The sequence below is a fragment of the Erinaceus europaeus genome, chromosome 6 (assembly GCF_950295315.1).
Source record: "Erinaceus europaeus chromosome 6, mEriEur2.1, whole genome shotgun sequence".
NCBI lineage: Eukaryota > Metazoa > Chordata > Mammalia > Eulipotyphla > Erinaceidae > Erinaceus > Erinaceus europaeus.
The window spans coordinates 62,486,548-62,591,730 of NC_080167.1; the positions used below are offsets into that span (position 1 = coordinate 62,486,548).

At 44.9% G+C, this 105,183-nt stretch overlaps 1 protein-coding gene, 6 long non-coding RNA genes and 1 pseudogene across 10 annotated transcripts in view; 6 read left to right on the plus strand and 2 right to left on the minus strand.

Moving 5' to 3' along the window:
- Nucleotides 1–1,621: 1,621 nt before the first annotated feature.
- Nucleotides 1,622–23,373, minus strand: LOC132539024 (uncharacterized). The gene is made up of 4 exons (XR_009550333.1): nt 23,175–23,373; nt 10,501–10,726; nt 7,883–8,021; nt 1,622–2,974 (listed from the first exon to the last, which is right to left on the minus strand). It is a non-coding gene; the product is annotated as an uncharacterized LOC132539024 (long non-coding RNA).
- LOC132539023 (large ribosomal subunit protein eL42-like) lies at nt 16,225–18,414 on the plus strand (annotated as a pseudogene).
- A 5,886-nt stretch (nt 23,374–29,259) lies between the features above and the next one.
- On the plus strand, nt 29,260–34,191 carry LOC132539025 (uncharacterized). Its single transcript, XR_009550334.1, has 2 exons — nt 29,260–31,545; nt 33,416–34,191. It is a non-coding gene; the product is annotated as an uncharacterized LOC132539025 (long non-coding RNA).
- A 4,460-nt stretch (nt 34,192–38,651) lies between these two features.
- Nucleotides 38,652–41,866, plus strand: LOC132538946 (uncharacterized). The gene is made up of 3 exons (XR_009550271.1): nt 38,652–38,737; nt 39,151–39,174; nt 41,502–41,866. It is a non-coding gene; the product is annotated as an uncharacterized LOC132538946 (long non-coding RNA).
- On the plus strand, nt 39,217–41,084 carry LOC132538947 (uncharacterized). The gene is made up of 2 exons (XR_009550272.1): nt 39,217–40,319; nt 40,981–41,084. It is a non-coding gene; the product is annotated as an uncharacterized LOC132538947 (long non-coding RNA).
- A 425-nt stretch (nt 41,867–42,291) lies between the features above and the next one.
- On the plus strand, nt 42,292–48,392 carry LOC132538945 (uncharacterized). The gene is made up of 3 exons (XR_009550270.1): nt 42,292–42,313; nt 42,646–43,144; nt 47,688–48,392. It is a non-coding gene; the product is annotated as an uncharacterized LOC132538945 (long non-coding RNA).
- A 29,679-nt stretch (nt 48,393–78,071) lies between these two features.
- PDSS1 (decaprenyl diphosphate synthase subunit 1) overlaps nt 78,072–105,183 on the plus strand; it is a 38,769-nt gene continuing 11,657 nt past the window's right edge. Inside the window, exons 1-7 of one of the 4 annotated variants that reach the window (XR_009550273.1) lie at nt 78,072–78,238; nt 85,211–85,275; nt 86,355–86,475; nt 87,585–87,715; nt 97,194–97,335; nt 98,822–98,933; nt 99,039–99,152. Coding sequence is in view for 3 of the 4 variants with exons in the window: in XM_060192335.1 (XP_060048318.1) it covers nt 78,110–78,238; nt 85,211–85,275; nt 86,355–86,475; nt 87,585–87,715; nt 97,194–97,335; nt 98,822–98,933; nt 99,039–99,148 (810 nt within the window). In the remaining variant the exon portion in view is untranslated. Of the gene's footprint in view, nt 78,239–85,210; nt 85,276–86,354; nt 86,476–87,584; nt 87,716–96,319; nt 96,502–97,109; nt 97,336–98,821; nt 98,934–99,038; nt 99,153–105,183 lie in introns of those variants that run through there. The other 3 variants (XM_060192335.1, XM_060192336.1, XM_060192337.1) reach the window with 3 other exon arrangements.
- Nucleotides 87,424–105,183, minus strand: part of LOC132538948 (uncharacterized) — a 25,624-nt gene continuing 7,864 nt past the window's right edge. Inside the window, exon 2 of the long non-coding RNA XR_009550274.1 lies at nt 87,424–87,885. This is a non-coding gene — a long non-coding RNA (uncharacterized LOC132538948). The remainder of the gene's footprint in view (nt 87,886–105,183) is intronic.

The window sequence follows — 105,183 nt, forward strand, 5'->3', positions numbered from 1 at the left end:
GTGGTGGCAGCCCCCAGAGAGGATGGTGGGAGAATGAGGGTGAGGAAGAGATCATCAAAATGATAAGCTGTTCTGAGCCCCTGGGGGAAATGTCTTGTTGTTTCTTGTCACTGGAGAAAAACCCTCTTGTCCTCCTGCTTTGACCTGAGCTAGAGGAGAGCCCTGGCCCAAAGAGAATGCCTCCCTGCTCTCTATTTCAACCCCTGACACAAAATGCAATGTGTTCCCCCCAAATGTATGGCTCAGCCTCCTCCTCTTGCCCCGACCACCAACCCATATCCCTCTCCTCCAGCACTTGCAACTGCTTTGCTGTCTAGCTTGCATTGGGTCAGGTGACCACCCTGAATGACCAGTAGTCTCTCTGACATCCCAACTGGCTCAGAACCCGGGACATTCCAAACCAACTGCCCACAGGACAGTTCTACAACGAATTAACTTCACTCGGTCCAATTTTGGCTGTGGGGCAGTTACTAGCCGGGGAAGGGGTCCTCTAGACTGATACTTAGGGGGGTGGAGCTCAGCAAATGAAGTCTATAAGCCCCCTGTGTCTTTCTAACTAAAGGTCCCACCTGCTCAGAGGGACCGAGGCCTCGGCCAGAGCAGATAGTGGCTGTATTGACTCCAGTCCTCCCTCACCCAAATCCTGTCTCTGCTGTCTGAACTAATACTTACTTGTGACTCTGCTCACCAGTTTGTTTTCCATGGTGTCTTAAAGACGCATGGACAGTAGGAATGACTTGATAATGAGTCTCTCATGAAGCCTGTATTTAAATCCCTTATGATGCCTTTTTTTTTAAATCTGGGACACTATGTTAAAATATATGTTTAAGAGACTGGGAGATAGCTCACCTGGTAAAGCACACACTTTACCACGAGTGAGTGCCTAGGCTCAATGGGTTCAAATCCCCAACCGCCACATGGAGTATCTGTACAGGAAAAGCTTCATGAGTGGTGGGGCAGTGCTGTAGTGCCTCTCCTCTTCTCTTCCTCTCTCTCTTTCCCTCTTTGTCTCTCATTCTCTATCTAAAAATGGGAAAAGAAATTCACTGGGGAAAGTAAAATCATGTGGGTGCAGATCTCCAGCAATAATCCTGGTGGCAAAAAGAAAAAAAAATTAAAAAGAGATTAACATTTAAAAAAAAAAAATCAAAGGATGGTTGGTGATTCCTGAAAAAAGACCACAGGAGGGCATTGGTTTGATTCCTCCTTCAAAAATTCTGAGCTCCTTGTTCACCTGCTGGTGAGGGAGCCAACTGGATCCAATTTAGACTTGGAGAGAGTATCTGGTATCATGTGGCAGAGATGTTAACAAAAGAAAAGTCTGGGTAGTTGCTTACCAGAGCTCGCATAAACGCTGAGCACATCAGCTTCATGGGGGGGGGGGGGTAAAGATAGCATGGTCAAAAAAATAGACACATTGTTGTTGTTTTTGTGAAGAATCATTCTCCAAGGTCAAGACCAGCTCCCCTTTCTGCTTCTGTCTAATCTTATTTCAAGCTGCCAAGAAGAGGACCAGAAATGAGCTCCTTTGTCTGGCCCTTTCTCTGCAGAAACACTTGGCAGGGAAGGAAAAAAAATTCTGATAGGTCTCAGTTCTTGTCCTTTTCCCATGAACTGATAACCTTGTAGAGAAAGAGATTGTTTTTGACAAGATAGATGACATTTTTGCTTTTTATACTGTGATCTGTTATCTTCCTTTTATCTCCACTAGAAGAATGAGGTCACTCTTTCTGTGCATGTGGTCCATTGGCACAAACTGTATATAACCGAGTCCAAAAACACGTCAGTAGAGCAAGGCCAGCACTCAGAGAAATCTAATGTTTAAATTTTAAATTCTCAGGCTGCTTTGAATAATCTGATAACCATGGTGGTTCGCTGTTTTCAGCAAACAGCTTAAGCCTCCAAAACACTCTTTGTTTGGGGAGCATGATTTTATTCAGATGAGACAAAACAGGAAGTCTGCATAACGCAGTGAGTGAGAGCTGGGGGGGGGGGTGCTACCACAAAATCCCAGGTTCTTCAACAGCTCATGTTGGTCTCCGGATTTTGACTGCTACATTCAGAGTGACCTGTAACTTTGCTTTCCTGAAATGTCTGTTGCTGGGGTGGCATCAAGATTGGTGGGATTTGAGGAGAATTTGAGGAGAGGGTGGCTGGGTTCCCTGTCTGTCCTCTGGAAGAGTGTATATCGAGAGTGGCATCACTCCTAGCTTAACTCCTCAGAAATCACAGGAAGCCATCAGTGCTTTGTAGAAAAAGAAGAGGGTTTTGCCTGACTTGTTTGACTGATGTTACCCTGAAAGCACCCGAGTCAGAAGTGATGGCCCTGACCGCGCGTAAATATGAAGACACCTGTTTGTCAATAACCATGTGGACATACAGAACATCTCCCGGTCCCTGTGGCCTTGGACAGAAAGAGGTGATGATAGCAACCACTGGGTGCCAAGAACAAGATCTGTTACTCTTGTGTCTCTTCTGAGCTCAAATGTTCGCTATTCATGATTGACTCATACTTGCTGGGGCAGGAGCTTCAAAAGGTAGTGAAGTGTCCGGGTGTGGGAACTTGGGGTTTTTGCTGCTGAAGTCAGAGCAGGCAAAGAAAGCACAGAGAAACTTCTCACAGGGTGGAAAAGTACTATCCTCCATAGGGACCCATTCAGGGCTGTCTTTGTTTAGTGTGCCTTCTATACCTGGAGTTTTATTCTGGGTTATAGATGCTCTAGGACACAAAGATAGCTGTTAATTTTTCTTGCAAAATGTTATTGTGAAAACACCTCTAAAACTCAAGTACCCGATGCCCTTCATAAGCTAAGTAGCTGGCACTAAATTCGTCGCAGGCCTTGAAAAGTTGCTGCAAGGCTGCACCTGTTCTTGTCCTGATGGAAGCTTCTGGATGCTTCGAGTAAGGTCCGTCCCCTCTGGGGTCCAGGCTGACACCTGCCAGCCGTGACTTTCACAGGTGTCACACCGAAGCCTGCAACACAAAACACAGGCGTTAAAGTTCCCGGGGGAGGCAGAGAGATGAATGAACAAGGGACTCAAGGTGGGCAAGAGGACCCTGAGGTCTTTGGCGGGGGTAAGTGGGGGTTCAGATCCCCAGATCACTGTCTGATGTTCTTAGTTGTTCGCTGTTGGTCCTGTTGTCTCTTAACAGAGACTTATATACGAAATGTCCTGAGTAGAGGCGGTGGGGGGTGACTCAACCTGGGCATCTGGCTGGGCAAGTCGCTGGTCCCCAGGATGAGTCCTGCCATGTGATGAACAGAAGGCCTGGAGGCACACCATGGCGTGAGCACCCTGGCCCCCAGCCCCCAGCACTCAGCAAGACCTGGAGTGAGACTTGGTGGAGACAGTGTTGGGAGTCCTGGTACATGATGGAAGGAAAGGACAGTGTGTGGGGGGGGTGAGAATGCTTTACAGACTCCTGTCGTGGAGAGATGAGAAATTGTACCTGTGTGTCAACAACCATACAGTAAACCACTAACCCCCCCCCACACCCCCATCCATCATCTGTTCCCCCAGCACTCCGGCTGTGTCCAGCCTGTGCCCTTCAAGTTAAAAAAGAAGTAAACTGTGGTAACAACATAAAGAGGTTGTTAATAAGAATATGATAAGGACACAAACATCGGGAATTTTTAACCATGAGATTCACGTTGGTTGATGGATGGACGACAGTAGGGAGAGCTGTTGCTGTTTCAAATGCAGTGAAGAGGCTGAGAGACAGCTAAGCAGTGAAGCCCATCACTAGCTTGTCTGAGGGCCCAAAGGCCCCAATTCTGAAGCCCAGCAGCAGTTTATTTCTCTCTTTCAGTCTCTCTCTCTCTCTCCTCACTCTCTAGAAAGAAAGAAGAAAGAAGGAAGGAAGGAAGAAAAGAGAGAGAAAAGAAAAAGAAATCTTTGCAGATTAGCAGATCCCTTCCCAGTGGTCCACTTCCACAGCTGTCACCAGGAAACAATGCTGGTGTCCTTCTGTCCCTCCAAGAAGACTGTCAAGGTTTCCACGTGTGTCTGTGCCCCTCAATGCTTCCCTCCTTCCCTGCTTATTCTCACCATATCCCTCCTTCTTCTCATTCCTGACTGGACCTCAGCTTCTGTCCCCTGTCAACCTTTGGCAACCACGTGATTCTCTAGTACAGGAAGCCTGGTGGAATGATCATGGGTCTCCCTCTCCCTCTCTAGCACACTTCCTATACAGTCAGTCCATCAAAATCCAGGGAGCTGGGTGTTAGGTAGCACACGCAGTAGTATGCACACGGTTCAAGCCTCAGGTCCCCATCTGCAGAGGGGGCTTCAGAGAGGTAAAGCAGTGCTGCAGGTGTGTGTCTCGCTCTTTCTTCTCTATCCCCCCTTTCTCAATTTCTATCTCTATAAGAAAAGAAAAAAAAGGAAGGAAGAGGAAAAAAATGGCCACCAGGAGCAGTGGAATCATATGCAGGCATCAAGCCCCTGTGATAAATCTGGTTACAAAAAACAAACAAACAAAAAAGTCCAGGAGCTCTCCCATGAGTCTGGAGAAACACAGCACAAAGTGTTCACAGAAGACAGCTCTGTTTAACATGCAGCTGTAGCCAAGGCCTCACACAGGCACCTGTCCTGAGCCCAGGGGTGACACTTAGTCCTCACAGCAGCCTCCTAGGTCTTTGACTCCCCCCTACCCACCCACCACCACCACACACAGCAGCAGCAGCACAAGTGGCTAATTGGAGCTTGTCTAGTTCTCCGACACTACAAGTGGGTTTCAGGGAAAGCGGGTATGCATGGAAACACAGCCAGCTATGTGAAGGTGCCCCCCCCAACCACGGAACAACTTGGGGTGGGTAGGTGGGGGAGTAGGGAAGTAGAAGAGCGAGTGGATCCCTGGTCCTGCAAAACAGGAGCTGCTCCCAGCCCTGGGAATGCAAAGGATGGTGCTCCCATCACCGACCAGAAAAACTCTCAACTCAGGTTCAAGTGCAAGGGAGAAAGCGGAGTTACCAGGCTACTCCAATCTCGGGTCAACAACCAAAAACCCACGGGGCTCCATTCTCAGGAGTCAGAGCTCAAAAACACCCAAAGGACTTGCTGCTTGCGGGAGGCAGAGGTGACACAACTGTCCTGTGGGGAAGGCCATCTTGACTTAGGAAGCAGCTAAAGGTGGTTACAGACACCGCACACTCAAAGCCCAGGGACACGATGCCACTAGCAGGCGGGAACATGCAAGTGTCCCTCCACATGTAATCCTAACCCCTTCATCTTTCAGATCTCAGACACCCCACCCTCTGTCTCCTAGGTACTGAAACCCAGTATCCCTCACGCAGGGACTCTCACCTTGAGATTTATTCCGTACACAGGATTTCCTCATCCCCACTTCTTCATCACTCAGTCTTTAGAAATGGAAGAGTGCATAAAAACATTGCTGGTGGGAGGGCAGTGGCACCCCCCCCCACATACCCACAGAGCACGCACACTGCAATGCACAAGGAGCAGGGTTCAAGCCCCCGGGTCCCCAACTGCAGAGGAGAAACCTCACAAGACCTGAAGCAGGGCTGCCTGAAGCTTTCTTTTCCCCCCATCCCTTCCCCCTTTCCCCTCAATTTCTCTCTGTTTCTATGAAATAGTAAATGATAGGCAAATGTGTGTTGTAAAAAGAGTATTACTGGAGAAAGGGGCACTCCCGTTCCCCTTCCAGCCCCACAGGCTGCCAGGATAGCTCATTCTTTATCACCCAGATCTGCGTTCTGGGTCCTCTGACCTTCCCTGGATGGTTCTGTCCCTCGACAGTCTTTAACATTCACAGAAGGGGGCTACCCTTCATGTCCTCACTCCCCTGCCCTCACATCATCATTCTAATGCTCACTGAAAACTCCCCCACCTGAGATTCCGGCTGTGGTGGAAACGCTTTGCATGAGATGTGTCTGACCAATGGACACACCTGTGCCAGGCTCAGGGCTGCTGGGCCTTCCCTCTGAGCTGTTGAAGGCCGTGGCCGTGGGACGGGGGATCGAGAGGGAGGTTGGCACATCACCCTCCAGGGCACTTCAGCTGTGGCTGGTGCAGTTGACAGAGCCAATGCTCTCACCTGGTGTGACCAATTGCAGGAGTTCATCCGTCAGGAACAGATAATATCTGGCTGGTGGGTGCACACAAGACAGCTTAGCTCTAATGCCTAGGGAGGCGACAACCCTCTTTTCTGTTTGTCCTGCAGAGTAGTTTGCTGACCTGGGCTGATTACCCAGTGTAGCTACTTCCTGGGCATGTGTGCCCATGACCTCTATGGTACCGTGAGGCCCTAGGGATGCTCTGGAACACTGAAGCCAGTGACAGGTCCCTGATGAGTCTCTTAACTGGGGCCCACTTTAAGCAAAGGAGTAGGGCATGCCTGGCACCTCTCTTCTGGACGGCGTCAGAGCCGTGGGCTCAGGGCTTGGTGGGGGGGCACACTCTTGTCTTCAGGACACTTTCTAGGGCTGGCTTCTCAGTCCCAATCTGGATTATACCTGGGCCAGGCACCTGGCTTCTGTGGGACACATTGGCCTGGGCAGGTAGAGGTGGGTAGCTTTTCTATACATAAATGCTGCTCTAGTTCAGTGTTGTACTCATCACATGTCCTGTGGAGTCTGTGAGGAATCACCCAGGACTCAGCACTGGGGAGGGGGGGTGAAGAGAAATGAACCCCAGAGATGACCTTGAGTGATTGCCCAAGGATCACTATTTTTTGTCCCCGTGAGAGGATGTGATGGACCCCAAGTTTTGGAATGAGAATTCCATGATTCCTTCAGAGATATTCTCAAACTTCTGTCGCCTTGTTCACGAAAGAAAGTCGCTAAGAACCACCACCACCACCCCCATCCCCAATTGGGGTCAGGCCCCAGCCCCTAGCTTAACTCACCCCACACGGGGACCCAGACCTCTCTCACCTCCACAGCACCTAGAATGTTCTGCAGCTTCACTGGCTACTAATGTCAAACTCCCCTCAAAGAACTGCTTTCCCGGATGGAACGGTCCTTGTTTAATACTGTCTGGAATAGGAATGGCTGTCAGGAAACTTCTAGAAGCAAATGAGAAGTGAAAACTGGCCACTGTCCTGTCCTGAGAGAGAACAGGTCTCAGAGCTCTCTATAGTTGGCCAAAGTAGCTAGTTCCTGCTGACTGGGTCATGCTTGACTCCAGTTTTCAACGACCTGGTGTGTCACAGTAGACAGAGACCAGAAAAGGGAAGGAAGACGAAACCCTTCTCTCTATAGACTTTTGAGCAAGTTGCCTATGCAGTTCTCAATCCAGCCACTAGGGGGAACCCTGCCTCTGTCACTCTTAGAGCTAGCACACGGATGGCAGCTGGACGGGGTGAGGATGCTATCCTAAATCTCCTGTCTCAGCCTCTTTACATTTATCCTAAATCTCCTGTCTCAGTCTCTTTACATTCTTCGTGAAGCCCACTGGGTGGCTGTCTCAGACCCTTGAACTTTTGCTGTGGCCATCGGTCACTTTAACATTGAGTCACACAGAACCAAGTATCTGTGCCCTTGGGGAAGTGAGGTATACAGGTTAGGAGAAGCTTGAAGCTTATTTCTGGAGGGTAGAAAGGGGGTATTGTGAATTGAGCAGTCTCTTCTTAGTCTCTTGAAAACAAGAGAGGTGAAGGCTATTATTTTTTTTTTAGGTACTATTTCTATCTCCTTTCTCAGCATAAGCTGCTGAGTTTAACTTTGCCTGTGCAAGCCAGCTCAACCACTCAGGATTTGAGCCCACAAAAGAAAATGTTAATCATATCAGGAAGTTGACACCTAAGGATTAAAAAGTACTATAACTAGCCTTTCTCAAGGAACTCACATGCTGTTAACGGAAGGCCAGGCTAGGGATGGCTACGCTTTCTCTGATATTAAGGTTTCCACTGACCACGAACCTGTTAGGAAGATTTCCAGCCTGAGTGGTCTGGGGCTGGCTCTGGGGCCAGAGAGCTGAGTACAGGTCCTCTATGCTGTCTCTCCACCAGGAGTTTGGGGTTGATGACCTCTGCAAGTCTCTCATTCATCCTGTGGAGACTGAAAGAGGCAAAGAAATCCTTAATGTTCTCTTCCTGTAAAGGATTCCCTACAGGCCTGAAGAATTTGTCTTAAAGCATTCAGGTTTTTGTTTGTTTTTCAGCATTATCCTAGCAGCCCATGGAATTTCCCATTCAACCGTGTCCTCATGCTGAAAATGTGTCAGATTGGTACCGGTACACTGGACCTATCATTTGCCATAGAGGGAACCAAAACTGGCTCGAGAGAAGGGGTTTTTCCAGAGGAAATGGTATGGGGAGGGGGGTTGCCTCTTGGGAGAATGGGTTCCAACTACAAGGCTGGGAGAAGGTTTTAAAGGAGACAGATGGGGAGGGGTGCCTGTGAGTCCATGAGTTAAGGGTTCAGGGATGTGACTCTGATCTCTTTGAGGTAGGTGGTCGCTGTTGCCTGACTTGCTGGCAATAGGGGACCAAAACTACGCCCCAACCCCAAGTCCACTGTGTGATGAGCCTGAGTGCTTCTTAGTGAAGACATGGATTTCCCCCATGCTGTGCCCACTCAAGTCCCATTGCAAGATGTCAAAAGGAACCATGATGGGTGTATCTGGTATTGGGGTGCTGTCAGAAGGTTCCCCCAGCCCTGTGGGCCTTCAGGGAGTTGAGGAGACAGGAAGGAATTCAGAGTAGCAACTGAGTCCCTTTACATGAAGACGTCGACACTATCTTTCCTTTGATAAAAGGGGAAATAAAATGGCTTTACATCTCCGTCTCCAGACCTACCCCCCCCCCCCACACACACACTCCTCAGCTTAAACAACCTACAAAAAAAGAGAGACATTTTGTGGAGACAAGACGTTGAGAAAACTTCTGAGGTGGGTGGGTAAGGTGAGGTACCATCTTCACTGGGATGGACTTTGTGTTAGAAGGATGCTCCAATTCACCCGGGCTCAGTGACACAAAGCTTTCCTACCCGGCTTAATTCTCCTTCGCCATTCTTAAAAGTACACAATTTAGTTTAAACTATCCCAAAGGAGAACTATGTTTCTAGAAGGGTTCCTAACTAGCAGGTGATTCAAATAAGGGAGGGCTATCAAGGATGAAAGTGGTGTAACCACCATCAACACAAATGGCTCTTTACGGAATGCTCAAAGACGCCATTAGACACAGTGAGCAAATCGTCTTAAAGAGATCAACACTGTTAATAAACAATAAACCGTCCCTCAACATTTTCAAGCTTTCACCCACCTTTGTGCATTTCACTCAGAAGCTCAAGAAATCAAGTTTTGGAGGTGGAGGAGTGATTTAGAGCAGCAGCAGCCTCCCAAGGTAGAAGGAGATCAAGAAAACAGAGGGTGGTCCAAAAAAACAGTTCCAGGGGCAGCTAGCTTCTAAAAGTAGCTGGGAGCCAAGGCACTGGAGGTGGGGGTCTCCCGCAGGCAGACTACTGTGGTTTGTTTATGTAGACACTTCATGGGTATACTGAGATGTCAGGCCAGGTTTCCCCTTAGGCTGTCTTTAATGCAAGGCAGAAAAACTGCAGGTACTTTGTCTCCAAGTGCCCTCCAGTGACAAAGTTTATAATCAAAAAAGTTAATTCCTCAAGTCCCCAGTGAATTTAGAATAGCAGGACTTGGGGCCAGCGAAATAGCTTATCTGTGAGCTGGCCTGTTGTCATGAGCATGATCCAGGTTCCAATCAACACCTTCACAGCCCTGGGGGAAGCTTCAGTGCTGCAGTGACTCCCCGCCATGCACCCCCATGCCCCTTTATCTCTCTGTCTATCTCTATCTGAAAAAGGTGACCCGGAGCAGTGAGACTGCACACACATACACACACACACACACACACACACATACACACACACACGACCATTTGGGCTTAAGTTGCAATCTTCCCCAAAATAAACTCATTAGTATTTCTATTTATGAGAATTTCCAAGAAGCAAACCGAATCATATCACTCCCTAAATTATACCATGTAAAAAGTAATTCTAAAGACTAACATTGGGGAACAGACGGCAGCTCACTGGGTTAAATGCACATAGTACAAAGCGCAAGGACCCATGCAAGGATCCCAGTTTGAGCCCCCGGCTCCCCAACTCCAGGCAGGTCACTTCACAGGTGGTAAAGCAGGTCTGCAGGTGTCTATCTCTCTTTTCCTTTCTCTTGCCTGCCCCTCTTTTCTCAATTTCTCTCTGTCCTATCCAACAACAGCAATAACAACAACAATGGATGGCCTCCAGGAGCAGTGGATCCCTGAAGGAAAAAAAAAAAAAAAAAGACTAACTTTAAGGTTAACTACATGAAAATACTACAAGAGGGAAAAAAAATTAAATCCTTGAACTCCCTCAAGAAGGGAAGAATGGGGAGGGGTAGGGAAACGTTCTAGAAGAAAATTCATTCACCAACATGGTTTTTCAAAATCACCTCATCTGTGTTAGTCTTCAGTTTCTAGTCATCTGAAACGAGCCATAAAAACAAGTAAATTACTCCTCCTTTCTGCTCTGTGTTTTGACTTACTTTCTGAGCTTATTCGCCAATGATTTTTTCATTTTCAGCTCTTCTAGGTGAGGTTCCTTAGGTCTTTCTGATTCTGCTTTGTTTGGCGTTTCTTGAGAAGAAGGAAGAGTCTTCATTTTGTCAGGTCCACATTCCAGATCTTGGGCTCTGAACTCCATCTGCCTGCTTAGGGAAACTCTCTGTTGTCTCTTAACAGCTCTCCTTTCTCTTGAGGTACTCCTGGCACCTAAAATTAAAACGATACAGTGTGTAAATAGTGTGCATTAGATTATACTTTCTTTTGTCAAGTCAACTGTCAGCAATTTCAAATGTGAAAAATGCTAAAGTTAGAGAGTAAGAATTTTTTTTTTTATTTCTTTATCGGGGAATTAATGTTTTACATTGGACAGTAAATACAGTAGTTTGTACATGCATAACATTTCCCAGCTTTTCATATAACAATACAACCCCCACTAGGTCCTCTTGTCATCCTTCTTGGATCTGTATTCTCCCCTCCACCCACCCCAGGGTCTTTTACTTTGGTGCAATACGCCAATTCCAGTTCAGGTTCTACTTGTGTTTTCTTTTCTGATCTTGTTTTTCAACTTCTAGCTGAGAGTAAGAACATCCCATAGAAGCAATTACAGAAGCCAGACCTCCTACCTTCTGCAACCCACAATGACCCTGGGTCCATGCTCCCAGAGGGATAGAGAATGGGAAAGCTATCGGGGGATGGGGTGGGATATGGAGATTGGGCGGTGGGAATTGTGTGGAATTGTACCCCTCCTACCCTATGGTTTTGTTAATTAATCCTTTCTTAAATAAAAAAAAAAGGGTAATAAAAGGGAATAAAAAAAAAAGTTGTGCCAAAACAATCTTGAGAAAAAAGAACAGAACCGGAGGCATCACACTGCCAGATCTCAAACTATATTATAGGGCCATTGTCATCAAAACTGCTTGGTACTGGAACATGAACAGACACACTGACCAGTGGAATAGAATTGAGAGCCCAGAAATAAGGCCCCACATGTATGGACATCTAATCTTTGACAAAGGGGCCCAGACTATTATATGGGGGAAGCAGAGTCTCTTCAACAAATGGTGTTGGAAACAATGGGTTGAAACATGCAGAAGAATGAAACTGAATCACTGTATTTCACCAAATACAAAAGTAAATTCCAAGTGGATCAAGGACTTGGATGTTAGACCAGAAACTATCAGATACTTAGAGGAAAATATTGGCAGAACTTTTTTCCGCATAAATTTTAAAGACATTTTCAATGAAACGAATCCAATTACAAGGAAGACTAAGGCAAGTATAAACCTATGGGACTACATCAAATTAAAAAGCTTCTGCACAGCAAAAGAAACCACTAGCCAAATCAAGAGACCCCTCACAGAATGGGAGAAGATCTTTACATGCCATACATCAGATAAGAGTTTAATAACCAACATATATAAAGAGCTTGCCAGACTCAACAAGACAACAAATAACCCCATTCAAAAATGGGGGGAGGACTTGAACAGAATATTCACCACAGAAGAGATCCAAAAGGCCGAGAAACACATGAAAAAATGCTCCAAGTCTCTGATTGTCAGAGAAATGCAAATCAAGACAACAATGAGATATCACTTCACTCCTGTGAGAATGTCACACATCAGAAAAGGTAACAGCAGCAAATGCTGGAGAGGGTGTGGGGTCAAAGGAACCCTCCTGCACTGCTGGTGGGAATGTCAATTGGTCCAACCTCTGTGGAGAACAGTCTGGAGAACTCTCAGAAGGCTAGAAATGGACCTACCCTATGACCCTGCAATTCCCCTCCTGGGGATATATCCTAAGGAACCTAGCACATCGATCCAAAAAGATCTGTGTACACATATGTTCTTGGCAGCACAATTTGTAATAGCCAAAACCTGGAAGCAACCCAGGTGTCCAACAACAGATGAGTGGCTGAGCAAGTTGTGGTATATATACACAATGGAATACTACTCAGCTGTAAAAAATGGTGACTTCACCGTTTTCAGCCGATCTTGGATGGACCTTTAAAAATCATGTTGAGTGAAATAAGTCAGAAACAGAAGGATGAATATGGGATGATCTCACTCTCAGGCCGAAGTTGAAAAACAAGACCAGAAAAGAAAACACAAGTCGAACCTGAAATGGAATTGGAGTATTACACCAAAGTAAAAGACTCTGGGGTGGGTGGGTGGGTGGGGAGAATACAGGTCCATGAAAAATGATGAATGAAATAGTGGGGGTTGTATTGTTAAATGGGAATCTGGGGAATGTTATGCATGTAAAAAAAAAAAAAGAAGTAGAAACGCAAAGCAGAAATTGACTGAGTTTGGAGTATGGCACCAAAGTAAGAAAGCAGAAGTACACTAGAGTTTGCAGTGAGTACCTCCCTAATACTTCCTCTCCACTTTTCCAAGCTTTGGGTCCATGATTGCTCAACAATTTGTTTGGCTTTGTATGTTAACTCTCTTTTCAGTCACCAGGTTCCAGGTGTCATCAGGATGCCGGCCAGACTTCCCTGGATTGAAGACCCCACCAATATGTCCTGGAGCTCAGCTTCCCCAGAGACCCACCCTACTAGGGAAAGAGAGAGGCAGACTGGGAGTATGGACCGACCAGTCAACGCCCATGTTCAGCGGGGAAGCAATTACAGAAGCCAGACCTTCTACCTTCTGCAACCCACAATGACCCTGGGTCCATGCTCCCAGAGGGATAGAGAATGGGAAAGCTATCAGGGGAGGGGGTGGGATATGGAGATTGGTTGGTGGGAATTGTGTGGAGTTGTACCCCTCCTACCCTATGGTTTTGTTAATTAATCCTTTCTTAAATAAAAAAAAAGAGAAAAAAAGAATAGATAAAAAAATAAAATAATAAAAAATAAATAAATAAAAAATAAATAAAAAGTTGTAAAAAAATAAAAAAGAGAAAGTCTCAAACTGAGAAAATAAATCATTCCAAATCCTAAAAAAAAAAAAAAAAAAAAAAGAACATCCCATAGTCATCCTTCTGTTTCTGACTTATTAACATGAATTTTTCAAGGTCCATCCAAGATTGGCAGTAAGAATTTTTTATCGTTGATTACAAAAATAAATTAAATATGCTATCCAAAAACCTCAGGGATGGATGAGAAGAAGGACTTTATTGACTAGAAGACTATTTCAAGTCAGGAAGCACGTTTTGCCAGCAAAGACTCTAACTCTAGCTTCAGAGACAAGGTGTGGGGTAGTTTGGCTTTCTGCAGAGAAGAGTTAGGATGAGGCAACCATCTGTACACACACTTAAAAGTATTTCAAGGCGGGGGAAATATGCACATTTGAGAGAGGAAGGTGTGCCTGCACAGCTGAGGAGTATACAGTGAGCGAGCAGAGCAGAGAAAGGGAGGAGAAATACCATCAGGCAACACAGGAGTGAGAGAGTCAGCACAGGCCAATGGACTTCCTGATGTCCAGTCTCCACCCACCAGTGGTTCTGTTCAGCCGTGACTCTGGGGTCCTCTATCTTGATCTGAATCAGAAATGTGAAGCACCTGACAAGAGTAGTTGCTTATAAGAATGGGTTGTTGAGGCCTGGGTGGTAGCACAGTGGGTTCAGCACACATGGTGCGGGGCTCAAGGACTAGCGTTAGAATCCCGGATAGAGCCGGGATAGGCGGTGATGCAGGTCTGCAGGTGTCTTATCTCTCTCCTCCTCTCTGTCTTCCCTCCACTCTTGATTTCTCTCCTATCCAACAACAGCTATAACAACAATAACAATACAACCACAATAAGGGCAACAAAAAGGGAAAAATAGCCTCCGGGAGCTGTGGATTCATAGTGCTGGCACTGAGCCCCAGCAATAACCCTGGAGGCAAAAAACAAAAAGTTGTCACACTGTGCTACTCATGAATCTCAAGGTTTATCCGGCTTCCTTTGCCCTAGACTCTCCCAGATAAGACCAGGAAGAGAGGATTCAAAGTGAAACACAGACAGGACATAAGTGTATTGCACCCAAAAAGGATTCTGGGGAGAGAGGGAGGGAGGAAGAGAGAGGGACGGAGGATAAGAAGAAAACTTTGGGGAGTCTGTTACATAATGAAATTAAATGCATATGTCAATGATTACATAGTAAAGCATTAACCCCCTCAATAAAAAAAACAATTACCACTAAGGGAAAAAAATAAGAAGGTGCCACTGTGTTGCACAATCTCTTGTTCCTGTGCCCACATTGTTACAGAAGCGTTTTACAATGCCAGCCCCTCCCCCCACACAGTAATGCAATGTATGAAGGCAGCTAGATGCAGAACGGCGGCCCTTTCTGTCTTCTTTGAGAGCTGTGACTTCTGTTGTTTCTCTTTCAGTTCTCTGTACTATTTCCAAATTGCTTTTCATGTGTTCCCGGCACCGTTGGGAGCTCAGCTCGGAGACCTTCAACTCTGGGACTTTGTTTTTACCATCATCCCAAGCACCTGTTCCTAGGCATCTCTAGCTCTGCATGCCTCTACGCCTCCTTCCATTTGTAGAAGAGGCTTCTGTAAGCCACCTTTAATTCTTGCTCTTACGTTTGCAGCTTTTACTTCACAGCACTCAAGTTTGCTGCTTCGGTCTTTCTCCAGCTTCATTTAACATTGTTCGAACCCGGGATTTCGGTTTGTTTTCAAGGCCGGCCAGCCAGTTACACAACATCCGAACGTCTCCCACCCCCAACCAACCTGGGTTTTCCCTTTCACTCCACCATGTGTGGCAACTCTCCCAACTTCTCCCTTGTTTGAGATGGCCCTTGGCTGCTGTGTGAAGTTAAGACTCCAGCTACATTAGTTCACCGCTAAGCCTTGTACCAGGATCGCACGAGCCTAGTTTCACCACCAGGATTCTGGGGCCTCTAACACCGTGGCACCTGCTGAGATGACTGCAGACCTAAATGCCAACACAGAGCAGAGACCAAGGCAGTTAGGAGGGTAGAGGTTTCTCTCAGAGGGTACTGAAAGTTCAGTCCCGCTCCCCCTGGGGCTGCCAAGAAATGGAAGCTACGGCCCACGGTTCTCGGTTCTTGAGGGCAGTTCCCCATCCAGGTTTTGTCAATTATTTCAGGTTATCACTTATTCCCCAGCACAGACCCAGCCCTGATCTGTAGGTCCTGCTGCCAGATCTTTCAGGGACAGGAAAAGGGCACAGACCCAGTAAGAGTCCCAGGCAGATGCAGGGAGGCTAGTTTTCCAAGTCTACAGGTTGTATTAGTTACAAAAAAAAAAAAAAAAAAAAGGTAATGCCTCCCATCCAAGTCACTACCACGGCAGGTGCTCGCCATCCCCAAGGAGATATAGTATGTGACTTAGATGAATTCTTTCCCAGAGGTGGTCCCATGGTGGCAGAGAGCAGTGGTCTCTGTGTGGCCACAGCTGGACTCCACTGGGCTCCTAACAAGCGCTATAAGCACCCCCATCCCACCCAAGTTCACCCCCATGTCTAAATTCTGACTTCCTGTCTCAGAGAGTCACAGGCTCACGGTGTCATTCTGGGAGGCTACAAGAAGCTTCTGAATGGTTCAGCCCCATCCAGCAACAGGGATGCCGCTAGGGGGGTAGAAGGAGGGGTGAGGAGGTAGGTAGGGGGAGAAGTGAGGGGGTGGGTCCCCCTATAGCCCTAGGCTTTCATCAGCCCAGTGCTCAGCCTCGGAACTCTGCTCTCCACAGGAAACCCCCTCTGTTTTACACCTGGCCTAGAACATACTCCTCAGTGATACAATGCCCAAGAATCAGGGTCCCAATATGGTCCTGAGCACTTCAGGCTCTTCTGACAGTTACTGCACTTCTCTGAGGCACATCGGGACTCCTATGTTGTTCTTTTTTTGACAAGAGTACTGCTCAGTTCTAGTACCTCAGAGCCTTGGGCATGAAAATCTGTTGTGTAAACAAACCACTATGCTATCTCTCCTACCCCACTACAGCTATTCTTAACCCTCCTCTTATCTCTGTCTTCCTCACCTCTCCCTGTAAAGACGCTGCGTCCCCTGCCACCCGGTGCTTTTTGAGGCTCTGTCTTTCCCTGGCTTCTTCATTCCCCAGGTAATGTGGGGAGGAGCAGAGCCCAGGTCTTGCTGGAACCCCGCTTCATGGCTGTCAAGAGTGTACAATCTCAGGGCTGTGCGTTTCCACACGTTCCACAGCATTTCTCAGCCCTGGCTACACAGCAAGAGGCAGACGGTCCCTCAACTCTTCTAAGAAGCTTATTTTTCATCTTGCTGAAATGCACATACTTTGTGTCCTGGGACTCCCTTCCTTGCACCTCCTTCATCACAGATTTTTGAAACTGTTGGCACCCCTCTGGCATGAAAGTGTCTGTTTTGGCACTAGGTGGGATCATCATACACTCTTCCACACTGCTTTTTTCATAAACCCAGTAGCAGAAAGTTCCATCCAAGGCCCCAAGGGGCAGTTAAGCGTAATGCTTAGTCCCATTACCAGCCATCTTGTGTTTACTTGAGAGGAGGAAACCCTCAGATTGACTAGCAGTGTGGCCAAGGATCACTGTCAGCAGTTATCCACTATACATTCTGCCTGCTTCTGACATGCAGTCCCCATAATCACTCTAGGCACTGGGCAATCAGATAATGAGATGAGGCCATTGTTAGCCTGAACACCAGAGTGTAAGCATGTAAGACAGCATAAAAAGAGAGAGAGAGATCAACAAAATTAGAAGGTAACTTGTAGTCCTGATTTAAAAATTACCCCAGTCCCTGAGGACAACCAGCTGAATCTGTGAGAAACAGTATAACTGAATCCAGGCAACAAAGTCAGAATGACCTCTTCCAGAGCTAGCAAGTCTGAAGGGTTTAGTGACTTCTAATCTCACCTGCGACGGAGTACTAATTCAAGGAGGACATGCAATAGTGGCAGGATGTAGCGCCACCTTTGTCTGCAAGAAGATGTGATTTCAGTAACAGCTGTGGAATGTAGTAGTGATCTTCGTTAAGATCTCGGGGCTCTCACCATGAATCTAGCCATTTTTCTGAGGGTGTGAGTCAGATTTCTGTTACCTGGAGTTGTGAAGAATGTATAGAGAAGCCCTTCCTGGCTAGGGGCTGGAACGCAGGTGCTAAGTTTTCAGCCACAGTAAACTGTGTCAAAGGAAGGGCTTTGTACAGGCATCAGAGTGCTGGGTGTCCTTGCACAGCTGTTCAGTTTCCTATTTCCATTGTGTAGACAAGGCTACCGCAAAGATGGTCAGTGAGCCTAAAACCCAAAGAACTTCTTGCAAGACATTTGGAAAGCATCAGCCTCACAAAGTGACCCAGTATAAGAAGGGCAAAAATTCCCTATAGGCCCAGGGAAAGAGGAGATATGACCACAAGCAGAATGGCTACAGTGGTCAAACAAAGCCGATATCCCAGAAGAAGACTAAAACCACGAAGAAGATTGTGTTTCAGCTTGAATGTGTTGAGCCTGACTGCAGGTCCAAGAGGATGCCGACCATTAAGAGATGCAAGCCTTGTGAACTGGGAGGAGATAAGAATAGAAAAGAAAGGCCAGATGATCCAGTTCTGAACTTTGGGATTCCAGCTTTGAGATGAAAACTATTCAATAGGAAAATTACCTGTGTCAAAATAAAGTTTTATATCCATAAAAAAAGAAGAAGAATATATGGATGAAGCAATCTTCCTTCACCACCGGGAACTCCTGCAGAGAAGTCAGACGCTAACTATGAATGCAATTGTCACCTTTTTTCAGTCTTAGAAGAGTCGTCATTGGGATAGTCTTCAGTGATGGGCAGGGTTCTCTACTGTCTGTGGTTTGTGTGTTGAGGGTCTAGGGGTCATCCTATGATGGTGAAAGGGGTAGTTAACTGTCATAGAAATCAAGTGGCCTCCAAAAGAGTTTTGGTCCATACTCCCAGTGTGGGGAGGAAATGATAAGGGAAGATGACCAGAGGGCTCTGAACTCCAACTATCAGGACCCAGAGAGAGAACAGGGGGAAAGGAAGGACATTCAGAAGTAGTAATAGGTGTAGGTGTGACTTGGAAATGAAGAGAAGATGGGACTGTGAAAAAAATAAGTGGGCAAATATATATATATAGAGAGAGAGAAAAATATATATAAATATATATACATATACATACATAAATATAGAGAAAGAGAGAGAGTTATAATAGTCAGCCCATCCATATCTGTGACCTTGAGAGAACTACTGTAGCTTCCAATGGGATATAGAACTCTGGTGGTGGGAACAGTGAGGAATTATACCCCTCTTATCTTATAATTTTGTAAATCAATTATCAAGTCACTAATAAAATTTTTTTAAAGGTAAGAAATCATGGGAGTTGGGCAGTAGTGCAGCGGGTTAAGCACACCTGGCACAAAGCGCAAGGACCAGCGTAAGGATCTCGGTTCCAGCCCCTGGCTCCCCCACCTACAGGGAAGTCGTTTCACAAGTGGTGAAGCAGGTCTGCAGGTGTCTATCTTTCTCTCCCCCTCTCTGTCTTCCCCTCCTCTCTCCATCTCTCTCTGTCCTATCCAACAACGACGTTATCAATAATAACTACAACAATAAAAAAGTGCAACAAAAGGAATAAAAATATTTTTTAAAAAAGGAAAGAAATCAGGTGTCCTCCTCTCCCCATTTTTCAGCTGTCAAGACAGCAGAGAGCCCAAAATTGTTGTGACTGAAGACAAAAACATAGATGTATTGGAGGCTGAATAAACTCTGAAAGTTAAGGGTAGGTGTTTGTGTGAGTAAATCTGTGTGCCACCGATCCAGAAAAAAATAGGATGGAAATAACAAATTTGGAGGGATGTAACCTGGGTGTGCTTGTTCCTAGATGTCCCTGTGCGTTCGTTACAAAACACCCGGCATTTCTACAAAGGGAGAGAAAAGCATTTCAACTCTGTCCAAACGATGTGATTTAGTATGTTGCTGTGGCCAGCTTTTAAAAAGTAAAAAAGACTTCTTAAATCTGGAAAAATCAAAACATAAAAACTACCTAATGTTGCCAATGGGCAGCAAAAATATCATTAAAAGTGCACACGTTTTCAACAGGCTATTCGGCCCCACTTTGATTTTGATGTCATGTTTGCAGATATGGGAACCATTTTTTATAAGCTCTGCAACTTATCTTCAGTTCTAAGATGAAACTGTAGCCTAAAGAGTATTTGTCAAAGTCCCCATGAGTCTCTCTATACACAAAGTATCCGTGTAAATAACTTCTGAACAAAGCAGATTTGCAAATAACTACAACAAAGATGTCATTGTAATGTACAAGGACATTTGAGTGATTTCTGGGGCATACAGTGCTTTAGAATATAACCAGACTGACAAGTGTAACCAAGCAACAATAGATTAAAAAACGGTTTGTTTCTTAAATAGATGAAAACTGAAGTTCTTATCAATAATAGATGCAGGAGGCCGGGTGGTGGTGCACCTGGGTGAGTGCAAATGTTACAATGCACAAGGATCTGGGTTCAAGCCCCCCAGTCCCCTCCTGCAGGGGTGAAGCTTCACAAGAAGTGTCTCTCTGTCTTTCTCCCTATCTCCCACTTCTCAGTTTCTGGCTGTCTCTATCAAATAAATAAAGATGATTTTTAAAAAAGCAATAGTAGATGTAAACTTATGTCCCTTTTTTGGCAATAGCAGATGCAAACTAGAATTCCTTAACAGTAAATGTTAATCTCTTCTTGCTCCGTTACACAAGTAATATCATAACAGGAAATACTCAATGTTTAGAATTTTTCATATATTTCCAAGAGATTCACATGACTATTTCAACCCCCACACCTATACTAAGAAGGCTAATCCTTTCTGCTTATCTGACAATGTTTCCCATGAAGCTTCAAGTTACAGAGCAAATAAGTTGCTGTTTTTTTTTCTACAGGCAAGAAAGCATGACATGGGTGATCTAGGTGGTCTTCCAGGACTCCCCATGTTTCATGGGGCTTTTAAAAATTAATCCAATATATTTTTCAGAACTTTGATTTGGGGGAAATTTGTCGTGGCTATTAATGATAAGAGGCTTAAAACATAACAGTGTTGTCATAGAGTAAATACATCATCAAGTTCAACTAAAGTGACAAAAGTTCTCCAAAAGTACATATAAAAAACGTCCATGGTTTTTCAACAACAGTTGAGTCTTGTAAAGTCAAGAAAATTAGGTTCACTTCAAGCAATCAAGAACCTGATAGTAAAAAATGGCCTGGAGCACATGCAATTATTTTGATAATTTGCGTCTTTTTTGGTTTCTAGGTAGATTCCTTAAATGATTTATTATCTATTACTAAAAGTGAACCAGAGTTTTAAAGATATTTGTTTTGTTTTTTGAGTTTTTTTTATATTTTTTTCATTCTAATAACACACACCTTTCTTTAAATTCAAAGCTATCTGCTGTACTAGCTTAATTTTCTATACTAATTTAAAATTCTTAACTCTTTTTATTTATTTGTTTATTTATTCCTTTTGTTGCCCTTGTTGTTTTATTGTTGTTATTGATGTCGTAGTTGTTGGACAGGACAGAGAGAAATGGAGAGATGAGGAGAAGACATAGAGGGGGAGAGAAAGAGAGACACCTGCACACCTGCTTCACCGCTTGTCAAGCGACTCCCCTGCAGGTGGGAAGCCCGGGGCTCAAACCAGTGTCCTTCTACTGGTCCTTGTGCTTTGTGCCACCTGCGCTTAACCCACTGCTATCGCCCGACTCCCAAAAATTCTTAACTCTTAAGCCTTTCAGTTTTAGCTGAAAAAAATCAAGGCATACAGGGAACTACCTCTTACACTAACATTCTTTTAGATTGGAAGAGTCACAAATAACTTTTCGTGATGTCGAGCACATTCATCACAGTTTTACTCCCTAGGTTGTCCGAGAACCATTTTCCTTGTGTATTAAGAAGTGGAAAGCAAATCTAGTTTAGCAAGCTATCAACACTTGCATGGAACAATGTAGACATTTAATGAATGCCCGTCTTCCTTCTTTTTCATTTAGAAAATACATATCCATCTACTTTCATGTAGACTCTTCCATATACCTTCATTCTTGGAATCCTTAATTTTTAATGAAAACAAAAGTCAAGGGAGATTCTCTTAACTGTCTATGTTTTGGAAGTGTGCACTTTATCTTCCTCCAGTTTCTGTGAGCAGCATTCAAGCATCTCTGGAAATGGTTAAACACCAAAGACAGATTAGATATATAACATCTATCAAGAGACAGAGGACAAGTACAAGTTTTCTTGAGAGTTTTAAATTTTCTTTTGCCTAGAAATTTGATCTCTTAATGTCCTTAACTAGGTTTTGCCTCAAAATATTGGGATCTTAATCCACAACTGGTTTTCCCACTGTGTAAAGTAATATATCTGGGTTCCCGGAGGGGGCTGTATTGTTATGTGGGAAACAGGAAATGTTACACATGTACAAACTACTGTATTTTACTGTCAACTGTAAACCATTAATCCCCCAATAAAGAAAAAAAGAAAAAATACATATATATATATATGTATATATATCCCTAAGCTTTTAGTTCTTATTTTCTTTTTCTAACTTTATTTTGATAGGAAAGAGAGAAATTGAGAGGGGAGGAAGATGAGGAGGGAGGGAGACAGAGACACCTGCAGCTCTGCTTCAGTGTTCGTGAAGCTTCCCTTCTGCAGATGGGAACCAGAACCTTGAACCCCAGACTTTGCTCATGGTGAAAGTACTTAACCAGGTGCACCGCTGCCCTGCCTCTTCTGCTCGTTTTCTAATTTGGGTTTTGAAATTTCTAATTGGTTCGCTGTAGAAGACCACCCCTTGAGGCACTCACTTATGAATCAGTGCTAGTGAAAGTTAAATCACTGAGGCACTCACTTATGAATCAGTGTTAGTGAAAGTTAAATCACTGAGGCACTCACTTATGAATCAGTGCTAGTGAAAGTTAAATCACTGGACCAGAGCAAATACAAACGGATACTGAGGCCTCCTAGCTCATAAAGAAATAACAGAAAAGTTTTGGCTTAATATTTTCTAAGTAAGAAGTGTATATTGAGAGCTTCTCAGTTTTTTTCATAAGTCCAAGAAGTAACTTGGAGGTTTTTTCAGCTAAGCAGTGATTCAAACAGCTGAGCAGGCATCTTACAACTCACAGTTCATGTCCAGCAGAAGATGCAAACAAGGGAAAGGCATTAGCAGTATTTAATAACAGGACACATTAACAGCTTTTGGGCCTTGGAGTTCTTGAATCTAAATGCCCACTCAGAAGGGCTCTGCTGTGGGGTCTGGGCTGTGTTTAGTTGTATAGAAAGCAGCCCAGCAACGTTTGCAGCTCTTGCTGGATTCCAGAATTTCCCAAGCAATAGTTTTTACCTTAGCACAACACTACAAGAGACAGACCCTGGATACATGACCTGAATCTCAAGAGTCGGGGGGAGAGAAGAAATGGGAAAAATAGAAAAGAAGCTGTGACCCAAATTTCCTACTCGGAGAACAGAACCGTGCTGATATGGTACTCAAACCCTGAGCTGGAAATCTCTGATAATAGACTGAAGGCCTGGACTGGGCCACCTCCCTCATTCCAGTCTGTCTCCTCGTTTCTCTGTCCTGAGAACATTATGGAAGGTTCGCTTTGACTGTGACCTCTCCCAAGAACACAGGAGCAGGTCATTCCTTGTGAAAAGAATGGTTTCCCTGAAGCCGAGAAAGTGCCCAGCTTATCTCCATAAGAGAGGGGGATCGTGGGTAGGAGGACTCACCCCAGGCTTCACCAGCAACGCAGGAACAACAGCTTGGCCAAAGTGCTCTGCGGGTACCAGTGCGCCCAAGTCAAGTGACTTGGGGAGGCCACCGGAAGTTGTTGTCTAGCCTGCTGCTGCCACCACAAATGCTGTCCCCGAGTCCTGAGGCGGGGGGGGGGGGGGGGGGGGGAATGACTTCAAGGGCTAGGAAACTATTTACAGTTCAGAAAGCAAGGCTGGTTAGCACAGGGTGTGGAGCAACACCCAAGGTGAGGAGGAGTGAAAAAACTGGGCTTCACACCAAGCAGGTGGGGAAGTCGCAACAGTCTATATATATTTAGGAGTTTTCCAGTGAAAAGTTTGCAGGTTCTCCAGCCAGTGGGGTGACCTTGCGTAGCCAAAGGACAACAGATAGGCACAAAATAGAGAAACCCTGGGGAGGGTATTGTAAAATTAATACAGTAGCAAGAGAAACATAACTGTTGCTCCAGGGAGCTTCCAATGAGCAGCCCTCACGGGCCACTTCTGCTTGGCCATGACTGCATCGGGTCCTTATCAGCACAAAGGGCCTTTGAAAAGCTCAGGTCTTGCTCCAGATCGGACTCTAGAGAATATAACAGAGTAGTTGTTCATAGATGCAGGCGGGGCGGGGAGGGGGGAGTGCGTTACCTGGACAGTCCGGCTCTGGCCAGTTTTGTTTAATTCACTGAACCCTAGAGAGTCTGTCTCAGCTCCGACTAGAAGGAAAAGATGCACATGGCTGCACAAAGCCTTTTGACTAACTGTGGATAAGTTCTATTTTATTTTAGATAGAGAGGGAAAGAGGTCAGAGAAAAGGCAGAGTGGAGGAGAAGCACCACGACTCTGCTCCCCCATCCCTGGAGCTTGCCCCGGTTCTGTGGTGCTCCCCACAGGGTGCAGGAGATCAAACCCAGGGCCTCATTCATGGTAAGGCATGCACTCTAGTGGGTGAGATAGCTCCTGGTCCTGCCTATTACTACTATATTAGTGCTCGTGTATTTGATAATTCAAAGCAAGAACAGTGGGATCTATTTAAAATGTCTAAATTAAACATTATAATTTAAGAATAACCTAGAACTATGATACAATTAAAAAACAGAAGCAACGCACTGCTCAGCTGTGGTTTGTGGTTGGTGCTGAGGACTGAACCTGGGACTTTGGAGACTTAAGCATGCAAGTCTTTTGCAAAACCACTGTGCTAGTTCCTCAGCTGATAAAATTCTTAAATCACTTTTTTTGTTCTTTTCCTCCCATGAGTCTTATTTTACAAAAGGACTCTGGAGTAGCGGGGGTGGGGGTGGGGGGGAGTGTTCAAGTCCTGGAACATGATGGCGGAGGAAGGCCTAGAGGGGGTTGAATTGTTATGTGGAAAACTGAAAGATGTTACACACATACAAACTACTGAGTTTTACTGTCAACTATAAGCCATTAATTCCCCCAAATAAAGAAAAATTAAATGATTCTTGCTGGTGAGGTAACTCATCTGGAAGGAATCCCAGGTTGCAGACCCCTTCTATCTTTCTTATTCTGTCTTAAAAAGTCAACTCAGAGTGGTGGGACCCTAATAATAACTAAATCAATACTATGATATAAGAAAAGATATAGGGAGTCGGGCGGTGGCGCAGTGGGTTAAGCGCACGTGGCGCAAAGTGCAGGGACTGGCGTAAGGATCCCGGTTCAAGCCCCCGGCTCCCCACCTGCAAGGGAGTAGCTTCACGGGCGGTGAAGCAGGTCTGCAGGTGTCTATCTTTCTCTCCCCTCTCTCTCTGTCTTCCCCTCCTCTCTCCATTTCTCTCTGTCCTATCCAACAACAAAGCAACGTCAACAATGGCAATAATAACCGCAAAGAGGCTGCAACAACTAGGGCAACAAAAAGGGGGCAAAATGGCCTCCAGGAGCGGTGGGTTCATGGTGCAGGCACCGAGCCCAGCAATAACCCTGGAGGAAAAAAAAAAAGAAAAAAAAAGAAAAGATATAAAACCCTGTTTGAAAATCCCCCTAGTTTTCTTATTCCCCTGAAAACAAAACACAACTAATTGTGGTTCCTTGTGTATGCCAAATAGAAAGATAACAGAGGAGAAAGAATCTAGGGTAAAATTTAATAAAACTCTTTAATTGTCTATGTGGTCTAGAAGGGACTGAAAAAAAAAATCAAATCACCAGGACTTTAAATATGACCCAAAAAATTACATGTTAGGTTTAATAACTATGACTCTTTCAAAGTGGACAAAGAATTCTTGAGAATAGTGTGAAATGTACCTATTGACAGAGACCATGTGGGCCAGCAAGATAGTGAGCTGCTTTGCCATGTGTTTGACCCAGGCTCAAGTCCAGCCCCCACTGCATTGAAGGAAACGTTGGTGCTGTGGTCTCTCTCTGACTCTTGTCTTAAAAAAGGGGGGAGGAGGTGGAAGAGGTGGAGGAGGTAGAGGACATGGAGGATGAGAAGGTGGAGGAGAAGAGGAGAAGGAGGTGGAGGAGCACATGGAGGAGGAGAAGGAAGAGGAGGTGGAGGACATGGAGGAGCAGGAGGAGCTGAAGGAGGAGGAGGTGGAGGAGTATGTGGAGGAGGAGGACATGGAGGAGGAGAAGGAGGTGGAGGAGCACATGGAGGAGGAGGGGGTGAAGGAGGTGGAGGAGGATGTGGAAGAGGTGGAGGTGGTGGGGGAGATGGAGGAAACATAACGAGTGAACACCATCTTCTAGGAGTAATTTTTTTTTTTTTTTTTGCATTTCAACGTTTAACTCCAAGATCTCATTCATTTTGCTCCACTGGAGAAATGATGCTGTACAAAATTATTGTAAATGAGCAAACTCAGCTTATGTTTCCCATGGTACGTGACTGCATGGCAGGGCCTCCACCATGTGCACTGGGTCCCCAACACCCAATCCGCCCCCTCCCCACTGGCTCGCCCAGCCCTTGGCCTTACTGGAATAGACCACACCACCGCCATGTTTCACCCTGCGCTTGGCCTTCCCCTCCTTTGCTGCTTAAGCTCTCCCTGTCATTGAGGCAGATCTGAGGATTCTAAAGAGCAGAGGACAGGATGGCACTGCATGCAGCTGGGGTGAGGACAGACACAGTGACCCATGGTGAAGGAAGGAGACACACTGCTAGAAGCTACTGTATGCTGACACCTATTTGGGAGAGAAATGAAAGTACACTTATAACAGTAGCCTTGTATACCAATATTTCCCAGCAAAGTACCCCACAAAATGTTAGCCTTTCAAAGGGGTCTTCTTGTCATATTTTGAACTGGTGGTGTACAAGGAAATGTTTGTGAGACTGGCCAATTCTCTGTGAGCTTAAATACCACTATTCCCCCAAGAAAGGGTCCTGGGCCAGTATATATTTCCTATGCCAGTCCAGCTAGTTCAGGGCCTGTGGCTGAAGCTGTGGTGGGAACACCCACTCAGCACAACTCGTGGAGCTGGGGACTGGGGCTAGGGGACTGGAGATGCTGTGGGGCTGCGCAAACTCAAGCCAGATACAAGTGGTAGGGGCCCACTGTTGGCACCGCTGCCTCCGCCCACTCTGTGCCAGTCCCAGAATTGGGGTCAGCACTGAGCAGTGCTGCTGGAGCTCACAGTCTCCGGGCACATCAGAGAGCTGCCGGAGTCAACTGGGGGAGTCCACCAGGCAAACTAGCGCCTGCCCAGCCCCAACACTTCTTGCGACCACTTGTTCAACAGACTATGAGAAACAGAGCAAGGGGAAGAAAACGAGGGGAGATACCTGCAGTACTGCTCCACCACTCGAAGGAGATGCTTTCCCCATGCGGGTGGAGGTGGGGACCAGGGAATAGCATATGCAACGGACCCAGGTTGTTGCATATGCTATTCTGTGTCCACTATTGGGCATCCCCCCCCCACCTTAAAATTCTTGATTTGTGTCTCTGGGTTTAGGAAAGGTGTGCAGTTCTCTAGAAGGGCCCCCAACAGATGAAGCACTTGAATTTTCCTGGAGGGCAGCAGAGGAATGTGTCAAAAGGAAGTGATGAGGTCTCCAGCAATCAGGAGATGGCTGTCAGAGTCTGTTGCTATGGAGGCTGAGCCCCAATATGGCATCTGTTTGGCTGACCTCCAGGAGACGACAGGCTAGTGCAGTGACTAACGGAGCTTGTGCGCTGTCACTACTCCCCCCACACACTGTGTGAGGACACAGGACCCAGTGTCCGTGGCATTAGCATCAGCCTCACTGCCATCCAGGGATGCTTTTTACAGTCTTAGAGATCTTTCCTCCATTATATTTTTTTCTTAAAAAAAAAAAAGCAGCTTATACTGTGAAGAAATTCATACATTGTGATTTTATCCACTCGCTGTGTCCGTATGTGTCCCTTACATGCAAATATGTACACATCCATGACGCTAGTCATTGTTGTCAACTCACTTCAGAGCTGAACCTCTAATGTTGGAGCTCTCCAGCTTTAAAAAAAAAAAAAAAAAGATTATCTAATTGCTGAAAATGAGAAGATATAAAGCCTAGGGGGAAAAAAAAAAAAAGGAAAGAGAAAGAGAAATAAAACAGCTTTCTAAGCTGAGGAACGAGTTCCCTGACATTGTTTATCCAGCCTGGGTGGGTGACAATTGAGAATGGAGTTATCTCCCCGTCTCTCTCGGTGCTTCCCTGCTCTCTGCGCTCTAGATGAAGGTCCTGTGCTCACAGACCCAATACAGGCAGACAGCTAGTTCTGTAAATAAGGTTTAGTTTGAGCACAGTCACAGCTACTTGTTTGCATAGTGTCTGACTGATTTCACCCTAAAGTGTTAGGAGTTAAGATACGATGGGGACCACAAGGTCTTAAAGTCCTTACTCTGTGACACTTTCCAGGGAAAATTTTACTTGAATCTGGGCAGAGTGACTAAACTCTCACATTTATGGTGCCAAGGAAGAAAAAAAGTTAAGCCAGACAGGAAGACTGTCTATTACTCTGTAATAATCCTTAACTTTTGCCCTTCTACCCAGGCTCAGGGCTCTGCACTCCTGTCCTGTACCCTGCCCGATCCCCGTGGAGATAATTAAGGAAGCAGCACACGTGTTGACAATTTTACACACCTTTTGGCACAAAGTACATCCCAGCACCCTAAGAAGGGCACCACTGGATGTGCCCGGGACACACCCACGGGGCGAGCTAGGCAGGAGATAATTGATTTCATTTCTTTCCAGAGTATTTATTAAGCTAATATAATACACTATAATTTGAATACTATACCACAGGAGTAGAAATTCTGTGGGAAGGGAGTTGGGCTGTAGTGCAGCGGGTTAAGCGCAGGTGACGCAAAGCACAAGGACCGGCGTAAGGATCCGGGTTCGAACCCTGGCTCCCCACCTGCAGGGGAGTCGCTTCACAGGCGGTGAAGCAGGTCTGCAGGTGTCTATCTTTCTCTCCTTCTCTCTGTCTTCCCCTCCTCTCTCCATTTCTCTCTGTCCTATCCAACAACGACAACAACAATAATAACTACAACAATAAAACAACAAGGGCAACAAAAGGGAATAAATAAATAAAATAAATATTTTTTAAAATTCTATCTTTAAAAAAAAAAAAAGAAATTCTGTGGGAAGTTTTCCTGGTAATGAACTAAGGGATCACAGAACTATAAACTCAGTGAGGATGAGCCAAGATCTTGGAAGGTGCTCTTTTTTTTCCCCGTGATTTGCCTGGCATCTTACTTAGTTGGAGGCATGCACCTCAAGCCTCCTCTTTTTCACCAGAGAGCTGCTCAGCTCTCATTTATGGTGATAGGAGGAACTGAACTCAAAGCCTCTGGGTCCTCAGGCATGAAAGTCTGGCATCACCATTATGCTGCCTCCCCTTGAGTCTGTTCTTCTGCCAGGAAATTTGTGTATTTCCTGATGAGGGCCGAATGTAAATCCAGTGTAATCCTGCACATTGGGTGAAAAAAAAAAAAAAAACAAGCAAACAAAAAAAAAGGGGTCATTTCTAGAGTGAGTGACTGCAGAGTGGGAAGAGAATGAGCCGACCGACATGAGACATTTGTGGACAGTCAGCAGTGTGGACCTCAGTCAGGAAAGGACTCAGCCATCCTCCTAAAGCTGTGCCTTTTCACGGCTATCTATCTCCCTGGTGCCTGGAGCCTGGAGGTTGCTGAGAGCTGTTGGCTTTGGAACAAGTAAGGGTCCAGGATGGTGGGGCCTCACTCCCAGAATTCTTCCTCAGGTGCCTGAAGGACAGTGCCAAGGCCTTAATGCAGGGGGACAAGGTGGTGACCTTTTCCTTCTTTCGGGAGAGGCGCATGTATTTCACCAGGTTTATCACTCCCACGTTGATGTGGACAGCAGAGCTGTGTGGTTGACATTTACAGAAGGACACGCTGTGGGGGACCGGCCTTCTGAGCCCATCACACACTGAGTAGTGCGCTCAGAGGCCCAGAGGTTTAGCATAACCGGCCCTCAGCGCACCTTGGGGACCATACACGGGCTGATATACATGGAGCCCTGGTAGGGTGATCAGTTCACCTCCTTGGTGACAGGCTTACTTTACCTTGCAAAGGCAAGTCTGTTCCTAGAGTTTCCAACCCCACCCCCACCCCACCCTTCCTGCCCCTTCTTCCTACAAGAGTTGCTTTCATGGCAACTTTCAAGGTCGCTGGCCCAAAGCCTTCTGGTTAGGATCTTCACCCCCGGGTTTTAAGTTCTTGGATCTTCTCGTCAGCTTGAGTCACAGGCTGGACTGTCTGTGGACGAACTCGAGTGCTGCTGAGGGCAAAGGCGAGGCCTGAGGGGGACAGAGGGCCCTGGATGCCTCCGTTTAGGTGTCAGAGTGCAGATTCTTTAGAAATAAGGAATTCCAGTGCTGGCCAGATAGCTTGCTTAGATAGGGAGCTGCTTTGTCATTTGTGTTGCCCAAGTTTGAGCCTGGCCACCACCACATTGAAGGAAGCTTTAGTGCTGTGATCTGTTTCACTCTTTCTCTGCAAAAAAAAAAAAAAAGAAGAAGAAGAAAGAAAAAGAAAAGAAAAGAAAAGGAAGAAAGAAAGAAAAAGAAAGGAAGAAAAAGAGAGAGAAAGAAGGAAGAAAAAGAGAAAGGAAGGAAGGAAGAAAAGATTGAATCTGGTACTTAGGAGCTTCAGACATGAGGCACGAGGTTCTTAGAGTAATCACGTAACACTATTTCCTGGCCTCTGTGTTTATAAGTACTCAAATCTCACTTTTCTTTCTCTTTGCAAAACTTAACTACTCCCTGGAATGACACATGTACAACCATTAATCTCGCTTGACACCAAACGTGCATTTCTTGGCAAGTGAGAAGTCTGCTCTCATATACTGAGAACATATCTTAAATACAAGTCCCAGACGACACTGATGCATGGTGTGTTTACATGTGTTTAGAAAAAAAATGCAATGTCTTTCCTAAAGAAAAAAAGACTTGTTTGCTCACTGAAGAAAAAAAAAAAAAAAAGGAACAGAAGCCCCCACCTCCTCCTGTTCCCGAGGCCACATTCACTTCAGAGTTATCTCCTTGAGGCTGAGTGAGGGTTGTGGGTTGCTCACCTCCGTGACAGACTCATTCCTAGGCTTTATGATGGGCAGGACACTTGAGAGAAGATGTGGAATCCTTCCTTGCTTCTAGCTCTTCTCCTTCTGGGACTTTGGGCACCTGTCTGAATCTGTTTCACTGTCAGAATGGGGGTGTGACCCTGAGGACTAGAGTTAGGAGGGTTAATAGAGGGAAGTTAGTTTAATCTCCTGAGGGGAGACTTGCGTGACTGAGGTGGTTTCCTGCCATCTTGCTGGAGTCCCAGACAACAGTCACCTTGGGATATGAGGAATGACAGTTTCCTTTAGTAATACTTGGTCCAACTTCTCCTCATAAAAACAGAGCTGGATTCACCCCTGGTTAGGGGGCAAAGTGCTGCGTCCTCCACTCTCCCCACCCCCGCTCAGGCAGGCAGGACCTAGGCCTCTCAGTCCTTTCACACCTAGCCCTGACACGCACAGTCCTATACTTCTCTTTGCTGGTTCTCCAACCTTCAGCGAAACGGACTCAGGAACGACCTACTCACTTTTAGAAAGCACTGTGTCTGTCCATCTCACCTAAGGTTTGAGGCTGCAGGGATGGAGTCCTCAGACTTAACCAGCAGAGTACAAGCGTGAGATTATACCTGTGCTACAATCCTCCATGCTGTTTACCTGAAAGAAATGGTATCTGAAATCACACACCTAGTTCCTGGACTGTGTTTCCTTGGTGGTCTGGAGCACCCTCAACAGTCCTTCATGTTTCAAGATTCAGTTCCAGAATTTCTTTCAGAGGCAGTCCAGGTTCCCTTTATATTATGACAGCAGCCTGATGGATTTGCCCTTCAGCTTGAAATGAGCTTCACAACCAACAGATTTCGTTCACACCAGGTAAGACAGCATCAAAGCATCTTCCATGGCATAGTCTGTGTCTTCTCTCTGCAGGATTACTGAACTTGGCACCCTTGTGTAATGACTTTAAATGCTTCCGTTGACAAAACACACTTATCAGTGTCTTCACTCCCTCTTTAGTGCTACACATGATAATTCTACTTGTCCCCATACTGAAAGGGAATCTGGTAACTTCCATGGAGAAGAATCAAATTCTTTAAGAGATATAATTAACTTGAAAGACAATATAGGAGTGGGAGCAGTTAGCGGAGAGGTTGTATAAAAGACTTTCATACCTGAGGCACTGTGTGTCCTACCAGAGGTCCCAGGTTCAATCCCCTGCACCACCACAAGCCAGAGCTGAGCATAGCCTTGGCAAAAAGAAACAAACACAACTAGGCAAGTACAATAGTGATAACCCATAGTCAGAATTGATTTTCCTACTCACGAGTAATGTGTTTCCTTCTGACAATAGTCTTGACACTTAAGGAGAACTTTTTCCATTCTTGCTGTGATGCCAGGGCTACATGGAGGTCCAGTGAGGTGGGGGGGGGGGTTGGCCACCCACAAGCCAGTCAGCAACACTGAATGGATGGCAGCACAACAGACACAGTCCCAGGATGTGGCATGAGGCACCCTCTGGTCTCACCACCTCTCCTGAGGAAACTTCTGGAATTACTACGACTCTAGCTGAGTGAGGGGCCAGCTGACACAAGTGATGTTTCCCTGGGCCATCTTCCACACCCCAAGATGGGAATCGAGCAGACCGCAGATTCCAACCCCCTTCCACTGTACCCCAGAAGCTTCTTAGTGTCTCCTGTGAGCTTCTGTCCTGTCTACTTCCAGGGCACCATCGCTCTCAGCCTTCCAGGGTCCTGATTATCACTGCGAAGCTATGCATAAAACAAGCCACACAGGAAAGGGTCCAAGTAGAAGGAAGCAAATGGGCACACCCACAGACACAAGCCTTAACATGCAGGGGAGCCCCGGCGTCATATGGAAGCACCAGAGACAGATGTTGGATGGGAGCTCTGGTAGCTCCTCTTCTCTTTCTGTGTCTGTCTCTGTCTCTATCTGAAATGATTTCTTTAAAAAGTGTAGCGCAGCGGGTTAAGAGCAGGTGGCGCAAAGCACAAGGACCAGCATAAGGATCCGGGTTCGAACCCAGGCTCCCACCTGCAGGGGAGTCGATTCACAGGCGGTGAAGCAGGTCTGCAGGTGTCTATCTTTCTCTCCTCCTCTCTCCATTTCTCTCTGTCCTATCCAACAATGACAACAACAATAATAACTACAACAATAAAACAACAAGGGCAACAAAAGGGAATAAATAAATAAAATACCCAGTTCGAACCCCGGCTCCCCACCTGCAGGGGAGTCGCTTCACAGGCGGTGAAGCAGGTCTGCAGGTGTCTTTCTCTCCTCCTGTCTTCCCCTCCTCTCTCCATTTCTCTCTGTCCTGTTCAACAACGACAACAACAATAATAACTACAACAATAAAACAACAAGGGCAACAAAAGGGAATAAATAAAATATTTTTTTAAAAAAATTTTTTAAAAAAGTGAAGACGTTGACCTGGGGACAGTGAAATTGTACATGTGTAAAGCCACAACCCCAGAAAAAAAAAAAAAGTGAACTAGTATAAGATCATGAAATAGTGAACACAGACTTTTCTAGAAGAGTCACTGAGTCCCCATCTGAAGACTATATTCAGGTGATTGAGTTGGAAGCGGGATTACAGTGGTTGGAAGGGTCACCCCTGTGGAGGTAGCACATCTATAGAGAGGGGATCAGGAGGAGGCTGGAGGAGAGCTTGGGGAGGTGGCAATGGGAGACAACTAACCTGGATTAAGGGTCCCATTGTATCTACCAGGAAAGCCACAAGATATGCAGGTTAAGAGAGAACACACAGTGCAGAGTCAGTCCAGAACCACAGTGATGTAGCCCCGACATGAGAGAAGCATCAAGGGTGAGAGCTGAGTCCTCCCTCACCATGGACCACTCATGCACACTCAGACATGTGCATAGTTGAAAATACTTCCAAAAAAGAGAGACCAGCAATCAACCTGACTGTTGCTGTCACTGGGCAGCTACACCTGCATCTCCAAGACGTGACGTAGATCTCGAGTGAATGGAAGCTTTCTGCACTATCTCAACATGCCTGGCTATGTTCATACTCCTTTGCCCTGGTACCACTGTGTGCCGGAGAGGTGCCCTGATTCCAACTCTCTTCGTCAAATATGGAAACCAAACATTCACCAAAGGAAACATGACACTAACTCCACAGACGTCATTTTTAAAAATCTGTGTTTATTTGCTTCATGTAAAGATAGGCAGAGAAGAATTTTAACCTTGACAGAAAAGCCAGAGCACCACTCAACATACTGTGCCAAATCTCAAAGCAGGAGCCTCCGGCGTGAGAGTTCATTGCCTCACAGGTCCAACAGTCTTACTGACGGTCACACCATTTCAATATCTCCTCAGAGTCCTGAGCGCTCTGCTGCTCCTGGAAATTTGAGGTGAACTAGCAGTTAGGGGTGGAGGTTCTGAAGCATTTCTCAACACGCAAATATTTTAAAATATGGTAACTTTTTTTTTCTTGGTCTGTGTATTTGATACATTATTAAACATACCCCTGCCCTTTTTTTTTTTAATCACCAGTTTTCAAGAACAGATTAAAATCACACGTATGTTGTCTGTCACTTTATGAGTCAAAACACAGATTTATGGTTCGGTTTGATGGCTCGTTGAAGAAATAACTATTCACCCTCTGCTTTTCACCCAAGCCAGTCACTCTCACAGAATGTACTACTGATGAAAAAATTTGGGCTTTTAATAATTGCTCAGTGATTAGTTAGCTTGTCCCACACTTGGTGAGAGACCATGCTCAGTGAATTCATAAAAAGGTAGGAAATAGGGGTTTGGGCGGTAGCGCAAGCGGGTTAAGCGCATGTGGCGCCAAGCGCAAGGACTGGCATAAGGATCCCGGTTGGAGCCCCGGCTCCCCACCCGCAGGGGAGTCGCTTCACAGGCGGTGAAGCAGGTCTGCAGGTGTCTTTCTCTCCCCCTCTCTGTCTTCCCCTCCTCTCTCCATTTCTCTCTGTCCTATCCAACAACAAATAACAACAGTAACGACAACAAGGGTACGACAAGAGCAACAAGAGGGGGAAAAATGGCCTCCAGGAGCGGTGGATTCATGGTGCAGGCACTGAGCCCCAGCAATAACCCTAGAGGCAAAAAAAAAAACAAAAACAGGAAATAAGCATATAGCAGGGATAAGGATATACAGATGAGATTTCATTTAACTCAGTATATATAGTTGGTATATATACTGACTGAAATGTTTACCTATTTTCACCAGAGCACTGATCAGGGCTGGTTTATGTGGCTGCTAGTAATTGAACCTGTATAGGTATGCTAAATTCTGCTTATAAGACCTTCTGTTTTGATCATCACATTGGGTTCGCTTATATTACTTACGATGTGGTCTATTTACATAATCCCCACTGGTTAGATGGAAGCTTTCTATGTTCTGTTTGAGCTCTTTTTTTGCTCTGCCCCCTCTCCTAGTCATTTCCTTTCCCTTGTCACTTCTGGTGAAGAGATGCATAAAAGGCGATGTATCTGATTAATAAACGAGATACTGCTTCCCAGCTCAGCCATGAGTTCCTGGTCGTCTGTCTCCTGCCTGCAAAGCTAGACCAGCAACTGGCGCCCCAAACTGGGACCGGCAAACCTGGGCCCTTTGGTACCTCAGACAGGACAGGAAAGGTTTTTTGTTTTTCTTTAGATAAGTTTTGATAATTCTTTATTATCTTTTATTAGAGATAGCCAGAAATTGAGGAGGGGGAGATAGAGAAGGACAGAGAGATAACTGCAGCACTGCTTCACCACTTGCAAAAAAAAGCTTTCTCCCTACAGATGGGGACGTGGGCTTGAACTGGGGTCTTCGGACACTGCACCATGTGTGCTCAACCAGGTGCGCCACCACCTGGCCCATGCAGGGAAGGTTTTTTGTTTGTTTGTTTTTGCATAGCCACTATGTCATCTCTCCAGCCCCTTAAAATATGAATTTTAAAAGAATTTCTATGAATGCTGCATACCATGGCATCTAGAATGAATTTTTAATTGTTCTATACAGACTGATGGAAAGGCTAGCGAGATTTTGAATCTGAAAAGGGACCTGTATTGAATTATAAAAATGTTTTATCCCCCCTATGTATTGACATTTTTAAACATGTATTTATTTGATAGGACATAGAGAAAAATGAGAGGTGAAGGGAAGAAAGACACCAGCAGCCTGGCTTCACCACTCATGAAGGTCATCTAACTCAACTGCAGGACTGGGGACTTGAACTCAGGTCCTTGTCCATTGTTATGTGTGCGCTCAACCAGGTGCACCGCTACTCAGACCCTGTAAATTGAAATTGATTTGAACTATTTGGGGCGGTAGGTCATTCTCCTGTTATGTTTTTTTTTAATATTTATTATTTATTCCCTTTTGTTGCCCTTGTTTTTTTTTAATATTTATTTTATTTATTCCCTTTTGTTGCCCTTGTTGTTTTATTGTAGTTATTATTGTTGTTGTCGTTGTTGGATAGGACAGAGAGAAATGGAGAGAGGAGGGGAAGACAGAGAGGAGGAGAGAAAGATAGACACCTGCAGACCTGCTTCTCAGCCTGTGAAGCGACTCCCCTGCAGGTGGGGAGCCGGGGTTCGAACTGGGATCCTTATGCCGGTCCTTGTGCTTTGCGCCACCTGCGCTTAACCCGCTGCGTTACAGCCCAACTCCCGTTGCCCTTGTTGTTTTATCCTGTTATGTTTTTATAGACTGAGAATAGAGTTCAGGATAGCTCAGCTGGCAGAAAACATGCTTTACCATATGTGAAACCCTGGGCTCGTACCACAGATGATGAAAACAGTGCCTGGTGGAGGGGGGTAGGTAGCATAATGGTTATGTAAAGATACTCATGCCTGAGGCTCCAAAGTCCCAGGTTCAATCCCCTGCACCACCATAAGCCAGAGCTGAAAAGTACTCTGGTAAATAAAAATTATTTGAAAAATAAACAATGCCTTGCTGTCTCTCCCTCTTTCTTCCCCACCATTACTATCCTGAAGTACAGAACAGAGACAGGACTGGGGAGATAGTTCAACAGTGCCTTGTACATCCAAGCCCTGGGTTCATTCCCCAACATCTCTACATAAACAGAAAACAATGTGTGGGCATGGATTTCAAATTTTGAAACATAACACTCTTGAATTTCACACTTGCCCACGGGCATACTTGTGGAGACGGTAGCAGTCGGATACTGGACTTTCTGAGGACTCCTCCTCCCCGTGGCTAGGGCATGAGGCACATACTGTCTTCCCATCCTGGATACCTGTCACTCTGAGCTGCACAGCTCCAACTGGCTGACAGGTGAGACATCTTCAGCTAACCACAGGCTGGGGAATTACAACTGCTGTGGAAAAGGAGTGTTCGGTGAGCGCTTGAGAGCAGTGGCTATCTAAGGGGCCTAGCTGCCTTTTCTGCTTTTTCTCACCATTCAAAATGTCTTCCCTATATTCTAGTTCCTATTGAGATCACAGGTATGCGACTCAGTTTCATTTGTGACTGTAACTGAATCCAGTTCCCAATGAAAGTCACAGAAAATCAAGATCAAGCTGTTCTACTAATATAGTGTGTTACTTCAATATTTACTCATTTGTAGGTTGACTATTTCATGTTGATTTAGATGCGTCTTTTTCTACAAAGTCAATTACTTCCAAAGTGATCTGTGTCTACCTATGTTCCTAACAGCACAATCCATAGTAACCAAACCTGGAAACAACCCAGGTGTCCAGCAACAAATGAGTGGCTGAGTAAGTTGTGGTTTCTAAGCACAGTGGAATACTACTCAGCTATTAAAAATGGTGAACTCACCTTTTTCACCACCTTTTGCATGGGCCTTGAAGGGATCACATTAAGTGAGATAAGCCAGAAATAAATGGATGAATCTGGGATGGTCTCACTCATAGACAAAAGTTGAAAAGGGGAGTTGGGTGGTAGCGCAGTGGGTTAAGCGCACGTGGCGCAAAGCGCAAGGACTGGCATAAGGATCCCAGTTCGAGCCCCCAGCTCCCCACCTGCAAGGGAGTTGCTTCACAGGCGGTGAAGCAGGTCTGCAGGTGTCTATCTTTGTCTCTCCCCTCTCTGTTTTCCCCTCCTCTCTCCATTTCTCTCTGTCCTAGCCAACAACAACATCAACAACAGTGACATCAATACAATAATAACTACAACAAGGGCAACAAAAGGGAATAATTTTTTTTAAGCTGAAAAAAGGGGCCAGGTGGTGGTGCACCTGGTTGAGCGTACATGTTACAGTGTGCAAGGTCCCAGGTTCAAGCCCCTGGTTCCCACCTGCAGGGGGAAAGCTTCATGTGTGGTGAAGCAGGGCTGCAGGTGTCTCTCTGTCTCTCTCCCTGTCTCCCCTTTCCCTCTTGATTTCTGGCTGTCTCTATCCAATAAATAAAGATAATAAAAAAATATTTTTAAGTTGAAAAAGTAACAGTAAGGGAAACACAAAGCAGACTTTGGACTGAGTTTGTTGTATTGCCCCAAAGTAAAAGACTCTGGGGAGGGGTGGGATTTTCAGATCCTGGTGCAAGATGGTGGAGGAGGACTTTGGTTGGGGATGAGAGTGTTTTGCAGAAAACTGAGAAATTTTACACATGCACCAACAACTGTATTTACTGCAAATCATTAATACCCCCAATAAAAAAGGTTTAAAAAGTTACATTTTAAAAAGTTTAAAATGTATAGTCAAAACATTCTACTAGTATAGTGTGTTACTTCAGTATTTACTCATTTGTAGACTGGCTGTTCCATATTGCTTTCGATGGTCTTTTTCTACAGAGTCAATTCTAAGCTTCTCATCACTCACGCTCTCTTCTCCATTGCCAGCCTTCTTTCAACAAAGGGGGCGGTTGGATGCTTCTCCGTTAATTAAGTCAACCACATCTGTCCTAGTTCTTTGTCCAAATCAAGTGAGGCCCCTTGAGTGATAACCCCCATAGCGACAGTTAGGCCAGTTAAGGTTTGTCAGTTAACTGACAGTTATATGGTGTCCTCCCAGCTGCCACTGGAGGCCTGCGTGAGAAATCTCCCACTTTCAGTCGGGGCAGAGGAAGGGGACTCCTCGACTCGACAGGTAAGGTGAGCGTTCATGCAGGGAGAAATGATGCTTCCGAGTTCTTATTCAAGTGAGAGCAGATATGGAAATGTAGTCATATATATGAGAGACATTAGGCACTGACTGCACAGGGATGATGAGGAATTTTAGCAGCTGACTATTAAGTGGAACTCAAAGCTGGTGGTATCCATCTCTGAACTGTAGCTGGGGGGCTCTTTTCCCCAGTGGCAACATTTTCTGTGAGGATTTCTGTGTGGTAAGATAAGTAGACTCAAGAGAGGCCTTCTCCAGGGTGGCTTGTCCTCTGTCCACGCATGTCCTTTAGAGGCATCACACTTTCTCATGACTTCCTGGTGTTTCCAAGAGTCCACACCTCCAGTGCATTTGGACACGTGGGCTGAGCCTCACAGCACTTTTTTCCTTTTTGTAATTACAGATTTCCCGGGAACAGTGCAAACGGGTGAGTTCTGGAACCCCTCAGTGGCTGAACATGGGGTGGAGGTTATGGGGAGTGGCTGTGGTCTGTGTAGGGTGGTTTTGAGAGTGTGTTTGTTGAAATGCCTTTGAAATGCCTCACTCACCAAGACCCATTTTAAATGGCAACACCCTCAATGTAAACATCACCGGGACCAGTATCTCAGAACTGGATGCGAGGGATAGCTTGCACTTGGTTCTGAACGTAGGACTGTCATTCCAGGAGAAATGCACACAGTCACAACAGTTAGTCTGTTACCAGACCAAGAGTCACACTTGCAAGTAAAGTCACTGATGCCGTGAAAGCAGGTGTCTATGTGGGGTCCACCCTGACCACGGCCAACTCTCTGTCCTCATATGCTACCATTGTGAAGTGAACATGGTTACCGTTAGCGATGCCTATTGGCTAGACTATTCTGACTCAAGCCAGAACTGATGGGGCACAATTGAAAACTTCCTTACTAATGCTGATGTCAATTATTTTGAATCTATGGAGAGAAATGAGGCTTTTATTTTTTTTTAATATTTTCAACTGGTAAATAAAGGGTTTACAGTAAATGCAGTTGTTCATACAAGTGTAAAATTTCTCAATTTTCTGCAAAACACTCTCACCCCCAGCCTAGGTCCTCCTCCACCATCTTGCACCAAGATCTGAACATCCTCCCTCCTCCCCAGAGTCCTTTACTTTGATGCAACACACCAAACGCAGTCTAAGTTCTACCTTCTGTTTCCCCTTTCTGTTGTTATTTCTCAACTTCTGTCCGCGAGTGAGATCGTCCCATATTCACTCTTCTCTTTCTGGCTTATTTGACATGATACCTTCAAGCTCCATCCAAGAGGATATTTTTAATACTGCTCTTTCTGGAAATGTTTTACTTATTTAAATGTTTTACGTATGGAGATAGATAGAAGAAGGGAGAGATAGGGAGAGAGAGAGAGAGACACCTACAACCCTGCTTCACCACTAATGAAGCTCCCCCCAACCCCACCCTGCAGGTGCAGACCAGAGGCTTGAACCTGAGTCCTTGAACATGCTCTACTGGGCGTGCTACCGCTTGGCTGTTTTAATGATCCCCTTAAAGAAAAGTATTTGTGCACAAACTCATGGGCTTTTTTTTTTCTCCCTCTCTAGTTCTTCTTCTAGCGTTTGCCCTTCTTCCGTAGCCAGTCAACAGCGTCAGGTTGAGCCTGATGTAAAGTTTCGAGACCTCCTTTGAATCTGGAGAGGTGGCAGTCGTTGACTATGTGGGTCATAGTCTGTCTGTAGCCGCAGGGGCAGTTCGGGTCGTCTCTGGCTCCCCAGCGATGGAACATAGCGGCACACCGGCCATGGCCTGTTCGATAGCGATTGAGGAGGGCCCAATCATAACGTGCTAGGTCAAAGCCGGGTTGACGCTTGCAGGGGTCTGTGATGAGGTGTTTGTTCTTTACCTCAGCTGACTGCCAACTCTGTTTCCAAGAGTCTGGAACAGAGAAGTTCAGTGTAGGCGTAGGGGACCAGATTGGGTGACGAGACGTCAAGTGTTGGACAGGGTGGGCGAAGATATCCGCGTATATTGGCAGGTCCGGTCAAGAGTAGACGTGGGAAATGAACTTAGATGATGCTGCATCCCGACGAATATCTGGCAGGGCGATGTTGCTGAGAACTGGCAGCATGGAACCGGGGTGGAACGGATGGTTCCAGAAATTATCCTCATGGAGGAATATAATTTGGAATCGACCAAGTGGACATGGGGGCTACGGAACCATACTGGGGCACAGTATTCTGCAGTGGAATAGCATAATGCCAGAGTGAAAAGGATAGTCAACCTGTTAACCCTCAAATATATAATGGAGTGTTGTCACCCATAAAGCTGGTGTTTTTTAATATGCCCCAAATGTACTTATTTTGAATAACTGAAAAATTATTATCTTTTTATTTATTTATTTTTCTTTTTTCTTTTTTTGCCTCCATGGTTATGGCTGGGGCTGGATGCCTGCACTACAAATCCACTGTTCTTGGAGACCATCTTTTCCCTTTTGTGGCCCTTGTTGTTTATCATTGTTATTATTGTTATTGTGGTCATTGGATAGGACAGAGAGAAATGGAGAGAGGAGGGGAAGACAGAGGGGGAGAGAAAGATAGACACCTGCAGACCTGCTTCACCATCGTATAGCAACCCCCCCGCAGGTGGGGAACTGGGGGGGGTTGAACCGGGATCCTTACGCTGGTCCTTGCACTTTGCACCATGTGCGCTTAACCTGCCGCACTACCGCCCAGCCCCCCAAATTGTTATCTTTATTCAATATTTTCTTCTTGCTTCCTCTACCCAGCACCTGGAAAGTGCCATCCTATCCTGTTTACATGTGTTAGACCCAGCTGGAAATTCCCAGATGACTTAGACTACGGGATTTGTCTTTCAGTGTTTTGATCCATCCATTACCTGGGGAACTGAGTGTTCCAGGTTTACCTATGTTGTCATCCAGGGCTTGGGTTTCTTCTTTGAAACTCCTAACATCTGTAGAGAACACACTCCTTTTCTTTGGCATTGTTCTCTCAATGGACAATCAATGAGAGTTGTACATCTTGGCTTTGTGTGCTCATGGCTGGGATGAAACAGGAAATGCCCATATCCCAGAGACCCCAGATCTCAATTCTTCAGAGGTATAATAAATCCGAGAGTGGGGAACTGGATCCAGTGGTGATTCTATTCTAGATTATGAGGCACCTCCACAAATTGTTTTCCATGGTATCCCATCAGTTTGCATTCTCTGCCGGATTTCAAGCATTTTGTAAGTTCACTCCCAAACCCAAATCTTCCTGAAGCCCACTCTACCCAGGGACTCTGCTGGGAAGCAGATGGTAAGTCACAGAGAGATTATGTGAACACGTTGGAACAGCGACTGTGTCATTCATTACTCACGGTTTTCCTGTAGTCTTCAAACAGCAAATAGCTCTCTATCATTATGCATATCCAGAAACATCTGTGAGTGGTTGAAGAAAAAAAAAAACATAGAAATGGGTCAAGTGATAATAGCATTGACCCCAATGAAACCATTTGACCCTAATCATGCCTTTAAATATTGGGATTTTAGGTTCCAAAGTTTAGAGATGAGAACTACAATGGCCCAGGGTGGATAGAAAAGTGAGGGGGGGCGGGGGGGAGTCGGGCTGTAGCGCAGCGGGTTAAGCGCAGGTGGCGCAAAGCACAAGGACCAGCATAAGGATCCCGGTTCGAGCCCCCGGCTCCCCACCTGCAGGGGAGTCGCTTCACAGGCGGTGAAGCAGGTCTGCAGGTGTGTAGCTTTCTCTCCTCCTCTCTGTCTTCCCCTCCTCTCTCCATTTCTCTCTGTCCTATCCAACAACGACAACAACAATAATAACTACAACAATAAAACAACAAGGGCAACAAAAGGGAATAAATAAAGAAAAGAAAAGAAAAGAAAAGAAAAGAAAAGAAAAGAAAAGAAAGAAAAGTGAGAGGGGGAGAGGGGGCCTGCTTTCTCTCCTCTCCCATGTTTTCAGGTGTGTCAAGGGCATCACTGACTCAGGGGGCCCCAGCTCCAAGGAAGCCAGGGAAGGACTCCAAAGCCAGGTCTTAGAAGGCGGCAGCTGCTGTGTGGGTCAGCCTGCTCTCAGCTGGAGTGGGAGGAAGGGTGGGCAGGACCCCGACTCCAACCACCTTCTTATTTATGCTTGTGTTTCTGAAGCTTGGGTTCTGGATAGTCTGGAGGACATGAGAAGCAAGGATTAAGCCTTCAGGTAGGAAATAAGGCTTTTGAGGTTGAACCCCTGGGACCAGGGATGCTGAGTGAGTTGTCTGTTGGGGGTGGGGGAGGAAGAAGGGAAGCTCAATTCCTGAGCAGTGTCCCCATCCTAGCAGCTGTGTTCTCCCAGCTTCCACTGAGCACCTGGATGAAGAGCCTGTTATTGACAACTTTGAAGAGGAGAAACTATAGGAACATCCGTCTATGTGGTAAGATCAGCTCACTTTGAGACAGAAATGGTGTTCTCTGGGCTGCTTTTGCAGCTGAGTTCAGATATGAAAATCAGGCTGTACATGTAAGAGGTAGCACATACTGTTTAAGGGGCGGGGGAGCTCAACTGACGTTTGGTTTTTTTCCTTGATTAGTATTGAATCTAGATGATTTTTCTTTGTTATGGGTTGAAGAACAGAGTAGGACTTTTTAAGTTGTTGAGTTTTTTGTTTGTTTGTTTGTTTGCTTTGTTTTTTCCCCCAGTGTTATTGCTGGAGCTCAGTGCCTGCACTACGAATCCATTGCTCCTGGAGGCCATTTTTTTCTATTTTCGTCGCCCTTGTTATTGTTGTTATTGTTACTGCTGCTGCTGCTGTTGTTGGATAGGACAGAGAGAAATCCAGAGAGGAGGGGAAGACAGAGAGGGGGAAAGACAGACACCTGCAGACCTGCTTCACCGCCCATGAAGCAACCCCCCTGCAGGTGGGGAGCCAGGGGCTCAAACCGGGATCCTTGAGCTGGTCCTTGTGCTTCATGCCATGTGCACTTAACCTGCTGCACTACCATACGACCCCCTACAGTTTTTATCTTGATATCAGAGAAAAATGTGTGTGGAAAAGTGTGCTTGCTTTGTCAATATCATTTAATAATTAGGTCTCAGCTCTGAGTTGTCTCTCACCACCCTCACCAGTCTGATTAACAAGACACTAGAACAGCAGCAACGTGACTTTTTTTATATTTATCAGAAATAGAGGTGGGGGGTGCAGAGCTTCCCTCCACTACATGCAGTGCCAGGGGTCGAACTCAGGACCTCATCCTTGAGAGTCCAACACTTTGAAAACTGTGCCACCTGATGGACCACCTACAGGACATTTAATGGCATGTCAGAGAGACTTAAGGAGGTGGTAAACACAGCCACGGCTCAGATACTTTGATTCTAAACCCCCACCCCATCCATTTTCTTCACACCTCCACTACCTGGAGAGGTACTGAATCTATGCATTGGGCAGAATTATGACAATGATCCTCATTCATGATCACCTCCCTGGTTTGGGATACTTGCCAAGCCTGAGACTGGTCACCCCATCCTTTGCCCCTTCAGGTACTTCATTTAGTCTGTTTGTCAAAAATCATGGAGCCCAGAGCACAGCCACGAGAACTGGGAGTTCAGGTGGATACATCTGGAGAGGAAAGGCATCGTGGTCCAGAGGAAATGGGGAAGTGAGAACAGGAAGATGGTCTCCTCCCCTCCCCACCCCGCAACTTTAAGGAGTGTGAATATGCTCGAGTCATTCCCAAAGAGCTGTCAAGCCTATGGCGTCTAGAACCTAAAGCTGAGAGCAGGGTAATGCTCAGAAGGTCAGCACGGACTCGGCTGTGTTTCTAAAGATTCAGTTCTGGGAGGACAGGCTGTGGTGCACCCAGTTAAGCACACATAGTACTATGTGCAAGGACTGGTGCAAGGGTCTGGGTTTGAGACCCCGCTCCCCACTTGTAGGGAGGGACACTTCACAGGAGGTAAAGCAGGCCTGTAGGTGTCTCTCTAACTCCCTATCCTCTTTCAATTTCTCTCTATCCTATGGAATAAGATGGAAAAGAGAAAAAAAATTAACAAGGAAAGGAAAAAATGGCCACCAGGAGCAGAGACTTTGTAGTCCTGGCACTGAGCTCTAGCAACAATCCTGGAAGGGAAAAAAAAATCAGTTTTGGAGACCCTGAGTGAAAGAAGCAGTGTGGATTAAGAGATAACAAGGGAATAACTCTGGAGGAGGGTCCAAGAGGTGTAGATGAAGAATGGGGTGTATAACATCAGAAAGACGTGGGAGGGCTGGGAAAACAGCACAATGGTTATGCTAAAGGACTTTCAGGCCTGAGGTACCAAAGGTCTCAGGTTCAGTTCCCAGCACCACCATAAGCCAGAGCTGAGCAGTGCTCTGGCAAGAAAATAAAACAAAAATTATCAAAAGTCTAAGACATGGGAGAGGTATGTGGCTGGGAGATAGTTCACCCAGTAGAGTGCACATCTCCCTTGTATAAGGACCTGGGTTCAAGTCCTGGCACCATAAGGGCACACCATGGGCAGCACAAAGGTGGAGCAGTATGCTGGAATGTCTATCTTCTCTTCATGTCTCTCCCTCTCTAAAGAATAACAATTTAAAAATGTATATATTTTCTATATGTATTTATTGGATAGAAACAGCCAGAAATTGAGAGGTAGCAGAAGACATAGAAGGAGAGAGAAAGAGACCTGCAGCCCTGTTTCATCACTTGTGAAGCTTTCCCCCTGCAGGTGGGGACCAAGGGCTTGAACCCATGCCTTTGAGCATTACAACGTGTTCATTCATCCAGATGTGCCACAACCTGGCCTTAAGAATAATAATTTTGGGGGGTCGGGCGGTGGCGCAGTGGGTTAAGCTCAGGGACTGGCGTAAGGATCCCGGTTCGAGCCCTCGGCTCCCCACCTGCAGGGGAGTCGCTTCACAGGCGGTGAAGTAGGTCTGCAGGTGTCTTTCTCTCCCCTTCTCTGTCTTCCCCTCCTCTCTCCATTTCTCTCTGTCCTATCCAACAATGAACGACATCAACAATGGCAATAATAATAACCACAACAAGGCTACAACAACAAGGGCAACAAAAGGGGGAAAAAATGGCCTCCAGGAGCGGTGGATTCATGGTGCAGGCACTGAGCCCAGCAATAACTCTGGAGGAGGGAAAAAAAAAAGAATTTTGAAAAAAAGACACTGCGTACAGGAGGGGTCCGGTGCTTCTGGATGTTTCTTTGGTCACTATGTGACCAGATGAGTCTCTCTCTCCATATGATGAAGATCAGGGGTCTAAATTTGAACAAAAAGCTAAAGAGGCACCATTTGTCCCCACTGGAATGGCAGGTTTCGCAGCAATTGTCGCATATGGATTATACAAATTGAAGAGGAAATAACTAAAATGTCCCTTCACCTGACCCACATGCGTGTAGCAGCCCCAGGCTTTGTTGTGGGAGCAAAGACTATTGGTATGGGATATTCATGTACAAGGAGTTCTGGGCAAACTCTAAGGCTTAGAAGAGATGCAGTCTTGATCTTGGTACTTGTGTAAGTTAGATATCTCATATTGACGCTATATGTCTATACTGACAAATTATTTGAGTGAGTCTAATGGTATTTTGCATACTGGGTTCCTTTCTGCTGGGTTGATTGGCCTGATAACTAAAATACTAATGACTACTCAACTAAGTAGGTCATTAGGGAATAATCAAGTTGTGTCATTAAGTGCTTTTCACGGTGGTAAAATGTCTACCTTATGAGATTCTTCTGATGAGATTTTTAAAGCTGGTAATAGTCCAGTTTTGAAGTGCAGTTGCTGCAAAATATTGCATACTTCTGATGTTGTATAGGAGTCCCTTTTACTCTAACTTCTTCTGCCTGCCGTGTAAAGTCATTGCTGCTTCAGTTTTAAGGTGGGTTGTCTCTTGAGGAGCACTGCATGGAATATAGCATAAGCCTCTCAGTCACTGACAATCTGTGTTAAGTGCTTAGCCAAACCTAAAAGACTGATAACAGAATGACTGAAACACAGTCTTTACTTGTAAACCTGAAAATAACTAGGATTCCTGTTAGCTCTTTTGTAATTGCAGAATTTTATTTTTGCTGCTGTTCTATCAGAATAATTTTTAAATGTTATCTTGAAATAGAGATAAATATTTTAAGCTCTAATTCAAAGTTAGGTGAACATTTTTTAAATGTATGCAGTATGTTTATTTTGTCTGTCAGAATTGTAAGATATTAAAGTAAGCAAATTAGCTGTTGTCGTGCTAGCTTTGCGGGCGGGAGAGATGACCAGGGACTCATGGCTGAGCTGGGAAGCAGTATCTCTTTATTGACGAGCGGGGATGCGATGCAACAATCTAATCTCTTCTAATCACAGCACAATGCTGTCCTGCATCTCTCCTGAGGGGGAAGAGTCAGGGAAAAGGAAGTACGTAGGATAGGGGGCAGGGAGAAGGAAAAACTGCGAACCAGTGATGAAAACCAATGTCCCGGAGGCAGGGAGGTGCTTAGTTAACAGTGGTTACGTAAATAGAATACATAATAAGTAATACAAGCGAACCTAATGTGATGATCAAAACAGAAGGTCTTATAAGCAGGATTTAGAAGCATACCAACAAGCTGTAATGAAAAGAGTGATTTAAGTGAGTTGGTTTGGTCAGACATTATACACATCTAAATCTGCTAAATGTTTTATTATAATTATGAAGTTATCTAACCTGAGTTTACATACCATGGTGGTACATGGTAAATGTTGTTATATTAAAGCAAATGAACACAAAAAAAAGAATAATAATTTTTTTAATGACTTGGGGAGACTACTCAGTGGGGCTATTGTTCATGCATGAGACCTTAGGTACATTCTCCAAGGTCGTATAAAACAGAAACAGCTTATCAAAACTCAGAAACCTTTGAGCCCCCGTGACAGGAAGCACTTTTATAGGAACAAGTAATTGTTGTTTACCTTTTTCAGTGGTCATAATGCCGGTCCGTTATATTCTAGACAGAGTACAAATGCCAGTGCTCTCCTGACTGCCACATACCGTGACGATGACAACAAGAAAATCAAGGCAGCCTCTCTCTAGTTAACTAGAAGATGAACCAACACCAGCTGGTTATGAAGATGAGGACTCTAGCTTTCTCTGAGCTGGACAACCACTCACACAAGAGAGAGAATGGCCACCACTGAGGACTTTGAAGACACCAGTGGACAGAAGGTCTATACAAATGGACCCTGACTTTTAATCTGCAGCCAGCAGCCCAGGAAACCCACCCACCATCTGTAGACCCCACCTCCCAGGCCCCACTATCTACAAATGAGACAAACATGTATGACGTCCAAATAGTCTCCCAACACATCTCCAGGAAGTAAAGCAACAGCCTCTGTAAGAGTCATCTCCAAAGAGCTAGGGTTTGCCATGCCACTGAGAGCATCTTTAATATTTGTCCCCACCTCCTCCCTCTTAGGGCCAGGATCAACCAAATCAGCACCCCCTACGTCACATGGAATTTCCTCCTTTATGAGGAGGACTTCCTGTCTAGCTTCTTTCTCACAACAGCCTCTGAGCAGGAGAAGCCCACGCCTTTTGTTTTGACCTCTACAAGGTATCCCTACAGTTCTGCCCACCTGTAGAGTCTGGGCCCAAATGGCAGCGATGGTAGCTGATATCTGCACTCAACAAGCTCTCAATAAATCATCTTCACTTAGTGTTTATTGACCATTGTTTGTCCCTATGGCACTGTTGCAGGGGAATGAGACCGTGGTGTGTCCCCCATCATGTCTGGTTCACCACAGAGCATTCCATAAAGAAAAGAGAGACCATGATCTCAGGCATTAAAAACTTGATTCAGGAGAAATGAAAACATGTGTATGGGGATTCCTGGGTGATTGAGGTGAAACGGAGAATTGTTGGGGAAGCTGGGGTCCTTTTTAGCCTGACCTGTCTACCTGGAATGAACTTCTCACTAGTCTCTTTAAACTGTCCTGACTCCTCCGTCAGTCCTGCCCTCCAGGTGAGACTTCCATCTTCCTAAGGCACACCTACACCTATGACAACTTCAGTTGCTGCTCCTCCACTCCTCCTCCTCCTCTTGCCTTCCCTGTAGATAAGGGAAACAAATGGGCCTAACTTCCTCCTCAGGAATTCTCTAAATTCTCTTCCTTCTTAGTGACAAAGTCAAAAATAAAAAGGGTCCCGGCCACAAAATTTGGCTCTCAGTCTCCTGGAGTACAGGATCCTTTGGTCCTAATCTTCCCCTAACAGCACCATTGAATCAATGAGCAACCTCCAAAGCCTGGAAGCTGGAAATGCTGGGCCTACCCTGCTGGGGTGGGTGGTGGAGGGGGACACAGGAAGGTTGGGTTCTGGTCCAGGTGCTGCCCAGAAATTTCCCCGACCAGAGTCTGGACATATACATCACCCCACTATTAATCAGGATTGAGAACAGGTCACAATGGGTGTCTTTACTCCCTTTTAGTCAGTCCTTCTGTTTGAAGGACTTCTTGGGCATTCCATGCATCTAAGAATGAGTTTCCATCCCCCTCACTGCAACCCTACACCCAGCTCTCTTCCCCTCTAAGGCCCCACCATTGCCTTGACTCCTTATTTCCTAGGAACTCTGCCAATCCTATGGACTAACTGGCCCCTCCTCTGACTCCCCCTCCCACAGTCCACCTTCACATGTGCCTCATGGAGTGTCGCCTGGACCCACGCTGCACTTACACTTTGCCTAGAGAGCATGTACATATTCTGGGACCTAAGACAGAAAAGACCTTCCCCTATAGGTCCACACCCCACTAACCCCACTAAGAAAATAAAGAGCACAAGTCCCACAACTGATTCGACACCCCCAGACTGGCCTGAGGGAGACTCTGTAATTTAAACACATTCAGACTCTTGTGGCCACACAGAACAGAAATGTCATGTCACAAGAGGCTATAGGATGAGTGTAAGCAGAGACCTTCTGGCCAGAATGTTTCATTCTCTCAGGGCCTTGCGATACACATGTGGAGGGTTTCTCTGCTACAGGGTCTTTTTCACAAGTTGATATACATTGTATAAGAAAATTATATGTAAAGCATGGTTGTTGTTAAAATTCGGATGGCTCCTGCCGGCCGGGCTGGCTTCACAGCAGGTAACAGAGACGTGGAGACAACGGCTGGGCAGGGAAGCTGTATTTCTTTATTCAGGAACAACGATTCATAAACTAAGACAAACTAATCACCAAACAGAACTTTGCTGTCTCTTTGCAGCGGCACAAGCACTCTTTTTTTTCTCTGGAACTCAGGAACCCTCTCCCTTACTCTCGAACTCAGGAACTCTCGAACTCTCGTACTCGGGAACCCTCTCAAACTCTCGCACTCTCGAACTCAGGAACCCTCTCCCAGGGTCCCTTGGGGCGGGGCCAAGCGGCCTGCGAAATTAACTGGACTGATCCAATTCTCTTGGCGGGGGGAGAGCTAGAACAAACCAATGTAAAACATACGACAATTCCCCCTTTTCTTTTTAACTAATTGACTATAGTATCAAGGGTGTGGGGTGAACAGAAACATATATCATACAGGCATTTTTTAAAAAAGAAACTGGCACAAACTAAACTTTATCAGCTTAAAAAAAACATTTCTTGCCTCTGGGGGACGTACTTTCTTCAACGGGCATTTGCATGGGGGCGGGGAACGGCCTAGAGTCCCACAAGCAGCTGGCTGCAACTTACTTACTATGAAACAAAACTTGTTATTAGCATATCTACTGCAAGATCCAACGTTTCTAATAGAGAAGGAATTTGAGACTTTTACATATCAACAACGTCTTTTAACCTTTTGTTACACCCATTCAAGATGGAGACACACCCTAGGTGTGGGCCGGAGAGGAAACCTCACGCATGAGAATAATTAGCATAGCCATTGTGTGATCTACCATTTCTAATAGAGAAGGTAATAGAGAGTTTTACATATCAACAAGTCTATTTAACCTTTTGTTTAGACTAACTTAGTTAAAATATATTGATTGTTAACTAATTTTTACCTTAGACTTTAAATGTAATTTAATTTTATCTTTATGAGAATTACATTGAAAACCTTTTTCATTTAACTTTGACTAGTAAGAATTTAGCCTTAAAGCTACTGTTTACCAAACTTTAAACATACACATAAACATGGTCATTAATACACAAGGAGAGAAACCTTTGTTACGAAGACATGTCATTTTAAACATGAATTTAAATCTGTACTGTCTTAGTGGTTGGGGGGGGGGGTTTCACCATCCGGAGGTGGCTTCCCGCGCAGCTTCACTTTTAGGAATTGCAGGTTGCGATCTCTGCACAAATCTCTGCGTACTCCAGCTTGTCTGCCTTCAGACCGAACCGGCGGCTGGAGATCTCGTGTGCCCAGTTTCGGCAGGGAGCCCGGGGGTCCGGGAGGCCCGGGATGGTTCCAGAATTCATAGAAAGAGGGCAGGCAAGCCATCTTTGTAGAAGGCGTGGGCCTAGGTGCCCAGGGGTGGCGGCCATGATAGGCCGCCACGGCCCTGCCCCATGGCCCTGCCATGTCTGCTGCCCTGCTCGCAGTGGCCGAGCAGCGTGGAGGGATCACGCTTCCAGTGCCCTGCGCCACGCGGTGGAGACCTGGCTCCTGTGGGCTGGCCTCAGGCTCTTGCGTGTTGGCCTCGTGCTCTTGTGTGTTGGCCTCGGGCTCCAGGGGCCCTTGTGTGCTGGCCTCGGGCTCTTGCGTGTTGGCATAGGGCTCCAGCATGTTGGCATTGGGCTCCTGGGGCTTTTGTGTGCTGGCGTAGGCCTCCTGCGGGCTGCGGGGCTGCGGGGCTGCGGGCGCGGTGCGCGGGGTTGTCTGGGCGCAGCCGGCTGGCTGGCTGTTTAACCAGGTGGAAACAGCAGCTCCGCGCCTCGCCTCCCGCCCGCTGGCTCTTCCCGCTGGCTGTTCTGAGTTCGCCCGAGTGAGTGGAAACCACAGAGTGGTCCAGAGATAAATGTTTCAGAAACAGCAAAACAGTCTCGTGAAGAAAGAGCAGAGGCCTTTGGAGATCTCTTCACAAGCAGAAGAGAAGGCCATAGTGCATAGGTAGCCAAATTGTCTTTACTTATCTGAGAGATGCGCAGGTCAGGTCCACGTGGGCGCCAGATGTTGTTGCGGCGGTCTGGTGTCGGGCTACACCACGGAGAAGTGTGAAAATTGATGACAACCCACTTTCCCCTCTCTTGATTCAAATCGCCTCTATGCTCTGTTCTCGAACCCAACCACTGTATATTCAACACCTTCGTTCCCACAGCCCTCTTCCTGGTTCCCTGTCCGAAGGGAATGCCGCAGTTGACCGCCTTGCCTCCACAGGAACTTTCCCAGTCTCTGTCTCTGATCCTGCTAATTTTCACTCTCTAATCCATGTTAATCTTAAAGGCCTTCAAGCTCGATTCCCTGATGTTCCTGTATCACAGTTAAAACATATCCTCGCTACATGCTCTTCTTGTGCAAGTCTCATAAAGACACCTGCTATCCAGACCCTTGGGGTTAACCCCCGAGGTTTAAAAGCTAATGCTATTTGGCAAATTGATGTCACCCACATACCAAACTTTGGCAAACAAAAATATGTGTTTGTCTCAATTGATACCTTTTCTAAATTTATGTGGGCTACAGCTCAGACAGGAGAAATTGCTAAAAAGCTTGTAAGCCATATGCTCTCTTGTTTTGCCGTTATGGGGGTCCCATTATTTTTGAAAACAGACAATTCACCTATGTTTACAAGCAAACAATTTAAAGATTTTTGTTCCCTCTGGAATATTACTCACACCACGGGCATTCCCTACAATCCAAAGGAAAAGGCATTGTCGAGAGGGCCCATCAAACTCTGAAAGCTCAACTAAATAAAGATAAAGGAGGAACATATCCCCCCAATATCCAGCTAGCAAAAGCCTTAACTACGTTAAATCTCTTTAATATTTACAATAACTCGGCCTTACCCCCTATTATTCTTCACTGGCAAACACCATCTACCCTCCCATCTATTAAGGTCAAATGGAGAGACCCACTCGATAAAGTTTGGAAAGGGCCTGACCCATTATTGACCATGGGAAGGGGTTTCGCATGCATTTTCCCTCAAAATTTCTCTAAACCTCTCTGGGTTCCTGCCCGCCATGTCCGACAATACCCGCAGGATGGCGCTGTTATTCCTGAAGAACAAGAAATACTACAAGAGGACCAGAGGCAGGATACATCCCAGGACCCGTAATACGACATGGCAGAACCTGCAAAATCTGGCTCACAGAGACCTCTCTCCTACCCTTTCCCTGTATGTCTTATGTTATAACTGGCCAGTTGTTTTTGTGAGTGAGTGTGTTAAATGACAAAAAAAAATTTTTTTTTGCATGACCCATCTGCTTGGAGTACTCTAAAAGGTAATTGGCCTTATATAAAAATGCTGGACGCAGCCAAAGTTTCTGGAGACGTCCAGAAACATTCCAAAATTTTTTTTCTTTCTCCCTCTTTTGAATTTTATATATAGTTTTGGTATATATGTAAGTGTTTAGTCTTAAACTGTGTGACTAATGACAGATTTAAAATTGTTTTTAAATAATGTGTTTTTATAACAAAAGTTCTTTTTTCCTCCAGTTTGTTATAACTAAATGTTTATGGGTATGTCTCAAGTTTGGTAACACTAACTTAACGGTCAGAAGTGTAACCCTACAGCTACACTTTTACCAGACAAGGTAAAAATTAATTGTTAAGGTAACTTACTATTTAGGTAAAAGTCTAAATGTTCAACGTGACTATTCATTCCCAAAACTAAACTATATAAATTTTATATACAGGACACCTTTGAAGGGCCCCCAAAGGTGCCCTGTAAACTATCTTGTGGAAATTAATCCACAACAGATCTGGCATCAATCTGGCACTGTAAACGTTAAAATCATTGTCACGAATATGCTTTAACTCTCTAAGCAATTTGAGTCTGTTTAAAATACATATTTTAGCTAAAATTGGTCTTAAGATCCTGCAGTAGAGGCTGCTACAGGAGGTCACATTAGATGACCTTTAAATAAAATCAAAGAGATTCTAAACCAATTATAATCATCGAGGTATCAACTATAACTTGTTACAAGTTCAAATTAACCACGAGAAGCAGATTGTTTGTGTTTCTTTCACAGGAATCCCGGAAAAACCATCTGAACCCCTGCACACCCTGACGTCACCCACTAGATGGCACGACTACCGTGGCACATCCCCCGAAACCCTAGATGTCACTCAACGCGATCTGAAGAACCTGATACACAAACTCCAAGGACAGAACTTTCTTCATGCCTGGTTACCGTTCCTGCTTCTGACCTGCTTGTTACGTGTTGGCAGTACCAGCTAGCTATCTACAAAAGAGCAACATTCCAGCGGCTGACCTCCCTCATGCAGCGTTGCATCCCCTGCCAATTCTTCCCCTAGCCATCTACTTCATACTGAGACTTGTATTGGACTTTCTGACATACCCTATATACATTTTACACAATTTTGAAGCAGCTTATTTCCCTTCACGCTGCTGGTTTTTCATAGACTGATCCTGAGTAATTCATAGACTTTACAGACTGTTGCCTTGAGGACTATACAATGCCAAATAGCCCCTCTGTTTGGTGGGTCATGCCTCCCGCCTCCCCCTCATTATGTACCCTCGCCCCTTTCCCCACCCAAACAGGGAATGTTCCTTTACACACCAATCCTTCCCTTCACACCACACTGGCTTTTACTTCTCCCCTACTTGTCCCTTCCTATTTTGTTATATCATTTAGGCTTATGCCCAAAAGGTTTCTGCCCCATGATAGTCTTTTATAGACTTTGTACATCTTATGAAATTACTAGATAGAAAGATAGAAAAGATGTAGAGATATTGTGAAGAGATGGTTGAGCAGGCTACGCTTAAACCTATGAGATGAGTCTCTCCAGGTAAGTCTCTCTCTCTAAAGAGGGGTTGAACACAGGAGGACGCATAAATCTCACAAGGTTGGCAGCCATTTAAGCCTTCCCTCCTCCACAGAAAGTCCTACATCTTCCCACCTGAGCATGGCATTCCTCTAAAACATTTAAGCCTGCTCCATTTTTCTTTACTGTGTCCATTTAGATATAAAGGGATAGGAGGAGATGTTGCTGAGGAGTTATTCTGATGCAGTCTCCGCCCCCAGGTTTTTCTATGCCCCGCTAAATCCTAGAGTGCCCCCTTTCAACCAATCCTGGCCCTACACGTCACCCCTGGTTGTCGCCCAATAAAAAGCCCCCTCACGCCTCCCCTCTCTCTCTCGGCTCTCGGTTCTCCCTCTCTGAGGTCTCGCTCCCTGCTCTCCCCCCATGGTCGGCCATTGCTGGCTGGCTCCACGTGGTCTGAACCAAACCTCCCCCCCATCCTATAATAAAGATTTGTGTACCCCTATGCTCTGGACGTCCGCTCTCTTCTCCGTGGTGCAGCCTGACACCAGACCGCCACAACAACACATGGTATATCCTGGAATCTTTGGTCTCAATTTCATTATTTCTTGGTGTGCTGCTGAGGTTGCTTTTCTGGCTTGCAGATATCTGGGGCTGCCACTATAAGATTAATTCTCAGAACTGTGTTTCTTAGCACAAAACTGCTGTTGACAGGTTGGTGCTGGTTTAAAACCACTTGTGGATTTTGTATTATTTATACCTGAAGAAGAGCATTTGCTTTACCATGTGTGTATATTGCATTCTAGGTAGGTATTACACACCACTTCAGTGTTCTGTGGTTAACTAACACTACTTTTGTTGTTATAAAAAAAAATTACTGGAGGGCAGGAGAGACAGCATGATGATTTTGCAGAGACTCTCATTCCTGAGGCTCTGAAGTCCCAGGTTCAATGCCCTGCACCATCATAAACCAGAGCTGAATAGTTCTCTGGTGAAACAAATAACTAAAAGAAGATACGAGTTTGGAAATAGCCTAAGAAGAACAATTGAAGTGTGTGTAGGGTGTTAGGGTAAGGGAACACGGAGGTGCCATAAGCAGAATATGAACAGCAAACACTAATCACTTTACACATATAAGAATTTTTTAAATATTTCTGCCCACCAGAAGGTGAAAAAGAAGTTTCATAAAACAAGTTAAAAGGTAAATATGAGGTTTGTGTTCAATGCCTGACACTACAAGGAAGGAAGGAAGGAAGGAAGGAAAGAAGGAAGGAAAGAAAGGAGGGAGGAAGGGAAGGAGGAAGGGAAGAAGGGGAAGGGATAAGAAAAAAGAAAAGAAAACAAAAGAAAAGAAAAGAAAAGAAGGGAAGGGAGGGGGAAATAGGGAGGGGGAGAAAAAGGAAATGGAGATAGGGAGGAAGGAAAGGACAGGAACATTAAAGAAAAAAATTTCAAAATAAAGGTCACACTACACCACCTGTGTTAAGAGGCTACTCTCATTTCTACTGTGAAACCTAAATATATCCTTGGACATTATTGGCGTAGTATAACCTGGAAAATTCCAAACTGGTGAGTACATACAAACTTACAAAAATGAAGCATATTCTCACGCAGGGCTCTTGTCCTCTCTACTAAGATGTAATACAGCGCTTATTACTGCGTGAACCCAGCCTTAACTAATGCTGGTTTAAAAAAAAAAAAAACACTTTATAGTTAGGCAACAAGTGTTTTTAAACAATTGCTTGTGAAACATTTTTCCTAATTAAGAAATCTACATCCTTGGAGCCAGGTGGTGGCGCACCTGGTTGAGCACACATGTTACAGTGCTCAAGGACCCAGGTTCGAGCTCCTGGCCCCCACCTGCAGGGGAAAGGCTTCACAAGTGGTGAAGCAGTGCTGCAGGTGTCTGTCTGTCTCTCTCCCTATCACCCCCTTCCCTCTCAATTTCTAACTGTCTCTATCCAACAAAGATAAAAAAAATTTTTTTTAATCTACATCCTTATTTCAGTTGTGTTCTTACTTACTATCTTATCATTCTCAGAACACTATCCCACCAACAGGAATTATAGTGGTAGGAATCTCAGCTAATTAATTCTCTTCTGTTTTATGTGAAACAAATTGAGCAAATTCTTTTTTTAATTCATTAATTTATTTTCCCTTTTGTTGCCTTTGTTGTTTTTTATTGTTGTAGTTATCATTGTTATTATTGCTGTTGTCATTGTTGGACAGGACAGAGAGAAATGGAGAGAGGAGGGGAAGACAGAGAGGGGGAGAGAAAGATAGACACCTGCAGACCTGCTTCATTGTGTTGTTAAAATTTTTGGAAGGCTCTTGCCGGGCGGGTCTAGCTTCGCGGTGGTGAACAGAGATGCAGAGACAACGGCTGGGCAGGGAAGCTGTATTTCTTTATTCAGGAACAACGATTCATAAACTAAGACAAACTAATCACCAAACAGAACTCTGCTGTCTCTTTGCGGCGGCGCAAGCACTCTTTCTTTTACTCTGGAACTCAGGAACCCTCTCTTACTCTGTCACTCTGGAACTCTGGTACTGGGGAACCCTCTGAAACTCTTCCACTGTGGAACTCTCTCTTACTCTGTAACCCTGAAACTCTCGAACTCAAGAACCCAGGAACTCTCAGACTCAGGAACCCTCTCTCGGGGTTCCTTGGGGCGGGGCCAAGCAGGCCCGCGAAATTAACAGGACTGATCCAATTCTCTTGGCGGGGGAGGGCTAGAACAAACCAATGTAAAACATACGACATCATTGCCTGTGAAGCGACTCCCCTGCAGGTGGGGAGCTGGGGCTCAAACTGGGATCCTTACTTCCAGTAAGGGGAAGGAGAAGGAGAGGAAGAAAAAGAAGGGGAAGGGGAAGGAGAAGTAGTAGTCAGCTTATCTCATAAAAGTTATCACTTCTCTGGAGATCTGATGACATCTTGTGAAATTATCAACCTCTGATGTCAAGAGAAAAATCTTGTTTTTCTATGTGAGTAAGTCTGTTTGGATCTCTTTTTTTAGAATCAATTTTTATTGCTTTTCTAGAAAAAAAATCAATTCATCCAGCATCATGGCTTCAACCCAGCCTCTGTGCACAGATGCCAGTTCACATTGCCTGGTGTGTCTTCACTCATTCATTTATATTCACTCTCTCTAGATGATTTTGTCTCCTATATTCCTCTAATACATTGCATGTCATTTTTCCAATCAATTGACCCAACCTAAATCTCTAAGAAAAACACGTTTAACTCATTTCTCAATTGAAAGGAAAACTTTTCAAAATCTTAGTTACATCACTCTTTTATTTTATTTTATTTATTCCCTTTTTGTTCCCCTTGTTGTTTTATTTTTTTAGTTATTATTGTTGTTGTCGTTGTTGGATAGGACAGAGAGAAATGGAGAGAGGAGGGGAAGACAGAGAGGAGGAGAGAAAGACACCTGCAGACCTGCTTCACCACCTGTGAAGCGACTCCCCTCCAGGTGGGGAGCCGGGGTTCGAACCGGGATCCTTATGCCAGTCCTTGTGCTGTTACATCACTCTTTTACATGTGCCTTTCTCTTTATAAATCTTCCTCCTTTACAGGGCCAGCCAGTGGCTCACCTGGTTGAACACACACTATGCTGATGCTCAAGGACCCAGGCCCAAGCCGCTCAGTTCCCACCTGCAGGGGGAAGTCTCACAAGCCATGAAGCAGGTCTGCAGGTGTCTCTCGGTCTCTCTCCTCTATCTCCTCCCTCTCTCAATTTCTCTCTGTTTTACAAAATAAAATAATAAAAAATAATTTAAAGAAAACTTTTAAAGAAGAAATAAATCTTCCTTCTTTAAAATATTGTGCACTGGGGAGTCGGGCGGCAGCGCAGCGGGTTAAGCGCAGGTGGCGCTAAGCACAAGGACGAGCATAAGGATGCCGGTTCGAGCCCTGGCTCCCCACCTGCAGGGGAGTCACTTCACAGGCAGTGAAGCAGGTCTGCAGGTGTCTGTCTTTCTCTCCCCCTCTCTGTCTTCCCCTCCTCTCTCCATTTCTCTCTGTCCTATCCAACAACAATGACATCAATAATAACTGCAACAACAAAACAACAAGGGCAACAAAAGGAATAAATAAATAAATAAATAAATAAATAAAAATATTGTGTACTAATAGACCTATGTTACAACAATTAATTTTTCTCATGTACAAATTTCCTTTTTTAAGTGGGAGTAGGTAGCATAATAGTTATGCAAAAAGACTCTCATGCCTGTGGCTCTGAAATCCCAGGTTCAATCCCCCACACCACCATAAGCCAAGGATGAACAGTGTTCTGGTTAATTTTTTTTTTAAGTTTTCAAAACTTTAAAGATTAAAAAATAATAATTTGGGGGGTCGGGCGGTGGCGCAGTGGGTTAAGCGCATGTGGCACAAAGCGCAAGGACCGGCGTAGGGATCCCTGTTCGAGCCCCCCGCTCCCCACCTGCAGGGGGGTCGCTTCACAGGCAGTGAAGCAGGTCTGCAGGTGTCTATCTTTCTCTCCCTCATTCTGTCTTCCCCTCCTCTCTCCATTTCTCTCTGTCCTATCCAACAACGAATAGCGTCAACAAGGGCAATAATAATAACCACAACGAGGCTACAACAAAAGGGGGGGAAAGTGGCCTCCAGGAGTGGTGGATTCATGGTGCAGGCACCGAGCCCAGCAATAACCCTGGAGGGAAAAAAAAACCAACTTGTAAAAATAAATAAATAATAATAATTTAAACCAAATTTTCTTTTATAATTTTTCAAGGATTATAAATGTGTTAACAGTCCTTTGGAGGTATCTTGACAGCTCCATACATCACCAGTTTTATCTGTAGAAGGTTTTGTTCGATAAATATATCTGATTTTATTAATTGATCTGTTCAGTTTAGTATCTAGTATGTCTTCACCTGTGGACAAGTAATTCTTGCCTACTGGTAAATTACTATCTGTTCTATCATCTAAAGTGAGAGGGTGGTGCTCGAGTCACTAGCCAGGCTTAATCCATATTGTGATTTTCGGTTCTATCTGAGGAGAGGGCAGATTCCTACAGAGAATTTTATGGGATGCTGGAAAAGCTACTACTCTCAATTACCAGGGAGCCGCATTCACACACTGAGGTCTATGTGACGGGTACAGATCACATAGCCATTCCCAGGTCCCCTTCTCAGGGAATACACGGAGTGTGGATGGTTGTGGGACTATGTGAAAGCTTGGTAGAGCTTAGGGGAACTCTCCCATCCTTGTGATAGAGGTCTGGAAAGACACCCCACTTGTCATTCCCTCCCTTCTAGGGATGGAGCTAAGATGGAAAGCTTCCATGACTCAGTTTCCCCTTGTAAGTCTCTCAAAGCTTCACAAAGGCCTGCAACCTCTCACAGTTAGCTCATTCCCCTGCTAGCAGACCAAATGGCTGCCTGCTTGTAAGTTCACTTAGAGTTCACCACGTTCACTGTAAGTTCACCACCCTTTGATCACACACATAAGCATACTCCATCACAAGCCTTGCCAGTACCCTGGCAACGAGACCCCCACACCTTACTTCCTTGTGTCTTTGATATCTATGATTTACATCAAGTTCTGCCCTTCTGTGCTTTATCTCACTCTGCTGGTTTAACCACTATATTTTCCTTAATACCTTTAGATAATTAACATGTCTTGCATCATGGAAAACTAATCGTTCTGACCTTTTGGTATCTCATCAATTCTTGTCATTCCTACCCCTCCCCACTATAGGGGTATATGACCTTTAGAACCCTGTGATTTCTGACATATGTGAAAAATGTCCTTTGTTCTACTTGTTATAAAAGCTTGTGCTTACCTCAAATAAAGTGGAAGTTCATACCTGAATTTTTCCTGGTGCTTCTTTCTGCTTCATGTGGTCACTAGAACCAGTGAGAGGAAGGCCAGTGGCTTACCTCTATTGAGAAGCCACCCATGTGAGCACCAACAGAGGGTGTCCCATGAGACTACCTGCCGTAGACATACAGAAGTAGAAAAAGAACGAAGTGGGAATTAAGTGACTTGGGTCCTGGTCTTGGCTCTGTTACCATGTAGGAAGGAGTGGATAGTAATAGAAGTATCACATTTGACCAGATTTCCTACCACCCACCACTATGCTCCTACTTCCTTATGCAGGAATAGTACACGAGAACCTAGGTCACATAGTGAGCATACACAGAAGATGGATTCCAGTTAGAGAGCTTAACTTTATGGAGAGGCTGGCCAGGTCAGCACCACCTTGGTGCCTTCTCAGAAAGGAACAAAACAAAACTCCTTGATCAAACAATGGCACAGATTTTATGAAAAATGGGCTGCTCAATTTGTTTAAGGCCCCTAGAAACATAGCAAGCTTGAACTATCTATGAACCATGGCTTCTGATGCATAGGGGCAAGAGAATGGCATAAATATTACAGGTAGAGTGGTCTGGGAGGTGACACAGTGATAAGGCTTTGGACTCTCAAGCATGAGGTCCTGAGTTCGATCCCTGGCAGCACATGTGCCAGAGTGATGTCTGGTTATTTCTCTCTCCTCCTATCTTTCTCATTAATAAATAAATAAAATATTTTTTTAAAAAATTACAGGTAGAATATTAATCTTAATCAACAGGATATCCGCTTAGCACACAAGTACAGGAATAACAAAAGACATAGAAACTTTGATGTGATCTCTAGGGAAAAAAGTGCCCCTGGATTGTGAATGTTCCACAAAGCAGGAGGTGTTCCCTACCTGTGCTGTTCTTACTTGGTGATTTTTGTTTTAATAATCAAAGCCTTGGTGTTCTGGATCCAGCCAGGGGGTAAGTCACCGACCCTCCTTCACCGGCTCTCAGGGACCATGTGATTCAGAAAGGAGGCATCAGGGAGTACTCTGGTACAAACACCCATTTATTTGGAGGTGGGTACAGGTTTATATAGAGAGTTAAACAAAGAACATTTTTCACATATGTCAGAAATTACACGTTTCTTAAAGGTCAGCTTGCCCCTGTGGTAGGGGGCTGGTATGACAAGAATTGATGTGATACATAAAGGTCAAAATGATTAGTCTCCAGGATTCGGGCAAGTTAATTATCCAAAGGCATTTGAGAGAAGCATAGGGGTTAAACCAGTAAGGTGAGGTAGAGAAAAGAAAAACAAAGCTTGATGTAAATCACAGATATCAAAGGACACAAGGAAATAGGATTTGGGGTTTTTCACTGCCTGGTGTTGGGAGGTGTATGATAGAGTGTGTTCTCCTTTATGATCAAAAGGTGAAGTGGATGTGTGAACTTTGAGTGAACCCTAAAGCAGGCAACCATTTGGTCTGCTGCTAGCAGGGGAAACTAAGTATGAGAGGCCTGTGGGCTTTCTGTGAGCTTGAGTGACTAATAAGGAGAAACTGAGTCTGGGAGACTTTTCCCTCTTAGCTCATCTCTATAAGGAGAGAGGCTAACAAGTGGGGTGTCTTTCCAGACTTCCATCCAAGGATAGAAGAGCTCCCCTAAGCTTTACCAAGCTTTCACATAGTCCCACATTGGTGATTTATGTATTAGTGACCAAAGCCTTGGTGATTTTTGTATTAATAATCAAAGCCTTGGTGATTTTTGTATTAATAATCAAAGCCTTGGTAATTTTTGTTTTAATGATCTAAGCCTTATGAGACTACAAAAATAAAGTTCTGCTTGAGTGTGATAGAGATGTCTGCTTGAGTTTGATTCAGCATCAAATCACTCGTCTCTCATTCTTCCTCATTCTGCACTGATGCCCCTTATCTTTCAAGTTACCCTAATAACCTGCTGGGGCTGGCCCCCGGCACTTGTGAAGCTTCTCCACTGCAGGTGGGGACCAGGGGCTTGAACCTGGGTTAATGTGCACTTAACCAGACATTCCACCACCCTGTCCCCCTTCTTAGTCTTGTTTTCATTCTAATCCTATTTTTTCCGGTTTTCAAATCTCCATGGATCTGTCTACTCTTCATCTGAGAGAGGGAGAGTGGGGGGAGAGTCTATTTGTGGTTCTAATCCCCTCACACAAGGAAGAATACCACATCCTACAGCTGTCAGCCAATATTTTGGCCCACAACACACAGAGGAGGGGAGAGAACAAGGCAGCATGCAGCAACAAAGCTATGAGCTGTGGCATAGAATTATAAATAAGACTTTTGTCAGGCTGGCAGAATAGAAATAGTTCGGAACTCGGCCAGTGAAAACCCCCAGGCTGAAGACATTTGCAAGTGCAGAAAACTAACAATCAGCTTCTAGTCACTCTGAGTATCAAAAGATAAAGCACCTGGTGGTTGAACAGGACAGAATTTGGGGTGGCACCTTCCCTCAGCCTTTGTCCCACAAAACCCAATGTCAACTATAGGCATATAAAGCAGAGTGTTCCTGCCTTAGAGAGAGGAAGTTGGCTCTTACTCTTTGCTGACATGTCTCCCTCTGTGTCACCTGTGAGGCAGATGACTCCTTTTTACTCTCCGCCCTTTTCTTCTCTTGGTGACTGTGTCCTATCTTGTTCATTCCAATAAGCATTTCATACCCTTTGCTGCATGTTGCCTTGTTCTTCCCATACTCTGTGCATCGCTGGCCAAAAGAAAGCCAAGTATCATTTACTAAGATGTTGGGTATGAGGGCTACGCTCTCTGTGTCCCATACAGACCACTCCCCACATCACACTGTGGATTTAGTCACCTTATGGATAGCCTTCAGCCCTATAATAATCCAGTCCCTATTTCATATGTATACCTTTGTAAAGAACAGAGAAACTACTGGGGCCACGTGGTGGTGCACTTGGTTAAGTGTGCACAGTAGAGTGTGCAAGGATCCAGGCTCAAGGCCCTGGTCCCCACCTACAGGGGGAAAGCTTCACGAGTGGTAAAGCAGAGTTTCAGGTGTCTCTCTGTTTCTCTCCCTCTCTACCATTCCCCTCTCAATTTCTCTCTGTCTCTATACAATAATAAATAAAACATTTTAAAAAAATGTAAAATAGGAGAAACTATCAAGAAAGCTTTTGTCCCAAAGCTCCCTCTAGTGATAATGCCTAAAATTACGATCAAAAAGGCTATCAAGTACCAGAGCAAGTGGTACTTGACCCTTTAAAGTTGTAATTAAAAAAAAAAAAACTCATTAATATTTCTACTTCAGGAAATTATGATAATTTTATAACAATGCTAAGTTATAATAAAGTGTCAAAAACAGTTTAAGGACCAGTAGAGCATTTTGTTAAGTGCACATGGGACATTATCAAAGGTGGACTACCCACTGAGATAGATAGAAAACTAGTATCAGTAAATTTACAAAGACTAAAATCAAGGGTTGGAGAGCTAGCATAATGGTTATGCAGAAATGACTTTTGTGCTTGTATCTCTGAGGTCCCAAGTTCAAGCCCCAGCTCTACCACAAACCTAAGCTGAGCAGTGCTCTGGTTTCTCTCTCTCTCTCTCTCTCTCTCTCTCTCTCTATATATATATATATATATATATATATATATATATATATATATATGTATTTCACTCATTAAAATATTTTTTTAAAAAAAGACTGAAATCATACCAAGTATTTTTCTGATTATGTGGTTTTAAATTAAAAATCAATCACAAGAAGAAAACCAGAAGAAGAAAAAAAAAAGAGTGGTAGAGATAACATAATATTATGCAAAAGACTTTCGTGCCTGAGGCTCCAAAGTCCCAGATTCAATCCCCCACACCACCATAAACCTTTGCTAAGCAGTGCTCTGGCTCTCCATTTCTTTGTATCTCTCTCCCTCATTAAAATAAAACAAAATAGCTTTAAAAAAAGAAAGAAAGAAAGAGGGATTCGACTTCCGGAGGCGGAGCTACAAGCAGCAGATCGCTTTCTCTCCTCTCCTCTCCTCTCCCGGATCAACTAGGAATACCAAAGGAGACCACCCGGACTGAAAACAAGACAGGACTATAATGACCACAGGAACCCAGTAAATCACCCGTGAGTACAAACAGGCGTGGCTGGTGATAGAGAGGAGAGAGGGGCCTAAGGAGAGATTAAGTGACTGCTAACAGTTCGACAGTTTGTCAGTGGAGACACCACCTCCAGTCTGCTCCACCAACAAGGGGACAGCTGAAGGGAGGAAAGGACTCCCCAGAGACTCACCAAGTACAACTCTGAGTCTCCATTGCTACTACCCTCAGAATCTGGAGCAGCAACAGGGAGGGACACCAGGGCACAGAGATCTAACCGGGAAACTCAGGAGAAGACCTATACCTCGGTGGCATAGCTGAAGGGCTGTGAAAGTCTCTTTGCATAACCACTGGATTATCTCTGCCACACCCTGCTTTATCTCTTGGTCAGGAGTCATTGATTAAGCCAAGAAGCCTATTGATAGTTTAAAAGCCCTCAGGCTACCATGGCCTACAGGGGAAAAAAAAAAAAGGCTTTTACACCACTGAACTCCAACTCAGGGATTGAAAAAACTGTTAACTTATATAAAATGGTTAAAACAACAAGAAAAAATAATGGAGACTCGAACCAGGACAAGAGTCCAGCTAAAAGTCCTCCAGAGGGCGAAGCACAAAACAACGAGTTCAACATCCAAACATTAGCTAAGGAAATAATAACGGGAGTGAGTAAAGAATTTGAAAAAATTGTAATCAGAACTGCAGGAACAACAAATGAGAATATGGAAGAAAATTCTAATAATCTCATGGTTATTAGAGAGCTGAAAGCTGAAATTGCTGAGCTAAGAAGGCAACTAACTGAACAAGCTAAAACAGTATCAGAGCAGGGCAACAAAATAGATGAACTCCAGAAAGCAGTAGAGGGCAGAGAGAATAGAATCAATGAGGCTGAAGACAGAATTAGCAAGATTGAGGATGAATTAGAGACAACTAAAGAAGAAGTAAGAGATATCAAAAAGAGATTAAGAGATGCTGAAAACAACAACAGAGTCCTATGGGATGACTTCAAAAGAAACAATATACGCATTATTGGCTTACCAGAGGAAGAAAGAGAAGGGGAGGAAGAAAGCGTTCTCCAGGCCATAATAGCTGAAAATTTCTCTAGTCTAGACAACACCAAAGACATAAAGATTCAAGAAGCCCAGAGGGTCCCAAACAGAATTAACCCAGACCTAAAGACACCAAGACATGTCATACTTAGATTGGAAAGGAATAAGGATAAAGAAAGGATCCTCAAGGCTGCAAGAGAAAAACAGAGTCACCTACAAAGGAAAACCCATAAGATTAGCAGCAGACTTCTCCATACAAACACTACAGGCCAGAAGAGAATGGCAAGATATCTATCGAGTGCTCAATGAGAAAGGCTTTCAGCCAAGAATACTATATCCTGCTAGATTGTCATTCAGACTAGATGGAAGCATCAAAACCTTCTCAGACAAGCAACAGTTGAAGGAAGCAACCATCACCAAGCCTGCCTTGAAAGAAGTTCTGAAAGGTTTCCTATAAACAACCAGACCACCACAAATAGAACATATATCAAAACACTCTAAAACTCTACAAGAATGGCGTTAAAATATCTTCAATCTTTGATATCAATAAATGTGAATGGCCTGAATTCACCTATTAAAAGACACAGAGTAGGAAGATGGATCAGAAAACACAACCCAACAATATGTTGTCTACAGAAAACTCACCTAACGCAACAAGACAAACACAGACTTAAAGTGAAAGGATGGAAAACTATCATTCAAGCCAATGGCCCACAAAAAAGGGCAGGAACAGCTATTCTCATATCTGACATGATAGACTTTAAAATAGATAAGATTAAAAAAGATAGGAATGGACACTACTTAATGCTCAGAGGATCAGTCAATCAAGAGGACTTAACAATTATTAATATCTATGCACCCAATGAGAAGCCATCTAAATACATCAAACTCCTACTGAAAGAGCTACAGCAATATATTAACAGTAACACAATCATAGTAGGGGACTTCAACACCCCACTATCTCAACTTGACAGATCATCCAGGAAGAAAATCAGTAAAGACATAAGGGAGCTAAATGAAGAGATAGATAAACTAGAACTATTGGACATTTTCAGAGTCATTCATCCCAAGAAACTGGAATACACATTTTACTCAAATCCACATGGATCATTCTCAAGGATAGACCATATGTTAGGCCACAAAGACAACATCAGCCTATTCAAGAGCACTGAAATCATCCCAAGCATCTTCTCAGACCACAGTGGAATTAAACTAGCACTTAACAATCAACAAAATATTAGTAACAGTGCCAAAATGTGGAAGCTCAACAGTACACTTCTTAACAACTTCTGGGTCAAAGAGGAAATCAAGGAAGAAATCAAAATGTTTCGAGAGTTCAAAGAAAATGAAGACACAAGCTATCAAAATATTTGGGACACAGCTAAAGCAGTCCTAAGAGGGAAGTTCATAGCTATACAAGCACACATTAGGAAACAAGAAAAGGCACAAATAAACAGCCTGATTGCACATCTTAAAGACCTAGAAGAAGAACAACAAAGGAACCCTAAAGCAACCAGAAGGACAGAAATTACTAAAGTTAGGGCAGAAATAAATAACATTGAGAATAGGAAAACCATACAAAAGACCAATGAAAGTAAATGTTGGTTCTTCGAAAGAGTAAACAAAATCGACAAACCTTTAGCCAGACTCACAAAACAAAAAAGGGAGAAGACCCAAATAAATCGGATAGTAAATGAAAGAGGAGATATGACAACAGACACTGCAGAAATTCAACATATCATGCGAGGCTTCTATGAACAACTATATGCCACCAAGTTAGAGAATCTGGAAGAAATGAATGATTTCCTAGATACCTACCAACTTCCAAAACTAAGTAAAGAGGAAGTGGATAATATGAACAGGCCCATCACAGCTAATGAAATTGAAACAGTTATCAAAAATCTCCCCAAAAATAAAAGTCCTGGACCAGATGGTTTTACAAATGAATTCTACAAAACTTTCAAAGAAGAACTAATACCTCTACTTTTAAAAGTCTTCCAGAAGATTGAAGACACTGGAATACTCCCTGCCAGCTTCTATGAAGCCAACATCACCCTGATACCAAAAGCAGACAGGGACACAACCAAAAAAGAAAACTACAGACCAATATCTCTGATGAACATAGATGCGAAAATATTGAACAAAATTCTAGCCAACCGGATACAGCAGTATATCAAAAAGATTGTTCATCATGACCAAGTGGGGTTTATCCCAGGCATGCAAGGTTGGTTTAATATACGTAAATCAATCAATGTGATCCACCACATCAACAAAAGCAAGACCAAAAACCACATGGTCATATCAATAGATGCAGAGAAAGCCTTTGACAAAATACAACATCCCTTTATGATCAAAACACTACAAAAAATAGGAATAGATGGAAAATTCCTGAAGATAGTGGAGTCTATATATAGCAAACCTACAGCCAACATCATACTCAATGGTGAAAAACTGGAAGCATTTCCCCTCAGATCAGGTACTAGACAGGGCTGCCCACTATCACCATTACTATTCAACATAGTGTTGGAAGTTCTTGCCATAGCAATCAGGCAGGAGCAAGGAATTAAAGGCATACAGATTGGAAGAGAAGAAGTCAAACTCTCCTTATTTGCAGATGACATGATAGTATACATGGAAAAACCTAAGGAATCTAGCAAGAAGCTTTTGGAAATCATCAGGCAATACAGTAATGTGTCAGGCTATAAAATTAACATTCAAAAGTCAGTGGCATTCCTCTATGCAAACACTAAGTTAGAAGAAATTGAAATCCAGAAATCAGTTCCTTTTTCTATAGCAACAAAAACAATAAAATATCTAGGAATAAACCTAACCAAAGAAGTGAAAGACTTGTATACTGAAAATTATGAGTTACTACTCAAAGAAATTGAAAAAGACACAAAGAAGTGGAAAGATATTCCATGCTCATGGGTTGGAAGAATTAACATCATCAAAATGAATATATTACCCAGAGCCATCTACAAATTTAATGCTATCCCCATCAAGATCCCAAGCACATTTTTTAGGAGAATAGAACAAATGCTACAAATGTTTATCTGGAACAAGAAAAGACCTAGAATTGCCAAAACAATCTTGAGAAAAAAGAACAGAACCGGAGGCATCACACTACCAGATCTCAAACTATATTATAGGGCCATTGTCATCAAAACTGCTTGGTACTGGAACATGAACAGACACACTGACCAGTGGAATAGAATTGAGAGCCCAGAAATGAAGCCCCACACCTATGGACATCTAATCTTTGACAAAGGGGCCCAGACTATTACATGGGGAAAGCAGAGTCTCTTCAACAAATGGTGTTGGAAACAATGGGTTGAAACATGCAGAAGAATGAAGCTGAATCACTGTATTTCACCAAATACAAAAGTAAATTCCAAGTGGATCAAGGACTTGGATGTTAGACCAGAAACTATCAGATACTTAGAGGAAAATATTGGCAGAACTTTTTTCCGCATAAATTTTAAAGACATTTTCAATGAAACGAATCCAATTACAAGGAAGACTAAGGCAAGTATAAACCTATGGGACTACATCAAATTAAAAAGCTTCTTCACAGCAAAAGAAACCACTACCCAAATCAAGAGACCCCTCACAGAATGGGAGAAGATCTTTACATGCCATACATCAGATAAGAGTTTAATAACCAACATATATAAAGAGCTTACCAGACTCAACAACAAGACAACAAATAACCCCATCCAAAAATGGGGGGAGGAATTGGACAGAATATTCACCACAGAAGAGATCCAAAAGGCTGAGAAACACATGAAAAAATGCTCCAAGTCTCTGATTGTCAGAGAAATGCAAATCAAGACAACAATGAGATATTACTTCACTCCTGTGAGAATGTCACACATCAGAAAAGGTAACAGCAGCAAATGCTGGAGAGGATGTGGGGTCAAAGGAACCCTCCTGCACTGCTGGTGGGAATGTCAATTGGTCCAACCTCTGTGGAGAACAGTCTGGAGAACTCTCAGAAGGCTAGAAATGGACCTACCCTATGACCCTGCAATTCCCCTCCTGGGGATATATCCTAAGGAACCCAACACATCCATCCAAAAAGATCTGTGTACACATATGTTCTTGGCAGCACAATTTGTAATAGCCAAAACCTGGAATCAACCCAGGTGTCCAACAACAGATGAGTGGCTGAGCAAGTTGTGGTATATATACACAATGGAATACTACTCAGCTGTAAAAAATGGTGACTTCACCGTTTTCAGCCGATCTTGGATGGACCTTGAAAAAATCATGTTGAGTGAAATAAGTCAGAAACAGAAGGATGAATATGGGATGATCTCACTCTCAGGCCGAAGTTGAAAAACAAGATTAGAAAAGAAAACACAAGTCGAACCTGAAATGGAATTGGAGTATTACACCAAAGTAAAAGACTCTGGGGTGGGTGGGTGGGTGGGGAGAATACAGGTCCATGAAAAATGATGAATGAAATAGTGGGGGTTGTATTGCTAAATGGGAATCTGGGGAATGTTATGCATGTAAAAAAAAAAAAAAAAAAGTAGAAACGCAAAGCAGAAATTGACTGAGTTTGGAGTATGGCACCAAAGTAAGAAAGCAGAAGTATACTAGAGTTTGCAGTGAGTACCTCCCTAATACTTACTCTCCACTTTTCCAAGCTTTGGGTCCATGATTGCTCAACAATTTGTTTGGCTTTGTATGTTAACTCTCTTTTCAGTCACCAGGTTCCAGGTGTCATCAGGATGCCGGCCAGACTTCCCTGGATTGAAGACACCACCAATGTGTCCTGGAGCTCAGCTTCCCCAGAGACCCATCCTACTAGGGAAAGAGAGAGGCAGACTGGGAGTATGGACCGACCAGTCAACACCCATGTTCAGCGAGGAAGCAATTACAGAAGCCAGACCTTCTACCTTCTGCAACCCTCAATGACCCTGGGTCCATGCTCTCAGAGGGATAGAGAATGGGAAAGCTATCGGGGGAGGGGGTGGGATATGGAGATTGGGCGGTGGGAATTGTGTGGAGTTGTACCCCTCCTACCCTATGGTTTTGTTAATTAATCCTTTCTTAAAAAAAAAAAAAAAAGAAAGAAAGAAAGAAAGAAAGAAAAACTTTTAAAATGTGGAAGTTAGCAATTTCTTAGCTTCTAAGTAACCACTGACTAAACAGAGAATTAAAGTAGAAATTTTAAAATTCCTGGCCCCTGGAATGGATGTATAGCACAAGGAAACAGGTCCAAGCCTCTGATTCCACACAGAAGTACCATGTACAGAAGCTTCATGAGCTGTGGTGTCTCTGTTCACTCATTTCTCTCCATTACTGAGATTGGAAGGAGAAGAGAGAGAGACAGACAGACAGCCTGGTATGGTGGGAAAAACAGCCTCCAGGAGCAGTGGATTCATAGTGCTGGCACCATGCCCCAGTGATAACCCTGGAGGCAAAAAAAAAATAAAAAATAGAATAGATCAAGTTTAGCCTACTGTCACAAGCAAAGTAAGACTCAACTCGGAGAGTGTGTCGGGGCTAAGCAGTAATTCTTTTTTTTAAATTTTTAATCACCTTTATTTATTAGATAGAGACAGTCAGAAATTGAGAGGGAAGGGGGAGGTAGAGAGGGAGAGAGACAGAGAGACACCTGCAGCCCTGCTTCACCACTTGTGAAGCTTTTTCCCTGCAGGTGGGGACTGGGGGCTCAAGCCCAGCCCCTTGCACATTGTAACATGTGCACTCAACCAGGTGCGCCACCACCCGGCCCCCCCAAGCAATAATTCTTTACTTATTCAGATGCCATAGAAGGATCACACAATTCACACAACACACAAGTCAACCCGATACCTCTCCTTACTTAGTAACTGTTCGCAGCAGGTAAGGCTGATGATGTGGTTACCAGTCGCTGTATAACCGAGCTGATGGTCCTTCATCTGCTGGCATGAGCAGATGAAGGAGGGTCTCTGGAAGCTGCGGAAGCGGTTACTTAGCCTGGCCGCGTGTGTTTAAGGCTTTAGCAGCACCGGCAGCATCCTGGTCAGTAACGGTGAAGGCGCCTTGTTGTTAAAATTTCGGAAGCTCTTGTTGGCTGGGATAGCTTCACGGGCGGGTAACAGAGACGCGGAGACAACGGCTAGGCAGGGAAGCTGTATTTCTTTATTCAGGAACAACGACTCATAAACTAAGACAAACTAATCACCAAACAGAACTCGGCTGTCTCTTTGCGGCGGCACAAGCACTCTCTCTCACCCTGGAACTCAGGAACCCTCTCCAACTCTGTCACTCTGGAACTCTGGCGGGTTTTCTAGGGGCGGGGCCAAGCGGGCCCACAAAATTAGCAGGCCTGATCTAATTCTCTTGGCGGGGGAGAACTAGAACCCAATGTAAAGCATACAACAATTCCCCCTTTTCTTTTAACTAAATGGCTACAGTATCAAGGGTGTGGGGTGAACAGAAACATATATCATACAGGCATTTTTAAAAAAGAAACTGGCACAAACATGGAGAAACATGTAAGCAAATAACAAGAACCAGCGTGTTGCCAAGGGAAGGCCTGAGGGGGCCATATCTGCCTCTGTGGGCTAAACTTTATCAGCTTAAAAAAAACATTTCTTGCCTCTGGGGGGCGTACTTTCTTCAACGAGCATTTGCATGGGGGCGGGGAATGGCCTAGAGTCCCAAAGGCAGCTGGCTGCAATTTACTTACTATGAAACAAAACTTATTAGCATATCTACTGCGCTATCCAACGTTTCTAATAGAGAAGGAATTTGAGACTTTTACATATCAACAACGTCTTTTAACCTTTTGTTACACCCATTCAAGATGGAGACACACCCTAGGTGTGGGCCGGAGAGGAAACCTCAGGCATGAGAATAATTAGCATAGCCATTTGTACGATTTACCATTTCTAATAGAGAAGGTAGTAGAGAGTTTTACATATCAACAAGTCTATTTAACCTTTTGTTTAGACCAACTTAGTTAAAATATATTGATTGTTAACTAATTTTTACCTCAGACTTTAAATGTAAGTTAATTTTATCTTTATGAGAATTACGTTGAAAACCTTTTTCATTTAACTTTGTCTAGTAAGAATTTAGCCTTAAAGTTACTGTTTACCAAACTTTAAACATACACATAAACATGGTCATTAATACACAAGGAGAGAAACCTTTGTTACGAAGACATGTCATTTTGAACATGAATTTAAATCTGTACTGTCTTAGTTGTTGTTGGGGGGGGTTCACCATCCGGAGGTGGCTTCCTGCGCAGCTTCACTTCTAGGAATTGCAGGTTGCGATCTCTGCACGAATCTCTGCGTACTCCAGCTTGTCTGCCTTCAGACCGGACCGGCAGCTGGAGATCTCGTGTGCCCAGTTTCAGCAGGGAGCCTGGGGGTCCGGGAGGTCCGGATAGTTCCAGAATTTATAGCAAAAGGGCAGGCGGGCCAGTTTTGTAGAAGGCGTGGGCCTAGGTGCCCAGGGGTGGCGGCCATGATAGGCCGCCACGGCCCTGCCCCATGGCCCTGACATGTCTGCTGCCCTGTTCGCAGTGGCCGAGCAGCGTGGAGGGATCACGCATCCAGTGCCCTGCGCCACGCGGTGGAGAGCTGGCTCCTGTGGGCTGGCCTTGGGCTCTTGCGTGTTGGCCTCGGGCTCCAGGGGCTCTTGTGTGCTGGCGTCGGCCTCCTGCTGGTTTCTGAGCCTCTACTTATACTATCTTGCCTCTGGTGTTCCAGGTTACACCACCACTGGCCAGATTCGGGTTGACATCATTGACATCAGTCTTTCTTGTCCTACTAATACGTATGTTTCTGTTTTATCACACTATGCAGGCCCACTATGGTTACTATGGTTACTAAGGTTACATGTTCATTGCACCTACCGAGTTTCTTGCCCCAGAAGAGGATCTGGAGTATAGGAAAAGAGTGAATGTAAGTGGGACTAGAAATTGTTAAGACGATAAAATCAGCTTTGCCTCCCCCCGCTCTCTCTGGAACAATAAGAAAAATAATGCTGCCATTTGCACATTATTGGGAATAGGGGGTGGTGGGGTAGACTACATAATGGTTATGCAAAGAGACTCTCTTGTCTGAGATTCTGAAGTCCCAGGTTCAATTCCCCGCATCACCATAAACCAGAGCTGAGCAGTGCTCTGGTTAAAAAGAAAAGACTGATAAGACAAAGGTTTATGATATTGTTTACAATTCATTTATTAATTCTGTATGAGACCGGAATGTTGCAAGAAAAATAAAACCAGATTCATTCATTGACTCCTTATGGCCTCAAAGCCCTTGGTGTGCCCCAGAGGGTGTTTAGGCTTTGGGATCATGTAATAGGTGAGTGGGAAAAAGGAGTAGTGGGAGGAAAGTCATTTCAAATAAACAAATGACTTCTTGGTGAGGAAGGGTACTTACAGAAACCAAATTATATTTAGAACAAATAGAGGAGACCCTAAGAAAATATAGATGGTGATGGTAAGGTAGTTTTTTCCCCACAATCTTCTTGGTTATTATTAAATCACTAATAAAAATTATTTAAAAACAGATGCAAAGATTATTGAGTTTCAGCAAAAAGCACAGAAACATGCCAAAGGAATGTTAAGAATTCCCATATGAAAATGATATGTTAAGTCACTGGAGAAAGACAATTTGTGCAATTATAACTTCTCATGGTCTGCCTAAACTAGGATGACTAAATGTCAGCTATAGAACAAAAAAGAGTAACTCCCTATCTTTCCCTTACGAGGATCACAACAGGTAAATGGGGGGGGGGGGCAGATTTAACCCTTCATGCTTTCCCTTAAGGTGTAGAAAGGTAGGGGACACATGTTGCCCACCAAAAAAACAGTTAATTGCAGCACTGAGTACAAAACCTGGTAATGGGCTTAGATGTTCCAGTTAGTTTGTTTCTTTTCTTCCTAAAAGAGCCTATGTGGGAGTAGACAAAATTCTAGAAATAATATATTTAATTTTACAGTGCACCAACATCTTAGTAGGTCATTTTATATCATTTATGTCATCAGATCATTTTCCACTAGTAGTTACGGCTTATATTTCAACTAGCTCACATTTGGGCAAGAAAAGCTGTTGAGTTGATGCATGTGTTCCCTGACCAGGAAACCAGCAACTGCTAAGAGCTTAAGTGAGTCCTATCCCTCAGCCTTGTTACATTTTACCCAACTAACTCATCATCACAGACTAAAACCCCCAGGGAACGTTTCCGTAACCTTTTAACATCCCAGAGAGAAATCATTAATCCCAAAATTCAATTTTTTCAGAAGAGACTAGGCTAAGAATATGAAACACACACACACACACACACACACACACACACACACACACACACACACACGTATTTCTAACCTATCTTCACAACTGGTTGGACCTCTTAATAATTATTTCTTTTTTCAATAAATATTCTTACCAGGCCTCACAGATAAAATCAATCATTTTTCTAATAACATGAGGATGGAATTTTTTCCTGCACTACAAATCCACCACTCGTGGGCCATTTTTTAAATTTTTATTTTATTGATTGATTGATTGATTGATAGCACAGAGAGAAATTGAGAGGAGAGGGGAAGACAGAGAGGGTGTGAGAAAGACAGACACCTGCAGACCTGCTTCACAGCTTGTGAGGAGACCTCTCTGTAGGTGGGGAGCCGGGGCTCGAACAGGGATTCTTACGCAGGTCCTTGCACTGCACTTAACCCGCTGCGCTACCGCCTGGCATCCCTCCCCACCCCACACACACACCATATAACTCATATTTTATAACAACCTTCCCACCACCCCCACACACACACCATATCACTCACATTTTATAACAAGTAGGTATTCTGTGTCAATCTGTATGGGAAATTTCTCAGTGGCCTGCTAGAGAACTGTGCAGTGTTGTTTGATCTTCATGGGATCAGGTTAAGAAGTTCACTACTTTTACTTGTTTTCTCAAATGTAAAGAAGATAAATTATGGTGTCTTAGTCATGGGATTTGCATGGACAATAAAAGTGCTTATTTGTACACTCTTAATAAATCTTCCTGTTGGAGATTTCTTAATACATAAGCTTAACCTACATCAAGGTAAACTACAGGTGTAACACTGGCCTTTGTTAAAAAAAAAAAAAAAACCTGCTACATTTTTGCATATTCCTCAAGATTGCTGGAAAAATCTTATAAATTGGCTTATTTTAATAAAATTCACTGTTTTATTTAATTTAAAAAATTACTTTTTAAATACAAAAATAATATGGGTACTTATCAATTTTGAATACAAAATGCAGTTTTTAAAAAAACAAAGAAAAGGCATGAGAGTCTAGCAGCTGCCTGATCACAGGTCAACTTCCTTCTTTTGAAACCAGGATAAGGTTTTTCTATTCCTAAATCTCTAGTTTATATTTCTTCTCATTGGCTCTCTGTGTTTTTGTGCATGAGCTGAAGGACTTAATCACAATGGATTTCTGTCATAAATAGCAGTTTCTCATTACCATGAAAACCAAATTTGATTAGAGAGCTAAGCGAGGGTGGGGGGAAAAACCTCTGAAGCCCATATCCAGTTATAATCCAGTGTTTGCTCCATTATCCCCTGGGCAGGCAACAAACAGGTCCAGCATTACGGTTGATTAAACACCTTGGCACAGCTCAGTCCACCCAAAAGTGGGGTTCACACACCTATGTGCCCAAGACCACACTTATACTGGGACAAACGGGTGTAACTGGGCAAGAGTAACTGGGGAGGTGGAAACTGTCTCACACCCAAATTGCTAAGATACAAACTTTGGTCTTAAGATACTTTAATTTACATCTGTCATCACTAGTGGTGGGAAAAGAATTCTAGGTTATGGCAGTTTGAGTATCTACTGAATATCTACTGGAAAACAACAATAATTAACCATTAAAACACCTGGCTTCACTTTCTTTTTTCAGAGGAGAACCTCAAGTCCTACACTTAGACAAGAGAAAAACCATAGTTGAGAAAGATGAGGAGGGTAGGATGAAAAGATCTGAGAAATATATCTTCTTTTCCCCTACTGGCCAACAGTTTTCTATTTTTATTTTTTTAATTTTATTATGCATTTATTTGTTTTTTGCCTGCAGAGTTATTGCTGGGTCTAGGTGCTCCTGGAGGCCATTTTTTTCTTTTTTTTTTTTTTTAATAGGATAGGACAGATATTGAGAGAAGAGGAGAAAACAGAGAGGGGAAGAGAAAGATAGACACATGCAGACCTGTTTCACCACTTGTGAAGTGGGCCCCCTGCAGGAGGGGAGCCTGGGGTTTCGAACCGAGGACCTTGCGTTTCCTACTATGTTCGCTTAACCTGGCGCGCTACCACCGGACCCCCTAAATACAGTTCTACATCTTGTTTCTGTTACCAACAGTCATGTGTTATTATTTCAAGAATATACCAGGCTGGGGAGATGGCATGATGGTTATGCAAAACACTCTCATGCCTCAAGTTCTGAGGTCCCAGGTTCAATCCCTAGCACCATCATAAGCCAGAGCTGAGCAGTGCTTTGGCCCTTCTGGATCTCTCTCTCTCTCTCATTTAAATAAATACGGGAGTCCGGCGGTAGCGCAGCGGGTTAAGCGCACATGGCATAAAGCTCAAGGACCGGCATAGGGATCCCGGTTCGAGCTCCCCGCTCCCCACCTGCAGGAGCGTCACTTCAGAGGCGGTGAAGCAGGTCTGCAAGTGTCTGTCATTCTCTCCTCCTCTCTATCTTCCCCTCCTCTCTCCATGTCTCGCTGTCCTATCCAACAACGACGACGACATCAATAACACCAATAATAACTACAACAAGGGTAACAAAAGGAAGGAAGGAAGGAAGGAAGGAGAGAAAGAAAGAAAGAAAGAAAGAAAATATCCCAAGAATCGATCGTCTTCGGACTAAGAAAGAAAGAAAGAAAATATCCCAAGAATCGATCGTCTTCGGACTTAAGAAAGAAAGAAAGAAAGAAAGAAAGAGATAAAATATCCCAAGAATCGATCGTCTTCGGACTTGCGCCCTGCCCAGAGGGAGTCTAGAGTAGGGCTCTCTCGAACTGTCAGTGCCAGGGAAGCAAGCATTCATGCCCCGTCCGTCTTTCCCTCTGCGTCCCGCGCACTGCGCACAGTGTGCCTAGGTGTTCAGAGGAGGCAGACGGGCTCGTCTTGCTGCTGGCTCGCAACGAATGTGCCCCTGGCTGCAACGGGACCGACTCTTCCGGCCGGCTGTGCAACCGGGAGGCTTTCGGGCCGGGCTGCCAACAGCAGCAGCTGCGGCCGCGGCAGCCCCGCGCCCCGAGTGTCGGTCCTCTCGCTGTCTACCCGCCAAGGTCGCCAACAGGACCGGGTGGCTGGTCCCACGGACCTATTTCTGCTAAAGATGTCGGGGCCCCTCCTGGGTGCCCGAGAACTGCCGACAAGTGCTGGAGGGGGTGCGGGGTAACCGGGAGCGGGAGGCGGCGCCGGCTCGCTCCCCGTTGGGTGTCCGCAGCCCCGGGCGGGGCCCCCAGGCTTCCTGTGCCGGGTTTCCGGCTCCGGGTCCCGGGCGGAGAACTACCGGGTCGGAGGCGGAGCTGCCGGCCCGCCGCGACTTTCAGACTCGGACCATGGCCTCGTGCTGGTGGCGGTGGCGGCGCGGCTGTGCGTGGCGGCCGGCGGCGCGGAGCCCAGGGCCGGGAGCCCCGGGCGGTGCAGGGACCCCGGGGCCGCGCGCCGCCGCCCGCGCGGGCGCGCAGGTGAGTCCCGACCCCGCGCGCGCGCAGAGGTCACGGCGCAATGACAGCGGCGGCGGCGGAATGAATGGGCGCGCGCCGCAGCGTTGCGGGCACGGGCGGGGGGCGCGGGGCGGGGCGCGGCGGGCCGGGGTGCACCGCGCGAGGACAGCGCCCGGCCGCTGCTCCGGGTGGGGCGGCCCGATTCCAAGGGCGAGGTGGGGGGTGAACTCCCGCAGCCTGGGCCTCGGAGACCTGGGCTGCGGTACACGCTGGGGAGGCGATCTGGGCACCTGTCTGCGTGTGGACAGTGGACAGGCCGTCTGCAACTTTTCCCTTTGGGGTTCCATCAAAGGCTTGGGATCCGAGCCCGTGGATGAGTGGCGGGGCCGGTGGCCTTGGAGTCCGCATTCCAGGGCTTTGCAGAGGGCGCGGGGCTGGTGCTGGAATGTGATCTGGGAATGTGGTCCTGGAGGGCTCGCCTCCCCGCAGCGCCTAGGCCTGGGGTGGTGGCAGGGTGCTGGGAGGAGGACTAGAGATCCCGCGAGGTCAGAAGTGGACAGACCTTGAGCTTTCCTTTGACCTTTGGTTTCTTGAAGTCACGTCTGACATCTCAGCGCTCCACCTCTCCCTCTTCCCCTGCTGCCCTTGGACCCATTCTCTTTCTTTCTCTCTGACCAGTTTAGCCCGGCGTGTGATTGACAGGTTATTCGTCTTTCTTTCTCCATTTAGTAGTCATTCTCAAGGCCTGTACAGTGTATCCTATCTGCAAGGCCTGTAGACCCTCTGGCCTTTTTAGTGAGTCTCTGGTCACACAGTAACTGTTACCTACCTGCCAAGTGCATGTACCTTTGTTTTTTTAACTTTTATTTATTATTGGATAGAGACAGGGAAATTTGGGGGGGGCAGAGAGGGAAAGAGACAGAGAGACACCTGCAGCTCTACTTCACCATTCCTGAAACTTTACCTCTGCAGGTGGGGACCAGGGGCTTGAACCCACGTCCTTCGGCACTGTATAGTGTGCGCTTAACCAGGTGCATCACCACCTGGCCCCTGTACTTGTTTGTTTGTTTGCTTTTTAAGTTTTTGGATTTAGAGCTTTTCTCAGTCCCATTTGGTGCCCTTCATACATCCATGTACATACACATGAAAGTAGATCTACTGACATGAAATATGTGACATAAGCATCCATGTGCACCTCCAAAATGCAGGTCCTCTCCCTTATCTTCTGGTTATGCTTCCACCTACTGGTGCTCACTGACAAGTTGAAAATGCATTTGAGTGACCCGGGTTCGAAGCCGGTCCCCACTGCACTGAATGAAGCTTCTGTGCTGTGGTCTCTTCCATAATTCTCTCTTCCCCTCTGCTTTCTCTGTCTCTATCTGAAAGAAAAACGCATTGGATACACTGTCCCTACCAAACTATCGCCTGCATGGCTTAGCCTACTTTCAATGTGCTTAAGACAGTTTATTAGCTATATAGTTGGACCGAATAATTAACGCAAGCACTTTATAATAAAGTGTTGAATAGGTCATGTAATTAGTTGAATACTGTACTGAAAGTGAAAAGCAGAACGCCCAACTCCAAATTAGAAGTGTGGGTTCTGCTGAATTTCTTAGCACTCTGGGACCATTGGCAAGTTAAAAAAAAAAAAATCATTACACCAAGAGCTACTTGTAAGTTGTCATTAGGAGAGAGAACATCTGGGGTGGACAGCAGGCTGACTAGACCATGAAGAGGGGACTGCAGAGTCTTCAGGGCTTTGCTTGAATCCTTTTTGTTTCCTGTCTTCTGGTTTCACAACTCCCTGTCAGTGCTCTCCTGAGCTTCTTACACCTCTCACTCCACTTTGGAAGAAGGTGTCATAGGAGCCCTCAGGGACTCATAAAGTTATCTGATTAAACAGGTAGGTGGTAAGTGTGTACAGCACATTGCGCTCTGAGATAATAACTTTTACACACCCTCTAACCTTGCATTTCACCTTGAGTAGATGTTATCAGAAAGATTTAATGAGTAAGAGCCAGAAAATGAGGCAGGTGGAGAGATACCTCCCAAAGATTACTCTTTTTAACAGCTGTCAGGCTGCCTGGTGCTGTTTTAACCCTGTGGTTGAAAAGCACTAAGTAATCAGCATGCTGTTCTCTTAAACTGAATGAATACTAGACACTACAGAATTTCTATGAGTCAGTTAACCATGGAAGCTGAGAAAAGTAGGTCAGGTGGGGAGTCGGGTGGCGGATTAAGCTGGCCCTCGGCTCCCCAGCTGCAAGGGAGTCGCTTCACAGACAGTGAAGCAGGTCTGCAGTTGTCTGTCTTTCTCTCCCCCCTCTGTCTTTCTGTCTTCTCCTCCTCTCTCCATTTTTCTCTGTTCTATCCAACAATGATGGCATCAATAGCAACAATAACTACAACAACAACAAAAAAGGGGGGGGGCAACAAAAGGGAATAAATAAATATATATTTTTAAATCTTTAAAAAAAACTTTATTGTGGTCGGGGAGGTGGCGCAGTGGATAAAGCATCAGACTCTCAAGCATGATCCTGAGTTCAATCCCTGATAGCATATGTACCAGAGTGATGTCTGGTTCTTTCTCTCCTCCTGTCTTTCTCATTAATAAATATATATATATATATTAATTATTTTTTAAAAAGTGGGGGTCGGGCGGTGGCGCAGTGGGTTAAGCGCATGTGGCTCAAAGCGCAAGGACCGGCATAGAGATCCCGGTTCGAGCCCCCGCCTCCCCACCTGCAGGGGGGGGTCACTTCACAGGCAGTGAAGCAGGTCTGCAGGTGTCTTTCATTCCCCCTCTCTGTCTTCCCCTCCTCTCTCCATTTCTCTCTGTCCTATCCAACAACAACGACATCAACAGCGGCAATAATGACCACAACAAGGCTACAACAACAAGGGCAACAAAAAGGGGGAAGAAAATGGCCTCCAGGAGCGGTGGATTCATGGTGCAGGCACCAAGCCCAGCAATAACCCTGGAGGAAAAAAAAAAAAAGAAAGAAAAAGAAAACACTAATATGAAGTTATGACTGTACCGCTTGTTCATTGCAGCCCCCGTGAAAACAGGCAGGAGTGGGGGTCGGGCGGTAGCGGAGCGGGTTAAGCGCAACTGGCGCAAAGCGCAAGGACCCACCTAAGGATCCTGGTTCAAGCCCCGGCTCCCCACCTACATGGGAGTCACTTAACAGGCCGTGAAGCAGGTCTGCAGGTGTCTGTCTTTCTCTCCCCCTCTCTGTCTTCGCCTCCTCTCTCCATTTCTTTCTGTCCTATCCCAACAACGAACAACATCAACAATGGCAATAATAATAACCACAACGAGGCTACAACAAGGGCAACAAAAGGGGGAAAAAATGGCCTCCAGGAGCGGTGGATTCATGGTGCAGGCACCGAGCCCAGCAATAATCCTGGAGGAAATAATAATAATAATAAAAAGAAGTAGGTCAGGTGTCCTAAAGGTAAAGAGTATCCACATGTTTTCTTCAGATTGTCACGGCCTAGGATTTTACAGATGTTCTTATGGTCTCAGTGACTACAGAATGCTGTGATGGAAACAATGGAACTCAGTTCATCTCCTATATACATTTATTTATTTATTTTCCCTTTTGTTGCCCTTGTTTTTGTTTATTTTTATTTTTTTTCTCAGCCAGGCTTTAGTGGAAAATAAAACCAAAAAAGTAAAGAAAAAAATAAATCACCCATAAACCAGTTTATCCCCAAATAACTACTTTTACTGCCTTGAGTGTGTGTGTGTGTGTGTGTGTGTGTGTGTGTGTGTGTGTGTGTGTGTGAATTCTGGGTGGCATGTCCTGAGAAAAGCTCTGTAGTCCCCAGTATCGCTAGTGTCAACATCTGTATCTGTCAACTTTTCCCATTTGATGTTTCTGGGCTTCAGGTTACCCAGCTATATAAAAACAAGTGTTTCAGAGGGTAAGAGAATAGTATGAAGAGCAAGTTGTAAAACTTTATAACCAGACAAAGTAGGTGATTTTTTTTTTTTTTTTCATTTTCTTGTGCTGAATTTACCCTTCTTGTCAAAATGCTTTCTTCGCATACTATGTAACAGCCCTTATCACTTCTGGTATATGAATTAGTCACTTTTTAATTTCTTGTGTCCCTGAATTCATAGTAGGGCTCATTCATTATTGAAAGTATTGTGCTATCCCTCCCTCTCTCTCTCTCTATCACACACACACTGAATCTTTTAGTAGTCTCCTATGCTAATTAAATTAATATTATCAAAATGTGCTTCTGAGCCTGTTTGCTTTCTTAATATCATTTGTCAGGGAGTGCCATATTCAAGGTAGTTAGGGACTATTACTTAAGATAGGCAGTGCTAGTATAAATGTAAATTCTTAGCATAGAAATCCTTTTTCTTTTTTATCACCTGGCCTAAAACTTTGGGAAGCTTGATTAGCCACTTGTTTTCAACTGCTTTAAGAATGTGAAAGTGGCGCCAAAGCAAAGGACTCTGGGAACAGGGGCAAGAAAGGGGCTGGTGAGTGTTTGGGGTCTTGGTACATGATGGTGGAAAGGGGCCTAATTGGTGGGTGAGAGTGTCCTGCAGACACCCACCACAAGGAGATGAGAAACTGTACCCATGTGTCAACTGTACTGCAAGCCATTAACCCCCGCAATAAAATGATCCAAAGGGAAAAAAGGGATGTAAAAGTGTGTGAATATATCTCTCCTGTTCTCTCATTGGTATTAGTGAAAAAGGGAAAACTTGGGTCTTTTTTTTTCCCCTCTCTCTTTAATGATTTAACAATGGTTGACAAAATTGCAAGATTTCAGGAGTTACAGCTTTACACTCATACACATGGAAGTGTCCTCACACCATCCTGTCCCTTGCAGTTTGTCTGAGAACCATCAGAGTTCTCACAAAATCCTTTTTTTTAAAATCTTTTAAATATCTTTATGTATTTATTTTTATTATTGCGCAGAGACAGAGAGAAATTGAGAGGGGAGAGGGAGACACAGAGAAGGAAAGAGACAGAGAGACACCTGCATCCCTGCTTCACCACTTGTGAAGCTTTCCCTTTGCAGGTGGGAACAAGGGGCTTGAACCTGGGTCCTTGCGCACTGTAATGTGTGCGTTTAACCAGGTGCGCCACCGTCTGGCCCCCTCACAAAATCTCAAAGACAGTTTGATTGACCTTTTTTTTTTTTTTTTTTTTGCAAGTTTGTTTGCTTTAGCCATCTGTATTCCACATATGAGCAAAACCACCCAATGATTATCTTTCACCCCTTATTTCACTTAGCATAGTCTCCTCCAGCTCCATCTATTTTTGTCCCAGATAACAGCCTTTCCTTCTGCAATTGTGAATTAGTATTAGCCAGTCATCTGTCTTGGGGCTTCCATAAGTCAGCAATTGTGGGCAGTCCAGCTGTAGACATAGGAGCTCACATAGCCTTCTAAGTTAGTGTTTGTATGGCCTTTCAAAATATGCCTACAAGTAGTAGTATTTCCTTTTTTTTTTTTTAATTTTCTTTTTCTTGCCTCCAGGGTTACTGCTTGGGGCTCAGTGCCAGCACTATGAATCCACTGCTCCTGGAGGCCATTTTTCCCTTTTGTTGCCCTTGTTGTGGTTGTTATTGTTCTTATAACTGTTGTTGTTGGGTAGGGCAGAGAAATCAAGAGAGGAAGGGGAGAGAAAGATAGACACCACCTACAGACTCGCTTCACCGATTGCAAAACGATCGACCCCCTGCAGGTGGGGATCCGCCCCCAGGGCCTCGAACCAGGTTCCTTACACCAGCGCTTGCATTTTGCTCCATGTTGCTTAACCCGCTGCGCTACCGTCTACCCACCCCACCCCATTTTATTTCTTTATGGACTCTCCATCCTATTTCCATAGGAACTGCGCCTAAATGGACAGAATTTTTTTTTTTTAATTTGAAGCTATTTTCAGGGCTAGTGAGATTCACTTGGAAGGGCCGGGTGGTGGTGCACCTGTTACAATGCACAAGGACCCAGGTTCAAACTCCCAGTCCCCACCTGCAGGGAAAAGCTTTGTGAGTGATGAAGGTGTGCTATAGGTAGGTGTCTCTCTCTTTCCCTCTCTATCCCCCCCCCCCTCTCAATTTCTGGCTATCTCCAATAAATAAATAAAGAGAATAAAATTTTTTAAAAGAGAGATCATTCACTTGGGGAGGTACCTGCATTGCCACATACACATCTGGGTTTGAGTCCCCAGCCCCCACTGACTGGGAGAGGCTTCATTCATTGCTGTGGTGTCTCTGTCTTTACATGTGAAAAAGTTAGTCTGGAGAGGGGAGGCTTTTGTGACAAACAAAACAGACTTTCAGATCTGACGATGGGAATCGTGAATTTCTAGGAGGAAAGGGATGAATTATGTTTGTTTACTTGTTGGTTTTTACTTTCTGCTTTCTTTTCTCTTTGCTTTAGTTTCTATAATGACAGATACTCTTTTGTAATAAAGAAGGTTTTCACTTGTTTATTTTTGTATAGCTAGGGTCTTGAACTCGCATGATCTCACTGTGCCAGGCCACTTGTTCATTCAGCTAGAACAGGAGAGAGGGAGAGTCAACATAGCACCAGAGTTTCTCCTGATGCCATGAATCCACCTGTGTGGTGTTGGACTTCACACCTGGGCCAGGCACCATATGACAGTGTAGAAGCCTCCCCAGTGGACTGTGTCTCTGGCCCAAAAGAAAAATGAGAAATGAGAAATTTTTGTTAGAAAGGAAGAAAAGACACATATTTATGAGAAAGGAGGAGGTGGGAGAGACCCAGAGCATCACTCTGGCTCATGTGATGCCTGGAATTGAACTCGGGACTCATGCTTGAGAGATAATTCCACTGTGCCACCTGCTGGGCCATTAGCTGTCTTTTTTCTAAAGTATGGAACCAACCTATAAATGTAGAAGCTAACAATCATGATTGTTGTAAATTATGGAAATCTTCAGAGTTATCGGCACTTTTTTTTTCATGCATCTTATTACAAGTTTCTTGACATTTTTCTCTTCTAGATGTCCTGTTTTAATCTTATGAAGAGCTTAAAGTCCGCCTTTCCTACTATGTATCATATATCAAGGTAAGTTTATAATCCATATTGCAATGACTAGCACCGTTAACTGTTATTACCAGAAAGGAAGTTCATGATGAATTACTTCTTGTGGGCTAGTCCAACGAAATATGCCAGTAGACCAGTGCCACAGTATCTACCTGCTCTGTGTAATCTCTGCCTTGCCAAAAGCTGGGAAAACAGTAAAATGTACAGTGAACACAGTTTAACCTTAAGTGGATTTTTGCAAGTTCTCAATATTCCTGATGATGGAAATAAACTATTGCAGGGGTGGGGAGCATAATGGTTATACAAACAGACTCTCATGCTTGGGGCTCTGAAGTCCCAGATTCAATAAATAAAGAAACAAATAAATTGTTAGGAAATTGTGCAGATGCGGTCACATCCACCATGTCCCCTCAGGATATTGTCAATTCCCGCGAGAGTTGAAACTATATTCCCACAGTGCCTTGTTCCACCATGTTGTCCCCTCAGGGTATTGCCAATTCCCAGGAGAGTTGAAAACTCTATTCCCTGAGTGCCTTTCCTGACCAATCCTGTCCCGACTTCCACTTCCGGTTTTTATCCTATAAAGCCAGCTGCTGTGGGTCTGGTCTCTTTTTGCCCCTTTTTCACCTCTGTGACCAGATGCAAAGAAGGGTGCTGTGCTTAGCGGGAGGCGGCCATTTTGCTAGCTCCATGTGGCCCAAACCGCTGTGCTCTCACCCGACTCTGAGGTGTCTGCATGAATAAAGATTTGTGTTCCTTCTCTGCTCCCATCTCCTCTCTCTCCACGGTGCAGCCCGACAATAAATGAAAATGAATTATTGATATATCACATGGCAAGAGCAGAATCTGTGGGTTTTTTTTTTTTTTGTACATTATAATGATCCTGTCGGATTTGTGCTTAATTCCTAGCAAGTATCTGGACTTAATTGTTTTCTTATCAGATTCTGCCGTGTGTGTGTGTGTGTGTGTGTGTGTGTGTGTGTGTGTGTGTATGAGTGTGAGTGTGTGTGTGTGTGTGTGATTCTTATTTGAAAATGGGATGATCTCATTTCATTGAAGAACATAGAGACCCACATGGTGTGTGATCTTTGCTGGTCCAGGTTCCATCACACAACCTCAGCAGTGTGCTGCCGGAGTAAAGCACAGAGCGGGGAGAAATACACCGATCCTTTTAAACTTGGTTTGAGGGACTTGAAAGGTCTGTACAAGGACATTAGAAAGGTGAGCTGCTTTGGACGGTGTGGGGGGAACAGTGTGGAATTGGACAGGGGTTCTCGGGTACATAGTGTACCACTGCGAACTCGATTATGTCACCTTTCAAATGTCACCTGCAGGGCAGGATGCAATATACATGGCCAAGCAGAGAGGTTATTGCAGAGCTGGGGAATCTAAAACAACTGCCCTCCCCCCCTCCAAAGTGCTGCTCCCTTGTGGTGCTGGGGGTCAGTCGCTGGAACTCACAGAAAGTAAAGGGTGTGCTCTATACTCTGTCTGCTGAGCTGTCTCCCTGGCCCTGCCTGTTAGCCTTGCTCTCCTCCCTGTCTCGGCCTGGGTCAGAACTCCCACCTCCCTCCATGGTCACCTCCATAGCAGTACCCACCCAGTAGCCTGTTGTACTGTAGTGCATTCCTTCCCCCCTTCTAGACTCTTCTAGCTCCTTGTAGACAAGGGGATGTCTTTAATCTTTATAACCTCTGTGCACCTGTGAATTACTGACTGAACGACTGTGTTGTGCTCAGCTGAGCCGGGCTAGGGCTCCTCAGGGTCTGTGTTTAATGCGCCCCCTCCCCCCGCAGCTTCTTCACCAGCTGATTCATTCGGGGAAATCCTGGGGCAGTAGATACAGTGAGCAGTGTTCTCTCGCCTAGAAGGACTCCCCCCAGCCCCAGCAAGTCACAGTCCTGATTTTCTGTTAAGCCCAAGTCAGAATGTTTCTCTTGGTGATATGTTCACTTTTTCTAGCTCTCATCAACCTCTTCCTTCACTGGACCTTCTTTTTCTTTTTCTCTTTTCCTTTTTAGTTAGTTGGTTGAATCAAGAGTTCTTTATTTTTGAGAGGAAACCAGAGCACTGCTGCTCACTGACATAACAGTGGTACAGGGGATTGAACCTGGGGCCTCTGGGCATGAAGCTTAGGGGCTACTACTAGTGCCTGGTCCCCCGGCTGCTCTGAACATTTTTTTATTCAGATTTATTTTATGAGAGAGAGACTGAGCAGAACACTGTTCCATTCCATTGTATGTGCCATCAAGTAACATTTTGTCAAAGAAACCCTGTTGACTTTTTGTGCAGTTCCGTTGCCCTGTTGACACCGTGAAATTTCTCCTCAGGAATTATTTATATCTACCACAGAGCTTAAGGAGATGTCTGAGTACTACTTTGATGGAAAAGGAAAAGCCTTTCGACCGGTTATTGTGGTGCTGATGGCCCGAGCGTGCAACATTCACCATGACAACTCCCGGTGAGTTACTTCCTCTCGCTGCTCGTTTGCCCAGTGGGCAGATCGTCATCTTTTCCTGTTACCGACTAGCTGTCTGCGGAAGAAGCAGTGAGTTGGAGAAAGGGAGGTAGCTCAGCCAGTAGAGCACATGCCTTATGTGCATGAGGCCCTGGCACCATGTTCCCATGTTACTGCAAAAAAAAAAAAGATGTGGAGATGACAGAATGGCTCACTGGGATAGTGCACTGCTTTGTTATATGCTGGGCCCTGGTTCGAGCCCGGCCCCTACAGCTTTGAAGGAAGCTTTGGTGCTGGTGCTGTGGCCTCTGACCTGTCTCTGCCTTGGTGTCCCGAAGGTCCTCTGGAGCCTGATTTGGGCATCTCCCTTCCCACTGTTTTTTAATGTCCATGAAAGAACAACTCCAGCAGCAGGTAAACATCTAGGAATGTTCAAAGCCAGATTCAGTCCTCTCAGACTTCAGAAGTAAGAATCTAGGGGTGGGTGGGTGCATATAACCCTTTTGCCCAGGGAGTTAGTTCAAAGGCTGGTGGTGAGAAAGCTGGGAGTTATGTGTGGTGACTCACACACCACACCTGGTACCCGCCCATGACCTGTGGAAGCTTACCCTGTAGACAGTACTTTTATGCTGTTTTTTTTTTTTAATATTTTATTTTAATGAGGGACAGAAAGGTACAGAGAGAGACCAGAACACTGCTCACCTCTGGCATATGATGATGCTGGTGGTTGAACCTGGTACCTCAGACCTATGAAAGTCTTTTGCAAAACCATTATGCTGTCCTTCTCAGCCCTCCATAGACATCTTTTTTTTTTTTAATTTTTATTTATTTACTTATTCCCTTTTGTTGCCTGTGTTGTTTCATTGTTGTAGTTCTTATTGTTGTTACTGCTGTTGGATAGGACAGAGAGAAATGGAGAGAGGAGGGGAAGACAGAGGGGGAGAGAAAGACAGACACATGCAGACCTGCTTCACCGCCTGTGAAGCAACAGCCCCTGCAGGTGGGGAGCCGGGGGCTCAAACTGGGATCTTTATGCCGGTCCTTGCACACGCTTTGCGCCACATGTGCTTAACCTGCTGCGCTATTACCCAACTCCCCATAGACATCTTTTTTAAATGGAAGCATTTTGGGGCCACAGTTAGATCAGCCAGCAGGGCACATTCTTGCTTCCTGGCAAAGACTGACTTGAGACCCATGTGATCCACTGATGGGCAAAACTCAAAGGCCTGTGTGGCTTCCGAAACACCGTCTTCTCACCTTCAGTGGATGAATGGTAACCTTAGAGATTTTAGAAAATGGAGTAGAATAGATATCTCGAAAATTATAGGGGAGATCTACCTCTCACTGAGGTTTCTCTTTCCTCTGTTAAGCTGCTCAGCTGTTGAATCACCAGTTCTTCCTAGGCCATGTTACTAGTTTAAGTTTCTTAACCTGAGATTCATGGGAGTTGTGTGCAAAATACTGCTTATTTGTGTTTCAAAGCACAGTTGCCCAATCCTTTTTGTCTTTTTAATATTTTTATTTATTTATTATTGGATAGAGACAGGGAGAAATTGAGAGGGGTAGGAGAGAGGTAGGGAGACAACTGCAGTACTGCTTAACCACTCGTGAAGCTTTCCCCTTGCAGGTGGGAGCCAGGGGCTTGAACCTGGGTCCTTGTGTACTGTAATGCATGCGTTTTACCTGGTGCACCCCTTATCCCAGTCTTTGTTTTTCCTCTTCACACCTTGCTAACTGCAGTGCTGGGGCAGGTAAAGTGGGATGACATAGACAACAGGCAACTGAGATAGGAAAGGCCGTATCCCTTCTCAGGCAACCACAACCAGACCTGCCCAACAAGTGGTCTGTGAACCCCAGAGTGCACTGTGGCAGTGAAGGGCCCGGCGCTGCAGAAGTTCCCCTTCCCATCCTGTTTCCTCCGTTCCCTCCCCCTATCAAGTGCCTAACATAGGAACATGGCCTGAGCAGACATCCGGGGCTTTAAGCATCGATGTCTGTCTGCAGCATGCCAGAACTGACTCAGTCCAAGGATCTGGACCAAAAAGGATCCGTCTAATCAACTGACTGCTATACAGTTGTTCTCCTGATTGAATACAGCACAGCTCTAGTGTGTGTGTCTGTGCTACTCGGTCAAGCCTGCTTATCCTGAACAGCCATCTCATTCAAGGGATCTTGGCACCATTTCTGCCTGGAAATGCTCCAGCACAGGAAGGTAGATACAGTGCCAGGGATCGGGGTAAGAGGACATCTCAGGTTATATTGGGTTCAGGGCTACTGCCAAAAGCCAAGCAGCGTTGAATCCAGTTGATAAAGTCAGCCATCTGACTGAGCGGTGCAGATGACAAAGTGCAATTTTTCACCCCAACTAATGGGTCCAGGGTCCAAGTATAATGTGTTCACAGGAAAGAACTTTTTTTATGAGCCTCATAAAGACAGGAAATTACAGAAGCCTCCCTCAGAAGACGCAATCCTTACAGCACTGGCTCTCGTGAATGATTTCCTAGGGTCAGAGCACTTCGAGAACCGTGGCTGGTTTCCATTTGTTCTGCGTCATTGAGCCAACTGGCTGTTGCTGGGAGGGTAGGGAGGCTGGTGCCGAGAGCAACGACTTTATCTTTAAACCTAGGTCGAGGCTGCCTTTTAGTGCGTTACTGATATGGATCTGGGAGTCAATAATAGTCAGTAGTTTCTAATAAGGGCAGTTGACAACCAGAGAGTTGCCTGTTTCATTGGTGAATCCCAGCATCAAGTAGGGTTTTCTTTTTTTTTAAATTCCCTTTTGTTGTCTTTGTTGTTTTATTGTTGTAGTTACTATTGGTGTCGTAGTTGTTGGATAGGACAGAGAGAAATGGAGAGAGATGGGGAAGACAGAGAGGGAGAGAGAAAGATAGACACCTGCAGACTTGCTTCACTGCCGGTGAAGCAACTTCCCTACAGGCGGGGAGCCAGGGGCTCAAACCGGGATCCTTATGCCAGTCCTTGCGTTTTGCACCACTTGCGCTTAACCCACTGCGCTACCGCCCGACTCCCCAAATAGGACCTTTAAACACAATGTGTGCGCCCTCCTCCAACACTACCCGCTGATTCCTGGCTCCTGACTCGGTTGCAGGCGGGAGAGAACGTCAAGGTGGGCCTCCCTCTGTGGACCCAGAGCTTCGCAGCTTCTGCTGGACCTCCTTACTAGCAAGAAAATAAAGTGCATTTTTGGGGTGTCTCATTTATTCTGGAACAAAGTCCAAGATATTTAGGAGCTGCCTCTCGTGAATACCAGTTGCACGGTCTTGTATTGAAGCTGCTAAGGAGAGGGACCGTGCCTGTTCTAGTCGGGCTTAACACCTCCAAGCCTACAAAGTAGAGACAGGCTTCGCTCTGAGCCTGGCTGAACCTGCGGGTTTGGGAAGATGCATAGCATCCAGAGTTCATAGGCTTCTCCCCTGCAATCGGCCATCCCTGCACTGGAAAACACCTTCGGACATGGCCAGGGCTGGAAGGTAGCTCACCTGGTAGGCCCGTGCCTAGAGCCCAGTCTGGGTTTGAGTCCTGCACCACGTGAGTGTGCTGAGGCTCGGGGAGGTGTGGAAGCCAGCGCCTGCCACTGTTAAAGCAGAGCAGTGCTCAGAGAGAAGGGCCAGGAGCCGGAAATACGAGGCCGCAGCTGAGAAGCAGAGGGTTTTCTCATAGTTTGTTTCAAACTTAACTTTATAGAAGAATGAATAAGGAAATATAGTTAGAAATAGAAAAATACGAGGGCCTGGCAGCAGTACAGTGGGTTAAGCGAATATGGCATGAAGCGCAAGGACCAGAGTAAGGATCCTGATTCGAGCCCCGGCTCCCCACCTGCAGGGGAGTCGCTTCACAGGCGGTGAAGCAGGTCTGCAGGTGTCTATCTCTCTCTGTCTTCCCCTCTGCTCTCCATTTCTCTCTGTTCTATCCAACAACAACATCAACAAAAACAACAATAATAACTACAACAATGAAACAACAAGGGCAACAAAAGGGAATAAATAAATAAATATTTTTAAATGATTTCTTGAGGGAAAAATATTCAAAAAAAAAGAAAGAAAGAAAGAAAGAAATAGAAAAAAATACATCATGACTTTTCCGACAACCCAGTAGATTCAGTATGCCAGCTAGCTGACAGCTGCCTAGGGATCCTTACATTATTCCATCTGTTTTTGTTTTTTTCTTGAAATATTTCCTTATACAATTTTATCTAAAATCTAATGGAGTGGTACTAGGGAGGCAGCATAGTGGTTCTGCAAAAGACTTTCATGCCTGAGGCTCTAAGGCCCCAGGTTCAGTCCCCAGCACCACCATCAGCCAGAGTAGAGCAGTGCTCTTGTCTATGTGCCTATCTTTCTTTCCCTCTGTATCTATCTCATTAAAATGAATATTTAAAATAGTTTTTAAAAGAAGAAATATAGGGTAGGGATAGATAGTGTAATGGTTATTCATAGAGACTTTCATGCCTAAGGCTCCAAAGTTCAGTCCCCTACACCACCATAAACCAGAACTGAGCGGTGTTGTAAAAAAAAAAAAAAAAAAAAAGCAATAAAATAAATATACATGGAGAAGGAGGAGGAGAAATGTAATGGAGCAGACCAGAATGGCTCACCTGGATAGTGTACCTGCTGTGCCATGAGCATGACCCAGGTTCAAACCCAGTTCCTTATCTCTTTTTCTATCTGGAAATAATAGTATTAACCGCGCAGACCAACAATTAACAACATAGAAAGTGAAGTCCCTACATAGAAAAGAGAGGGAGAGGGGCCTGGATGGTGGTGCACCTGGTTGAGTGCACATGTCACAGTGCACAAGGACCCGGGTTTGAGCCTCTAGCCCCCATCTGCAGGGGCAAAGCTTCACAAGTGGTGAAGCAGGACTGCAGGTGTCTCTCTGTCTCTCTCCCTCTCTAGCTCTCCCTTACCTCTCGATTTCTGACTGTCTCTCTATCCAATAAATAAATAAATAAATAAAGCATAATACAAAAGGGGGGGAGAGAAAAGAGAAGTTTGATGAAGGATCAAAAAGAAAAGAAAAGTCCTGAGGGGCTTGCTGAGCCCCCTCTCAAGCCTGATCACCCTGTCTCATTCTGTCTGTCCGCCTTGCCTTAGCACCTCTCGGCAAAGTTGAGGAAGTGCAGGGGTTATTTCACAGCAGGAAGTAGAAGCACTGCCCAGTTCTCTGAACCGGTGACTCAGGGACTCAGGGAAGCCCCGTGACTCAGGGAGGCCCCTTGGAGATTGCCCCGGAAAGCTCTAGGCAGCCGCCCAGTCGTCATGCCAACACTCACTAAGCAGTGACCGAGCTCTGCAAACAGACGCGCTGACACACGCTGCAGCTCAGTTGCTTGGGGAAAGGTGCGTGAGATGAGATGCTAAAACCTGTAAAATGCAGGGAGAGGCTGTGGCACAATGCAAGTAACATTTTTAGCAAGAATCCGGATTGCAGCAGCCACAGGTGGCCTAACTGTGCGGAATTACATTGTTATATATGCGTAACTGCTAAAACTCATGATCATTTAGGCCTTCTTTATCGTTGTTTAAAATCTTTTACTTAGTGTTTTATTCTTGAAAATCCATTTTTTTTTTGCCTCCAGGCTTATTGCTGGAGCTCAGTGCCTGTATTCCAAATCCACTGCTCCTGGAGGCTTCCCCCCCCCCTTTTGTTGCCCTTGTTGTTTTATCGTTGTTGTGGTTATTATTGTTGTTGTTATTGATGTTGTTGAGCAGCACTTTGGGGTCCTTGGGCTAGAAGCCTTTGAAAAGTTTAGTTCTAAGATCCTTAGAGCAGAGGAGCCAAGAAGCAGCAGATTGGGACTTGAGGCTGGAATGGAAACTGGTATCCTCCTGGCGTTAGTGTTTGTGGCCGGGTCCCGGCATCTGTGTCGTTGTCATACTGCATTTCTCACTGCTTCCTGCCAGGTCTGAAGAGCTGCAAGGAGTGTCTATTACAGGTGCTCAGATGGGATGATGATGATTATTATTATTATTATTATAACTTTTTTTTTTTTTTTAGAAAAAGCCATATCTCAGTGATTCACTTTTCTCCCGTTTCAGAGATAGGCTGGCAATAGTTTGAAAAGTAATCTGTTGGCATAAGTGAAACAGGCAGCTAGAATGTAAGTCTGACAGAGGATTTGGATTTTAAAAATTCCAGTTAGTGGCCTGGGGAGACAGCCTAGTGGCTGTGCAAAGCAACTCTCATGCCTGAGGCTCTGAGGTCCCAGGTTCAATCCCCAGCATCTCTATAAGCCAGAGTTGAGCAGTGCTCTGGGGTTAGGGGGAGGGGAGGAATCCAGTTAGATATTTCCTCCAAATTTAGTTTTAAAAGGTTCCCATAGATAATAAGTGATAATTATAAAAGGAATCAGGGAGGTAATACATTTCATTTGAACTGTAAAACTCACATCTCAGTATTTCCTTAAGAGTGATTATCCTATATTTAATGTCAAATCTGGGAAATAAAAGTTTAAATTTCATTTTTTATGTTTATTTATTTTTTATTATTTATTTAACCAGAGCACTGCTCAGCTGTGGCTTATGATGGTACTAGAAATTAATCAAACCTGAGACCTTTGTTGCCTCAGGTATGAAGTTGGTTTTTTTTTTTCTTAAATATTTATTTATTCCCTTTTGTTGCTCTTGTTTATTGTTATAGTTATTGTTGTTGTTATTGATGTTGTCGTTGTTGGATAGGACAGAGAGAAATAGAGAGGAGGGGAAGACAGAAAGGGGGAGAGAAAGACTTGTTTCACCGCCTGTGAAGCGCCTCCCCTTCAGGTGGGGAGCTGGGGCCTCGAACCGGGATCCTTACACCGGTCCTTGTGCTTCGTGCCACCTCTGCTTAACCAACTGCACTATCGCCTGACTCCCAGATAAAAAGTCTTTTTACACAATAATGTACCACCTTCCTAGCCCATGGTTATCACTGGGTCTTGGTGACTGCAGGACAAATCGATAATTTTTTTCCTTCCTTCATTTTTTTAGTTTAATTGGACAGAGAGCAGAAGGATGGCAGAGTTAAGGAGAGAGGAAGAGAAACACCTGCAGCCTTGCTTCACTACTTGTGAAGCTTCCCTCCTGCAGGTGGGGGTCAGACCAGCTTGAACCTGGGTCCTCGCCCGTGGGAACATGTGTGCTCAACTAAGTGTGCTTCCACCAGGCCCCCAAAAGCCTGGCTTTCTTATCTTTTTTCTTAAACCAGAGCATTGATCAGTTCTGGCTATGGGAGGATTGAACCTGGGACTTCAGAAAAGCCTTTTTTTTTTTTTTTTTTTTTACTATCTTTATTTATTCGATAGAGACAGCCAGGCAGGGGAGATAGCATAATGGTTATGCAAACAGACTCTCATGCCTGAGGCTCCTAAGTCCCAGGTTCAATCCCCCACACCATCATAAGCTGGAGCTGAGCAGTGCTCTGGTGTTTCTGTGTTGTCTCTCTCTGTATCTCTCTCTAAAATAAGTAAAAACATTTTTAAAAAGAAAAGAAACAAATATATATATATATATATATATATATTTTATATATATATTGCCAGAAATTGGCAGGGAAGGGGGTAATAAGGGGAGAGACAGACAGACAGACACCTGCAGCACTGCTTCACCACTCGTGAGATTTCCCCCTGCAGGTGGGGACCGTGGGGCTCAAACCTGGGTCCTTGTGCACTGTAGCATGTGCACTCAACCAGGTGCACCACAACTTGGCCCCTAAATCTTAACTTTCTAATACAAAGGTTTGAAATAAATGCAAAACTTCCATCTTAGTTAACTAAACTCTTACAAAACATTTACACCAGTGGTAAAAAACAGTGACCATTTGATTCTTTAATACACACTTTCAGAAAACTTCTCACCTCTCTCCCCCTGAAATTTAATCACAACCTAACTGTAAACATGACCAACAGCCAGACCACTATCACTAGACAAAAGGACGATTTTTTTTTTTAACCTCCAGAATTATTGCTAAGGCTCAGTGCCTATACTATGAATCCACTGCTTCATTTCATTGGATAGGACAGAGAGAAATTGAGAGAGGAGGGTGAGGTAGAGAGGGTAGAAAGAAAGATAGACACCTGCAGACCTGCTTTGTTGCTTGTAAAGCTTCCCCCTGCAGGTGAGGGGTGGGGGCTCAAACCTGGATCCTTGCATGGGTCCTTGCACTTCGTACTATGTGCACTCAACTGGGTGCGCCACTGCCAACCCCTCAAAAGGATGATTCTTCAACCTGATGGTTGGATGGCTGTTTTTTTTTTTTTTAATATTTATTTATTTAATATTTATTTATTTATTCCCTTTTGTTGCCCTAGTTGTTTTATTGTTGTAGTTATTATTGTTGTTGTTTCTGATGTCATCGTTGTTGGATAGGACAGAGAAATGGAGAGAGGAGGGGAAGACAGAGAGAGGGAGAGAAAGATAGACACCTACAGACCTGCTTCACCGCCTGTGAAGCGATGCCCCTGTAGGTGGGGAGCTAAGATGTTTATATGCTACTTTGTTGTGAATAAAATGTTACTGCGGTGACATTGTTCTATTTCGTTGTATAAGCTTAAAGTGTACTGGGTTCTACTGTGACATCAGTGCGTATGAGTGACATCATGGTCACCAGGCTAGTCTCCACTCAGCACTGTACAGTTGGCCGTTTGCCATTTCACCTCCCTGCTGCCCCCTCTCCCCTTCTGATAACCACATACAATTTCATGTAGAGAGTCTGTTCTCCACAGGACCCAGGTTCAAGCCCTGGGTCCCTATCTGCAGAGGGGAAGCTTCACAAGCACAGTAGTGCTGCAGGTATCTATCCTCTCTCCCCCTTTTTCTTCTGCTTTGTATGTCTCCTCTTTTTACATATATAATATATAAATTATCTTTATTTATTGGATGGAGACAGCCAGAAATAGAGAGGAAAAGGGGAGATAGAGAGACAGAGAGACCTGCTACCCTGCTTCACCACTCACAAAGTTTTTCCCCTGCAGGTGGGGATGGGGGCTTGAACCTGGGTCCTTGAGTATTGTAACATGTGCACTCAACCCAGTGCACCACCACCCAGCCCCTCCTCTCTGTATTTCTCTATCAAAAAAAAAAAAAAAAAAGCCAGAAGTGGTTAAATGTAGTTATCAAAGCTTTAACCATAACTCTGATGGAAGAAAAAAAGAGAGCAAGAATCGATTCTCTTGTCTAGGCTTTGTTTTTGTTATGTCTGGACTGTTGGCTTGCTTTGCAAGTTCTCCATCTTGGTGTGATGGTGTCCATAAAGCATAGTCTTGGCAGGTTGTCTCATACACTTAAAAATAAAACTAATGTGAATGACAATAATATTCTCCAAGTGGTAGGAATAGCTATATAGGGAAGCCAAAAATTTAATACAGTTTCTCTTAGAGAAATAAAATTCTTTATCCTAGATCCGATGTCCAGTTTTCACAAGGTGATTGCTGAGAAGGTTGTAGGCGGCGTCTGTTAAAAAAGCATTGCTTTCTGTTAACTAGAGATGTGCAAGCCAGCCAGCGCGCCGTAGCCTTAATTACAGAAATGATCCACACTGCTAGTCTGGTTCACGACGACGTCATCGACGACGCAAGTTCTCGGCGAGGAAAGCACACGGTTAATAAGATCTGGGGTGAGAAGAAGGTATGGCCTTTATAAACAAATTGTTTTCTTTTAAGTAGAACTCACTTACCAAAAGGCATGCTGTCTGGATTACATCACACTAGATTTGCTTCGTTTACGTTATGCTGTCAAAATAAGATGATACGAAGATAGTAAGTGCAGTTCCTGAGGGGTGGTCTTCCTGTCTGCATGCAGGTATTTGGAGAATCACAGAAAAGTTTTCTTAAAAAATCAACTTGGCATTTCTGTTTCCTCTAGATTTTATGCAGACTTTAGTTATAAAGAAGTGGATTTTTTTTTCTTTCAGTTTTTATAGTTATCCTAAAGTCCAATTTCATGCAATTTCCTTTAAGATTTTGCTTGCGGGAGCCAGGCAGTGGCGCTGCGGGTTAAGCGCAGGTGGCACAAACCGCAAAGACCTGTGTAAGGATCCCAGTTTGAGCCCCCAGCTCCCCACCTGCAGGGGAGTCGCTTCACAGGCGGTGAAGCAGGTCTGCAGGTGTCTGTCTTTCTCTCCCCCTCTCTGCCTTCCCCTCCTCTCTCCATTTCTCTCTGTCCTATCCAACAACAATAACAACGATAAACAACAAGGGCAACAAAAGGGGGAATTTACATAATAAATTTTTACCAATTAAAAAAAAGATTTTGCTTACTTGGATCCATTTTATTTTTTCTTTGCTTGTTTTTGTTTTGTTGTTGTTACTGGGAGTTTCACTGCTCTATTTTTAAATCTCCTTTTTTTTTCTCTTTCTCTCTACCTCTTTACTTGCCTGCATAACATCACTGTTTCCAACAGACTTTTCCTTTCCTTTTTTTTTTTTTCTTTCTTGCCTCCAGGGTTATTGCTGGGGCTCGGTGCCTACACTACAAACCCACTGCTCCTGGAGGCCTTCCCCCCATTGTTGTTCTTGCTGCTGCTGCTGTTGTTGAATAGGACAGAGAGAAATGGAGAGAGAGGAGAGAGAGAGAGAGAGAGAGAGAGAAGAGGGGAAGATGGGGAGAGAAAGACAGACACCTGCAGACCTGCTTCACCGCTTGTGAAGTGCCCCCCCACCGGGGGAGCCAGGGCCTCAAACCCAGATCCTTGCTGGAGTCCTTGTGCTTTGTACTATGTGCGCTGAACCCGGTGCACCACTTCCCAGCCTCCATTTCTTCCTTTTTTAACTGCAGACAGAGAGGAAAAGTGGAGGAGAGACCCCCACATCACCGCTCCACCATTTGTGGAGAATTGGCACAGCAAGCTTTGAGGCAAGAGGGCACGGCCCAGTCTAGCTGAACCAGGCTGCTGTGAAACTGGGAGAGAGCTTCAAGATAAACCCCAAGTACCGACTGAAGTCAGAAGATGTCCCAAGCGGACGGAAGATTCTCACACAACTCTTGCAGAAAAGAGGAAGGGAAAAGCATTCCCAGCATCTCAGCCCCTGTCTTTTCTGGGGGAACCAGTGTTGTGTCTGCTGCTCTGACAGCTTCACTGAAAGCCCCCTTTTCGCCCTCCTCCCCCTTCTAGGCTGTTCTCGCCGGAGATCTAATCCTCTCCGCGGCGTCAGTAGCCCTGGCTCGGATCGGAAACGCAGCCGTTATATCTATTTTAACCCAAGTTATTGAAGATCTGGTGCGTGGTAGGTTAACTCTGACTTTCCCTTCTTGGTCTTCTTTGAATCCAATCTTAGTTTTTAGCCAGGCAGTAAGACTGCATCTCCAGTGACCCCTTTCCATCTTCCTAGGAGAATTTCTTCAGCTTGGGTCGAAAGAAAATGAAAACGAAAGATTTGCACACTACCTTGAAAAGACCTTCAAGAAGACTGCCAGCTTGATAGCCAACAGTTGTAAAGCAGTATGTACGTTCTGTCTTCTTCAAGTTAAAAAAGCCTCATAGCTCTCACTGGGGAGCTAATCCTTTTCGAAACCTTATTTCCCCTGAAGAACTTTACAAGTTCACAGTGACCCAAATTCCAAGGTGTCAATGAGAAAAGGATTATATCCCCAAACACAGAAACTTTTGCTGTGGGTTTTCAATTGTGTCTTGTTACATGGACATTGACTCCTCATTTCTTCTCCCAAGAATCACATCAAAATAAGCTTTATGGTATATTCCTCAAGCTGACTTCTTTTTATTTATTTATTTATTTATTTATTTATTTATTTTAATTTACCAGAGCACTCCTCAGCTCTGGTTTATGGTGGTGTGGGGGATTGAACCTGGGACTTTGGCCCCTCATGCATGAGGATCTCTTTGTATAACCATTATGCTATCTACCCCCGCCCTCAAGCTGACTTCGAAACTGCGTAACATTTTGAACCACAAATCATTAGTAGTTGCTGTCAGGGTTGTTGTTACACAGACTATTTCTGACATTTTTACCTTTTTAATTTTTAAGATGTACTTATTTGCTTGAGAAAGAGAGAGAGAAACTCCAGAGATCAGAGAATCATTGCACAGGTGCTACCAGGTGTCGAACTTGGGACCTCATACTTGAGAGTCCAACGCATTGTCCAATGCGTTATCCACATTATCCCAGGCCTCTTCGTTTTTACTTGAAAGGTATGAAGTGCTCTGTGAATGGCAATAGTATGATAGACTGTACCAGCCAGGAAAAAAAATCAGATTATAGGAGCATTCTTTGTCCTTTATCATCAAACCCAGGGCCTCTCACATGAGACATACATGTGCTGCCACTGAACTATCATGTCCCGGCTCCCCTGAGATTTTTCTAAGAAGTATAAACAAGTCATTTTTCTGCTTGTTAATTGGGCTTTTCTTTCCCCTTGGCCTTTGCTTCACACCCCCCACATAGTTATGCTTTTGAAAAGCACAATATTCTTTAATCTATAGATTAACAATAGGTGGTCTTCAATGCTAGCCTGGGTGGGACAGACAGTTCTCTCCGGAGACATCTCAGCCTGAGAGACAGATGTAACAGGGAATCTGGGCCAGTGAGAGTCCCTGTAATCAAAGCTGTGAGAACAGAAGAGCTCTCTGGACAATTGTAAATTGCTGACATGATATTCTAAACATAATTACAGTCTAAGAGGTCTCTCTGGAGTAGACGGTCCCTTGCCAGTAGTGTCTATTTTTGAAAAAGTGGTGAGAAGTATATAATCGTGAGCCAAAAAAGAATGAGGACATTTTTTTTTCCTAAAAAAGATCTAAGTGCAATCCTAAGGAATGTGAATTATGTGGAACATGTTTTGTTTTTGTTTTATTTCCAAGAATGTGTGTGTGTGTGTGTGTGTGTGTGTGTGTGTGTGTGTGTGTGTGTGTGTGTTTAGAACAAATGCACTCAGTGCTCAAACCCCCCAAAACGACCAAGGAGACAGACCCCAGTCATCTGTGGTCACTGTCCTCTGCCCAAGAAGCCAAGGCATTACAGCAGATGCATTGTGGGTAAAGAACAACTCGTTCTTATGGGCAGGACAGATAGCATAATGTTTATGCAAACGAACTCTTATGCCTGAGACTCTAAAATCCCAGGTTCAGTCCTCCACCACCATGAGCCAGAGCTGAGCAGTGCTCTGGTTTAAAAAAAAAAACAACAAAAAACTCATTCTTTACAGATGAGGGAATGAGCGAATGGATAGGTTACTGACTCCAATCTGCCACTATCAAAAAGTGTAGTATCTCACGCTGTCCACTAGGGGGCACACTGCCAACACTCCAGAGTGATTTATCCCTAAACTGCAGAGCTGTTAGGGTAAGAAAGCAGTCGGGAGTCTGACGATTGCACAGCAGGTTAAGTGCATGTGGCGCAAAGCGCAATGACCGCCGTAAGGATCCCAGTTTGAGCCCCCGACTCTCCCACCTGCAGGGGAGTCGCTTCACAAGCGGTTGAAGCAGGTCTGCAGGTGTCAGAAAAAAAAATTTTTTTTTTTTAAAAAAGCAGTCTCTAGTGAGGGCTCTGAATAAGTGTGCCTCTATTGAAGCGCTTGTGGCTAGAAATATTCTAGAGACGTGATATCTTCAAAACTGCTATTTTTGTGTGCCGCTGGCATGTAAAATTCAGACATATGGGCTCCAAAAGGATGTTTGCAAGGCAAATGAAAAGATGCCAAAGAGGGAAGGTAAGGACAACTGAAACACCAGGGTTATTACAGAAGGGCTAAGAATCCCACGGCACAGACCCTGACTGATAGGAAAAGCACAGTAGTCTTAAATGATGATCGTCTATGGAGCCAGGGGAGGCAGCACCATTATTAACACAACAGACTTTCTTGCCTGAGATCCAAGAGGTCCCAGGTTCAGTCCCCAGCAGCACCATTTTGGCTATAATCCAAAAAAAATAAATAAATAAAAGGGTTGTGTAGTGCTATACGTGCAGAATACATGAGCTGGCTGATGAGGTCCCTGGGAAATCTGTAGAGAGTGAGGTCTGAAATGTTTTTTAGTCAAGAGTCTTTGAGTTTGGATTTCAGCCCACAGCCGGTGTGAGGTCCTGCCATCATTTGCTTCTCTTCGTGTTTTGACCGTTTTGATTTTCTGAATCTGTTCTTGCCAGTGTTGCCTGTAGCCTAACACCGGACTTCAGATTGTAGTCAGTTGTCACGACTCTGCTTTTGTCAAATAGGGAAGCAGCATTCCTTGATTTTATTTTTGGTTATCCTGTCAGTGGCGACATTCACATTGATCACGTGGTTCCAGAAGTGTCTGCCAGGTTTCTACACTTTTTTTTTTATTATTATTATCACTGGGGCTCGGTGCCTGCACTAAAAATCCATTGCTCCTGGAGGCCATTGTGTCCCATTTTTGTTGCCTTTGTTATTATTATAGCTGTTGTTGTATAGGACAGAGAGAAATGGAGAGAGAAGGGGGAGACAGAGAGGGGAAAAGTAAGAGAGACCTGTTTCACCACTTGTGAAGCAATCCCCCTGCGGGTGGGGAGCCGGGGGCTCAAACTGGGATCCTTACGCCGGTCCTTGGACTTCGCACCATATACGCTTAACCCACTGTGCTACTGCCCGGCTCCCGGTTACTACACTTTTAAAGTGAAAACATACCCCCTGACTTTAAGGTGTATGTTTTGAGATTGTGTAGATATACTATTATCAATCTTCCACTTTCTGGCTCAGTTTTTTTCTTGGAGACTTATAACTGTGAAGGTTGCCACATGAATTATTTCTTTTCTTTTCTTTTTATTTACTTATTGGATAGAAACTGCCAGAAATCGAGGGGAATGGGGAGATGAGAGAGAAAGAGACAGAGACACACTTGCAGCCCTACTTCACAACTCACAAAGTGTTCCTCCTATAGGAGGGTACCAGGGGCTTGAACCCTGGTCCTTGCGCATTGTAACATGTGCACTCAACCAGGTGCACCACCAACCTGGGCCCTCAAATGAATTCTTTCAGTCCCACATCTCTCTTCTACACCATGTTTCATAATAAAACCAGGATTCTTTGGGGTTGTCGGAAAGTCATGATGCCTTTTTGCTCTGAAATATGTAGAAGGGCAGGGCTAGACAGCATAATGGTTTTGCAGGGAGACTCTGGTGCCTGAGGCTCTAAAGTCCCAGGTTCGGTCTCCCGCACCACCAGAAGCCAGAGCTGAGTAGTACTCTGGTAAAAAAATAAAATAAGAAATACATAGGAAAATACATCAGGACTTTCCAGTGTTTTTTTTTTTAAATATTGTTTTATTGTAGATGTTGTTGTTGTTGGACAGAACAGAGAGAAATGAAGAGAAAAGAGAAAGACAGATACCTACAGACCTGCTTCACCACTTGTGAAGCGACTCCCCTGCAGGTGGGGAGTCGGGGGCTTGAACTGGGATCCTTACGCCTGTCCTTGCATTTGCGCCACCTGCGCTTAATGAGGCCACTGCACTACCACCCAACTCCCGACTTTTCAGTGTTTTAAGAAAGATCTTATCTGGGAGTCAGGCAGTAGTGCGGCGGGTGAAGCGCAAGAACCGGCATCAGGATCCCGGTTCAAGCCCCCGGCTCCCCACCTGCAGGGGAGTCGCTTCACGGGCGGTGAAGCAGGTCTGCAGGTGTCTGTCTCTCCCCCTCTCTGTCTTCCCCTCCTCTCTCCATTTCTCTCTGTCCTATCCAGCAACGACAATAACAACAACAATAACTACAGCAACAATAAAAAAGGGCAACGAAAGATCTTATCTATACTGATTCTTGCATTCTTTTTTATAAATTTCACCATTCTTTTTTATTTATTAATTTTTCCTTTTGTTGCCCTTATTGTTTTCATTGTTCTTGTATTTATTATTGTTGTTATTGATGTTGTTGTTAGAGAAATGGAGAGAGTAGGGGAAGACAGAGAGGGGAAAGACACCTGCAGACCTGCTTCACTGTCTGAAGCAACCCCCCTGCAGGTGGGGAGCCTGGGGCTCGAACCAGGATCCTTAAGCAGGTCCTTGCGCTTTGCGTCACGTGCGCTTAACCTGCTGTGCTACCGCCCGACTCCCGATCTTGTTCTTTTTAATTACTGATTAATGAGAGGAGTGAGAAACAGCATCACTCTGGCATATGCAATGCTTACCTCATGCCAGAAAGCCCAACGCTTTATCCACCGTACCGCCTCCAGGGCTCCAGCTCCTGTGCTGTTTTATTCTTTGGCTTATAATACTTTATAGTTACTCATTTTTAAAAATATTTATTTATTTATTCCCTTTTGTTGCCCTCATTTTATTGTTGTAGTTACTGTTGTTGTCGTTGTTGGATAGGACACAGAAATGGAGAGGGGAGGGAACGACTGAGAGGGGGAGAGAAAGATAGACACCTTGCAGACCTGCTTCACCGCCTGTGAAGCGACTCCCCTGCAGGTGGGGAGCCAGGGGCTCGAACTGGGATTCTTACGCCGGTCTTTGGGCTTTGCACCAAATGCCTAACCCGCTGCACTACCGCCTGACTCCCTATAGTTACTCATTTTAATGTGCTCTTGTCCCATCTTTGGCCAGTGGGAAGGTCTGATAGTCCTAGCATTCTTTCAGCACTAGATTTCTGGCAGGAGATAATCCCAGACTCATCTTGTCCATCCTTGGACAGAGGTTCTTCATTTTCTCCAAGAAATCCCAGTTTCCTCGGCATTTAGAAAGCAAGATGTCAGAGCTCCAGTGGCTCGGTACTTAAACAGAAACCAAGATGGGGGTCGGGGGCTGGACAGTGGTGCACCTGCTTGAGCGCACACACATCATTATGTGCAAGGACCCAGGTTCAAGCCCCGGTTCTCACCTGCAAGAGGGAAGCTTCACAAGCAGTGAAAGTGTTGCAGGTGTCTCTTTCTCCCTCTTTCCCTCTTCCTTCTCAGTTAAGGAGGAGGGGAAGATAGAGGGGGAGAGAGAAAGAAGCACACCTGCAAACCTGGTTCACCACTTTCAGGTGGGAAGTTGGGGTTCGAGCCCAGGTCCTTGCACATAGTAACCTGTATGCTCAACTAGGTGCGCCACCACCCAGCCCCCTCCCCTTCTTTGTTACTTTACTTACTTAGAAGTTTAGCTTATCGGGTACAAGGTACAGGGTTCGAGCCCCAGTACCACCATAAGCGGCAGAGAGGAGCCGTCAAGAGAAGACAGACATGTAATCATGTCCCTTTGTGTGGGTTTTTCAGCTGCTAATACATGGCACTTAAGTCCCAGTAAACAGTACCACCCTGTGAAAAGTGTGATTGGGTGTTAGCAGAGGCGTGCCTGCAGGTGTATTTCAAGCTAATTCTGTCTCTTGGCTCTGTTCGCTGCACCAAATTGCCCATCCACAGCGTGTGGATTTTGATCATCAATTTAGAGCCAAACACAGCCACCGACTTCATTAAACTGTCAGCCACATGCTCCGGGGTGGGCAGGCGATGTGAGCTGACTTAATGGGCAGCGGTGCCCAGGCTTCTGGTCCACATCCGGGGGAGGAGGAGCTCTGAGGGTACCATCCA